The sequence below is a fragment of the Hyla sarda genome, chromosome 9 (genome assembly GCF_029499605.1).
Source record: "Hyla sarda isolate aHylSar1 chromosome 9, aHylSar1.hap1, whole genome shotgun sequence".
Classification (NCBI taxonomy): domain Eukaryota; kingdom Metazoa; phylum Chordata; class Amphibia; order Anura; family Hylidae; genus Hyla; species Hyla sarda.
This window is the reverse complement of record NC_079197.1, coordinates 43,788,143-43,932,321: the sequence shown is the minus strand read 5'-3', so window position 1 is coordinate 43,932,321 and position 144,179 is coordinate 43,788,143. Positions and strand designations below refer to the sequence as shown.

Below are 144,179 nucleotides of genomic sequence, written 5' to 3'. Positions count from 1 at the left end.
ATACAGAAAATAAGTCCAGAAGTAGACAGTTCCATACATTGTGTAGTGCCGTACTGGGTTACTGCATCTCAGCCAATTATACTATACCTGTCTATTATAATCTACTCAGTCAAAGTATAATCCAGCCCATAAAAGTATCATTTAACATTTTCAACTTTACTTAAAGGGGGACTCCGGTGCTTACACATCTTATCCCCTATCCAAAGGATAGGGTATAAGATGCCTGATCGCGGGAGTCCCGCCACTGGGGACCCCCGGGATCTTGCACGTGGCACCCCGTTTGTAATCATTCCCTGGAGCGAACAGCTGTCACGCCCCCTCCCGTAGGTTTGCATTGAGGGGCAGAGAGTGACATCACACAGGGGCGGAGGCGTGACGTCACACGCCGCTGGCCGTGTGGTCGCCGATAATCAGACCCGGGGACTGATTACAAATGGGGTGCCGCGTACAAGATCCCGGGGGTCCCCAGCAGCGGGACTCCCGCGATCAGGCATCTTATCCCCTATCCTTTGGATAGGGGATAAGATGTGTAAGCACCAGAGTACCCCTTTAAGAACAAAAAGAAAAAAAAATGCAGCACTAACTTCTATTCACCACTTGTTATTCACCACTTCTATGGCAATGTAACCAGGATAAGATTATGGATGGCATTGGGGACAAAGCCCAAATATTTGGCACTCATTGCTTAGGCAGAATTCATATTTTATACTAAATGTCGCCTTGACAACTGTTTGTTTCAGGTTTAGTTCCCATCAGGAATGGTCTTCACATGGGGGCATTGATAACTGTGAATAACGCAGCATTCTACACTCTACAGCCGTCTATCTGCTTTCCCGCTGCTGTATTGTGATTCAAGGGGGAACATCCATATGATGGAACTTCGGAGCGGAATTATGCTTGGAAATTCTGACGCATTAATCTAACATTGGTGTGGATGAGTTGTCATTTGACCCATTCACACTGTGGAAATTCTGTGGCAGAAGAAATTCAGGATTCCAGACCTGCTGAAAGAATGAACATGGCACCCGCTGCAGACAGAATATCTTGGGGAAGATTCTGTAGTGTGAACCTTGCCTAAGTTTTCTGTTTGGGGGAGATTTATCAAACTGTTTAGACCAGTTTAGACGGTCTATATTTGTCTCTCATGAAGGGTGCTTGCACACCACGTTTTTGCTATACAGTTCCCGTATACGGTTTTGAGTTAAAAAAACGTATGGAACTATATTGTAAACCGTATGTCAAACGCATCATCCAGTTTAGTCTGTTTTGCATCTCATACATTTTTTCAAATTTTTTACCCGTATCCAAAACCGTAGTCTACCACGTTTCTTGGTCCGGGTGACAAACTGTATTAAACCGTATACAGTTTTTTTTAATATGGGAGTCAATGGGAACTGTACAGAACTGTATGTGCGTACGGTTCCATCAGGTTTTCACTATACGGTTTTTGACTTTGCACAGTTTTTTTTCTTGGAATTTCAATCAAACAAGTGAAACTTTATTCAAAATGGAGTGAAAAGTTAAAAACGTATACATTTTTTTCTTAAAAAACGGATGCAACCTGACATCATTTTTCAAACAGTTTACGGTTTTCAACCGTATATGGGTTAAAATTTGTACACACTTTTTGATACAGTTTAGTCAGGTTTTGAGGAATCAGTTTTTGATCAAAAACCTGATACAGGAACTGTATTGCAAAAACGGGGTGTGAATGCACCCTAAGTCTGTCTTTTAAGTTGAAACTATTATGAGACTTTTGCTTTAGAGCCCTTCTCCGCAGAAATAGTGTCTACAATAGAGGATAAAATAAGACTTTTATTGGAAAGTCTCAAAAACTTTCAACGGAAAATACGCAGAAATGTCAGACCATGTCAGACCTGGCGTAAATCCAATCTAAATAGTTATTACAAAGCCTTCTAGCAATTTTTTGGGACGTACAAGGCAACACAGTACAGTTTACATTTCAAAGGACATTTTAGCTTTAATCTGAAGGGTAATCTAATCAAATAATATATAAAATTCTAAAACAATAGTTTAATCCCAATGATCCCTAATTTTTTAAATTTTAAATTTATTGTACGAATATCAGAACCTAAGTACGAAAGCAAGTAGAGCCAGCCGGCACCTCACAGATGACATACCAGATATTCGCTTTATAGTATTCCTTCTGTGTGGTGGGAAGTCTGTGATAATAAATAACTGTTCTACGTGCAATTTTTTATATATTTGTCTCAGGCTCTGCGACTTTCTTGAGACTTTTCTTGTCTAAAGTGCTGTGTAGAATAGACAATAATGTCTAATAATTCGCAAGATTTACTAAACACTGTGCGACGTTTGATAAATTGCACGGAGAATAGACCCACGCTCAGAGACTTTTTTCATCTTGAGTACTGCAGAGAATAGACAATGGTAGTACAGTCATGGCCGTAAATGTTGGCACACCTGAAATTTTTTCACAGAAAAGGATTGCATTAACACGTTTTGCTATACACATGTTTATTACCTTTGCGTGTATTGAAACTAAACCAAAAAAGGGAGGAATAAAAGCAAATTGGACATAATTTCACACCAAACTCCAAAAAGGGGCTGGACAAAATTATTGGCACCCTTAACTTAATATTTGGTTGCACACCCTTTGGAAAAAATAACTGAAATCAGTCACTTCCTATAACCATCAATAAGCTTCTTTTAAGATCTCTCCACAGGTGTTCAATGGGATTTAGATCTGGACTCATTGATTGCCACTTCAAAACTCTCTAGCGCTTTGTTGCCATCCACTTCTGGGTGCTTTTTGACGTATATTTGGGGTCATGGTCCTGCTGAGAGGCTCAAGATCTCGGACGATAACCCAGCTTTCTGACACTGGGCTGTACAGTGCGACCCAAAATCCATTGGTAATCCTCAGATTTCATGATGCCTTGCACACATTCAAGGCACCCAGTGCCAGAGGCAGCAAAACAACCCCAAAACATCATTGAACATCCACCATATTTTACTGTAGGTACTGTGTTCATTTCTTTGTAGGCCTCATTCCATTTTTGGTAAACAGTAGAATGATGTACTTTACCAAAAAGCTCTATCTTGGTCTCATCTGTCCACAAGATGTTTTTCCAGAAGGATTTTGCCTTACTCAAGTTCATTTTGGCAAAATGTAATCTTGCTTTTTTATGTCCCTGTGTCAGCAGTGGGGTCCTCCTGGGTCTCCTGCCAAAGCGTTTCATTTCATTTAAATGTTGACGGATAGTTCACGCTGACACTGATGCTCCATGAGCCTGCAGGACAGCTTGAATATCTTTGGAACTTGTTTGGGGCTGCTTATCCACCATCCGGACTATCCTGCATTGACACCTTTCATCAATTTTTCTCTTCATCCACGCCCAGGGAGATTAGCTACAGTGTCATGGGTTGCAAACTTCTTGATAATGTTGCGCACTGTGGACAAAGGCAAATCTAGATCTCTGGAGATTGACTTGTAACCTTGAGATTCTTGATATTTTTCCACAATTTTGGTTTTCAAGTCCTCAGACAGTTCTCTTTTCCTATTTTTGTAGTCCATGCTTAGTGTGGCACACACAGACACACAATGCAAAGACTAAAAACTTCTCTCCTTTTTATCTTCTTTCAGGTGTGATTTTTATATTGCCCACACTAGTTACTTGCCCCAGTTGAGTTTTTAAAGGAGAATCTTATTTTTCCACAATTTTGAAAGGGTGCCAATAATTTTGTCCAGCCCATTTTTGGAGTTTGGTGTGACATGTCCAATTTGCTTTTTTTCCTCCCTTTTTTGGTTTAGTTCCAATACACACAAGGGGAAAAAACACGTGTATAGCAAAACATGTGTTACTGCAATCCTTTTCTGTGAGAAATACTTCATTTTCTAGAAAAATTTCAGGGCCATGACTGTAAATCTCCCCCTTTGTGTCTTTTTTGGCTTGGTCTCTTATGCACTAGGATAGCACTTCCTTTGTAGAAGTATTTGGCACATGCATTGTAAATGACTCCATAATTTTCTTCTGCAATATACAATATACACGTATCATTGGCTTTTGTCTTCATTTTGGTGTATATTTTTTGGATGTGCCATTCTGCGGAAAAAATTTGCAAATTTTAAAGATCCCTGTGTGACAAGTGATTTTTGCAAGTCTGATTTAGTAGACATTTTTCATATATGAAGTGCAAATTTAATAAAACTTACAATGCATAGCACAGAAAAATCTGCAGATCTACACCACCCAAAGCAGTGCTCTAGTAAAAAGGTTTCTTACACGTTTTTTTTTTTTACCTTACAGCCCTTTTTATTGTACTGTTGTGTGTTGCTATGCAGAGACAAAATACAAAAACTGTGGGTGGGACAAGCAGGGCGATTATGGTGATGTAAAATTTATATTGTTTTTGTTATAATTTACAACTAAAAAATAACCTTAAACATTAAAATTTTTTGTGTTACCATACCAAGTTCTGAGACCTTTTTTTTAAATTTTTTTGTACCCATTCTATACTATATATTTCCTTCTGTATGGTTGGTATATTTCTGATTTATCTGATATGGGGGTCTGAATTCAAAGGGATTCTGCTGCACTGTTCACACGGCGAACTTTCCATGCCAGATGTTTCCAGCACGGAAATCCAATTTTCTGTGTCCGCACAAAGAATGAACATGTTCATTCTTTGTGCAGAGACTGCACGGAATGCATAGCCGTCTATGAGACGTAATGTCCGCACAGGGATCCTCCATGCAGACATTCCAGCGGGTGAACATAGCCTAAGGCACCAGGCATCCATTACTTATGCTTCGGCTACACTCTTTGACCTCAGGTTCAGGCGCAGATCAATGGCTGGCATTTGATTTTTCAGGCTTCTGCTCTGAGGTCAAAGGGTACAGCTGCAGCACAAGTAATGGATGCCTGGAGCCTCAGACTCCGGATCTGTTTGGTTGTCTGTGTGCCTCTAGTGGGGCAGGGTTCACTGAACAGTAGGTACCCGGCTGCATGTATGTATTCCTCAGTGGTACAGCAGGTGCTGGAGTTACTGGAGAGATGTTCCCCAAAGCACTTACTATTTGCTGCAGAAGATGGTCTCACAGTGGGGAGGCAGGCTAAGGAGATCTTCCAGCAGCAAAGAAGTAGGTCAAGAGTTTTTTTTTTTCTATCTAAGAGCCGAGGAACGTGCTCTCGAATCACCCAAAGTGCAAGAAAAAGTGCAAACGTGTTACACAAAAAAAACGTGCACAGAGGATACGGTCTATCGCAAGCCCTTCTCCGATAGGAGAGAGGCCCCCCAACAAACCTTACCCTTCGCCTCCGGACCAAAATGTACCTGCGAGGTTCCAGGTTTGATGTCCCTTTTCGCCAAGGCTACTAAGGGACCACAAATGCTCCCGGCATCCCCCTTGGCGTTAGCCAAAGTATCTGCCCGCAGAACCGATAACGGTAGGTACCCTGCCAGAGCAGGAGTAGCCGGGGTGTTTGCAGGGAGGTGCGGAACCTAATGGCCACACACACCTCCCCTAGACTGCCAGGAGGGACACCCAGAAGGGCTACCGCATCCTGACAAATCCTGTGAACATACAACACGCAAAAAGTGAGACAAAAAGAAATAAATAAGTGAATGTGTGCAGATATACTGCCCGAACATCCGGCCGGATCTATAAAAATTTCTCTGATCCTAGAAGGCTGGGAATCAAGAGGTGAGTGCCACAAGGTGAAGAGATTATGGTGCCCGTGCTTCCACTCAGTGAGCCATTACACCCAGTGAGTTTTGGCACCTCGGGGTCACCACTCACCGGGGCACAAAAGTACCTCGGCTCTAGACCCTCTCAGCCTCATGGCGAGACCCGGAGGAAGCAAGTCACATCGGGGCAGCCGTCGGGCTGATTCCTCAGAACCTGCCCTGGAACGCCCCAGTACACCTGTTCCCTACCATGCAGCACCCATCCCCACCAGCTCCACACTGGCGTCGCCTGCCACCAGCAGAGCGTACTGAGGACTTAACTGGGCCCTGTACAATTGAGTAACTGGGCCCTGTACAGGAAATCGCGGAGGAGCCCCAGTGATCAGACCCCCTGGGATCAGACATGTATCCTCTATTTCAAAGAATATTGAAATGTCTTCAACATTGCATTGCAAGTGTGGTCTAGACGTCAGTGAGTTCTTGCTCTTCTTATATATGTAAGATTGCTGTATTCCTTTCAGATTAATGATCAATGCAGACTACGGAATTCTGCTTTAAAATTAACATGTTGATTCTTTCAGCAGAATACATGGCGGTCTTTGGAAACCAGTAATGTCTGACCAATTCAGTCAGCGCCATCTGCCCTCATAGTGTGCATAGGCCCTAAACCTCTGAAGTACCCCTATTGCTAAGATTGTACAGCAGTTGTGCGACTTGCATAAGCCACAAGGTAAGCAGCTATTAGTAAGCTATTGCTCTCTTTTAACAACCTCTAGTATCTATTCATACATATTACCATATGAAGTGCTTCTGCCTCTGATTTGTCATGCGGAGGAGAGCAGCTCTCTTGTAGATCAGGTCAGGTCTCCTCCCTGTGGTGACGTGTAGAAGTACAAGCTTGTATATACACAGAGCAAAGATGGGGGTTGGGTCAGCCTATAGCTCAGTGGTTACTTCATTGGTATCACAGAAACTTTGCTTCTGAAATCCCTTTGGGGGTTCTTATCCCGCGGGCGCTATCTGGCCTTTTTTATTTTATAACTTTTAGTTATTTTATACAACATAAACAAAAGACTTTCATCACCAATTAATTGTGTTTTTTTTAACCCCTTAGGGTCTCAGCCTACTTTCACCTTAAGGACTTCGCTTTTTCCTCCTTGCCTTCTAAAAATCATAAACCTTTCAATTTTGCACCCACAGACCCATATAACGGCTTGTTTTTTGTGTCACCAATTGTACTTTGCAATGACATCACTTATTTTATAATATAACCTGTGGTGAAACAAAAAAAAATTATTTGTGATATGAAATAAAAAACAAAAAACACCATTTTGTAAATTTTGGGGGCTCCCGTATCTAGGCAGTGCAATCTTTGGTAAAAATGACACCTTATCTTCATTCTGTAGGTCCATACGGTTACAAGGATACCCAATTTATATAATTTTTATTTTATTTTAATACTTTAAAAAAATTATGAACTAAAAATTATAAACTACATGCACAAAATTAGTTAGTTCAAAATTGGCATCCATAACATTTTTATTTTTCTGTGTACGGGGCAGTATGAGGACTCATTTTTCCCCCCATCATCTGTAGTTTTTATCGGTACCATTTTTGTTTTTATGGGACTTTTTGATCGCTTTTTATTAACATTTTTATGGTATATGAAGTGACCAAGAATGCACAATTTTGGACTTTGGTATTTTTTTACATGTACGCCATCGACCGTGTGGTTTAGCTATCCTAATATTTTAGTAGGTCGGACATTTATGCATGCGGCGGTACCACATATGATTATTTTTATTCTTTATTACATTATTTTATAAAAAAAATGGGAAAAGGGGGGTGATTTAAACTTTTAATAGAGAAGGGGTTAATGAACTTTTATAACATTTTTATACACTTTTTCTTTTTTTAGCCATAGGGGGCTAAAACATGCAATCTTCTCATTGCATACACTGATCAGTGTAACCGGCGATTTGCTGCTATGGCCTGCTGCGCATGCATGGAGCAGTAGATCGCCGATCGGACAATGGAGAGGCAGGTGAGGACCCTCCTGTCCTCCGGTAAGCTGATCGGAACATTGCGATTTTGTCGCAATAGTCCCGATCAGTTCTGCTGAGCTGCCGGGATTCTTTTACTTTCATTTTAGACACCACAATCAACTTTGATTGCGGCGTCTAAAGGGTTAATGCCGGGCATTGGCCCGATCGGCCGTGCCCGGCATTAGCCGTGGGTCCTGGCTGCCTGTAGCAACCGGGACCCACCGGGTTTGACCCGTTCTCTGCCGGTGAGAACGGTTTAAGCCTGTTATACCGGACCAGGACGTACAGGTAGGCCCTGAGTCCTTAAGGATCGGGGATGCAGGGCGTATGCATCCACCCTGCGTCCCCAAGAGGTTAATATATACCGTATACTGTGGCACAAACCTGCAGTGGAAAACCTCAGTTTATCCCCCTGTGTAAACATACCCTTAGGATATATATGTTTATTATTCCAGCTGGATACGCTTTTGTCTTTGCCTCAAAACTGCAGTGGCAGCTTTCCAAAAACTGCCAAGTGGAATCCCATCCTGGAAGAGTCATCCAGGTCTGAAATCAGGCATTTAAGGGGGTAGGGTGTGGGGTAGCAGTCTGGTCTGACGGCACACACTATTCATTTCTATGGGAGCGCTGGAGATGCCCCCGTGCTGTAGTTGGGTCTCTTTGGCGCTCCCATAGAAATAAATAGAATGCGTATCATCTGCTGCAAGTGCTCTTTGATGAGAGCCAGTTCTGCCGGGGCAGACATTCCGCCGTGTAAAAAGGAAAAAAAAAAACATAGCATAACAGATTTTTTCATCATTCAATGATTTCTATTGAATGATACAGCAAAAACACCAGAAAAACTCCCACATACACATGCATTTTTTTCTGGCATTCTATTTAAACTATGGAGCTAGGTAACGGGTTGGGTCAGCCTATAGCTCAGCGGTTACTTCATTGATATCACAGAATCTTTGCTTCTGAAATCCCCTTGGGGGTTCTTATCCCGCGGGCACTACCTGGCCTTTTTTATTTTATAACTTTTAATAATTTTATACAACATAAACAAAAGACTTTCATCACCAATCAATTGTGTATTTTTTAACCCTTTAGGGACTCGGCCTACTTTCACCTTAAGGACTTCGCTTTTTCCTCCTTGCCTTCTAAAAATCATAACACTTTCAATTTTGCACATACAGACCCATATAAGGGCCTGTTTTTTGTGTCATCAATTGTACTTTGCAATGACATCACTTATTTAATAATATAACTTGCGGCGAAACAAAAAAAAATATTTGTGATATGAAATAAAAAAGAAAAAACACAATTTTGTAACTTTTGGGGGTTCCCGTTTCTACGCAGTGCAATATTTGGTCAAAATGACACCTTATCTTTATTCTGTAGGTCCACACAGTTACAAGGATACCCAAGTTATATAGTTTTTATTTTATTTTAATACTTAAAATTATAAACTACATGCACCAAAATTAGTTAGTTTAAAATTGGCATCTATAACTTTTTTATTTTTCTGTGTACGGGGTGGTATGAGGGCTCATTTTTTGCGCCATCATCTGTAGTTTTTATCGGTACCATTTTTGTTTTTATGGGACTTTTTGATCGCTTTTTATTAATATTTTTACGGTATATGAAGTGACCAAGAATGCACAATTTTGGACTTTGGTATTTTTTTACATGTACGCCATCGGCCGTGTGTGTTACGCCTAGCGCTCCGGGTCCCCGCTCCTCCCCGGAGCGCTCACGGCGTCTTTCTCCCTGCAGCGCCCCGGTCAGTCCCGCTGACCGGGAGCGCTGCACTGTCATGGCCGTTGGGGATGCGATTCGCACAGCGGGACGCGCCCGCTCGCGAGTCGCATCCCAGGTCACTTACCCGTCCCGGTCCCCTGCTGTCATGTGCTGGCGCGCGCGGCTCCGCTCTCTAGGGCGCGCGCGCGCCAGCTCTCTGAGACTTAAAGGGCCAGTGCACCAATGATTGGTGCCTGGCCCAATTAGCTTAATTGGCTTCCACCTGCTCCCTGGCTATATCTGATCTCCTCCCATGCACTCCCTTGCCGGATCTTGTTGCCTTGTGCCAGTGAAAGCGTTAGTGTGTCCAAAGCCTGTGTACCTGAACTTCTGCTACCCATCCTGACTACGAACCTTGCCGCCTGCCCCCGACCTTCTGCTACGTCTGACCTTGCCTCTGCCTAGTCCTTCTGTCCCACGCCTTCTCAGCAGTCAGCGAGGTAGAGCCGTTGCTAGTGGATACAACCTGGTTGCTACTGCCGCAGCAAGACCATCCCGCTTTGCGGCGGGCTCTGGTGAAAACCAGTAGCCTCTTAGAACCGGTCCACTAGCACGGTCCACGCCAATCCCTCGCTGACACAGAGGATCCACTACCTGGAAGCCGAATCGTGACAGTAGATCCGGCCATGGATCCCGCTGAGGTGCCGCTGCCAAGTCTCGCTGATCTTCCCACGGTGGTCGCTCAGCAATCGCAACAGATTGCCCAACAAGGACAGCAGCTGTCGCAGTTGACCGCCATGTTACAGCAACTTCTGCCTCTGCTACAGCAGCAACCATCTCCTCCGCCAGCTCCTGCACCTCCTCCGCAGCGAGTGGCCGCTCCTAACCTCCGCTTGTCCCTGCCGGACAAATTTGATGGGGACTCTAAACTCTGCCGTGGATTTTTGTCTCAGTGTTCCCTGCATATGGAGATGTTGTCGGACTTGTTTCCTTCAGAACGGTCTAAGGTGGCGTTCGTAGTAAGCCTTCTTTCAGGAAAGGCCTTGTCTTGGGCCACACCGCTCTGGGACCGCAATGATCCTGCCACAGCCACAGTCCAGGCCTTCTTCGCTGAACTCCGGAGTGTCTTCGAGGAGCCAGCCCGAGCTTCTTCTGCCGAGACTGCCCTGTTGAACCTGGTCCAGGGTAATTCTTCAGTGGGCGAGTACGCCATCCAATTTCGTACTCTTGCTTCCGAGTTATCATGGAATAACGAGGCTCTCTGCGCGACCTTTAAAAAAGGCCTATCCAGTCGCATCAAGGATGTGCTGGCCGCACGAGAGATTCCTGCCAATCTGCAAGAACTCATCCATCTAGCTACCCGCATTGACATGCGTTTTTCTGAGCGACACCAAGAGCTCCGCCAGGAAAAAGACTTAGATCTCTGGGCACCTCTCCCATAGTATCCGTTGCAATCTACGCCTGGGCCTCCCGCCGAGGAGGCCATGCAAGTGGATAAGTCTCGCCTGACCCAGGAAGAGAGGAATCGCCGTAGGGAAGAAAATCTCTGTCTTTACTGTGCCAGTACCGAGCATTTCTTGGTGGATTGCCCTATCCGTCCTCCACGCCTGGGAAACGCACGCACGCACCCAGCTCACGTGGGTGTGGCGTCTCTTGGTTCCAAGTCTGCTCCTCCACGTCTCACGGTACCCGTGCGGATTTCTTCTTCAGCCAACTCCTCCCTCTCAGCCGTGGCCTGCTTGGACTCCGGTGCCTCTGGAAATTTTATTTTGGAGTCGTTTGTTAATAAATTCAGCATTCCGGTGACCCGTCTCGTCAAGCCGCTCTACATTTCCGCGGTCAACGGAGCCAGATTGGACTGCACCGTGCGTTACCGCACAGAGCCCCTCCTCATGTCCATTGGACCCCACCTTGAGAGGATTGAGTTCTTCATTCTCCCCAACTGTACCTCTGAGGTCCTCCTCGGTCTGCCTTGGCTCCGGCTTCATTCCCCCACCATTGATTGGACCACCGGGGAGATCAGGAACTGGGACTCTGCCTGCCACAGGAAGTGCCTCTCCCCCCCTCCCAGTCCCGTCAGGCAAGCCTCTGTGCCTCCCCATGGCCCCCGTCCTGGTGTCACACTGCCCCGTGCCAGGCCTCGCCCTCTGCCCTCCCTCCCCATTCCCACTCCTGCTGTACTGCCTGCCGTTGAGGAAACCCTCCATTCTTTCCCGGTGTCCTCATCCCAGGGGAGGCAGTTACCGGACAAAGAGAAGGGGAGACCTAAGGGGGGGGGGTACTGTTACGCCTAGCGCTCCGGGTCCCCGCTCCTCCCCGGAGCGCTCACGGCGTCTTTCTCCCTGCAGTGCCCCGGTCAGTCCCGCTGACCGGGAGCGCTGCACTGTCATGGCCGTTGGGGATGCGATTCGCACAGCGGGACGCGCCCGCTCGCGAGTCGCATCCCAGGTCACTTACCCGTCCCGGTCCCCTGCTGTCATGTGCTGGCGCGCGCGGCTCCGCTCTCTAGGGCGCGCGCGCGCCAGCTCTCTGAGACTTAAAGGGCCAGTGCACCAATGATTGGTGCCTGGCCCAATTAGCTTAATTGGCTTCCACCTGCTCCCTGGCTATATCTGATCTCCTCCCATGCACTCCCTTGCCGGATCTTGTTGCCTTGTGCCAGTGAAAGCGTTAGTGTGTCCAAAGCCTGTGTACCTGAACTTCTGCTACCCATCCTGACTACGAACCTTGCCGCCTGCCCCCGACCTTCTGCTACGTCTGACCTTGCCTCTGCCTAGTCCTTCTGTCCCACGCCTTCTCAGCAGTCAGCGAGGTAGAGCCGTTGCTAGTGGATACGACCTGGTTGCTACTGCCGCAGCAAGACCATCCCGCTTTGCGGCGGGCTCTGGTGAAAACCAGTAGCCTCTTAGAACCGGTCCACTAGCACGGTCCACGCCAATCCCTCGCTGACACAGAGGATCCACTACCTGGAAGCCGAATCGTGACAGTGTGGTTTAGCTAACCTAATATTTTAGTAGGTCGGACATTTATGCACGCGGCGGTACCCCATATGATTATTTATATTGTTTATTACATTATTTTATTTAAATAATGGGAAAAGGGGGGTGATTTAAACTTTTAATAGGGAAGGGGTTAATGAACTTTTATAACATTTTTATACACTTTTTCTTTTTTTTAGCCATAGGGGGCTAAAACATGCAATCTTCTCATTGCATACACTGATCAGTGTAACCGGCGATTTGCTGCTATAGCCGTCTGCGCATGCATGGAGCAGTAGATCGCCGATCGGACAATGGAGAGGCAGGTGAGGACCCTCCCATCGTCCGGTAAGCTGATCGGGACATTGCGATTTTGTCGCAATAGTCCTGATCAGTTCTGTTGAGCTGCCGGGATTCTTTTACTTTCATTTTAGACGCCACAATCAACTTTGATTGCGGCGTCTAAAGGGTTAATGCCGGGCATTGGCCCGATCGGCCTTGCCCGGCATTAGCCGTGGGTCCTGGCTGCCCGTAGCAACCGGGACCCACCGGGTTTGACCCGTTCTCTGCCGGTGAGAACGGTTTAAGCCTGTTATACCGGACCAGGACGTACAGGTAGGCCCCTAGTCCTTAAGGATCGGGATGCAGGGCGTATGCATCCGCCCTGCGTCCCTAAGAGGTTAATATATACCTTATACTGTGGCTCAAACCTGCAGTGGAAAACCTCAGTCTATCCCCCCCGTGTAAACATACCCTTAGGATATATGTGTTTATTATTCCAGCTGGATACGCTTTTGTCTTTGCCTCAAAAACTGCCAAGTGGAATCCCATCCTGGAAGAGTTATCCAGGTCTGAAATCAGGCATTTAAGGGGGTAGGGTGTGGGGTAGCAGTCTGGTCTGACAGCACACACTATTCATTTCTATGGGAGTGCTGGAGATGCCCCCGTGCTGTAGTTTGGTCTCTTTGGCACTCCCATAGAAATAAATAGAATGCGTATCGTCTGCTGCAAGTGCTCTTTGCTGAGAGCCAGTTCTGCCGGGGCAGACATTCCGCCGTGTAAAAAGGAAGAAAAAAAAAAACATAGCATAACAGATTTTTTCATCATTCAATGATTTCTGTTGAAAAACGATACAGCAAAAACACCAGACAAAACTCCCACATACACATGCATTTTTTTCTGGCATTCTATTTAAACTATGGAGCTAGGTAAAGGGTTGGGTCAGCCTATAGCTCAGCGGTTACTTCACTTGATTCAACTGAAAAGAGATTCTACAATCCCCTTGGGGTTCCAAGACTGGGTGTGGAAAGCAGTGGGTGCCATGTACTTCAATTGCCTGAACAGAGTCTACTCCATTCTGGCTGTATACACTATTTTACCAGACCCAAATGCACTGTGCTGCCCAATCTGCTGTGTTGTCCTGTCCAGTTAAAATAGCGTATATGGCCAGAAGTGAATCACTAGGTGACGCTGTTCGGGCAATTGAATTAAACTGTCTGCACCACTACTCACCACCGCAGTTTACATTGGTATCCTGTTCTTACCCGTGATAAAGATTCAAAATACAACATGAACCTCGTCGGCTGGGTTCACACCACATTTTTGCAATACAGTTCCCGTATACGTTTTCAATATGAAAACCGTACGGAACCGTATTGAAAACCGTATGCATTGACTCTCCATTGAAAAACGTATGGCAAAAGATGCATCAGGTTGTGTCTGTTTTGCATCCTGTACGGTTTTGTCATTTTTTTTCCCGGACCCAAAACCGTAGCCTACCACGGTTTATGGTCCAGGTGACAAACCGTATAGAAACGAATACGTATTTTTTTTAACATGGGAGTCAATGGGAACCATACAGAACTGTATGTGCATACGGTTTTATCCGGTTTTTACCATACAGTTTTTGACTTTGCACAGTTTTTTTTCTTGGAATGTCAATCAAACAAGTGAAACTTTATTTATAATGGAATGAAAAGTAAAAAAAGATGTTTTTTTCTTAAAAAACAGATGCAATCGGACATCATTTTTCAAACCGTATACAGATTAAAATTTTGCACGTTTTGATACAGTTTAGTCAGGTTTTGAGGAATCCATTTTTTTTTTTATATCAAAAACCTGATACAGGAACTGTATTGCAAAAACGTGGTGTGAACCCAGCCTTAGCCACCTTAATCAGTCTTTCATTTTTTGCTCCTCGTTCTTGTAGACTTCTCTTCTTCCCTCTCTTTATCTTCTACCTCTTTTCCACCTTCACTATATACCTTCCTATTTGTCTAATCTCCTGTTCCTTCATAGGCTAGGTGTTGTAAGTAATAAAGATGTAGCTGTAAGGCTGGTTCACATTGCATCAAGCACCTTAGGGTATGTTTACACCATACTATTGCTGTCCATTTCACCCCTTCAGGACACAGGCAATGTTTATTTTCCCATTTTTCCTCCTCTCCTTCTAGGAGCCAGACAGACCTCTGTCCATCTACAGACCCATGCTAGGGCTTGTCATTGCTAAGTACCAAATGTTCTTTGCAATGACACCTTTCATTTTACCATAAAATGTACAGCGCACCTAAAAAATATTACTTTGGGAGAATTGAAAAACAAAACATTATTTTGAAACTTTAGGGGTTCAATTTTTATGCAGTGCATTGTACAGTAAAACTAACACATTCTATTCTGTGGGTCAATACGGTTAAGCTAATACCCATGTTTACATTTACAGTTAGGGGGGCCCAGAAACTTCATCTGTATGGGGCCGCAAAATTTCTGATGGCGGCCCTGGCAGTGATGCTATTACTACCAATCTCCAGGCATTCCTGATGAATTTTCGCACTGTCTTTGAAGAACCTGCCCGAGCTTCCTCCGCTGAGACGGCTTTGCTGAGTCTTTCCCAGGGCAACTGCACTGTGGGCGAGTATGCCATCCGGTTCTGGACCCTGGCATCGTAGTTGTCTTGGAAAAATGAAGCTCTCTGCACTAATTTCAAGAGAGGATTATCAAGTCAAATTAAGGATGTCCTTGCTGTCCAGGAAATGCCATCCCGGATTGATATCCGTTTCTCTGAGCGACGAGAGGGACTGCAACAAGAAAGGGAATCTGCACGACCTCTGCGCTTTCCTCGTCTGGCACCAGTTTTCCAGCAACCACCGCAATCTTCTATGTGGCCTCCCGCAGTGGAGACTATGCAAGTGGATCGGTCTCGCCTGACCCAGCAGGAAAGAACTCGCCGACGAACCGAAAATCGATGTCTATATTGCGCCAGTGCAGACCACTTCCTTAAGCATTGTCCTCTGCGTCCACAGCCACAGGGAAACGCTCGCACCTAGGGTTCGTGGGAGAGGCCTCCCTAGGTGTGAGTTCCACCTCTCCTCGTTTAAATATGACGGTCCAGATTCTTCTTCCTTCTAAAGAGATCATATCCTTTCTGGCTTTCCTTGACTCTAGCTCAGCGGGAAACTTTATTGATGCCTCCCTAGTCCATAGGTATCATCTGCCAGTGTCCCGCCTCTTAAAACCACTATATATTTCTACGGAAATGGAGAAAGACTGGACTGTACCGTGCTATATCTCACAGAACCATTATCTATGCAAGTCAGAGTATCGCCTAGGGAGAACTGGTCTTTCTACGTTCTCCCACATTGTGCTTCTCCTCTATTGCTTGGCCTGCCGTGGTTGCAACTCCATGCTCAGCAGCTTGATTGGAAAACTGGAGAAGTTCTTCGCTGGGGCCCGTACTGCAACCACCACTGTATACATATACGTGTGACCAAGTTGAAATCTTTGTCTAGTCCTCTGCCAGGTTTGCCTTCGTTCCTCCAGGACTTTGCTGATGTCTTCAGTGAAAAGCAAGCTGAAGTCTTGCCTCCACATCGTCCTTACGATTGTCCCATTGATTTACTGCCTGGCACCACACCTCCCAGGGGCCAAATCTACCCCTTGTCAGTTCCTGAAACCCAGGCCATGTCAACTTACATCCAGGAGAATCTTCAGAAGGGATTCATCAGGAAATCCTTTTCTCCTGCCGGAGCTGGGTTCTTCTTCGTGGAAAAAAAAGATGGGTCGTTGCGTCCTTGCATCGACTACCGAGGACTGAATAAAATGACAGTAAAAAATTGTTATCCCCTTCCTTTAATCTCGGAGTTCGGCTGCGAGGTGCCAGTATTTTCTCCAAACTGGATCTTCGTGGTGCCTATAATTTGATTCGTATAAGAGGAGGGGATGAGTGGAAGACTGCGTTTAATACTCAAGATTAATACACATTTTGAGTACCTTGTAATGCCATTCAGACTATGTAATGCTCCAGCAGTCTTCCAGGAGTTTGTCAATGAAATTTTTTGGGACCTTCTCTACTCCTGTGCCATTGTCTATTTGGTTGACATTCTCATCTATTCGCCCAATCTCCACACTCATCGTCTCTATCTCTGTCAAGTTTTACAGCGTCTCCGAGACAACCAACTCTATGCAAAACTTGAAAAGTGTACTTTTGAAAAGACCAGTCTACCGTTTCTGGGGTATATTGTTACCAGGCAAGGACTTCAAATGGATCCTAACAAATTATCTGCTGTACTGGAGTGGCCTCAACCTTCTGGTCTGAAAGCGATTCAGCGCTTCCTTGGCTTTGACAATTATTACCAGCAGTTTATTCCCCACTATTCAACCTTGGTTGCCCCCATCGTGTCTCTTACCAAGAAAACTGCCAATCTCAAAGTCTGGACTTCAGAGGTCGAGGAAGCCTTCAAGCACTTAAAGTCTGCTTTCACTTCTGCTCTGGTGTTGTCAAGACCGGATCCGGACAAGCTGTTTTCTTTGGAGGTGGATGCATCTTCAGTTGGTGCAGGAGCAGTCTTGACACAAAGCTCTTCCTAGGGCAGGACTGTGACTTGCGGATTTTTCTCTAAGACTTTCTCTCCAGCGGAGAGAAATTATACTATAGGAGATGGTGAGCTTCTGGCTTTTAAGTTGGCCTTGGAGGAATGGCGACATCTCATGGAAGGCTCTGTGCATCCAATAACCATCTACATGGGTCACAAGAATTTACTCTATCTTCAGTCTGCTCATCGTCTCAACCCTCGACAGGCTCGTTGATCCCTATTCTTCTCCAGGTTTACTTTTTTATTCATTTCCGTCCAGCAGAGAAGAATCTTCGGGCTGACGCTCTATCAAGATCTTCTGAAGTACAAGACCTGGAATCATACCTTCAACATATTGTTCATCCTGATCGTCTTATTTCCGCAGCACCAGCAAGTATTCAGCATCTGCCCCCTAGGAAGACTTATGTATCTCCTCGTCTGAGACTCCGAATCTTGAAATGGGGTCATTCTTCTCTGTTGGCTGGTCATGCCGGTCATCTGGGTAGCTGTGGACCAATTTTCTAAGATGGCTCACTTTGTGCACTTGCCTGGTTTACCATCTGCACCTCAACTTGCTAAACAGTTCCTTTTCCATATCTTTCGTCTCCATGGATTACCGACACATATTGTTTCTGACCAGGGAGTCCAGTTCGTTTCTAAGTTCTGGAGGGCACTCTGCTCACATCTTCAAGTTAAGCTGGATTTCTCCTCTGCCTATCATCCCCAATCTAATGGTCAAGTTGAGAGGATGAATCAGGTCTTGGGAGATTACCTTTGCCACTTTGTTACTGCCCGCCAAGATAACTGGGCCGATCTACTACCCTGGACAGAGTTTTCGTACAACCATAAGGATACCGAATCCACAGGATCTTCACCTTTCTTTGTAGTCTATGGACTTCATCCTCGCCCACCTTTGCCCTTGTCTTCTCCCTCCGGTGTCCCTATGGCTAATGAACTTGTACGGAATGTCTCCTCCATCTGGAAGAAGACTCGTCTCTCCCTTCTTTGTGCCATGACCCATATGAAATTTCAAGCGGACAAGAAATGGCATCCTCCTCCCGAATACTCACCCGAGGACAAAGTTTGGTTATCATCTAAATACATCCGCTTCAAAGTACCCTGTTACAAACTGGGTCCACGCTATTTGGGTCCTTACAAAGTCAAGAAATGCCTGAATCCAGTGGCTTATTCTCTTCATCTCCCTTCTTCCCTTCGGATTCCAAATTCTTTTCACGTCTCCTTCTTGAAACCCGTCATCTATAACCGCTTCTCTAAAAAGTACGTTTCTCCTACTCCCATCTCGGGTACCTCGGATGTATATACGGTCAAAGAAATTCTGGACTCCAAACTCATCAGAGGAAAACATTTCTTTTTTGCAGATTGGGAGGGATTCGGACCAGAGGAGAGGTCTTGGGAACCACAGGATAACATTCTAGATCAGGATCTTCTCAAAAGGTTCTTTAGCCGTAAAAAGAGGGGGAGACCAAAGGGGGGAAGTACGGTTACACACTGCACTCCGGCCGCAAGCACTGGCCATGAGCGCAGTGTCCCCGACCGCTGGCGGGGCCGGGATTTGCATCGCGGGATGCGCCTGCATGTGAGTCCCAGCCTGTCACTCACCTTGTCCCGTCCTGCTCTCTCTCAGCTCCAGCGCGCGTCCCAGTCCCTTAGGGCGCGCGCGACGGAGCATTGAAATTTAAAGGGCCAGTACGCCCAGAATTAGTAAAAGCACCTAACAGCACATTATAAGTTGTTCCACTTCCCACCTCCCCTGCCAGATCTTCAGTGCCTATTGCCTGACCAGTGTAACCAGACCTTCCTGCTACGTTTTTTGACTACGAACCTTTGCCGCCTGCCTTGACCTTCTGATACGTTGACTATGTTACAGCCTTCTCCTTCGGTACCTTGCCTTGCCCAGTTACCTGTGTTGGGAGTAGCGACCTGGGTGTCACCTGCCGCAGCAAGCCCATCCGGCCTTGTGACGGGCTGTGGTGAAGACCAGCGGCACCTTAGACTGTGCTCCCCGATACGGTCCGAGTCATCAGCCACACAGGTAGAGGATCCACATCCAGCTCCGTTACATACAGAAGAGAGTACAGGTGGAGCTGGGTGCTGAGCTTATGGTCACAGACAGAGTGCTGAGTGAAGGAGATGTGGCTTCTGGACCAGAAAGGGGTTCTAACCAGGAAGGTCAAACCGATGGACCGGGTATTGTTGCAGACCCAGGAGCCCTATTCATTTCTGTCAAGGAACAGCGAGACAGTTCAGAGGAACTGTTCGTGAATCACCCGGAGAAGAAGAGGTACAGCGCTTGACAGAGGAGAGGGACAAATCGCTTGCAGACTTTAACCCCTTAAGGACCAAGGACGTACCGGTACGTCCTTGGTCCTGCTCTCCTGATATAACGCGGGGTTACACGGTAACCCCGCATCATATCACGGCGGGCCCGGCATCATAGTGAAGCCGGGACCTGCCTCTAATAGCGCGCAGCGCCGATCGCGGCGCCGCGCGCTATAAATCCTTTAGCCGCGCGCTCAGAGCTGAGCCGCGCGGCTAAAACCGAAAGCGAAAGTTGCCGGTTAACTCAGTGGGCTGTTCGGGATAGCCGCGGCGAAATCGCGGCATCCCGAACAGCTTACAGGACAGCGGGAGGGCACCTACCTGCCTCCTCGCTGTCCGATCGCCCAATGACTGCTCAGTGCCTGAGATCCAGGCATGAGCAGTCATGCGGCAGAATCGTCGATCACTGGTTTCCTATGAGAAACCAGTGATCAATGATGAAGATCAGTGTGTGCAGTGTTATAGGTCCCTATGGGAGCTATAACATTGCAAAAAAAAAGTGAATAAAGATCATTTAACCCCTTCCCTAATAAAAGTTTGAATCACCTGCCTTTTCCCATTAAAAAAAGTGTAAATAAAAATAAACATATGTGATATCGCCGCGTGTAGAAATGTCCGAATTATAAAAATATATAGTTAATTAAACCGCACGGTCAATGGCGTATGCGCAAAAATATTCCAAAGTCCAAAATAGCGTATTTTTGGTCACTTTTTATATCATGAAAAAATGTATAAAAAGCGATCAAAAATTACGATCAATGCAAAACTGTTTGAGTTACTTGAGTTCTTGCTACTACTCATCTGTTAGTGTTTAGGGTCTAGGCCTGCACGAGTTCCCAGTGTTAGGCAGGGATTTTTTTGAGGATGTTTTTGCTTAAAGGGGTTCTCCGGTGCTTAGACATCTTATCCCCTATCCAAAAGATAGGGAATAAGATGCCTGATCGCGGGAGTTCCGCCGCTGGGGACCTCCGGGATCTTGCACGCGGCACCCCATTTGTAATCAGTCCCCAGAGCGTGTTCGCTCCGGGTCTGATTACCGACAACCACAAGGCCGGCGGCGTGTGACGTCACGCCTCCGCCCCCATGTGACGTCACGCTCCGCCCCTCAATGCATGCCTACGGGAGGGGGCGTGATAGCTTACAAATGGGGTGCCGCGTGCAAGATTCCAGGGGTCCCCAGCTGCGGGACTCCCTCGATCAGGCATCTTATCCCCTATCCTTTGGATAGGGGATGAGATGTCTAAGCACCGGAGAACCCCTTTAATTCTACATCTGTTTCTGTGTTGTATTTATACGTTTGCTGTTCTGTCTTCGCCTGTAGTATGCATGGTGTGTGCGGCCAAAGTCCCTCAGATGGTGGTGTAGTGTGGTAGGTTTGTCCCTACATGCCTTTAGTTTTCTTTAGGTGTTTGTGTATGTCCCCCCTCCGTTTCATGTTGATGTCCTAGAATGTATTATGTCCAAACTGTTAACGTTTCCTTCTTTGCCTGCTCTCCTTCTAGGGGACTTTAATACGGTCCCAGATCCAAGTGTCGATCGTACTGGAGCAACTGATTCGGGCTCTTCTGGGCTTAATAACTGCCGCGCGGCATTGTCCCTTACTGAGGTTTGACGCTGGAAGCATCCATCTGACCCATTATTGTCCTTCTACTCAGCGGTGCATAAATCGTTCTCCAGGATTGATCTGACATATGCCTCCTCTGACCTTCTTCCTCTGGTAAGAGATGTATTGTACACCACTAGGGGATCTCTGACCACTCAGTTCTTATTCTGTCCTTGAGTTTAGGCCCTCGTCACTCCTCTAAAGTCTGGCTGATGCACCCCGGCTGACTGCAGGAGGAGGTGGTGACGGCATCACTGCCAGAAGCCCATAATTGTTTTGGCAACACAATAGCTCCCACCCCGACAAGTTAGTACAATGGGATGCTTATAAGGTGTCTTTATGGTGGGGGTTGCTGGACCAGGGAGAGGGCATTGCAGTATGAGATTGGGGTTCTGGAGGCGGAGGTGGTGAGGGACCCTTCCCCTGATGCTGAACGTGAATGGTTGACCGACCAAAGAGCTCTCTTGATCCTTCAGAAGGAGAAGATTTAAAAGAGGATGGTGGACAGGGAGGCAGCATTATTTGAATTTAGGGATAAGAATGGCAAATTGCTGGTGTATTTGGCTAGGGAGAGCAGGCCTGTGGTTGCTATACTCTGTATTGGGGGGGTTAATGGGATATTAGAATCTGACCATGTTGCTATTAACAATGTCTTTCGATACTTTCATAGTGATCTCTATACCTCTCAATTACCAACTGTTCCAGACGGTTTTGTGTCTTTTTTTGCAGAGTTTGCCTCTAACACCATTGACAACAGCCCAGGCAGCCGAGTTTTTCAGATGAGGAAGTCTCTTTGGCTATTGCTTCTCTGCAGTCTGGTAAAAATCCAGGATTGGATGGCATGATTGGAGGCTGGTACCTATTGGAGGCTGATACCTATTTTACAGAATCTTTTCAGTGTGGCCTTGGAGACTGGGAGACTCCCTGACTCCATGAGGGAGGCCCTTATTGTGGTTCTTCCCAAGCCGGTAAAGGATCCGACACTACCGGATTCCTACAGACATATTTCCCTCCTTAAAGGGGTAGTCCAGTGGTGAAAAACTTATCCCCTATCCTAAGGATAGGGGATAAGTTTGAGATCACGGGGGGTCCGACCGCTGAGGCCCCCCGCGATCTCTCTGTACGGGGGCCAGGCTCTCCGGCCAGATAGCGGGTGTCGACCCCCGCACGAAGCGGCGGCCGACACGCCCCCTCAATACATCTCAATGGCAGAGCCGGAGATTGCCGAAGGCAGCGCTTCGGCTCTGCCATAGAGTTATATTGAGGGGGCGTGTCGGCCGCCGCTTCGTGCGGAGGTCGACACGCCCCCATCCCGCGGGCTGTCGGGGCTCCGTACAGGAGATCGCAGGGGGCCCCAGCGGGTGGACCCCCCGCGATCTGCAACTTATCCCCTATCCTTAGGATAGGGGATAAGTTGTTCACCACTGGGTCACCACTGGACTACTCCTTTAACGTGGATGTCAAACTTCTGGCTAAACTATTGGCTAATCGGTTGCGTAATTTTATAGCCACTGTCATTCATCCTGACCAGACGGGTTTTATGCCGGGAAGGGCTACTGACATTAATGTACAGTGGTTACACCTTAACATAGCTGCAGCGGAAGAGGATGCCTCTGGGGCATATGGGGTTAGCTTAGATGTCTATAAAGAATTTTATTTGGTGGAATGGCTATATCTGAGGGGCGTTTTGGGGGTCCTTCAGTTTGGTCCACGATTCCGGGCATGGGTAAGATTGTTGATAGCCCTAGGGCTAGGGTGCGCACTAATCTGGAGGTCTCTGAGTCCTTCCGGGTAGGTAGGGGAATGAGGCAGGGCTGTCCCCTTTCTCCCTTTTTGTTTGCTTTAGCAGTTGAACACCTGGCTGCGGCCATCTGAGCGTCCACAAGTATTCAGGGGGTTCGTAGAGGTTCCTTGGAGGAAAAAGTGTCCATGTATGTGGATGATACACTGGTTTACTTGGTGGGTGTCCAGGGTTTCCTGAGGGCCTTGTTTTCTCTCCTTGCCAATTTTATTTCCTTTTCTGGTCTCAAGGTTAATTTGGCTAAGTCTTCACTGATGGCTTTATCTGTGGCAATGGATCATGTGTTGTCTCTTCCTTATGGGCTGCAAACGTCCCTCAATTTAGATAATTGGGAGTGGAGGTTTCTGCTTGTGTGACGGATAATGTTAGGCTAAATTTAGAACCGGAGTTGTTGTCTGTGACCACTAAATTGCAGGCCTGGTCCCCTTTGCCCTTTTCCCTGGCTGGCAGGATTAATATTTTTAAAATGATACATCTACCTAAGTTTTTATATCTTTTCCATCTCTCACCTATGATTCCCCCAAAGAGTGGCGTTTTGAGGTCCTTCTATTGGGAAGTTGGGTCAGGCGCTGCTCCAGGCGTCCAAACAGAGGGGTGGTTTAGCTGCTCCTAACATGCATAATTACTTCTTAGTGTCTCAGTTGGTGTATGCTGCCTGGTGGATCGACCTGGATCTGGCGAACACTTCTACTACTCTTGTGGGAGCTCTATTGGGTTTGTATGAAACATTGACTACTGCCTTGTATAGACATGCTTCTACTTCCAGATTGTTGACCCCTATTAGAACGGTGGCTGAAGTGTGGTCGGTGGTCTCTAGACGATTTCCATTACCAGTACTGTCCCCCAGAGCTCCTCTGTGGGGGGAACCATCATTTTGAGCACCTGCGGGGGTTGGAGGCTGCCGGGTTCTGGAGCGATCATGGAGTCAAATTGGCCATGCATTTGTTTGGGGAGTTTCCTTCTTTCCCCTCCTTCCTGGAGCTGTGTGACTGCTTTCATCTTCCTCGGAATGTCCAGTTTCAGTACCTCCACTTGAGACACGCGGTGGTGGTGCAGTTTGGCTATCTTGATATGACTCCGTTCTTTTCTTATGTGGAGCTTCTTCTGGGTACCGCTGACCTTTCTAAACCCCTGACCTAGGTATATGCATTACTACAATCGGTGGGTCCAGATTCGTTTGAGTTGGCTTTTGTTAAGTGGGTGGGTGATATTCCTGATTTGACGGAAGATCAGTGGCGAGAAGTTACAAGAACCTATTACCCCACGGTGGTCAGCGCTAGTTTTCTACTTATTCAGGTTCGGCTCATCTTACATTTATACTACACTCCGGTTATGTTAGTCCATATTGGTGTCTCTTCTTCAGAGTCTTGTTTCCGGTGTAATGCGGCCGTTGTGTCATGTCTGTCTTGGCCTGTATTCACACACAGCTGTTGGTTTGCTTGTGGGTGAACAGTTTTATGTTCCCTGGTCAGGGAATAGTTAAAGTCTTTTGGCTTTTCATTCCTATAGCTCATAGGGAGTGTCTACATAAGGTGTGCTTCAGAGCTGGTGATTGACATCTTGACTTGAGATCCTGTTTGCTACACATGGACATGCTGCATGGAGCTTTGGGTGAAACACTCTTTGTTTGAGCTTTTAGTCTACTATCTCTGTTTTAGCATGCACCTTGCATTTATCTTTGATATACATTCGGGGCTTTTACCCATGTTAGATAGCATGCTCTTAGTAGATTTTAATCTGTGTTTATATAGTCGGTTTTAGGATTTGTATATCTTTTCTGCTATGTGTCTGTTCACACTGTGTTTGCTCTTGTATCCGTTTTCTGTGTTTCTGTTACTAGATATCCCTGTTACCTATCCATGGGGACTCTGGGAGATTTAACCTGTGTCTACTGGAGTTTTATTCCTGTTTAGCGATAGATCCCGTTTACATGTCTGTGGGGACTCAGAGGGTATTGTTATTCCTGTGTCTACCTGAGGTTTTCTAGAAGATTAAGCTATATTCTTGTCTGTTCAGACTCATCCGTTTTCCTGTCGTGTGTTCAGTGTGAACAGTGTTCTGTGTTTATATTCCTGTTAGGTATCCTGGAGTCTTTTCAGACTCAGCTAGTTCCAGGACCTATGTTCTGTATACTATAATTCCTATCTGTTCTCTCTGAACTTAATACTATAGAATTCTATGTTCCTGTTATGTTTCTGGTTTGTGACCGACTGTTTATTAGTATGTGTTTTTAGGCCCCTGCACTTTAGCACAGGGAGGGACCGGCACCCAGTTGTCAATCCACCGTTTAGGCTGGATGGGAAAGTAGGCAGGGAGAGCGGTTTTAGGGTCAGTTTAGGGCTCACTCTCCCTGTCCGTCTGGTCGGTCCCTGACACGTGGGCTCTCTTGTGCATGCGATGTGGAGTTGCCCTTGTGTGGAACCCTTCTGGAGTAGACATGTGCAGAACCAAAAATGATTTTTTTTCGTTATGTTTGTTTTGGTTTTTTAAAAATTTTCGGTTCTGTGAATATTCGGAATGCTGTGCATTTGACATATTCAGTTTTTGGATGCATCCGCTAAATTTTTTTTTGTTTTCGGATGCATTCATTTAAAAAATGGATGCATTTGTTAAAAACAATGAATGCATTCGTTAATTCTGATTTTTGGTTCTGCACATGTCTAGTGATCCCTCAACATATGATGGTAATTCGCATGTTGAAGAATTCGTGCAATGTAAAAAAGTAAAGTCCTCCTCACCTGTCCCTGCTGCTCCCGATGGTGTCCCCGGACCTCCGCTGGGCTCTCCTAGTCCTCTTCGGTACTCAGCTGGGCTCTGCTGGGCTCTCCTGATCTTCTCCGGTCCTCCGTTGTCTGCCGCAAGGCCTTACTGGGCCTCTGTAGCGACGTCATCACGTCGCTGCCGCACACCGTTACTATTGGATGACGGGACGGTGTGCGCGACGGCGTCATGACGAAGTCAGAGGGAGACCCGTATGAAGGCCACGGACCAGCCCAGGACCCACCGGAGGAAGGCCCGGAGCAGCGCGGAAAGGTGAGTGAACCTGCCCGGGCTGCTTCAACTGCTATCCGGCAGCAGCTTAAGCATTATGCGCTGCCGGATAGCAGTTGATGCATGGCCCCGACATTCGGTATACTGATAACGAATGCATTCGTTGTTCGTTAACATGCATATTCGTTATCCGTTAGTTAACGAATGCATTCGTTAACTGTATATTCGTATTCGTATGCTTTTTCGGGATTTTGTAATTTTTTTTCCCGTGCATTCTTTTTCGTAACGAACATCCGAAAACGGGAAAATTAGTTTAGTTCTGTGTTACGAAACGATTTGCACATGTCTATTCTGGAGAGAGTCGATGCAGTTCTTGACAGGTCACTTGAAATCCCCCTATATGTTCTCCCCAGTTGTTTGTCTGTTAGGTGTTATTGATGCGCCTGCTCATTCGATTTCTATTGTACTGTGCTCGGAAGGTTCTGATTATGGCCTGGAAGGATACTTCCCCTCTTCCCATCACACGGGGGTTTAATTTGGATAACAAGTATGTACCTTTATATAGGATACTGTACATTAGTCGCAAATGCCCCAAGAAATTTGATTATGTCTGAATGCCCTGGCTCCTGATAGGAGAGTCGTTAGTACCCCCAGAACGGGTTAGTTCTCCTGGGTAGCTTGGTTGACCCTATCTTGGCATTGAACTTGGAGGGTTGAGTCTTTGAGTGAGTGTGTGGGTTGTCTTTATTTATATATTTTTTTGTCTTAGTGTCTGCCGGGTGCGGATCTCCTTGATTGTCTATTTCAGTGTTGCTCTGTTACTCTGAATTTACTTAGGCTGGGTTCACACTGCGTTTTTCAACTACGGTTCCCGCATAAGTTTTCTATTAAAAACCGTATGGGAAAAAAACGGAGGGAACAGTATGGGAAAAAGTAAACCGTATGCGTTTTTAAACAGTATACTGTTTTTAAAAGTGCATACTGTTCCGTCCGTTTTTATAGAAAAAAAAAACATAAGTTTTTGAAAATGTTGTCCATTTTTAATGGGAGGGGTTTTGGGTGGGGACTTTAGGATTCAAATGCGCATGTGCAAAGGAAAAAAGTATAGGTTTTTCCCGTATGGAACCATATACATGTGCGTTTCCCAATGACGTCCATGTTAAAAAAAACGTATGCGGTTGCAGTACGGTTTTTAAATCGGAGACAAAATCGTGGTCAACCATACTGCAACTGCATACGTTTTTTTTTAACATGGACGTCAATGGGAAACGCACATGTATACGGTTCCATATGGGAAAAACGTATACGTTTTTACTTTGTACATGCGCATTTGAATCTTAAAGTCCCCACCCAAGACCCCTCCCATTAAAAATGGACAACATTTTCAAAAACTTATGTTTTTTTTTTCTATAAAAACGGACGGAACAGTATGCACTTTTAAAAACAGTATACTGTTTAAAAACGCATATGGTTTACTTTTCCCCATACTGTTCCATCCGTTTTTTTTCCCCATACGGTTTTTGATAGAAAACGTATGCGGGAACCGTAGTTGAAAAACGTAGTGTGAACCCAGCCTTATATTCTTGGTGGAGGTTGGGGAGCTTTGTACTTGGTCGATTGTTATTGTTCTTCCTTGTTTGTTTATTTTTTGACAACAATCAAAAAAAATTTAAATAAATACTTACAAAAAAAGATAGACCACACTGGGAGTTGTAGTTTATATTGTACATTTACAGTCTAGCAAACAACATTTACATAAGGCTCTGCTGTACTGTAGCTCATGTTGGACTAATGTACTCAGCCTGATGCAGCAGGCTGCTGGGAGTAGTAGTACTAGAAGGGCTGTCAGTGTGTCCTCCCCTCCCCATAAGGACAATTTTCTTACATTTAATCAGAGGCAGACAGTGACAAGTACTTACATCCATCACTGTCATCGCCTGCAGTCCAGCTCATCGGTGTGGGGACATTGGTGCTCATGTTAGCTGACAGGATGATAGCCCTAGGTAACTTGTAAAGAGCAGAGGGAGAAGAGTTGACATCTCCCTCTTGCTCTGCAGGCTCTCCTCAGCACTCCTCTTCTTCGTGACTCCCCACAGACTGCACAGGCTGATTTACACCTACAGTCTATGAGACAGGGGGAACACGCCGGTGACCTCTGAGTTCCGACACAGAGGGTGCAATGAAGAGATTACATCCTGCTGCCTGTGTCGGACCTGTGATGTCATCAAAGCGCTCCTGAAGGTCTAAATCAGCCTGTGGCCGTAGAGCATAGGGATGTAAGTGTGGTCATGGGTCCCATAGCTGCTGCCAGTCAGGGTTGTAATCAGTAGTGCCTGAGTGTAGTGCCTGAAAAATGACAAATCTGGCCCTGACTGTATTTTGCCACGATTTGGGCAAAATTGTGGTAAAAACATGGCGATTTTAACGCGATTTGGCAAAAATCACGGCAAAATACAGTATTGTGAGTATGGATGTAAATATGTTCAGGGGGCCCTTTTTTGGATGGGGGCCCTGGGCAACTGGCCCAGGTTGCTCCCCCTAACGCCGGCCCTGTACACGTGACCAGCTGTCCTGGTGCAGTGCATGCCATTCTATGAGCGAGCAATGCACGGCATGAACAGCGGGAATTCTAAAAAGTTTTTTTGAACATTGAGCACATATAGAGTAACATTCATAAAAATGGTACTTCCATCTCTATAAGTTATCCCCACCTACAGGATAGGGATAACAAGCTGACCAGTCGGGGTCCAACTTCTGGGACTGCCTCCAATCATAAGAACAGAGGAAAATTTCAACCGCAAATAAACAGAGTGCACCATGTGTGCTTGGTCAGAGCTCCATTAATTTTTCATGGGGCTTTTGAACATTGCCAAGCTCTGAGTTCCTGAGCCAGTTCACCCTGCCCAATATTTTGATATATAAGTACTATTTATATCTATTATGTATCCAGTACATCTTGACTCTTAGCTTTCATGTATATTTAAGGCATTGGAGCCCACTGACTGTGAGACAAGACCCTTCTGAGCTCTGCTGTGAGAAAGAGACCTGTGCACCAAGCAGCTTACTTCCTGCAAAAGTGAAAGCACTGCTATTTTGGGAGTGAGTGTTACCAGTCATCTTTATTACAGAGAATTATGAGCTACTGCTTTTGAAAGTTACTGCTTTTTGTTTGGCTCCTACTGCATACTACCACCAAGGCCAACTCAAATATCACCAGCCATTCCATATACACTGGAAGTGTCCCAACAGGCAGTGGTGTTGGTAGAGGGGTGCAGACCACACTGGGTGGCTCCTCTTAAGTGGAGTGACACCACTAAGCGTGAAATAATCTTCCTGTGGTGGTGTCAGCCCAGCCGCTGTATCAGCCTCCTCCATGCGCAGATGCAGAGTAGAATGGTGGAGCCGAGGGAGCTGGCATCTCCCTGCTCCACAATTTATTGTTATAGGCTGCAGCTACTAGCACTTCAGCCCTGCAGCCTATGTGCCGCTACAACATTATATTGAGGTATAAGGGGGCACGGCGGCATTATATTAAGTTATATTGGGGACAGGGGGGGCATTATATTAAGGTATAAGGGGCACAGGGGGCATTTTATTAATGTATGAGAGGGCACAGTGGCAATATCTTAATGTATTAAGGGATACTATTACTGTATGGGGCACTGTGTAGCCATAACGTGAGGCACAGAGGGCATTATTACTCAGTGGGAGTAATATTGGGGTATTATTTAAGAATGGGTTCACAGTGAGGACATTATTAGCGAGTGGGGGGCACAGTTGGGACATTATTAGTGAGGATATTATTAGATACATTATTATACTACACATGCTGAGCGTTGTAGTTTTGCAACATCTTGAGGGCCACAGTTTGGAGACCACAGCTGTAGCGCCTCCCCATGGCAATGTGTAGCAAAACAAGTTTGTATCCACATGGAGCAAACTAAAGGATGGGGTCAGCCCATAGCTCAGTGGTTACTTCTCTTAAACCTACAGAAAATTGCTTTTGCAATCCCCTTGAGGGTTCAAAGCCCACGGGTGCTTTCTGCCCTCATTTTTGTTTTTCTACCTTCATTTTATACAACAAATGTGGAATGTCAGGCTAAGATGGCATGTGGTAGTACATGTGTGGTGTGACAATAACAACTTATAGTTTGTGACACCAGTGTAGTGTTGACCTCCACGCTCGAAGAATAGTAGTTTCCTGGCATAGCGTTGCAGTAATAACGACCACAAATACAGGGTTACAGAGACCACTAATTTTTACTCAGGAACTTGCAAAATTACAGGAATAGTTTAAACGGTAGTGCAAATTTTGCTGCAGGGAGCAAAATTGCTTCAGGGCACTATGGGACATGTAGTCCTTGCTGATAAATTAACTTCTTGTTTGCTGAATTCTGGTTAGACTGTACTGGCTTGGAGTATTTAACTTCTATGAGGTTTGGGAGCTGACAGACACCATCTTTCCTCTCATATAGGTATCCGAAAATAGGGCTTAGAGGTGGAGGCTATAGATTTAAGGACCGGAGTTGCTTGAGGCTTTCTTTCTCCTATAATCCTTTTCTTTGGCTAATGGGATCCGTGGGCTCTCTTGGCTCTTCTCCACACTGCACACTTGCTTCTCACTGGAATAGATGTCCTGGTCGGCGGGATCCTGTGGATGGTGCTGTAGCCCTAGAATATTTTAGTGCAGCAACTGGAATTTTCCTAGGCCTGGCCTCATGTGTTGATGTACAGGTCTACAGCAGAGGTCTAAAGGTTCCTTCTTCTCCCTCCTCCCTTCTCCTCCTCTCTCCTCCTCCCTTTTCCTTCTCCCTCCTTCTTCCTCCTTCATCCTCCTTCCTCCTCCTTTTTCCTTCCTCCTCCTTCTCCTTCTTTGCACAGTGGTTACTTCACTTGATTCTCCAGAAAACTACTTCTGCAATCCCTTTTGGATACAGCGCTGTACAACTATAAAGTGTTTTGTCATCAACAAAAACTTTTGGGAGGACAAGCAGGGCTCTGTACACTGAGGACAAGCAGGGCTCTGTACACTGAGGACAAGCAGGGCTCTGTACAGTGAGGACAAGCAGGACTCTGTACACTGAGGACAAGCTGGGCTCTGTACACTGAGGACAAGCAGGACTCTGTAGACTGAGGACAAGCAGGGCTCTGTACACTGAGGACAAGCAGTACTCTGTACACTGAGGACAAGCAGGGCTCTGTACACTGAGGACAAGCAGTGCTCTGTACACTGAGGACAAGCAAGGCTCTGTACACTGAGGACAAGCAGGGCTCTGTACACTGAGGACAAGCAGGGCTCTGTACACTGAGGACAAGCAGGGCTCTGTACAATGAGGACAAGCAGGGCTCTGTACACTGAGGACAAGCAGGGCTCTGTACACTGAGGACAAGCAGGGCTCTGAACACTGAAGACAAGCAGGGCTCTGTGCACTGAGGACAAGCAGGGCTCTGTACACTGAGGACAAGCAGGGCTCTGTACACTGAGGACAAGCAGGGCTCTGAACACTGAGGACAAGCAGGACTTTTTCACCCACAAATTTACACATTTTTTAACCAATATATACATACATATAATGGTATTATCTACATTATATAAAAAGTTTTTGTTGATGACAGGTACACTTTAAAACCTATTTTCGTCACTATCGATGCCCACCCTGAGGACATGGTAAGCTAGATGATTTTACCCTATATAACCTGTTGCAAATGGTAAAATAGGGCAAAATCTGCTGACAGGTTTCCTTTAAGGTATTGCTGTCTGGTAACAACCTCTAATACAGTGTTTCCCAACCAGGGTGCCTCCAGCGGTTGCAAAACTACAACTCCCAGCATGCCCGGACAACCAATGGCTGTCCGGGCATGCTGGGAGTTGTAGTTTTGCAACAGCTGGAGGCACCCTGGTTGGGAAACACTGCTCTAATATGTCACCATCCATTGTTCCCCTGTGAAGGGCTTCTGCCTTGTCATGGAGAGGAGAGCAGCATGTGTTCGGTGTATTGTGCAGGGATCCTGTAGCTCCTCCCTCTGGTGACGTGTGGCAGTACACGCTGGTATATACACGGAGCCAGCTGAAGGGTTGGGTCAGCCTTTAGCTCAGCGGTTACTTCACTTCAACTTACAGATTATTGTTTCTGCAATCCCTTCGGGGGTTCAAAGCCCGCGGGCGCCTTCTGGCCTTTTTTTTTTCTCCTTTCATTTTATAGAACATACATTATTCTATTTATGTGAGTTATATTATATTATTCTTCTAGGACACATCATAAAGCAATATTCCTGAGTTATTGGAATGACAGACGGAATATTACTGTTTATGCAATTCCCTTCTATATTTGTTTGTTTGTATTCACTAAATCTGAGTTCACACAGCGTTTACCCAGTATGTTGTAGATGTTGTCATCCTGTTAAAATAGGGATAATGTATACGTGGTGACCACTGATGTTAACCCCTTAAGGACTCAGTGTTTTTCAGTTTTTGCATTTTCGATTTTTCCTCGTTACCTTTTAAAAAATCATAACCCTTTAAATTTTCCACCTAAAAATCCAATTGCGCCACCAATTCTACTTTGTAATGACATCAGTCATTTTACCCATAATTCCACGGCAAAACGGAAAAACAAATCATTGTGCGACGAAATTGAGGAAAAAACACCATTTTGTAACTTTTGAGGGTTTCCATTTCTAGACAGTGCATTTTTCGGTAAAAATAACCCCTTATCATTATTTTGTAGGTCCAGTGATTCCCTACTTATGTAGGAAAATTTATACGTTTAAAAATGTCCTCTTCTGACCCCTATAACCTTTTTATTTTTCCGCATATGGGGATGAATCAGGGCTTATTTTTTGCGCGGTGATCTGAGGTTTTTATCAGTACCATTTTTGTTTTGATCAGACTTTTTGATCGCTTTTTATTAATTTTTAATGGTATAAAAAGTGACCAAAAATAAGCTATTTTGGACTTTGGAATTTTTTTGCCCATACGCCATTGACCTTGCGGTTTAATTAATGATACATTTTTATAGTTTGGACATTTACGCATGTGGCGATACCACATATGTTTATATTTATTTTTATTTACATTTATTTATTAGGGGAGGGGTTAAATCACATTTATTAACACTTTTTTTTCTTTTCTTTTTTTTTGCAATGTTATAGCCCCCATAGGGGCTATAACATTGCACACACTGATCTCTTACACTGTTCACTGCCATGCAATAGCATGGCTTTGATCAGTGTTATCGCCGCTCAGGCATGGAGCAGTCATTCGGCGATTGGAAACGCAGGTAGCAGGTAAGGATACTCCTGGTGTAGTGCAAGCTGTTAGGGACGCCGTGGTTAAATTTCATCATGAGGTCACGACTCCACCCCCATGTGACGTCACGCCCCGCCCTGCTATTCAAGTCTATGGGAGGGGGCATGATGGCCTCACCCCCTCCCACCCCACCCCTCCGGTCACACCCCTCCCATACACTTGCATAGGAAGGGCCGGGTGTAACGTCACAATACTCCGGCCCCGTGGACTCCCATAGACTTGCATAGTGGGGACGGGGCGTGACATCACACGGGGGCGGAGTCATGACGTCACGATACTCCGGCCCCGTGACGCGGCATGCAGCTCAAAGAGGTGGGTGCCGAATGCAAGATTACGGGGGTCCCCAGCGGCGGGACCCCTGCGGTCAGACAGGGATAAGATGTCTTATGGCTGGAGTACCGATTTAAGGACCACAGGTTTTTTGATTTTTGCACTTTTGTATTTTTTTACCTCACCTTCTAAAAATCATAATGCTTTCAATTTTCCACTTACAGACCCATATGAGGGCTTGTTTTTTGTGCCACCAATTGCACTTTGTAATTAAATCAATCATTTCACCACAAAATCTACGGTGAAAGAAAAACAAAAATCTTTGTGGGGAAAAAAATGCCATTTTGTAACTTTTGGGGGCTTCCTATTCTACACAGTGCACTTTCCGGTAAAAATTACCTTATCTTTATTCTGTAGGTCCTTATGATTAAAATCATACCCAACTTACCGTATTTATCGGGGTATACCACGCACCGGCCTATAACACGCACCCTCATTTTACCAAGGATATTTGCCTCCCCCATCCCCGGTTGTATAATTACCTGTTGCCGGGGTCGGGTCCGCGCTGCTTCAGGCCTCCGGTGTGCATCCCCTGCGTCGTTGCTATGCGCTGCGAGACGCAATGACGAGTGACGTCACTCATCATTGCACCACGCCGTGCAGCGCATAGCAACGACACAGGGGACGCACACCGGAGGCCTGAAGCAGCGCGGACGCGACCCCGGCAACAGGTAATTATACAACCGGGGATGGGGGAGGCAACGGGGCAGCGGTGCCGGCAATGGGTGCCGCTGCCCCTTCTCTCACCGTTATCGGTGACGCTGCCCCTTCTCTCCCCCTGTCTGTCGGCGCCGCTGCCCCATTGCCGGCGCCGCTTCTCTCCCCCTGGCTATCGGCGCCGGCAATGGGGCAGCGACACCGATAGCCAGGGGGAGAGAAGGGGCAGCAGCACCGATAGACAGGGGGAGAGAAGGGGCAGCGGCGCCGACAGCAGGGGGAGAGAAGGGGCAGCGGCACCCATTGCCGGCACCGCTGCCCCGTTGCCTCCCCCATCCCCGGTTGTATAATTACCTGTTGCCGGGGTCGGGTCCGCGCTGCTTCAGGCCTCCGGTGTGCATCCCCTGCGTCGTTGCTATGCGCTGCGAGACGCAATGACGAGTGACGTCACTCATCATTGCACCACGCCGTGCAGCGCATAGCAACGACACAGGGGACGCACACCGGAGGCCTGAAGCAGCGCGGACGCGACCCCGGCAACAGGTAATTATACAACCGGGGATGGGGGAGGCAACGGGGCAGCGGTGCCGGCAATGGGTGCCGCTGCCCCTTCTCTCACCGTTATCGGTGACGCTGCCCCTTCTCTCCCCCTGTCTGTTGGCGCCGCTGCCCCATTGCCGGCGCCGCTTCTCTCCCCCTGGCTATCGGCGCCGGCAATGGGGCAGCGACATCGATAGCCAGGGGGAGAGAAGGGGCAGCAGCACCGATAGACAGGGGGAGAGAAGGGGCAGCGGCGCCGACAGCAGGGGGAGAGAAGGGGCAGCGGCGCCGACAGCAGGGGGAGAGAAGCGGCGGCAGCAGGGACCCCAGGACAGGCAGGGGCAGAGAAGCCAGCAGCGGTGGCGGTATCTGCAACTGAAAAAGCCGCTGCAGTTCATTGATTTAAAGCGCCCACTTTAAATCATTGAACTGCAGCGGCTTATCGGGGTATAACATGCAGGTAGACTTTAGGCTAAAAATTTTAGCCTAAAAAGTGTGTGTTATACGCCGATAAATACGGTATATAGAGTTTATTTTGTTTGACTTATTTAGAAAAAAATTATAACTTTTTGTACAAAAATTAACATGTTTAAAAATGTCCTCTTCTGACCTCTATAACTTTTTTATTCTTCCGTATACGGGGATGTGTGAGAGCTAAATTTTTGCTCCATTGTCTGTAGTTTTTATCGGTACCATTTTTGCTTTAATGGGATTTTTCGATTGCTTTTTATAATTTTTTTTAATGTATTCAAAGTGACCAAAAAAACCCCCGCAATTTTTGAATTTTTTTTATGTGTACAACATTGACCGTGCGGTTTATTTAACATTAGGGGGAACATTTACCAAGGTATTAAGATAATTTTTTTTTGCTAACTAAGGGCGCACAAAAAGTCGCACGTACGACTTAGCACTTTTTTGAGTGACTTTTGTGGGTAAGCAAAAAGTTGCTAACAGCAATTTTCACTTTTCACTTTGCAGGGATCATGTATTTATGATGTGCGAATATCGCTCGTAGGCAAAAAAAATTTGCAAACCCCTAAAAAGTCGAAAGTCAACTCCAGGTCTGACCTGGAGTACAACACTTAATTACATGAGCAGATTTAAAAAGTTGCAAAAAAGTCTCAACTGAAACTTTTGTGTTTTGCTTATGTGCTCCAAATTTATCAACCCCTGTGATAGTAGGGTTGCCACCGTTCTTGCAAAAAACATACCGGCCATGCTTATTTGCATAATTAATTATATATATATATATATATATATATATATATATATATATGCATAACATCACAGGATACACATAGTTACATAGTTACATAGTTACATAGTTAGTATGGTTGAAAAAAAACATACGTCCATCAAGTCCAACCAGGGAATTGAAAGGAATGGTGTAAGGGGATAAGGGGAAGGGATGTAGTTTTATAATTCTGCATAAGCATTAATGTTATTTTGTTCTAGGAATGTATCTAACCCTGTTTTAAAGCTGTTAATTGTTCCTGCTGTGACCAGTTCCTGAGGTAGACCGTTCCATAAATTCACAGTCCTCACGGTAAAGAAGGCGTGTCGCCCCTTTAGACTAAACCTTTGCTTCTCCAGACGGAGGGAGTGCCCCCTCGTCCTTTGGGGGGTTTAACCTGGAACAGTTTTTCTCCATATTTTTTGTATGGGCCATTTATATACTTATATACGTTTATCATATCCCCCCTTAAACGTCTCTTCTCAAGACTAAACAATTGTAACTCCTTTAATCGCTCCTCATAGCTAAGATGTTCCATGCCCCATATTAGTTTAGTCGCCCGTCTCTGCACCCTTTCCAGCTCCACAGTGTCCCTTTTATGAACAGGCGACCAAAACTGAACAGCATATTCCAGGTGAGGGAAATTTTGTCCTATTCTGACATCTATAACTTAATTATTTCTCCTTATACGGGCCTGGATGCGCGGGCCCGATCTGTCGTTTTTAACAGTACCGTTATTGTTTTGATGTGGCTTTTTGATCGCTTTTCTTTTTTTTTGTCAAATTAAGGAGTTACAGTTAGTTACTAACTACAACTCCCAGCATGCCCTGATACAGCCTGTGGCTCAGCAGCTGCCCCAAACAAAATCTAAAACTCCCAGCATGTTGGACTATATAGTAGTATATAGTATAGGTCAGTGTTTCCCAACCAGGGGTGCCTCCAGCTGTTGGAAAACTACAACTCCCAGCATGTTGGACTATATATCGCTTCTCGGCCTTTTGGCTAAGATCAAGTGTAGTATCTGTTCTTATCAGTTTTCATGCCGGTGGCAAACTATGCCGGTATGGGGCTGGTGGGGATGGGTGCTGCATGGAGGATGCAGGTGTACCAGGGCTTTCCGGGGCTGGTTCTGAGGAATCAGCTCGACGGCTGCCCCGATGGGACCTGTTCCCTCAGGGTCTCGCCATGAGGCTGAGAGGGTCTAGAGCCGAGGTACTTTTGTGCCTCGGGGAGTGGTGACCCCGAGGTGCCGAAACTCACTGGGAGTATTGACTCACTGAGTTGAAGCACGGGCACCATAATCTCTTCACCTTGTGGCACTCACCTCTTTATTCCCGGCCTTCTGGCTAGGATCAGAGAAATTTTTATAGATCCGTCCGGATGTCCGGGCAGTATATCTGCACACATTCACTTATTTATTTATTTTTGTCTCACTGTGTCACTTTTTGCGTGTTGTGTGTTCACAGGATTTGTCAGGATGCGGTAGCCCTTCTGGGTGTCCCTCCTGGCGGTCTAGGGGAGGTGTGTGTGGCCATTAGGTTCCGCACCTCCCTGCAAAAACCCCGGGTACTCCTGCTCTGGCAGGGGACCTACCGTTATCGGCTCTGCGGGCAGATACCTTGGCTAACGCCAAGGGGGATGTCGGGAGCATTTGTGGTCCCCTAGTAGCTTCGGCGAAAAGGGACATCGAACCTGGAACCTCGCAGGTACCTTTTGGTCCGGAGGCGAAGGGTAAGGTTTGTTGGGGGACCTCTCTCCTACCGGAGAAGGGCTTGCGATAGACCGCATCCTTTGTGCACGTTTTTTTTAGTGTAACACGTTTGCACTTTTTCTTGCACTTTGGGTGAATCGAGAGCACGTTCCTCGGCTTTAAAAAAAAAATAAAAATGTTGGACTATACAGTAGTATATAGTATAGGTCAGTGTTTCCCAACCAGGGGTGCCTCCAGCTGTTGGAAAACTACAACTCCCAGCATGTTGGACTATATAGTAGTATATAGTATAGGTTAGTGTTTCCCAACCAGGGGTGCCTCCAGCTGTTGGAAAACTACAACTCCCAGCATGTTGGACTATATAGTAGTATATAGTATAGGTCAGTGTTTCCCAACCAGGGGTGCCTCCAGCTGTTGGAAAACTACAACTCCCAGCATGTTGGACTATATAGTAGTATATAGTATAGGTCAGTGTTTCCCAACCAGGGGTGCCTCCAGCTGTTGGAAAACTACAACTCCCAGCATGTCCGGACAGCCGTTGGCTGTTCGGGCATGCTGGGAGTTGTAGTTTTGCAACAGCTGGAGGTGCTCTGGTTGGGAAACACTGGTATAGGTTATGGTGCAACATTCCAGGAGTTGGAGAATTGGTTGGATAAATACCGGCCATTGCATTGCCAGTATTTTTAATATAAAAATACCAACAGGGTGTCCAAAATACCGGCTGTGACGGTAAAATTCCGGCCAGGTGGCAACCCTATGTGATAGTATAATAAATATGCAGCACATAAGCAAAACTAAAGCAAAAAAAAAAAAAATGCTTATCAGAACTTGCTTACCAAAGCAAACCATGATAAATGTCCCCCTAAATGACTACCTGAGGATGCTGCACTGTCCGGGGACAGAGCTAATAGGTATACAGCACAGGACAACTTTAAAACCTATTTTCGTCACTATCGATGCCCACCCTGAGGACATGGTAAGCTAGATGATTTTACCCTATATAACCGGTTGTAAATGGTAAAATAGGGCAAAATCTGCTGACAAGTTTCCTTTAAGGTATTGCTGTCTGGTAACAACCTCTAATACAGTGTTTCTCAAACAGGGTGCCTCCAGCTGTTGCAATACTACAACTCCCAGCATGCCCGGACAGCCAATGGCTGTCCGGGCATGCTGGGATTTGTAGTTTTGCAACAGCTGGAGGCACCCTGGTTGGGAAACACTGCTCTAATATGTCACCATCCATTGTTCCCCTGTGAAGGGCTTCTGCCTTGTCATGGAGAGGAGAGCAGCATGTGTTCGGTGTATTGTGCAGGGATCCTGTAGCTCCTCCCTCTGGTGACGTGTGGCAGTACACGCTCGTATATACACGGAGCCAGCTGAAGGGTTGGGTCAGCCTTTAGCTCAGCGGTTACTTCATGCGAAACCTACAGATAATTGATTCTGCAATCCCTTCGGGGGTTCAAAGCCCGCGGGCGCCATCTGGCCTTTTTTTTTTTCTCCTTTTTCATTTTATAGAACATACATTATTCTATTTATGTGAGTTATATTATATTATTCTTCTAGGACACATCATAAAGCAATATTCCTGAGTTATTGGAATGACAGACAGGGAATATTACTGTTAATGCAATTCCCTTCTATATTTGTTTGTTTGTCACTAAATCTGAGTTCACACAGCGTTTACCCAGTATGTTGTAGATGTCGTCATCCTGTCAAAATAGGGTACTGATGTATATGTGGGGACCACTGGTGTTTACCCCTTAACCCCTTAAGGACCAAGGATGTACGCGTACGTCTAAGCTCCCTGGTAGTTAAGGACCGAGGACGTATGCGTACGTCCGTAGGAATTTCGGTCACTGCCGCGTGCCGGGCGGGGACCGAACCGGCGTGACTGCTGATATCGATCAGCAGGCACCCCGCGCAAATGCCCAGGGGGGTCATCAGACCCCCCATGTCGGTGAACGCCTCAAATCGCTGGTAAATTCCCACCGGCAATTTGCGCCAAAATTGGTCTATGGTGACCCGGAAAATAAGGGGGTTCGGGGTTGTCCAAGACACCCACGATCCCCCTGAAGGGATAGGAGTGAGGTGGCAGGGGTGCCATCCCTCCTATTCCTGCTATTGGTCATCTAAAAATGATGGCCAATAGCAGATGGGGGGGGGTTAACTTTCGGTTTCCCCGTTCTGCCCACCCACAATAGGGCAGAACGGGGAAACCGACAGAGGACCGAAGTCCACTTACCCATCCAGCGGCAGTGGGGCGGCGGGCGTTGATGTCGTGCGGCTGGCTCTCTGGATCCAACGGAAGTCGGTGAGTTACCTAGCAACATCTGGAGGGATACAGTCTGAGACCACTATACAGTGGTCTCTAAACTGTAGCCCTCCAGATGTTGCAAAACTACAACTCCCAGCATGCCCAGACAGCTGTTTGGGCATGCTGGGATTTGTAGTTTTGCAACAGCGGGAGGGTCACAGTTTGGAGATCACTGTGCAGTGATCTCTAAACTGTGGCCCTCTAGATCTTGCAAAACTACAACTCCTAGCATGACCACACAGCAGTTTGGTGTCTGGGCATGCTGGGATTTGTAGTTTTGCAACATCTGGAGAACCACAGTTTGGAAATCACTGTGCAGTGGTCTCTAAACTGTAGCCCTCCAGATCTTGCAAAACTGCAAATCCCAGCATGCCCAAACAGCAAACAGCTGTCTCTGCATGCTGGGAGTTGTAGTTGTGTACCTCCAGCTGTTGCATAACTACATCTCACAGCATGCCCTTCGGCGATCAATAAATGCTGGGAGTTGTAGTTTTGCAACAGCTAGAGGCACACTGGTTGGAAAATACTGAGTTACCTGAAGGTTTTCCAACCAGTGTGCCTCCAGCTGTTGCAAAAGTACAACTCCCAGCATGCACAGTCTGTCAGTACATGCTGGGAGTTGTAGATTTGAAACAGCTGGAGGTTTTCCCCTCCTATGTGAAGGTACAGGGTACATTCACACGGGTGGGGTTACAGTAAGTTCCTGCTTGAAGTTTGAGCTGCAGCAAATTTTTCGCCGCAGCACAAACTCCTAGCGGGAAACTCACTGTTAACCTCCGCCCGTGTGAATGTATCCCCTCCCTGCCCCCCCCCCCCCCAATGAAAATGAAAAACGTATCATCTCCAAAACTGAGCCTCCAGCTGTTGTAAAACAACACCTCCCAGCATTTCCTGGAAGCCACTGACTGTTCAGGAATGCTGGGAGTTTAGCAACAGCTGGAGGCACCCTGTTTGGGAATCACTGGCGTAGACTACCCCTATGTCCACCCCTATGCACTCCCTAATTTAGTCCTCAAATGCACATGGCGCTCTCTCACTTCCTGATCCCTGTCGTATTTCAAGGAAACAGTTTAGGGCCACATATGGGGTATTTCCGTACTCGGGAGAAATTGCACTACAAATTTTGGGGGGCTTTTTCTCCTTTTATCCCTTATGAAAAGGAAAAGTTGGGGTCTACACCAGCCTGTTAGTGTAAAAAAAAAAAAATATTTACACTAACATGCTGGTATTGCCCCATACTTTTTATTTTCACAATAGGTAAAAAAGACCCCGAAAATTTGTAAAGCAATTTCTCCTGAGTACGGAAATACCCCATATGTGGGCGTAAAATGCTCTGCGGGCGCACAACAGGGCTCAGGAGTGAGAGCGTGCGATGTACATTTGAGGCCTAAATTGGTGATTTGCACAGGAGTGGCTGATTTTACAGCGGTTCTGACATAAACGCAAAAAAATAAATACCCACATGTGACCCCATTTTGGAAACTACACCCCTCACGGAACATAACAAGGGGTATAGTGAGCCTTAACACCCCACAGGTGTTTGACAAATTTTCGTTAAAGTTGGATGGGAAAATGAAAAAAAAAAATTTCTTCTCTAAAATGCTGGTGTTACCTGACATTTTTCATTTTCACAAGGGAAAATAAAAAAAAAGACCCCCAAAATGTGTAACCCCATTTCTTATGAGTAAGAACATACCCCATATGTGGATGTAAAGTGCTTTGCGGGCGAACTACAATGCTCAGAAGAGAAGGAGCTCCATTGGTCTTTTGAAAAGAAAAATTGTCCGGAACTGAAAGCCACGTGTGTTTACAAAGCCCCCATAGTGCCAGAACAATGGACCCCCCCCCCCACACACGTGACCCCATTTTCTAAACTACACCCCTTACAGAATGTAATAAGGGGTGCAGTGAGCATTTGCACCCCACAGGTGTCTGACAGATGTTTGGAACAGTGGGCCGCGAAAATGAAAAATTTTATATTTCATTTGCTCAGCCCACTGTTCCATTGATCTGTCAAATTCTTTATTCTTATTAAATTCTGTGAGGGGTGTAGTTTCCAAAATGGCGTCACATGTGGGGGGTCCACTGTTCTGGCACCACGGGGGGGCTTTGTAAACGCACATGGCCCCTGACTTCCATTCCAAAGAAATTCTCTTTCCAAAAGCTCAGAGCAGAGCACTTGATGTCCACACATGGGGTATTTCCATACATATATATTTTACTTTTCATTTACACATCCAACTTTAACAAAAAGTTGTGCAATACCAGTGAGGTGTTAAGGCTCACTGTACCCCTTGTTACGTTCCTTGAGGAAGTTTAGTTTCCAAAATAGTGTGCAATGTGATTTTATTTTTTTTGCTGTTCTGGCACCATAGGGGATTCCTAAATGCGACATGTCCCCCAAAAACTATTTCAGCAAAATTTGCTTTGCAAAAGCCAAATGTGACTCCTTCTCTTCTGAGCATTGTAGTGCGCCCACAGAGCATTTTATGTCCTAACATGGGGTATTTCCATTCTCAGAAGAGATGGGGTTGAAAATTTTGGGGGGCATTTTCACCCATTACCCTTTATAAAAATGGTAAATTTGGGAAAAAATCTGCACTTTAGTGAAACATTTTTTTTTTCATTTACACATCCGACTTTAACATAAAGTCGTCAAACACCCCTTGTTATGTGCCTTGAGGGGTGTAGTTTCCAAAATGGTATGCCATGGGGGGGGGGGGGGGGGGTGTTCGGCTGTTCTGGCACCATAGGGGTTTCCTAAATGTGACATGCCCCCCAAAACCGTTTCAGAAAAACTCACTCTCCAAAATCCCATTGTTGCTCCTTCCCTTCTGAGCCCTCTACTGCGCCCGCCGAACACTTGACATACACATATGAGGTATTTCCTTACTCGAGAGAAATTGGGGGGGGGGGGGGGAGGGGGGCTTTTTCTCATATTACCCATTGTCAAAATTCAAAAACTGGGTCTACAAGAACATGCGAGTGTAAAAATTTAAGATTTAGAATTTTCTCCTTCACTTTGCTGCTATTCCTGTGAAACACCTAAAGGGTTAACTCACTTACTGAATATCATTTTGAATATTTTGAGGGGTGCAGTTTTTATAATGGGGTCATTTATGGGGTATTTCTAATATGAAGTTCAAAACTGAACTGGTCCATGAAAAATTCTGATTTTGAACATTTTGTGAAAAATTGGAAAATTGCTGCTGAACTTTGAAGCCCTCTGGTGTCTTCCAAAAGTAAAAACACGTACATTTTATGATGCAGACATAAAGTAGACATATTGTATATGTGAATCAATATATAATTTATTTGGGATATCCATTTTCCTTACAAGCAGAGACGAGAACTTCAAAGTTAGAAATCTGCAAAATTTTCAATTTTTTGATCCAATTTGGGAATTTTTCATTAAGAAATTATGCAAAATGTTACCGCTAACATAAAGTAGAATATGTCATGAAAAAACAATCTCGGAATCAGAATGAAAGGTAAAAGCATCCCAGAGTTATTAATGCTTAAAGTGACAGTGGTCAGATGAGCAAAAAATGGCCGGGTCCAACAGTGAAAATTGGCTGGGTCCTAAAGGGTTAAGGCCCACAGGTTTTTTTCATTTTTGCACTTTTGTATTTTTCACCTCACCTCCTAAAAATCATAACGCTTCCAATTTATCACCTGCAAACCCATATGATGGCTTGTATTTGTGCTGCTGTAGTGAAGAAAACTGTGTCTTGAAGCGTTCTGTGTCCCGAACAGCGGAAGAAAGTGCCGAGTCACTGTGCCGAGTGCTGGGACACTGTGATTGGTTGATGGGGGGGGGGGGGGGGGGGGGGGTGTGTGCAGTCTCGCTCTGCTCTGCTCACTGCCTTACTGCCTGGACACAGATTTCTTCAAACCGTGTTCTCTAATCTACTCAGCTTTTCCAGATTTCAAACCCTACACTCTTATGTATTCAGCCTGGACACCGATTTCTTCAAACCCTACACTCTAATCTACTCAGCTTTTCCAGATTTCTGCAAACCCTACACTATAATCTACTCAGCTTTTCCTGATTTCTGCAAACCCTATGCTATAATCTACTCATCTTTTCCAGATTTCTGCAAACCCTACACTATAATCTACTCAGCTTTCCCTGATTTCTGCAAATCCTACACTCTCATGTACTCAGCTCTAATCTACTCTAATCTACTCAGCTTTTCCAGATTTCTGCAAACCCTACACTCAAATCTACTCAGCTTTTCCAGATTTCTGCAAACCCTAGACTCTAATCTACTCAGCTTTCCAGATTTCTGAAAACCCTACACTCTAATCTACTCAGCTTTTCCAGATTTCTGAAAACCATACACTATAATCTACTCAGATTTCCCTGATTTCTGCAAATCCTACACTCTCATGTACTCAGCTTTTCCAGATTTCTGCAAACCCTACACTCTAATCTACTCAGCTTTCCTGATTTCTGCAAACCCTACACTCAAATCTACTCAGCTTTTCCTGACTTCTGCAAACCCTACACTCTAATCTACTAAGATTTTCCTGATTTCTGCAAAACCTACACTCTAATCTACTCAGCTTTTCCAGCTTTCTGCAAACCCTACACTCTAATCTACTCAGCTTTCCAGATTTCTGCAAATCCTACACTCTCATGAACTCAGCTTTTCCAGATTTCTGCAAACCGTACACTCTAATCTACTCAGCTTTTCCAGATTTCAAACCCTACACTCTTATGTATTCAGCCTGGACACCGATTTCTTCAAATCCTACACTCTAATCTACTCAGCTTTTCCAGATTTCTGCAAACCCTACACTATAATCTACTCAGCTTTTCCTGATTTCTGCAAACCCTATGCTATAATCTACTCATCTTTTCCAGATTTCTGCAAACCCTACACTATAATCTACTCAGCTTTCCCTGATTCCTGCAAATCCTACACTCTCATGTACTCAGCTCTAATCTACTCTAATCTACTCAGCTTTTCCAGATTTCTGCAAACCCTACACTCTAATCTACTCAGCTTTTCCAGATTTCTGCAAACCCTACACTCTAATCTACTCAGCTTTCCAGATTTCTGCAAACCCTACACTCTAATCTACTCAGCTTTTCCAGATTTCTGAAAACCCTACACTATAATCTACTCAGCTTTCCCTGATTTCTGCAAATCCTACACTCTAATCTACTCAGCTCTAATCTACTCTAATCTACTCAGCTTTTCCAGATTTCTGCAAACCCTACACTCTAATCTACTCAGCTTTTCCAGATTTCTGCAAACCCTACACTCTAATCTACTCAGCTTTCCAGATTTCTGCAAACCCTACACTCTAATCTACTCAGCTTTTCCAGATTTCTGAAAACCATACACTATAATCTACTCAGATTTCCCTGATTTCTGCAAATCCTACACTCTCATGTACTCAGCTTTTCCAGATTTCTGCAAACCCTACACTGTAATCTACTCAGCTTTCCTGATTTCTGCAAACCCTACACTCAAATCTACTCAGCTTTTCCTGACTTCTGCAAACCCTACACTCTAATCTACTAAGATTTTCCTGATTTCTGCAAACCCTACACTCTAATCTACTCAGCTTTTCCAGCTTTCTGCAAACCCTACACTCTAATCTACTCAGCTTTCCAGATTTCTGCAAATCCTACACTCTCATGTACTCAGCTTTTCCAGATTTCTGCAAACCGTACACTCTAATCTACTCAGCTTTTCCAGATTTCAAACCCTACACTCTTATGTATTCAGCCTGGACACCGATTTCTTCAAATCCTACACTCTAATCTACTCAGCTTTTCCAGATTTCTGCAAACCCTACACTATAATCTACTCAGCTTTTCCTGATTTCTGCAAACCCTATGCTATAATCTACTCATCTTTTCCAGATTTCTGCAAACCCTACACTATAATCTACTCAGCTTTCCCTGATTTCTGCAAATCCTACACTCTCATGTACTCAGCTCTAATCTACTCTAATCTATTCAGATTTTCCAGATTTCTGCAAACCCTACACTCTAATCTACTCAGCTTTTCCAGATTTCTGCAAACCCTACACTCTAATCTACTCAGCTTTCCTGATTTCTGCAAACCCTACACTCTAATCTACTAAGATTTTCCTGATTTCTGCAAACCCTACACTCTCATGTACTCAGCTTTTCCAGATTTCTGCAAACCCTACACTCTAATCTACTCAGCTTTTCCAGATTTCTGAAAACCATACACTATAATCTACTCAGATTTCCCTGATTTCTGCAAATCCTACACTCTCATGTACTCAGCTTTTCCAGATTTCTGCAAACCCTACACTCTAATCTACTCAGCTTTCCTGATTTCTGCAAACCCTACACTCAAATCTACTCAGCTTTTCCTGACTTCTGCAAACCCTACACTCTAATCTACTAAGATTTTCCTGATTTCTGCAAACCCTACACTCTAATCTACTCAGCTTTTCCAGATTTCTGAAAACCCTACACTATAATCTACTCAGCTTTCCCTGATTTCTGCAAATCCTACACTCTCATGTACTCAGCTCTAATCTACTCTAATCTACTCAGTTTTTCCAGATTTCTGCAAACCCTACACTCTAATCTACTCAGTTTTTCCAGATTTCTGCAAACCCTACACTCTAATCTACTCAGCTTTTCCAGATTTCTGCAAACCCTACACTCTAATCTACTCAGCTTTTCCAGATTTCTGAAAACCATACACTATAATCTACTCAGATTTCCCTGATTTCTGCAAATCCTACACTCTCATGTACTCAGCTTTTCCAGATTTCTGCAAACCCTACACTCTAATCTACTCAGCTTTCCTGATTTCTGCAAACCCTACACTCAAATCTACTCAGCTTTTCCTGACTTCTGCAAACCCTACACTCTAATCTACTAAGATTTTCCTGATTTCTGCAAACCCTACACTCTAATCTACTCAGCTTTTCCAGCTTTCTGCAAACCCTACACTCTAATCTACTCAGCTTTCCAGATTTCTGCAAATCCTACACTCTCATGTACTCAGCTTTTTCAGATTTCTGCAAACCGTACACTCTAATCTACTCAGCTTTTCCAGATTTCAAACCCTACACTCTTATGTATTCAGCCTGGACACCGATTTCTTCAAATCCTACACTCTAATCTACTCAGCTTTTCCAGATTTCTGCAAACCCTACACTATAATCTACTCAGCTTTTCCTGATTTCTGCAAACCCTATGCTATAATCTACTCATCTTTTCCAGATTTCTGCAAACCCTACACTATAATCTACTCAGCTTTCCCTGATTTCTGCAAATCCTACACTCTCATGTACTCAGCTCTAATCTACTCTAATCTACTCAGCTTTTCCTGACTTCTGCAAACCCTACACTCTAATCTACTCAGCTTTTCCAGATTTCTGCAAACCCTACACTCTAATCTACTCAGCTTTCCTGATTTCTGCAAACCCTACACTCAAATCTACTCAGCTTTTCCTGACTTCTGCAAACCCTACACTCTAATCTACTAAGATTTTCCTGATTTCTGCAAACCCTACACTCTCATGTACTCAGCTTTTCCAGATTTCTGCAAACCCTACACTCTAATCTACTCAGCTTTTCCAGATTTCTGAAAACCATACACTATAATCTACTCAGATTTCCCTGATTTCTGCAAATCCTACACTCTCATGTACTCAGCTTTTCCAGATTTCTGCAAACCCTACACTCTAATCTACTCAGCTTTCCTGATTTCTGCAAACCCTACACTCAAATCTACTAAGATTTTCCTGATTTCTGCAAACCCTACACTCTAATCTACTCAGCTTTTCCAGCTTTCTGCAAACCCTACACTCTAATCTACTCAGCTTTCCAGATTTCTGCAAATCCTACACTCTCATGAACTCAGCTTTTCCAGATTTCTGCAAACCGTACACTCTAATCTACTCAGCTTTTCCAGATTTCAAACCCTACACTCTTATGTATTCAGCCTGGACACCGATTTCTTCAAATCCTACACTCTAATCTACTCAGCTTTTCCAGATTTCTGCAAACCCTACACTATAATCTACTCAGCTTTTCCTGATTTCTGCAAACCCTATGCTATAATCTACTCATCTTTTCCAGATTTCTGCAAACCCTACACTATAATCTACTCAGCTTTCCCTGATTTCTGCAAATCCTACACTCTCATGTACTCAGCTCTAATCTACTCTAATCTACTCAGCTTTTCCAGATTTCTGCAAACCCTACACTCTAATCTACTCAGCTTTTCCAGATTTCTGCAAACCCTACACTCTAATCTACTCAGCTTTCCAGATTTCTGCAAACCCTACACTCTAATCTACTCAGCTTTTCCAGATTTCTGAAAACCCTACACTATAATCTACTCAGCTTTCCCTGATTTCTGCAAATCCTACACTCTCATGTACTCAGCTCTAATCTACTCTAATCTACTCAGCTTTTCCAGATTTCTGCAAACCCTACACTCTAATCTACTCAGCTTTTCCAGATTTCTGCAAACCCTACACTCTAATCTACTCAGCTTTCCAGATTTCTGCAAACCCTACACTCTAATCTACTCAGCTTTTCCAGATTTCTGAAAACCATACACTATAATCTACTCAGATTTCCCTGATTTCTGCAAATCCTACACTCTCATGTACTCAGCTTTTCCAGATTTCTGCAAACCCTACACTTTAATCTACTCAGCTTTCCTGATTTCTGCAAACCCTACACTCAAATCTACTCAGCTTTTCCTGACTTCTGCAAACCCTACACTCTAATCTACTAAAATTTTCCTGATTTCTGCAAACCCTACACTCTAATCTACTCAGCTTTTCCAGCTTTCTGCAAACCCTACACTCTAATCTACTCAGCTTTCCAGATTTCTGCAAATCCTACACTCTCATGTACTCAGCTTTTCCAGATTTCTGCAAACCGTACACTCTAATCTACTCAGCTTTTCCAGATTTCAAACCCTACACTCTTATGTATTCAGCCTGGACACCGATTTCTTCAAATCCTACACTCTAATCTACTCAGCTTTTCCAGATTTCTGCAAACCCTACACTATAATCTACTCAGCTTTTCCTGATTTCTGCAAACCCTATGATATAATCTACTCATCTTTTCCATATTTCTGCAAACCCTACACTATAATCTACTCAGCTTTCCCTGATTTCTGCAAATCCTACACTCTCATGTACTCAGCTCTAATCTACTCTAATCTACTCAGATTTTCCAGATTTCTGCAAACCCTACACTCTAATCTACTCAGCTTTTCCAGATTTCTGCAAACCCTACACTCTAATCTACTCAGCTTTCCTGATTTCTGCAAACCCTACACTCAAATCTACTCAGCTTTTCCTGACTTCTGCAAACCCTACACTCTAATCTACTAAGATTTTCCTGATTTCTGCAAACCCTACACTCTAATCTACTCAGCTTTTCCAGCTTTCTGCAAACCCTACACTCTAATCTACTCAGCTTTCCAGATTTCTGCAAATCCTACACTCTCATGTACTCAGCTTTTCCAGATTTCTGCAAACCGTACACTCTAATCTACTCAGCTTTTCCAGATTTCTGCAAACCCCACACTCTAATCTACTCAGCTTTTCCTGATTTCTGCAAACCCAACACTATAATCTACTCAGCTTTTCCAGATTTCTGCTAATCCTACACTCTAATCTACTTATCTTTTCCAGATTTCTGCAAATCCTACAATCTCATGTACTCAGGTTTTCCAGATTTCTGCAAACCCTGAACTCAAATCTACTCAGCTTTTCCTGATTTCTGCAAACCCTACACTCAAATATACTCAGCTTTTCCTGATTTCTGCAAACCCTACACTATAATCTACTCATCTTTTCCAGATTTCTGCAAACCCTACACTCAAATCTACTCAGCTTTTCCAGATTTCTGCAAACCCTACACTCTAATCTACTCAGCTTTTTCAGATTTCTGAAAACCCTACATTAAAATCTACTCAGCTTTCCCTGATTTCTGCAAATCCTACACTCTCATGTACTCAGCTCAAATCTACTCTAAGCTACTCAGCTTTTCCAGATTTCTGCAAACCCTACACTCTAATCTACTCAGCTTTTCCAGATTTCTGCAAACCCTACACTCTAATCTACTCAGCTTTCCAGATTTCTGCAAACCCTACACTCTAATCTACTCAGCTTTTCCAAATTTCTGAAAACCCTACACTATAATCTACTCAGATTTCCCTGATTTCTGCAAATCCTACACTCTCATGTACTCAGCGTTTCCAGATTTCTGCAAACCCTACACTCTAATCTACTCAGCTTTCCTGATTTCTGCAAACCCTACACTCAAATCTACTCAGCTTTTCCTGACTTCTGCAAACCCTACACTCTAATCTACTAAACTTTTCCTGATTTCTGCAAACCCTACACTCTAATCTATTTAGCTTTCCAGATTTCTGCAAATCCTACACTCCCATGTACTCAGCTTTTCCAGATTTCTGCAAACCGTACACTCTAATCTACTCAGCTTTTCCAGATTTCTGCAAACCCCACACTCTAATCTACTCAGCTTTTCCTGATTTCTGCAAACCCAACACTATAATCTACTCAATTTTTCCAGATTTCTGCTAATCCTACACTCTAATCTACTCATCTTTTCCAGATTTCTGCAAATCCTACACTCTCATGTACTCAGCTTTTCCAGATTTCTGCAAACCCTGAACTCAAATCTACTCAGCTTTTCCTGATTTCTGCAAACCCTACACCCTCATGTACTCAGCTTTTCCAGATTTCTGCAAACCGTACACTCTAATCTACTCAGCTTTTCCAGATTTCTGCAAACCCTACACTCAAATATACTCAGCTTTTCTTGATTTCTGCAAACCCAACACTATAATCTACTCAGCTTTTCCAGATTTCTGCTAATCCTACGCTCTAATCTACTCATCTTTTCCAGATTTCTGCAAATCCTACACTCTCATGTACTCAGGTTTTCCAGATTTCTGCAAACCCTGAACTCAAATCTACTCAGCTTTTCCTGATTTCTGCAAATCCTGCATTCTCAAGTACTCAGCTTTTCCTAATTTCTGGAAACCCTAAAATCTAATCTACTAAATTTTTCCTGATTTCTGCAAACCCTACACTCTAATCTACTCAGCATTTCCAGATTTCTGCAAACCCTACACCCTCATGTACTCAGCTTTTCCAGATTTCTACAAATCCTGCACTCTAATCTACTAAACTTTTCCATATTTCTGCAAATCCTACACTCTAATCTACTCAGCTTTTCCAGATTTCTGCAAATCCTACACCCTCATGTACTCAGCTTTTCCACATTTCTGCAAACCCTTCACTCTAATCTACTCAGCTGCTTTTCCACATTTCTGCAAATCCTACACCCTCATGTACTCAGCTTTTCCACATTTCTACAAATGTTACACTCTAATCTACTAAGCTTTTCCATATTTCTGCAAATCCTACACTCTCATGTACTCAGCTTTTCCTGATTTCTGCAAATACTACACTCTCATGTACTCAGCTTTTCCTGATTTCTGCAAACCCTACACTCTAATTTACTCAGCTTTTCCTGATTTCTGCAAACCCTACACTATAATCTACTCATCTTTTCCAGATTTCTACAAATCCTACACTCTAATCTACTCATCTTTTCCTGATTTCTGCAAAACCTACACTCTAATCTACTCATTTTTTCCTGATTTCTGCAAACCTTACACGATAATCTACTCAGATTTTCCTGATTTCTGCAAACCTTACACTCAAATCTACTCAGCTTTTTCAGATTTCTGCAAATACTACACTCTCATGTACTCAGCTTTTCCAGATTTCTGCAAACCCTACACTCAAATCTACTCAGCTTTTCCAGATTTCTGCAAATCCTACACTCTCATGTACTCAGCTTTTCCTGATTTCTGCAAATACTACACTCTCATTTACTCAGCTTTTCCTGATTTCTGCAAACCCTACACTCTAATCTACTCAACTTTTCCTGATTTCTGTAAACCCTACACTTTAATCTACTCCTCTTTTCTAGATTTCTGCAAATACTACACTCTCATGTACTCAGCTTTTCCTGATTTCTGCAAACCCTACACTCTAATCTACTCAGCTTTTCCAGATTTCTGCAAACCCTACACTCTAATCTACTCAGCTTTTCCTGATTTCTGCAAACCCTACACTATAATCTACTCAGCTTTTCCTGATTTCTGCAAAGCCTACACTATAATCTACTCAGCTTTTCCATATCTCTGCAAATCCTACACCCTCATGTACTCAGCTTTTCCAGATTTCTACAAATCCTACACTCAAATCTACTCAGCTTTCCCTGATTTCTGCAAACCCTACACTCAAATCTACTCAGCGTTTCCTGATTTCTGCAAATACTACACTCTCATGTCCTCAGCTTTTTCTGATTTCTGCAAACCCTACACTCTAATCTACTCAGCTTTTCCTGATTTCTGCAAATACTACACTCTCATGTACTCAGCTTTTCCTGGTTTCTACAAACCCTACACTCTAATCTACTCATCTTTTCCTGATTTCTGCAAACCCTACACTATAATCTACTCAGCTTTTCCTGATTTCTTCAAAGCCTACACTATAATCTACTCAGCTTTTCCATATCTCTGCAAATCCTACACCCTCATGTACTCAGCTTTTCCAGATTTCTACAAATCCTACACTCAAATCTACTCAGCTTTTCCTGATTTCTGCAAATCCTACACTCAAATCTACTCAGCGTTTCCTGATTTCTGCAAACCCTACACTCTAATCTACTCAGCTTTTCCAGATTTCTGCAAATACTACACTCTCATGTCCTCAGCTTTTTCTGATTTCTGCAAACCCTACACTCTAATCTACTCAGCTTTTCCTGGTTTCTGCAAATACTACACTCTCATGTACTCAGCTTTTCCTGATTTCTGCAAACGTTACACTATAATCTACTCAGCTTTTCCATATTTCTGCAAACCTTACACTATAATCTACTCAGCTTTTCCATATTTCTGCAAACCCTACACTATAATCTACTCATCTTTTCCATATTTCTGCAAATCCTACACTCTCATGTACTCAGCTTTTCCAGATTTCTGCAAATCCTACACTCTCATGTACTCAGCTTTTCCTGATTTCTGCAAACCCTACACTCTAATCTACTCAGCTTTTCCTGATTTCTGCAAACCCTACACTCTAATCTACTCAGCTTTTCCAGATTTCTACAAATCCTACACTCTAATCTACTCAGCTTTTCCTGCGTTCTGCAAACCCTACACTCTAATCTACTCAGCTTTTCCTGATTTCTGCAAACCCTACACTATAATCTACTCAGGTTTTCCAGATTTCTACAAATCCTACACTCTAATCTACTCATCTTTTCCTGATTTCTGCAAAACCTACACTCTAATCTACTCATCTTTTCCTGATTTCTGCAAACCTTACACGATAATCTACTCAGATTTTCCTGATTTCTGCAAATACTACACTCTCATGTACTCAGCTTTTCCTGGTTTCTACAAACCCTACACTCTATTCTACTCAGCTTTTCCAGATTTCTGCAAATCCTACACTCTCATGTACTCAGCTTTTCCTGATTTCTGCAAACCCTACACTCTAATCTACTCAGCTTTTCCTGATTTCTGCAAACCCTACACTCTAATCTACTCAGCTTTTCCAGATTTCTACAAATCCTACACTCTAATCTACTCATCTTTTCCTGCGTTCTGCAAACCCTACACTCTAATCTACTCAGCTTTTCCTGATTTCTGCAAACCCTACACTATAATCTACTCAGGTTTTCCAGATTTCTACAAATCCTACACTCTAATCTACTCATCTTTTCCTGATTTCTGCAAAACCTACACTCTAATCTACTCATCTTTTCCTGATTTCTGCAAACCTTACACGATAATCTACTCAGATTTTCCTGATTTCTGCAAATCCTACACTCTCATGTATTCAGCTTTTCCTGATTTCTGCAAATACTACACTCTCATGTACTCAGCTTTTCCTGATTTCTGCAAACCCTACACTCTAATCTACTCAGCTTTTCCTGATTTCTGTAAACCCTACACTCTAATCTACTCAGCTTTTCCTGATTTCTGCAAACCCTACACTCTCATGTACTCAGCTTTTCCAGATTTCTGCAAATACTACACTCTCATGTACTCAGCGTTTCCAGATTTCTGCAAACCCCACACTTTAATCTACTCCTCTTTTCTAGATTTCTGCAAATACTACACTCTCGTGTACTCAGCTTTTCCTGATTTCTGCAAACCCTACACTCTAATCTTTTCAGCTTTTCTAGATTTCTGCAAACCCTTCACTCTAATCTACTCAGCTTTTCCTGATTTCTGCAAACCCTACACTATAATCTACTCAGCTTTTCCTGATTTCTGCAAAGCCTACACTATAATCTTCTCAGCTTTTCCATATCTCTGCAAATCCTACACCCTCATGTACTCAGCTTTTCCAGATTTCTACAAATCCTACACTCAAGTCTACTCAGCTTTTCCTGATTTCTGCAAACCCTACACTCAAATCTACTTAGCGTTTCCTGATTTCTGCAAACCCTACACTCTAATCTACTCAGCTTTTCCAGATTTCTGCAAATACTACACTCTCATGTACTCAGCTTTTCGTGGTTTCTACAAACCCTACACTCTAATCTACTCATCTTTTCCTGATTTCTGCAAACCCTACACTATAATCTACTCAGCTTTTCCATATCTCTGCAAATCCTACACCCTCATGTACTCAGCTTTTCCAGATTTCTACAAATCCTACACTCAAGTCTACTCAGCTTTTCCTGATTTCTGCAAACCCTACACTCAAATCTACTCAGCGTTTCCTGATTTCTGCAAACCCTACACTCTAATCTACTCAGCTTTTCCAAATTTCTGCAAATACTACACTCTCATGTCCTCAGCTTTTTCTGATTTCTGCAAACCCTACACTCTAATCTACTCAGCTTTTCCTGATTTCTGCAAATACTACACTCTCATGTACTCAGCTTTACCTGATTTCTGCAAACCTTACACTATAATCTACTCAGCTTTTCCACATAGGGGAGAGTGCCCATAATGCAATGTCTACCTAAACAGGGAGCCTCCAATTGGTGCTAAACTACAACTCCCAGCATACCCAGACAGCCTTTGGCTGTCTGGGCATGCTGGGAGTTGTAGTTTAGTTACAGCTGGAGTCTCTCTGTCTGGGTAGACACTGGCAGAAGGGTCTGTTCCCATTATCCAAAACGGACAATGTGAAAAGAGCTTCAGACTTACAAGTCATCACTAGGGGGCGGAGCTACATGGACCCGCGGGACTTCTTCGTCTTCTGTATACACTATATACAGCTATCTATAGATAGCTGTATATATTGTATACTGCCCAAAGAGTTAACCTACACTGTCCAGCAGTGTAAGTTAACTCTTTCCTTGCCGGGCTTGCCGTGTTTATATATATACGGCAGTGCAGGGGACCATAGAAGAGCGGCTGCATCTATACATTATACAGAAGGATCGCAAGGGACCTGGCGATCTTTCAATTAGTACAGGTAACTACTACTCCCATCATGGAACAGTGTGTTCTATGCTGGGAGTAGTAGTACTACCTAAAATTTTTTATTATTGTCGACTACATTTTTAGTTCCCTACCCGCCCACATAAATTGATCCCTGTTTAAAAATTAATAAAAATTTTGCTATAAAAATGATTAATTTCGTTAAATACAATTTTTTCCATAACTACTGCATCTTTTTTATTATAATTTTTTAATGGTACCCTACGAAATTTTAATAAAAAAGGTATTTCCATCACTTTTTTGGATCGCTAGAGAAAAGAGAATAAAAAACGCCTGAAAAAACACCAAAGTTAAAACCCACATGGCGTTTTTCTTGGTGTTTTTTCACTCCCATAGACTTCTATGGGACGAAAACGCCAAGATTTTCCCGAAAAAACGCCAAAGTCTCGACAAGAAGACGTTTTTTAAAAACTGCCAAGGAGCCCAAAAACACCAAAAGGATTAAAAAAAGCCAAGCTGAAAAACGGCAAGTGGATTTGGCATTTTGCAGTTCCTTATTGACTCGCAGCTAACATCTGGCCGCAGCGTTTTTTCACACAAAAAACAAGTGGAAACCTAGCCTGATATTGTCCTGTACAGAAATGTCCATACTATTTAAACATAATGGGGGAGATTTATCAAAACCTGTCCAGAGGAAAAGTTGCCGAGTTGCCCATAGCAACCAATCAGATCTCTTCTGAAAAATGAAATAAGCGATCTGATTGTTTGCTATGGGCAACCAATCAGATCGAATTTCCCTTTGGACAGGTTTTGATAAATCTCCCCCTATGTCTAGGATCCCATACAATGAATGGTGCATACTTATTTTGTAAAAAAAAAAGTGACTTATTTTAACCCCTTAACCCCTTCAGGACGGAGCCCATTTTGGCCTTAAGGACCGGAGCGTTTTTTGCACATCTGACCACTGTCACTTTAAACATTAATAACTCTGGAATGCTTTTAGTTATCATTCTGATTCCGAGAATGTTTTTTCGTGACATATTCTACTTTAACATAGTGGTAAATTTTTGTCGATAATTGCATCCTTTCTTGGTGAAAAATCCGTAAATTTGATGAAAAATTTGAAAATTTTGCATTTTTCTAACTTTGAAGCTCTCTGCCTGTAAGGAAAATGGATATTACGAATACATTTTTTTTTGGTTCACATATACGATATGTCTACTTTATGTTTGCATCATAAAATTGATGAGTTTTTACTTTTGGAAGACATCAGAGGGCTTCAACGGTCAGCAGCAATTTTCCGATTTTTCACAAAATTTTCAAACTCAGTATTTTTCAGGGACCAGTTCAGGTTTGAAGGGGATTTGAAGGGTCTTCATATTAGAAATACCCCACAAATGACCCCATCATAAAAACTACACCCCCCAAAGTATTCAAAATGACATTCAGTCAGCATTTTAACCCTTTAGGTGTTTCACACGAATAGCAGCAAAGTGAAGGAGAAAATTCACAATCTTCATTTTTTACACTCGCATGTTCTTGTAGACCCAATTTTTGAATTGGGGTAAAAGGACAAAATTTTTACTTGTTTTTGTAGCCCAATTTCTCTCGAGTAAGGACATACCTCATATGTCTATGTAAAGTGTTCAGCGGGCGCAGTAGAGGGCTCAGAAGGGAAGGAGCGACAAGGGGATTTTGGAGAGTACGTTTTTCTGAAATGGTTTTTGGGGGGCATGTTACCTTTAGGAAGCCCTTATGGTGCCAGAACAGCAAAAAAAAAAACACATGGCATACCATTTTGGAAACTAGACCCCTTTGGGAATGTAACATGGGATAAAGTGAACCTTAATACCCCACAGGTGTTTCACGACTTTTGCGAATGTAAAAAAAAAATGCTTGTTTTCCCAAAAAAAATTTATTTTTAAAAAGGGTAATAGCAGAAAATACCCCTAAAAGTTTGAAGCCCAATTTCTCCCGATTCAGAAAACACCCCATATGGAGGTGAAAAGTGCTCTGCTGGCGCACTACAGGTCTCGGAAGAGAAGGAGTCACATTTGGCTTTTTGAACGCAAATTTTTCTCTGGGGGCATGCCGCATTTAGGAAGCCCCTATGGTGCCAGGACAGCAAAAAAAACCCCACATGGCATACCATTTTGGAAACTAGACCCCTCGGGGAACGTAACAAGGGATTAAGTGAACCTTTATACCCCACAGGTGTTTCACGACTTTTGCATATGTAAAAAAAAAATTTTTTTTTTACCTAAAATGCTTGTTTTCCCCAAAATTTTACATTTTTAAAAAGGGTAAAAGCTGAAAATACCCCCCAAAATTTGTAACACAATTTCTCCCGAGTACGGCGATACCCCATATGTGACCCTAAACTGTTGCCTTGAAATACGACAGGGCTCCAAAGTGAGAGCGCCATGCGCATTTGAGGCCTAAATTAGGGATTGCATAGGGGTGGACATAGGGGTATTCTACGCCAGTGATTCCCAAACAGGGTGCCTCCAGCTGTTGCAAAACTCCCAGCATGCCTGGACAGTCAACGGTTGTCCGACAATACTGGGAGTTGTTGTTTTGCAACAGCTGGAGGCTCCGTTCTGGAAACAGTGGCGTACCAGACGTTTTTCATTTTTATTGGGGAGGGGAGGGGGGCTGTGTAGGGGTATGTGTATATGTAGTGTTTTTTACTTTTTATTTTATTTTTTGTGTTAGTGTAGTGTAGTGTTTTTAGGGTACAGTCGCACGGGCGGGGGGTTCACAGTAGTTTCTCGCTGGCAATTTGAGCTGCAGCAGAAAGTTTGCGGCAGCTCAAATTTGCAGCCAGATACTTACTGTAAGCCTCCACCCATGTGAGTGTACCCTGTACGTTCACATTGGGGGGGACATCCAGCTGTTGCATAACTACAACTCCCAGCATGCCCGTTTGCTGTCGGTGACTGCTGAGAGTTGCAGTTTTGCAACAACTGTAGGCACACTGGTTATGTATCACTGAGTTTGTGACCTAACTCAGTGTTTCACAACCAGTGTGCCTCCAGCTGTTGCAAAACTACAACTCCCAGCATGTACGGTGCATGGTGTACGGTGACTGCTGAGAGTTGTAGTTTGCAACAGCTGGAGGCACACCGGTCGTGAAACACTGAGTTAGGTAAAAAAAAAAACTCTGAGTTTCACAACCAGTGTGCCTTCAGCTGTTGCAAAACTACAACTCTCAGCAGTCACTGACAGCCAACGGGCATGCTGGGAGTTGTAGTTATGCAACCAGCAGATGCACCACTACAACTCCCAGCATGCACTTTAGCTGTTTGTGCAAGCTGGGAGTTGTAGTTATACAACAGCTGAAGGTACACTTTTCCAGAAAGAATGTGCCTCCAGCTGTTGCAAAACCATAAGTCCCAGCATGCCCATAAGGGAATGCTGGGAGTTGTGGTGGTCTGCCTCCTGCTGTTGCATAACTACAGCTCCCAGCATGCCCTTTTTGCATGCTGGGAGCTGTTGCTAAGCAACAGCAGGAGGCTGTCACTCACCTCCAACGATCCAGACGCTGCAGGTCAGTCCCGCCGCCGCAGCTGCTCCTGGGGCCCCGATCCCAACAGGGGCGCCGGGGATCGGGGTCCCCAGCACCCGGGGTGCACGTCCCGCACCCACTCACGTCCTCCAGAAGAGGGGCGGAGCGGGTGCGGGAGTGACACCCACAGCAGGCGCCCTGATTGGTCGGCCGGTAATCCGGCCGACGAATCAGGGCGATCGTGAGGTGGCACCAGTGCCACCTCACCCCTGCTGGCTCTGGCTGTTCGGGGCCGTCAGAGACGGCCCCGAACAGCCAGTAATTCCGGGTCATCGGGTCACTGGAGACCCGATTGACCCGGAATCGCTGCAGATCGCTGGACTGAATTGTCCAGCGATCTGCGGCGATCGCCAACATGGGAGGGCATAATGACCCCCCTGGGCGATATGCCGGGATGCCTGCTGAACGATTTCAGCAGGCATCCGGCTCCGGTCCCCAACCGGCTAGCGGTGGGGGCCGGAATTCCCACGGGCGTATGGATACGCCCTCGGTCCTTAAGGACTCGGGATGCAGGGCGTATCCATACGCCCTATGTCCTGAAGAGGTTAAGGACGCCACCTGTTTTTACCTTAAAAGGGTACTCCCGTGGAAAACTTTTTTTTTGTTAAATCTACTGGTGCCAGAAAGTTAAACAGATTTGTAAATTACTTTTATCAAAAAATATTAATCCTTCCAGTACTTTTTAGGGGCTATATACTACAGAAGAAATGCTTTTCTTTTTTGATTTCTCTGATGTCATGACCACAGTGGTCTCTGCTGACATCTGCTGCCCATTTTTGGAACTGTCCAGATCAGGAGAAAATCCCCATAGCAAACATATGCTGCTCTGGACAGTTCCTTAAATGGATGGCAGAGGTCAGCAGAGAGCACTGACATCAGAGAAATCAAAAAAGAAAAGCATTTCCTCTGTAGATTACAGCCCCTAAAAAGTACTGGAAGGATTAATATTTTTTAATAGAAGTAATTTACAAATCTGTTTAACTTTCTGGCACCAGTTGATTTTAAAAAATGTTTTCCACGGGAGTACCCCTTTGACATGCTTTTACTTAGCAATGCGATTCTTAGATAGTTTTTTCATGATATATTGTACTTTATATTAGTGGTAAATCTTTGTTGATTTATGCAGCATTTTTTGTGAAAAACTCCAAAATATTGTGAAAAATGTGAAAAAGTTGTGGCGTTTCTTTAAAAAAATGTTTTAATGGAATTCAGTATATGGTAAAAATGATGTTATTTTAATTCTTTGGGTTGGTACGATTATAACAATTTATATATCTTTTTTTTATGTTTTTTCTCTCTTTTCTCAACAAAATCCTTTTTTTCACTTTTTTGTGTTGTCATGTTCTCACAGCCATAACTTTTTTTTTTTTTGTTCGGCCAAATCCATTGTGTGGGGGCTTATTTTTTGCAAGACAAGCTGACCTTTTTTTTTAACGAAAGCTTTTTATTTTAAACAATTTCCATAGAAAAACAGCAGTTATCGCTGACATTACATCAAGATACAATTAGTACATAAGAAAAGGGGTCGCATCGCAACCGAATGTACATATATGGTGGATATACATATCTGCATGACCGTAGCTAACAGTTCCTGTAACAAAACAAGAAGTGATAAGTGAGTATAAACCAGTTCAATGTACTTGCTGCATCCAACACTTGTATCATATGTTTGCAAATTAAAGAGGGTCAGAGAAATATAGGTCCATCTGAGAAATAGTTATGCAAAAGGAAAAAGGGGTTACAGTGGGGATCAAAAGTTTGGGAACCCCAGGTAACAATTTGTGTTAATGTGCATAAAGAAGCCAAGGAAAGATGGAAAAATCTCCAAAAGGCATCAAATTACAGATTAGACATTCTTATAATATGTCAACAAAAGTTAGATTTTATTTCCATCATTTACACCTTCAAAATAACAGAAAACAAAAAAATGTTGTCTGCAAAAGTTTGGGCACCCTGCAGAATTTGTAGCATGCACCGCCCCCTTTGCAAAGCTGAGACCTGCCAGTGTCATGGATTGTTCTCAATCATCATCTGGGAAGACCAGGTGATGTCAATCTCAAAGGTTTTAAATGCCCAGACTCATCTGACCTTGCCCCAACAATCAGCACCATGGGTTCTTCTAAGCAGTTGTCTAGAAAACTGAAACTGAAAATAGTTGACGCTCACAAAGCTGGAGAAGGCTATATGGAGTACATTTGGAGAAGAAGGGGAACAGAATTTAATGAAAAGAACCTCTGTCCAACTGTTAAGCATGGGGGTGGATCAATCATGCTTTGGGATTGTATTGCAGTCAGTGGCACAGGGACATCTCACGAGTAGAAGGAAAAATGGATTCAATAAAATTTCAGCAATGTCATTGTTATTTATTTTTCCTTTTATTTAACGAATATAAATAAAAATTGTCATTATAAAAAAAAAAAAAAAATTTTGGATGCTAACTCGATGCCATCTGTGAAAAAGCTGAAGTTAAAGAGAGGATGGCTTCTACAAATGGATAATGATCCTAAACACACCTCGAAATCCACAGGGGATTACATCAAGAGGCGTAAACTGAAGGTTTTGCCTGACCTCAACATAATTGAAAATCTATGGATAGACCTTAAAAGAGCAGTGCGTGACGGACAGCCCAGAAATCTCAAAGAACTGGAAGACTTTTGTAAGGAAGAATGGGCAAAGATACCTCAAGCAAGAATTGAAAGACTCTTGGCTGGCTACAAAAAGTGTTTACAAGCTGTGATACTTGCCAAAGGGGGCAGTAAAAGATTTTAACTCTGCAGGGGGCCCAAACTTTTTCAGACGCCATTTTTTTGTTTTCTGTTATTTTGAAAGTGTAAATGATGGAAATAAAATCTAACTTTTGTTGACCTATTATAAGAATGTCTAATCTGTAATTTGATGCCTTTTGGAGATTTTTCCATCTTTCCTTGGCTTCTGTATGCACATTAATACAATTTTTTACCTGGGGTGCCCAAACTTTTGATCCCCTCTGTAATTATATTTGTACTGTGTTATGGGGACTACTCAACCACACATCCCACCTAGACAAAAAGGTGTTATCTGAACCAAGGGCACAGGGTGTTTTATATTTGTGCCAGCAATTCGAATTCATACTCTGTACTATTTCTTTTATAGTGGGGGTTGATGTTGTTTTCCATTTCCTAGTAATAGTGTGTCTTGCAGCTATAAGAGCATGAACAATGATAGTTTTGTGGAAAAATGAATAGACATCAATATTTATGTTAAGTAGAGCCAGGGTGGGATTTAGTATTATTGGGAGTCCACAAATCTGGGACAAGGATTTACCCAATTTCCTCCAGAAAATGAATAACCGTGGGCACTCCCACCATATGTGTATAAAAAGAACCAGAATTTGGGCATCTCCAGCACGTGTCTGGAGTTCATGAGAACTGGCCAAGATGAGAAGGGGTCAAGTACCACCTAAAGAATAATTTTTTTAGAAGTTTCTAAGTGGCTATCTAGATCAGTCTCCCACAGTTTTGTGTAAGGTAGAAACCATTAGGATGGCTCTGAGAAGGAAGGTGTAGCTCCATGAGATGTTATGTCTCATCAAATTCGTGTTTGTCAACCATTTAATAAGTTCAGAGTTACCGCTGTCTAGGGGTGACTTGATAGAATGTCTGGAGGTATTTGTAAAATTCCCTATGGGGAATGCTAAAATAATCATGTAATGTTTTAAATGGTACGCAAATATTACCATCCCACACATCGGCAATGTGGTGTATCCCTCTTGATATCCAGTCCAACACATTGAGACCGGGGATGTGGGCCATTAGGGTAAATACATGAGATTGGAGTATGTCGACAGCACACAACTTGTGTTTGAGAAATTAGTGGTTCCAGCAATGAAGCGTGGCCCCTCAGTTGGGTGAGTAAAGGAAAAATTACCGTATTTTTCGCCCTATAGGACACACCGGCGTATAAGACGCACCCAATTTATAGGTGCAAAATCTAAAAAATTAAGATTTTGAACCCAATAGTGGTCTTCAACCTGCAGACCTCCAGATGTTGCAAAACTACAACTCCCAGCATGCCCGGACAGCCAACTGCATAGGAAGTAATACTCACGTGTCCCCGCCGCTCCGGCACCGTCACCGCTGCCCTGGATGTCGCTCCATCGCTGTCGCCGTGTCCCCGTCCCTCCGGAACGTCTCTGCTGCCGGCCGGGTATTCTCGCTCTCCGTTGCCGCTATCACGTCGTTACACACGCCGACGCACGTACGCAACGACGTGATGACGAGGAAGGAGAGCACCGGCCATACAGGGGATCCCTGAACGGAGAAGACACGGAGGAGGCAGGTAAGGTCCCTCCCGGTGTCCTGTAAGCACTAACCCGGCTATTCAGTCGGGCTGTTCGGGACCGCCGCGGTGAAATCGCGGCGGTCCCGAACAGCCTGACTGAACAGCCGGGTTAGTGTCACTTTCCCTTCAGATGCGGCGGTCAGCTTTGATCGCCGCGTCTGAAGGGTTAATACAGGGCATCACCGCGATCGGTAATGTCCTGTATTAGCCGCGGGTCCCGGCCGTTGATGACCGCAGGGACCGCCGCGATAGGTGTGTATTCGCCGTATAAGACGCACCGACTTCCCCCCCCCCAGTTTTGGGGAAGAAAAAGTGCGTCTTATACAGGGAAAAATACGGTAGTTTGAAATACGTACGCCGCAGTGAGAGTATAATTAATAGGAGTGCCTCCCAACAGTGATGTTTCCATAGTCACCCACTATTTAGTTGTATCATACATCCATAGGCTCCATATGGACCGCTCTATAGTAGTGGGAGATTGAAGGGCAACCAATACCTCCTTCTGTGATAGGTGGAAAAAGAGAGTTCACCTGAACTCTAGGTCTTTTCTTAGCTAACCCACACAAACTGCATTATAATGGATTGGAATTTTCTTAAATATGAGGAGGGGAGTTGAATTGGGACATTTCTAAACGTATATAGAATTTTGGGTAAAATTATCATTTTAATGGCCACCACCCTCCCCATCCATGAGATGCCCACAGTTGGAAGATTGGCGACAGTGTTCTTTAGATTTTTTAACAAAGATGAATAATTTGCATCAAAGAGTTTATTACATGGGTATGTCAGATTAATTCCCAAATAGGTAATCGATTCCTTAGCCCAGGGGAAGGGAAAGCGGGATTTCATAGTTCGAATCGTATTAGGAGAATGGCCCAATCCAAGAATTTGGGACTTATTAGTATTTATTTTGTAATAGGAGATATTGCCAAAAGTTTGTAAGTCTTTTACTATGCCGGGAAGAGAAACCAGGGGGTCCCTGCAAATAATGATAATGTCATCTGCAAAGAGACCAATGCGGTGATTATAGTTTCCCATTTCTACACCCGAGATACAGGGATTCATTCTAATTGTTTCTGCCAAGGATTCCATTGCCATGGCAAAATATCAATGGGTTAATGGGCACCCCTGGCGGGTCCCGTTAGTGATTTTGAAAGAGTTTGAAAGGAACCCAGAGGTGAACACTGTGGAGAAAAAGGTGCAGTCTCTTTCATTAGCATTCAGGGATCTCCAAGAATCGTATAGATCTTGTTTAAATAGAAGATTATAGATATCTGTATTTCTTTCAGAAGGTTTATAAGGGTTTTTGTCAATTTGTGGAGAAAGGACTTTGTTGAAGTCACCCATTATCATGAATGTGCCATATTTGTTTTTAGAGATAATTCTCAATACATGGGCAAGGAATTTGCCCTGTTTTTTGTTGGGGGCATATAATGTCACAAGTGTAAATTTAGAATTGTTAAAGGGGTTTTCCAGCAAAAACTTTTATATATATATATATATATATATATATATATATATATATATATATATCAACTGGCTCCAGAAAGTTAAACAGATTTGTAAATTACTTCTATTAAAAAATCTTAATCCTTTCAGTACTTATGAGCTTCTGAAGTTAAGGTTGTTCTTTTCTGTCTAAGTGCTCTCTGATGACACCTGTCTCGGGAAACGCCCAGTTTAGAAGAGGTTTGCTATGGGGATTTGCTTCTAAACTGGGCGTTTCCCGAGACAGGTGTTATCAGAGAGGACTTAGACAGAAAACAACAACCTTAACTTCAGAAGCTCATAAGTACTGAAAAAATTAAGATTTTTTAATAGAAGTAATTTACAAATCTGTTTAACTTTCTGGAGCCAGTTGATATATATAAAAAAGTTTTTTTTCCTGGAATACCCCTTTAATTTCACAATTCAATAAAATATATCTGCAATGTGGATTGTAGATGATATTAATGAGTTGAAGGTCACAGAGTCCTTGATTGCTATAAGTAAGCCTTTTTTCTTCTTAGTATTTGGAGAAAAAAATATATGTGGAAACTGTCTATTCTTAACTCTATGAGTGTCAGATTCTAGTAAATGGGTTTCCTGAGCACACATTATGTTGCATTTCAATTTGCGGCATTCTGACCAAAATAAGCTGCGCTTAAATGGGCTATTAAGGCCCTTAACATTTAGTGTTGAGACCCTAACAACAATTAAGAAAGGTATTGGTGTACGCCATAACAAAATCTTTCGGGAAATCTATACGGAGTAATTGGGATGATACAGAGTGTCCCATTGACTCAGATGGTAGCTTCATAAGCAATGTGGAGTAAGAGTGAGCACATATGAAAACAAATAAGGTACAAACAAAGAACCATAAAAACAAATTGTAATAAATTGACGTTCTATAAGAACAAGCCATAGCCTTATGGCACAAATTGGCGCAGGGGGCAACAGGCTTGGGGAATAGTGTAGTGAAACGAGGGGTCTCTGACCCTGAAATTCAACAGCTGTTACTAACCACACATTTCCATACAATAAGGTAAGAGTCAGGCTTCCCTCCGTTCCCAAGAGTCTCTATAATGTAGTGTCCATATTCAACTGCAGGTCGTCTGGTAATTTCTTGTACCTGCTAAAATACAAAGGAGAAAAACAAACGGACACCAAGAACAAGAATAGGGGGATAAGTTAGAGGAGTTAGAGAATTAACGGTTGGTAAGATTGGAGAAATGAGAGAACGTAAGCAAAGAGGTTGGGTGCATCAGGTGAGACTCTACTGGAACAATAATAAAAGGTAGAACTTCCGATCACAGAGAGATGATGTTTCAAGTCGGAAGATGTGGGCCATCACGGGACCTTGGACTGTCCTTAGTTGAGGTACTATGGGATTTGTTCTCCACCGTGGTCCATTCTTGGTGAAGTGGGGGAGGCTTTCTTGCCGGAGAGTCCATCATTGATTTTTTCACCAAGTCAGGAAACCATTTGCTGACAGCTATGAGGGCCTCTTTCGGGGTGAGGAAGGAGTGAGCGGCTCCATTTCTGAGTACTAATAGCTTCATGGGAAACCCCCAGCAATAAGGGATTCCTTCCTCCCGTAGAATTGTGATAGAGGTGGAGAAGGCTTTACGTCTTTTGAGTGTAGCTGCAGAAAGATCAGCAAAGAGCGAAATTTTGGAGAAGCGATAAGGAACATTTTTGACTTTTTTAGCAGCGTTCATTACATCTTCTTTGTAATGAAAAAAATGGATCCTGGCTAGGACATCCCTTGGGATTTCACATGGCATTTGTTGAGGTTTCGGGAGTCTATGCACCCTGTCTATAATCACATCACGATTATCTGCATTTATAGTCAGGATGCCGAAATAATCTGTGAGAAACTCTCTTAATTCTGAGTTAGATACTTCTGGTATTCCTCTGAAGCGGATATTGTTCTGTCTGGATCTGTCCTCAAGATCTGAAAGTTTAAGTTGTCCTGCATTCATATCATCGGTTGTATCATTCTGTATATCAACCAGGGCGTTATGTGCTTCCGTAAATTTTTCCATCTTATCTTCTAGATGAGCAGTTCGGTCACCCAGCTGAGATACTTCTTTAGTTAAAGAGCTTAGGGAAGAAATAAAGTCTTTTTGCAAAGATTCCCTGAATTCCTGGAATAGAGATCTGATGGTAGTTTCGATACCGGACAGAAGAACTAGATCTTTTGAAGTGTCTGTATTAGCAGTGTTAGTAGCGGACATGTTGGATGAAATTGGTAAGTTGCTCCGCAATGGAGTGGGTGGAGAGTTGGGGTCAGGCCATAGGCACTCAGAGTATGAGGAGAATCTAGATGGGGACACAGTTGTAAATTGAGAGTCTGTTGGAGTAGAATCAGCCAAAGAGGAGTCAAGCAGTACACTTTCAAGTGAGGCCGAGGTGATCGATTTATTCCTTAGTGAGTAAAATTCGGTTAGCTTAAGAGGTTTTTGTTTCTTAGACCTCCTACCAGACATACTTCAAGGTGCAAATATTGGTAAGTACAAATGTGATAGCTGGGTTGTAGGGTATATGGGGTGTAGCTTTGCGGTAATTAAAGGGTGTCTGATTAACCCCTTTCTATTTGTGATGCCAGGGTGAGGGCTCATGTGTAATGCTTGTCCTACCGCCTCCCTTCCCAAGAGCAATAGGGAGGTATGGAATAATTGAATGTCCACAACCAGAGAGTTTGCTGAAAACAGTGGGAACTTTTACTGAAGATTTTATGCAAGCTTCATAACCGGAACAGTCTCTATACAGGCAAAGTCCCTTAGAGATTGACAGTGGTTGGGACCTTAAGCGTTTTAGAGTCCGTAGACTGATATGCGCTGTTCCGCTGGATATAGGGGATTTAGTTGAGGTCCAGCAGTCACGCTAGCTTTAGCGGGGATTTAGTTTAGGACTCACGGTTTGATTGAGGCTGAGGCCGGCAGGCTTCAGGCCTAGAGTGTCTTTGTAAGTTGCGCAGATCCATCCTGATAGTCTGGCATCCACGAGAGCAGCAACCCAAGAGAGCGATCATTGGCTACAGCTCCCTTATATGGGCAGGGGCTGGACTTAAGCTCACTGGTCCATAACAACTGTCAATCTTCTGTACAAAGAGTTATGGGTAAACATGTGACCCAAGGACCTCCAAAGGTCCTTCAACATACCATAGAGGAATCAACATAGTCACATGACCGAAGGTCCTGCGACGCTACCAAGGTAAGCATATTAATATACATTATATTAAATATATACATTTAGACATTACAAAACTAGAAAAGAAAAGACGACATGGGGCTGTCCCAACTGGGGGACCCTACCTGAACGTAGTAACTCTGACTTTGGGGACTACCATACAAGGTACGGTATGCAATGCGGTACCGGGACACCACACAAACTTTGCAGGGGTTCGATGCATTTAGAAAGCACAGAGAATAGATAAAGTCTCCACTTGCAATATAGGAAATAATGTTATAATGTGCAGATCTGGTGCCACCTAGCGGCAGAATCAAAGTAGTGCAGTATAGTATTCAGTAAGAGCACAGCTCTAAGCTGTTGAGGTAAAGGCTGAGTAGTTTGATAACTAAAATGGAGAGTTTAGTACAAAATGTCCAGTTCAGCGCTAATAAGTAAAGTGACTGAGGAGTCAATGAAGAGGTTAATACCCCTCAGGAATCCCAGCAGCTTATTCTCTGAGAAGGCAGTAAGTTTCAAGCAAGCATATAGAACCCTTTATGGGGTAGGGAGCAGGCTACATATGCTGCAGATAATGTGATGTGGAGCAGGGGTTAATGTTGACATAGAAGCAGACAAGCTTCCAAATTCCCTTAGAAGTCGCTGAGGTGCAAGATGTAGCCAAAAAATTTACAATTGCTGTGCTGTAATGTACTTAACTTTAATCCCGGTCTTCGGAGCTTTACTGGCAAGAAATTAAGCTGTCACAAGGATCCGGGCTCTTTTTAGCTCAGTCCGGTAACACTGTGGTTATTCTATGATTGTCTTAATGCTTTAGAAATGCAGTGCTGTGCGCTCCCTCCCCTGGGTCAGCTTCCAGCCGGAGCAGATGAGTGAGAGAGGGGCTAAAATGGCGCTCAGCCCCACTGTGGGTGCCCTCCGTGCTGCTGAGTTTGTAGGCTGGACGTGGGCTTATGCCGTCCACAATCAAAACTTCCCCTGAGGTCCGTTAACCTGCTCCACTCACCCTGGTAATGGAGCAGGGATTCAGAAGGTGCCACAGGACTCCTTAGTGGCGGCGCTGTCGCTGTGTTCCCTCCGTGCCTCCTTCTGGTTGGAGCAAGGTAAGGTAGGAGGTAAGATGGCGCCTGTTCCCGCTTTGAGCGGCAGTTGCAGCGCTAAATCTGGGGCCCGATTGTGAGTGCTGAGGCAGAAGTTTTCAGTCTCCAAATGATCAGGAGGAGTTGGGGAGTTCGGGGAAGGGGTTCAGCCTTCCAAATTCTGTGGTGTTCCACCAGTGTGAGCCGTTTTTACAGGGTTCAGAGGAGAGAGACTCAGGCACACAACTTCTCTCTTCAGCGGTTAGCTCCGCCCCCCAAACTTTTTATTGGTACAATTTTTTTGTGATTCATGCTACCTTTTAACCTTTTTGTGTTTTTTATTACTCTTCTGGTTTTTTTTTCGCAACGTTCACCAGGCGGGATAAATACAATTATCAATTTATTGTACAAGTCATTACAGACATGGCAATACCTATTGTGTGTAGGTTTGGGTGTTTTTTTTTCTGGGTGACAATATATGGTTTTATTGGAAAAAGGGGTATTTGTACATTTTTTTTTTACACTTTATTAATTTATTTAAAACCTTTTTATTTTTTTACTTTTCGCACTTTACCTGTTATACTATGCTGCAGTACATCTTTATTGCACCACAGTATAACTGTCAATGTACACTGACTAACAGCCTGTGCGATCCAGCCTATGGCTGGACTTCAAAGGCTGCCGTACTAGGCAGGTAGGTGGCCATCAGTTGTTGCCATGGCAACCAACTGGATCCCGCAATTGCACCCTGCATAATAGCGGCCCTGCGTCAACATACGCTTCGCCACCATAAAGCGGCCTGGGAGAACCGTGGCTCCGATGTAGTGGTCTAGCCTGCTGCATCACCCAGTGGCCATCCGCTCCCTCCTTCATCCAGCCAAGGCTCCACCACCTGGGAGCTGTGTGTCAAACCCTCCTTCTGTCGCTCCTGCTTCTCCCGCTTTTAGTCAGCCATTCCGCCAACAATCCATCGTTGAAGCCATGTCCAAGAGACAACAGTATGCGCCCACTCATCCAACGGCACAGAAGTTGAATGTGCTCCTGTCCAAGTTGCTGGTGTTGCAGTCCCTCCCTTTTCAAGTGGTGGACTCTGCACCTTTCAGAGAATTGATGGCTTGTGCCGAGCCGAGGTGGAGAGTCCCAAGCCATCATTTCTTTGCGAAGAAGGCAGTACCAGCCCTGCATAAGTTTGTAAAAGAGAAGGTGGGCCAGTCCTTGAGCCTGTCGGTGTGTTCAAAAGTGCACGGCAGTGCCGACGTGTGGAGCTGTAACTACGGGCAGGGACAATACTTGTCTTTTTTACGCCTCACTGGGTAAATGTGGTTCCTGCACAGCCACAACAGCAACTTGGACAGGTCACACCGCTTCCTCCTCCACGCTCTCGCTCCCAGGCAGTTGGTCCTGTTACAGTGTTCGACGCCGCCTCCTCATGCTCCACCGTGTCCTCGGCCTTCACTGCACGTCCAAATCTCGGTGGCCATTCATCGTACCATGTGTGTAGGGCACGGCGGTGTTCTTCACATGGTTTGCCTTGGCGAACTGAGTCACACAGGGGAGGAACTGCTAAAGTTAATTCGTAAAGAAATCAGAGTATGGCTTACTCCACGAAATCTGGAAATGGGAACCATGGTGACAGACAACGGGAAGAACATTGTGTGAAACATGCGCCCTGCATGGCACACGTGTTGAATCTGGTTGTCAAGCACTTCCTAAAGTCTTCACCCCATTTGCAAAACATCCTGAAAATGGCAAGGAAACTGTGCATGCACTTCAGCCACTCGTACACCGCCAAGCACACCTTCCTTGAGCTGCAGCGTCAGAACGGTATCCCACAACATAGTCTTATTTGTGACGTTGCCACGCGTTGGAATTCCACCCTCCATATGTTGGACAGACTATACGTACAAAGAAAAGCCATCACCGATTTCTTGATGATCCAAGCAGATAGGAGTACTCCCCTGTGTAACTTCAATGTGAACGAGTGGCAGCTCATACGTGACACCTGCCGTTTGCTGAGGCCCTTTGAGGAAGCCACATTATTTGTGAGTCGCCTGGATTACGCCATGAACAACGTAATTTCTTGGCTGGTCACGGCAATGGAGACGTTGTGCCTACATCTCAAGGCTACATGAGGCCTGTGGGGGCTGAACTGGAAGAGGAGGATGATGAGGGGCAGAGTGGAGCACAGTTTAGGTTGGATGAGATGGCCGGTGTTTCTAGTCTTCGGACAGGAGAGGAGGAGCAGGAGCAGCCAGAGGAGCTGGAGGGTTATGAGGAAGTTGAGACAGAGGACCCAGACACACCGTGGCAGTATGCAGTGGAGATGGAGGCAGGTAGTCCCTCCGAGTCACTGGCGCAAATGGCACCATACATGCTCAGTTGCTTGCATAGTGACCCCCGAATTGTCAAAATTCGTCAGCGGGATGACTTCTGGATCTCCACCTTATTAGACCCTCGCAACCGTCCCAAAATGGGGGCCTTTTTTATACACACTGAGAGGGAGGACAAACTGACCTACTACAGAGAGATTCTACGTAGTCAGTTGGCTGATGCCTATCAGCCACGTGGTCCATCCACTCGCAGGTCTGACTCGGGGGGCCCTCTGCGCTCACCTTCCACTGCCATTGCTGCTGGGGAGGGGAGGGGTGGGAGGAGCAGTACCAGCTCAATCAGCAGCAGCCTGAGTCTACAGTCGCTGATGAGTAGCTTTCTTCACCCGCATAGTGAAGCAACTCATCAGCAGCAGGTAGACATGGAGCAGGACCTGAACCAGCAGGTGGTGGCATACCTTGACATGGCTATGCCAACAACCATTGAAGATCTGCTGGACTTCTGGGCAGCCAAACTTGATTTATGGCCACAACTAGCAGAGTTTGCCCTGGAAAAGCTGTCCTGCCCGGCCAGTAGTGTGCCATCAGAGTGCGGCCGGGGCCATAGTCACCCCAAGGCGAACTCGTCTGTCCACTAAAAATGTGGAGAGACTGACGTTTGTCAAGATGAATCAGGGATGGATCAGCCAGGATTTCCAGCCACCAATGCCAGATGCCTCAGAGTAGATTGACCAAGCTGCTACACCAACATTTCCCAATTATGGTTGGTTATGAAACCCTCTTGGGTTATCAATTAGGGTTATGGAACCCTCTTTGGTACTGCGATTGCCTGCTCCTGGCTCATCCTGTGTCTTTCAGGAACTACTTGCCTCACTGATGCTTCTGGCCTTGGGCCTTTAATTTTTGGATGTTTAGCAGTAGCTAAATACATGCTTAATGCAAATTTCAACATTCATCTTTAAATGTAAGGGGTTGGTTAGGAAACCCTCTTGGGTACTGCGATTGCCTGCTCCTGGCTCATCCTGTGTCTTTCAAGAACTACTTGCCTCACTGATGCTTCTGGCCTTGGGTCTTTAATTTTTGGATGTTTAGCAGTAGCTAAATATATGCTTAATGCAAATGTCAACCTTGATCTTTAAATGTAAGGGGTTATGAAACCCTCTTGGGTACTGCGAATGCCTGCTCCATACTCATTCTGTGTCTTTCAGGAACTACTTGCCTCCCTGCCCTCAGGCCTTGGGCCTTCAATTTTTGGATGTTTAGCAGTAGCTAAATACATGTTTAATGCAAATTTCAACATTGACTTTTAAATGTAAGGGGATGGTTATGAAACCCTCTTGGGTACTGCGAATGACTGCTACTGACTCATTCTGTGTCTTTCGGGAACTGCTTGCCTCCCTGATGCCTCAGGCCTTGGGCCTTCAATTTTTGGATGTTTTGCAGTAGCTAAATACATGCTTAATGCAAAATTCAACATTGATCTTTAAATGTAAGGGGTTGGTTATGAAACCCTCTTGGGTACTGCGAATGACTGCTCCTGACTCATTCTGTGTCTTTCATTAAATTATTGCCTCCCTGATGCCTCAGGCCTTAATGCTAATTTCAACAATGATCTTTAAATTCTCGGCGCTCTGCTAGGGCCTTCTCCTACCCCGCTGGGGCCGATCTGAAGACCTCACTAAACCATCCAATCGGTAGTAGAGACATGCGGTGTGTACAAAGGGCAGGGACTTAATGAACCCGAGCTTATGACCGGCGCTTAGTTGTGATTCTTCTTTCCTGGCAAATAATTGCAATCCCTGATCGCAAAGGGGGTTCAGCGGGTTACCCGCACATGTCGGTAAAAGATACACACGCTGGTCCGTTCAGTGTAGCGCACGTCCAGCCCCGGACATCTGAGGGCATAACACACCTGTTATTGCTCGATCTCGCGAGTGATCGTGCAATGTAAGGGGTTATTAAAGCCTCTTGGGTACTGCTGATGCCTACTCCTGACTGCTCCTGTGTCTTTCAGGAAGTACTTGACTTCCTGATGCTTCTGGGCTTGGGCCTTTAATTTTAGGATTTTTGAAATACATACATACATGCTTAATTAAAATTTCAACATTTATGGTGCAATGTATGGGGTTATTAAACACTCTTGGGTAGTGTTTTTTTCAAATTTTCTGATAATTATCACAGTAATAAACTTGAATTTTCCACAATAATAACCATTACACCATTGAACGATTGTTGCGTGTGATTTTTTAAGTAAAATTTTCAAAACAAATACGCAGAGGGATGAACTCTGCTTCTTTATTTTCTACAAAATTATTTTATAGAAGAATGTCTTTTGCTGGTCCACCGTCCTGCATTATAGAGTCTTCTGGACTCTTGGATATGGGCTTGTTCTTAAACAAAGGTACAAAAACCAAAAATGGCCGGTCAGGGCTATGGAGACGTTGCGCCTACATCTTACGGTCACATGAGCCCTGTGGGTGCTTGTGAGATTAGGTCCTTTGTACCCACACGGCTGGACACAAATTTTGATTTACATTTCAAATAAAAGAATCACATATTTCAATGGTCTCCTCATGCTGCAGCCAACTCCAGGCTGCGTCATTCTGGTAATATATAGAGAGCACTCGCTGTCCTAAATTTTCGTTAAAATTTTTCGTCAAAATTTTTTGTCTTTTTTATTAGGGATTGTGAAGCTTTGGTGCGTACTCATGCATCAGCCAACTCCAGCCTGTGTCATTCAGGCAATATATGGTTTACTGATGGCGCTGCTGGGCCTGGGTCTGGGAATTTCAAATTTTCTCATAGGTAGCACCCGCTATCCATAAGTCTTTTTCATAAATTTCTACAATTGTTGTGTTTTTTTTGATGGATTGTGAAGCCTTAGTGTGTACTCGTGCATCAGCCAACTCCAGGCTGTGTCATTCAGGCAATATATAGGTTGCTGATGCTGCTGTGGGGCCTGGGTCTGGTAATTTAAAATTTTCTCATAGGTAGCACCTGCTATCCAAAATCTTTTTTAAAAATTTCTAAAATTGTGGTGTTTTTTTGGAGGGATTGTGAAGCCCTGGTGTGTACTCATGCATCAGCCAACTCCAGACTGTGTCATTCAGGCAATATAGGGGTTACTGATGCCGCTGTGGGGCCTGGGTCTGGTAATTTCAAATTTTCTCATAGGTAGCGACCGCTATCTTTTTCAAAAATTTCTAAAATTGTGGTGTTTTTTTGGAGGGATTGTGAAGCCCTGGTGTGTACTCGTGCATCAGCCAACTCCAGGCTGTGTCATTCAGGCAATAAATGGGTTACTGATGCCGCCGTGGGGCCTGGGTCTGGTAATTTCAAATTTTCTCATAGGTAGCACCCGCTATCCAAAATCTTTCTAAAAAAATTCTAAAATTGTGGTGTTTTTTGGGAGAGATTGTGAAGCCCTGGTGTGTACTCGTGCATCAGCCAACTCCAGGCTGTGTCATTCAGGCAATATATGGGTTACTGATGCCGCTGTGGGGCCTGGGTCTGGGAATTTCAAATTTTCTCATAGGTAGCACCCGCTATCCAAAATCTTCGGTTTAAATTTCTTAGTTCATCTTTTAATGTTAGGGATTGCGAAGGCCTAGTGCCTTCTCATGCTGCTGGCAACTCCGGGCTGTGCCATTCATCCACTATATGGTCTCCTCATGCTGCCAACACCTCCATGCTGTGTCATTCAGCCACTATATGGTGTCCTCATGCTTCAGCCTCATCCAAGCTGTGTCATTTAGCCACTAACTATATGGTATCCTCATGCTGACAACATGTCCATGCTGTGTCATTAAGCCACTATATGGTCTCCTCATGCTGACAACACCTCCATGCTGTGTCATTCAGCCTCTATATGGTGTCCTCATGCTTCAGCTTCATCCAAGCTATGTCATTCAGCCACTATATGGTGTCCTCATGCTGCCAACACCTCCACACTGTGCAATTCAGCCACTTTATGGTGTCCTCATGCTGCCAACACCTCCATTCTGTGTCATTCAGCCACTATATGGTGTCCTCATGCTTCAGCTTCATCCAAGCTGTGTCATTCAGCCACTATATGGTGTCCTCATGCTGCCAACATGTCCATGCTGCATGCCAACATGTCCATGCTGTGTCATTAAGCCACTATATGGTCTCCTCATGCTGACAACACCTCCATGCTGTGTCATTCAGCCACTATAGGGTGTCCTCATGCTGCCAACACCTCCACACTGTGCCATTCAGCCACTATATGGTCTCCTCATGCTGCCAACACCTCCATTCTATGTCATTGAGCCACTATATGGTGTCCTCATGCTTCAGCCTCATCCAAGCTGTGCCATTCAGCCACTATATTGTGTCCTCATGCTGCCAACACCTCCACACTGTGCAATTCAGCCACTATATGGTGTCCTCATGCTGCCAACACCTCCATTCTGTGTCATTCAGCCACTATATGGTGTCCTCATGTGTCATTCTGTGTCATTCAGCCACTATATGTGTCCTCATGCTGCCAACATGTCCATGCTGTGTCATTAAGCCACTATATGGTCTCCTCATGCTGACAACACCTCCATGCTGTGTCATTCAGCCACTATATGGTGTCCTCATGCTGCCAACACCTCCACACTGTGCCTTTCAGCCACTATATGGTGTCCTCATGCTGCCAACACCTCCATTCTATGTCATTGAGCCACTATATGGTGTCCTCATGCTTCAGCCTCAACCAAGCCGTGTCATTCAGTCACTATATGGTGTCCTCATGCTGCCAACACATCCACACTGTGCCATTCAGCCACTATATGGTGTCATCATGCTGCCAACACCTCCATTCTGTGTCATTGAGCCACTATATGGTGTCCTCATGCTTCAGCCTCATCCAAGCTGTGTCATTCAGCCACTATATGGTGTCCTCATGCTGCCAACACCTCAACACTGTGCCATTCAGCCACTAAATGGTCTCCTCATGCTGCCAACACCTCCACGCTGTCATTCAGTCACTATATGGTCTCCTGACATTGATGCCACCACCAGGCTCTGTCATTGTGCTGCTGTGCGGCAGTGATTCTAAAAGCGATGCCGGTAATCTGCATGTTGTTCTGAATAACAGTATTATTTCACTAACCCAGCACACTCCATATGCATTTTAGAACACAGCAAAGTGTTCTATACCCCTATAGAGGCTGTATGTAGGCTAGAAATAGCCTTTTTTTAATATAGATTCACCGCGAAAAAATTCGGATTGAAACAAACTTTTCCGGAAAATTCGGCGAATCGAATTTTTTAAAAGTTCGCTCATCTCTAATAACAGAGAAGATATCACTCAAGTCAGAAGACGTCACTCAGGTCACTGATATCATTGTGTATTCTCATGACTGTCCCATCAGAGCTGTAGTCACTTGAAAGTTCTGCAGTGATGATGGGTAAAACTGTGTCCAATCTGTGTCTCTCCAGCTGTTACAAAACTACAACTTCCATAATGCCTCAGGCTGTCCAGACATGATGGGAGTTTTCGCTTTCCAACAGCTGGAGAACCACTTCAACCGAGGTGATCGGTGAAGGTCTCAGCAGTTGGACCCCCAGGCCTTGATCTGTGTAAGGGGCCCCGAAATTTCTGATGGCAGCCCTGCATATAGCTGCCAGCCAAGCGAGCATTCTCTTTGCCTCTCATCTCTCCTGTTCTCCACATACACATACACTCTCATCTCTGTTAAGCATACATTTATTCTAAATGGGGAGCAAGGAGAATGCTGCTGCCAGACATTGCCAGCACCAGCGTTTTTCACCAAGAACAAAAGCATCAGACATGTGGAAATCTCTACACATACGATGGTCATCCAATCCCTCCAAAATCGACAGGTTCTGCTGGCTTTAATTTAAATTGTGGGTTTAAGACACCTCTGTCAGTGCTCTATTTCCCATGAAAGTAAAGGATCCAGAATAAACAATTCCAACTCCATCCCTATTTTTACTTCACATTTTTTTCGCCCTATAGGACGCACCGGCATATAAGACGCACCCAATTTTAAAGGTGCAAAATCTAGAAAAAAAGATTCCGCACCCAACAGTGATCTTCAACCTGCAGACCTCCAGATGTTGCAAAACTACAACACCCAGCATGCCCGGACAGCTGTTGGCTGTCCGAGCAAGCTGGGAGTTGTAGTTTTGCAACATCTGGAGGTCCGCAGGTTGAAGACCACTGGATAGGAGGTAATACTCACGTGTCCCCGCCGCTCCGGACCCATCACCACTGCCCTGGATGTCTCTCCATCGCTGTCACTGCGTCCCTGGGGTGTCCCCGACGCTCTGGACATCTTCTTCCCCGGGATCCACGCTCTCCGTCACCGTCATCACGTCGCTACGCACGCCGCTCCTATTGGATGACGGGGCGGCGTGAGCGACGACGTGATGACGTCGAAGGAGAGCGCCACCTTGCATGGGATCCCGTCACGGAGCAGACACCGAGGAGGCAGGTAAGGTCCCTCCCGGTGTCCTGTAAGCTGTTCGGGACGCCGCAATTTCAGACGCAGTGGTCAGCTTTGATTGCCGTGTCTGAAGGGTTAATACAGGGCACCACCGCGATCGGTGATGTCCTGTATTAGCCGCGTGTCCCGGCCGTTGATGGCCATGTCTCGCGTATCGCATCCCAAGTCACTCACCTGTCCCGGTCCCCGGCTGTCACGTCCTGGCACGCGCAGCTCCGCTCCTTAGGGCGCGCGGCTCCGCTCCTTAAGGCGCGCGCGCGCCAGCTCTCTAAGATTTAAAGGGCCAGTGCACCAATGATTGGTGCCTGGTCCAATCAGCCTAATTAGCTCCCACCTGCTCCCTGGCTATATTACCTCACTTCCCCTGCACTTCCTTGCCGGATCTTGTTGCCATTGTGCCTTGAGAAAGCATTCCTTGTGTGTTCCTAGCCTGTGTTCCAGACCTCCTGCCGTTGCCCCTGACTACGATCCTTGCTGCCTGCCCTGACCTTCTGCTACATCCGACTTTGCTCTTGCCTTATCCCTTGTACCACGCCTATCTCAGCAGTCAGAGAGGTTGAGTCATTGCCGGTGGATACGGCCTGGTTGCTACCGCCGCTGCAAGACCATCCCGCTTTGCGGCGGCTCTGGTGAATACCAGTAGCAACTTAGAACCGGTCCGCCGGCACGGTGCACGCCAATCCCTCTCTGACACAGAGGATCCACCTCCTGCCTGCCGAATCCTAACAATGTGAAGGAGGTTTGTTACAGTGTGTGACAACCATAGTAAGGTGATTACAAGAGGAGGAGGTTTGTTACAGTGTGTCACCCAGTAGTTAGATGATTACATGAGAAGGAGGTTTGTTACAGTGTGTCACCCCAGTAGTAAGGCCCATTTTATTTTAGCATTTTCGTTTTTTCCTCCTCGCCTTCTAAAAATCATAACTCTTTTAGATTTCCATCCACAGACCCATATGAGGGCTTGTTTTTGGCGTCACAAATTTTACTTTTGTAATGACATCACTTATTTTACCATAAAATGTATGGTGCATGCAAACAAATATTATTTATGTGGGAAAATTGAATAGAAAATCGCAATTCAGCAAATTTTGGAAGGTTTTGTTTTCACGCTGTACACTTTATGGTAAAAATGACGTTTTCTTTATTCTGTGGGTCAATACGATTAAAATGATACCCATGTTATATGCTTTTCTATAATTGTACCGCTTAAAAAAAAATCTCAAACCATTTTAACAAAATTAGTATGTTTGAAATTGCCCTATTTTGACCACCTATAACTTTCTCATTTTTCCGTATATTAAATTTTTTTGGAATTAAATGTGACCAAAAAGCAGCAATTATGGACTCATTTTTTTTACGTTTGATAGTTCAGACTTTTACGCACGCGGAGATACCAAATATGTTTATTGATTGTTTTTTTCATGCTTTTTGGGGGGTAAAATCGGAAAAACGGATGATTTACGTTTTTACTGTGGGGGAGGGGATTTTTATTTTTATTTACATTTTCTTTTTTTATTTACACTTTAATAGTCCCCATAGGGAACCATTTATAGCAATCATTTGATTGCTAATACTGTTTAGTGATATGCATAGACCATAGCACTGATCAGTGTTATCGGTCATCTTCTGCTCTGGTCTGCTCGATCTCAGACCAGAGCAGAAGACCCCTGGAGACAGACAAAGGCAAGTGAGTGGACCTCCGGCCGCCATGCTGGATGATTGGCAGTGCTGCGGGCGATCCAATCATCCACTTTAAGTACCGCACTGCTGCAGATGCCGTGATCTGTATTGATTACAGCATCAAACGGGTTAATGGCGGACATCCGCGCGATTGGATGGGTCCCTGGCTGCTGATAGAAGCCAGGACCTGCCGTGCATGACGCGAGCACCGATCCGGTGCTCGCAGTTATGGCAGAGCGAAAATGTACGTCATGGTGTGTTAAGTACCATGGCACCATGACGTACATTTATGTCCATTGTTGTTTTGGAGTTAACCTGTTATAAAAAAATGTGTATACAGTTAAAATCTGTGACTGAGCAATGTTACTAAACTCTTATAAACAGTAGGGAGCTGTATGCCTGTGGCCTGTTAGAATCCTGGAACCGTGCTGGATGTCAAGTTTTAGCTTGGACATTTTTTTTTTTTTTTTTTCCCAAACTGGGAAGGGGGGAGGTTGGGGTGTGTATTTGAAAACTTATTTTCCCAGGACTTGACCCCTGTTCATAACATTGTGTCGGTACCTGTGTGTGATGGTGGTCTCACAATTCTTCTGTGATTTTCGTACCAATATTTATTTGTAAAGGGGTACCCAGCCCCTAGACATCCAATTCCCTATCCAAAGAATAAGGGATAAGATGTCTGATCATAGGGGTCCCACGGCTTGGGAACCTCGCGATCTCTGGGCCGGCAGCAGCAGCATCCTAAAAATGGAAGCGTGGAGCTTCCCCGTTCTTGACGTCACGCCACGCCCCCTCCATTCATGTCTATGGACCCCTGTGATCAGACATCTTATCCCCTATGCTTTGGATAGGGGATACGATGTTTTTTGGCGGAGTACCCCTTTAACAGCATCCAAAATGACTCTCGTGATTTCCCAGGTTACAGTGTGTCGAGACCTGACATAAGGGAGCGTTCACACTGTGTATTTTCTGCTGCAGATTTGCTGTAGCAGATTTAGTTACCCATTGAAGTCAATAGACAGCAAAATCTGCAGCATAAATGAGGATGTGTGAACTGACTCTAAGGCTGAGCCTCTTACTTCTACAGAAGCTGCAGAGTTATAGGGGAACTGTATTTCACAAAGTAAAAGTTAAAGGGGTACTCCGCTGCCATGCTTCCGGAGCTCTGCTCCCCAACGTCCGGAAGTTTATTGTCCCGAATGCTGTGTGCAGGTTTCCGTGTTAAGGGCCGCCCCTCGTGACGTCACGTCCGCTCCCTCAACGAAACTCTATGGGAAGGGGGCGCGACGGCCGCTACGCCCCCTTCCCATAGACTTTCGAAAGTTGGGCAGCGGAGCTCCGGAAGCAGGGCAGCGGAGTACCCCTTTAAAGTACTACAACTCCCAGTGTGATCCATCTGTGTCCCCATAAGGCTCAAGGTTGGAAGAGGCACAGGTCGAACAGACACATTACAATGGGAGTTGTAGTACTGTAGTTGTACATCCTGTAAAAAAAAAAAATCCTCATTAATGTTCTTATCAGTCTGCTGCTGTGCCATCTCCCCTCCCCCTCCTTATCAGTCACAGTATAAGTGCTTACAGGGGCTGCAGTCACTTAGTGTAGGATGAGGGCGGCCAGGAGGTGGTTAATCTTCTCCCTTTGTGCTGAGTGTGCTGAGCTCCTGTGTGTGAGGGAGAAGTCTCCACCAATCAGAGCTCAGCTGACAGAGGGAAGGGGCGGGGTTATCTCTCTCCTCTCCATCTCTCCATATCACAGCCCAGGGGGCTTAGATAAATACCAGACATTGAATTGCTGGTATTTTTATATTAAACATACTGGCGGGGTGTCTAAAATACCAGCCAGGTGCCAACCCTACGTGTGTGACAAGGTTGTAATAATTATTGGGGAGATTTATCAAAACCTGTGCAGTGGAAAAGTTGATCAGTTGCCCATAACAACCAATCAGATCGCTTCTTTCATTCTTAACAAGAAGAAGTGATCTGATTGGTTGCTATGGGCAACTGGTCCACTTCTCCTCTCCACAGGATTTGATCCCTGATTGTCTTCATATATAGGATGAGAATCTTCTGACACAGTGAGTAGCCGACCATTTCTGGGCATAAAACATCAGAACTTGCTGGGTGCCCTATGGTTGCCTGGACAACTGTACCCCCCAGCATCAGCCGCCTCTCACCTCATCACATGGGGCAGATCGGGCAGCAGTTTTGGACACTTCTGTCATCCACATTTTGCTAACACTATTTTTCACACACACAAATAAAATAAATGAGTCAAACAAGTCAAAGAACAGTTTAAACAAGGGGAACTTTATTTATTATTTACAAAAATGTTTGTGTAGGGATTTTATGTAACCTCCATCACTCACAAAGAGCGGACAGTAACTAACTCAGGACAGGAAAAACCTCCAGAGGGGAGGAAACCTGTAGGGAATCCATGGCTACTGTACTGCCCTTCCTCTGGGCATACTAAAGGAGGTTACCTCTAGAATTTGGGCAAAGTGTCAGTGTATGTGCTGCCCCACAGCCTGGAAGGTGTGCATCTAAGAAAGGAAAAGAAAAGAGAGATTAGTTACATGTTTATTATAGAAATGCACATGGAACTGATCAAAAAGATGTGATACTTACCAGTCACAGGCGGGTATGAATGTGTATTCCTAGGTTCCTACAGTTTAGGACCCTCACTGATGACAATGGTGATGACATCACATGTGTGACCTCACGGGAGTTCTATTTGAGTAGTGCTGCTTTCTGATTGGCTGGAAATCAAAAAACCTTTTTAACATTTTCTGCATGACTTATCTCAGGGATTTTTGGCAATTTTTATTAAAATGGCTCTACTCCCTGTGGGTACATTATTTTTGTTTCTCCTAACCAGACACTCAGTATGTGTAATATCATTTGTGGCCCTAACAGCCTGGGCCCATAGGTTTCTTACACAGATCACTGCGGCTCTGGCAGGCTTTCATTTTTTCACTTCGTTCATTTTTTAAAGGGCCTCTAAAAAATTAAAGAAGAAATCTGATTGGTTGTTATGGGCAGCTCAGCAACTTCTCCTCTGGACAGGTTTTGATAAATCTCTCCCTATGAGCCAGCGCTGGCTGCTGGGACGTCTGATGAGTGGCTGTCCTGCAATTGCAAAACTACAACTCCCAGCATGCCCTGACAGCCGAAGGCTGTCGGGGTATACTGAGAGTAGTAGGTTTGCAACAGCTGGACAGACATCTGTCAGAAGGGGGAAAAAAAGATAAAGCAATGTGGGCTTTGAAAAAGGCTACACATAAGTTGTGTTTGAAGGAAAACGGTCACCTGTTCACCCACACTAAACCCGAAACACCGGGTTATAGTGTGGGTGTTGGTCACGTGAGCGCTTGTGCCTACTGAGCGCTCACGTGGCCAGCGCCCATGAATATTCAAGTCCAGCCGGTGGGCCGCCTCCAGCGCAGGAAGAAGCGGACCTTCAGAGGGACACCGCGCCGGACTACAGGTACACATATCGGTCAAAGAGCTTGCATCGGTCTCATGTTCACCTGCACTATAACCCTGTGTATCGGGTTTAGTGTGACTGAATGGGTGACCGTTTCCTTTAATCCCAGCCTAAGCCTAGAAACAGACACAACTTTTGTTTAAGTTTTTTTTTTTAGCCAAAAATAAATAAAAAAAACAGCACAAAATACTGCCCCTCATTTCTTTTCTCTCAAGATGCCATTGTGGTGTGCCACAGGGTGTGAAGGTGTGAGTGTATGGGGCAGATGTTATAGCCCAGGGGCAGATGTTATTAACCCCTAAATGTTAGTGACGCCAGGGCGTGGCTTTCCCGGTAACCACCCGAAAGGTAGCACCACTATTCCTTGGTAAGGCAGGGTAATAAAAGTCCAAGACCAAGTTAGGGTTAACGGTAGCTTTAGTGAGGTAGACAGATAGTACAGTCTTTACAGCTAGGCCAGGATCCCAGAGAGGTGACCAGTAACACAGAGGGGACCTTGCAGCTTGCTGGGACTTGCAGTGTCTGGACAGACTTTAACTCAGCCACGCTGACTATAATAGACTTGACTATAGACTTGACTGTAGGTAGTGACATGTGTAGATAGATGACTTGACTTACTGACATGTGGCTGCTGGTTAGGCTTGAGGCCTCCAGATGTGCTGGACACTGTCTCTGAGACATATGGACTGAACTTGACCTTAGCAGAGAATGTGGTCCTTAACTCAAATGTCCTTAAAGGTCCTTTATCCATAATACATCTAATATACAGATAACACAATGGGGGAGCCAATAGGACACAGAGGGACTCAACCTGACAGGGCCTAAGTACTGTACAGGACTATATCCCGTACTGGGACATCACACCATCTTTGTGGCATTTTTGCCAAAAACACAGAAGGAGATTTATCAAAATCTGTGAAGAGGAAAAGTACAGCGTGTGTTGCATTTATGTGGCGGATTTCCGCTGGCAGAGAGCACCCCCTCTGGAAAGACCAAATGACTTCCTCCAGAGCATACAACAGCTGATAAGTACTGAAAAGCTTGAGATTTTTATTTAGAGGTTATTAGCAAATCTGTTTAACTTTCTGGCACCAGTTAATTTGAAAACTAGTATTTTTTCTCTGGAGTAGGCCTGCACGATATATCACAATAGAATCTCAATTATTGCCAATTGCGATATGTCGATTTGGCCTGTGGGAAAATCCTGCAAGAACTCCAAAGGATAGGGGATAAGATGTCTGATCATGGGGGGTCCGACCGCTGGGGATCCCTGCGATCTCCAGGCCGACACAGCAGCGTTTAGGAACACGGAAGCCTGGGGTTTCCGTGTTCGTGACATCACACCATGCTCCCTCCATTCATGTCTACGGGAGGGGGCGTGATGACTAGTCACACCCTCTCCCATAGATATGAATGGAAGGTGTGTAACGGTGGTGGTCGACCATCATCTGGCACGGAGCAAAGTTCGGTGCTGCGATCACGGTGGGTCACAGCGATATATTCTTTGTATAGGGGATAACATGTCTAGGGGTGGAGTACCCCTTTAAGGGAATTCACTTACTCCCAGTGCTTCCTCCCACAAGGCTGCACTGCACAATAGAGCAACGCAACAATGCCAGAGAGTGTGGAGACTACACTATACCAGGCCAGGCACATGCGGAGGAGGAATTAAGCTAATTTCTCCCCATTTCATATCCAATCCCCTCCATTTAATGTTCAGTCAATGAACATGAAATTTGGGGGTTGGCTATATGAAATAAGGGGATTGGACATAAAATACAGGGATTTCACCATTTGTTTATTATATCACAATCGCATATCAAAATCGCAATATTTTCCCCATATCGTGCAACCCTACTCTGTAGTAACCCTTTAATCTTCATTTCAATTACTATTTCAATTACTAACCGAGTGCTTTTCCATCATCACTAGTGTTGCTCGCGAATATTCGCAATGCGAATTTTATTCACCAATATCGCATTTTCGCAAATTCACGAATATAGCACTATATATTCGCAATTACGAATATTCGCTTTTTTTTCACAGTACACATCACAGTGATCATCCCTCTCTGCTTTCAGCTTGTGTGGTGTATAGAAGGCTCTAATACTACTGTGTGAGACTGGCGTGCGAATATTGGAGAATATTGATCCCTCCTTTCTTTTAGCTTGTGGGCCAATGAGAATTATGCAAATACAGTTGTCGGAGATTAGCAACATACCCAGCAACCAATAGGAAAATATCCCACCCCTTCGCTATAGGTGGGTCCACACCATGTTTTTACCCATACGGGAGCGCATATGGCCGGGGGTAGCTAAAACCGTGCGCTCCCGTATCCCGGCCGCATGCGTCCGTATGGTAATTCATTTCAATGAGCCGACCAGAGTGAAAGGTCCGCTCCGGTCGGCTCATTTTTCCCCCGTATGTGCTTTTCCAACCGGTCCTAAAACTGTGGTCGACTATACAGTGGTCTTAAACTGTAGCCCTCCAAATGTTGAAAAACTAAATTCCCAGCATGCCCAGGCAATCAGTGCATGCTGAAAGTTGTAGTTTTGCAACATCTGGAGGACCACAGTTTGAGACCACTGCTTAGCGGTCTCCAAACTGTTCTTCCCCAGTTGTTGCATAACTACAACTCCTAGCATGCCTTTCGGCTGTCAGTGCATGCTGGGAGTTGTAGTTTTGCAACAGCTGGAGGCACATGGGTTGGAATCACTGAGCTAGAGTCTGTTTCCAAACTCAGTGGTTCCCCACCAGTGTGCCTACAGCTGTTGCAAAACTACAACTCCCAGTTGTCAGTGAATTCTTGGAGTTGTAGTTTTGCAACAGCTTAAGGTTTGCCCCCCCCCCCCCATGTGAATGTACAATGTACATTCACACGGACGGGTTTACAGTGGGTTTCCTTCTACCAGTGTGAGCATCGGCAAATTTTCCGCCGCAGCTCAAACTCCCAGCGGAAAGCTCACTGTGAACCCTCGCCTGTGTGAATGTACCCTAAAAACACTACACTAAAACAAAATAAAAAGTAAAACACTACATACACACCCTTACATGCCCCCCCCCCCCCTGATAAAAATGAAAAACATCTCATACGGCAGTGTTTCCTAAACAGAGCCTCCAGCTGTTACTAAACAACAACTCCCAGTATTGCCGGACAGCCATTGACTGTCCCGGCAGGCTGGGAGTTTTGCAACAGCTGGAGGCACTCTGTATTTTAGTTTAAAAAAAAATGTTGTTCTTATTTTCCCATCCAACTTTAACGAAAATTCGTCAAACACCTGTGGGGTGCTAATGGGCACTATACCCCGTGTTACGTTCTGTGAGGGGTGTAGTTTCTAAAATGGGGTCACACGTGGGTATTTATTTTTTTGCGTTTACGTCAGAACCGCTTATAAAATTAGCCACCCCTGTGCAAATCACCAATTTAGGCCTCAAATGTACATGGTGCGCTCTCACTCCTGAGCCTTGTTGTGCGTCCGCAGAGAATTTTATGCCCACATATGGGGTATTTCCACAAATTTTGGGGGTCTTTTTTTCCTTTTACTGCTTGTGAAAATAAAAAGCATGGGGCAACACCAGCATGTTAGTGTAAAAAATTATTTTTTTACACTAACAGGCTGGTGTAGCCCCCAACTTTTCCTTTTCATAAAGGAGAACCCCCCCCAAAATATGTAATGCAATTTCTCCCGAGTACGGAAATACCCCACATGTGGCCCTAAACTGTTTCCTTGAAATACGACAGGGCTCAGAAGTGAGAGAGCACCATGCACATTTGAGGACTAAATTAGGGATTGCATAGGGGTGGACATAGGGGTATTCTACGCCAGTGATTCAAAAACAGGGTGCCTCCAGATGTTGCTAAACTCCCAGCATGCCTGGGCAGTCAGTGGCTGACTGGAAATGCGTTTTGTAAACACTGCCGTATGATATGTTTTTAATTTTTATTGGGGGGGGGGTGTATATGTAGTGTTTTACCCTTTATTATGTGTAGTGTAGTGTACTGTTTTTAGGGTATTTTCGCACGGGCAGGTTTACGGTGAGTTTCCCGCTAGGAGTTTGCGCTGCAGCGGAAACTTTGCCGCAGCTCAAACTTGAACCAGGAAACTCACTGTAAAACCGCCCTTGTGAATGTACCCTGTACGGTCACATGGGGGGGGGGGGGGGCAAACCTCCAGCTGTTGCAAAACTACAACTCCCAGCATGCACTGACAGACCATGCATGCTGGGAGTTGTAGTTTCGCAACAGCTGAAGGCACACTGGTTGGAAAACCTTCAGTTAGGTTCTGTTACCTAATTCAGTATTTTTCAAACTTCAGCTTCAGCTGTTGCAAAACTACAACTCCCAGCATGTACTGGGAGATGTAGATATGCAACAGCTGGAGGTGCGCAACTCGCAGCATGCCGAAAAAGCTGTTTGGGCATGATGGGATTTGCAGTTTTGCAACAGCTGGAGGGCTACAGTTTAGAGACCACTGCACAGTGGTCTCCAAACTGTGGCCCTCCAGATGTTGCAAAACAACAACTCCCAGCATGCCCAGACAGCTGTTTGCTGTCTGGGCATGCAGGGAGTTGTAGTTTTGCAAGTTTTTCTCATGCGCGAATATATGTTTTGACTATAAAGAAAATATATTTGCGCATATAAGAATAATAATATATTTGCGCATATGAGAATATTTTCACATACTTGAATTTTCGCATACGTGAATTTTCAAATACGTGAAAAAAAGTTGCGAATATAACGAATATGCGAATTTAGCGAATATATATGACGAATATTCACGCATATATTCGCAAAATATCGCAAATTCGAATATGACCTATGCCGCTCATCACTACTCTTCACACACTGGTAGCAACAACGCAGGAGAAATGCTAGCACAGGCTTCCAGTATCCGTAGTTTCAGGTGCTGCACATCTCGTATCTTCACAGCATAGACAATTGCCTTCAGATGACCCCAAAGATAAAAGTCTAAGGGGGTAAGATCAGGAGATCTTGGGGGCCATTCAACTGGCCCACAACGACCAATGAACAATAAAGGCTCCAACTCCAATAACCATAGTCCCGGAGGATTACAGGGCGCTGCCTAGGTAGTTCACTAAACTGACTAAGCTAACCGGACCTGTTTTGAAATGCGTAGTCCTTTTTTTTTTTTTTTTAAAGGATTTAATGTCAGCTTAGTGGACTGCCTCATTGGCAACGCTCTGTAATCCATCGGGAATTTGTTTGTTGGAGTTGGTGTCTTTATAGTTTGGCTAAAGGGATCTTTTACCTTATATTTTTTGTGTACAACCAATCTAAAGTGTAACTGTATCTATGGCTTTGTTAGAATAACTCTTCTGAGTAGTGACAAGGTGATTTAAGTGTTCTCCCTGCTGTTATTGAGCCCCTAGGAGTCTCTTCCAAGGTGCACAACTATTTTTAATTTACTTCATTTAAAGGGTAGGGGCCAGAGCTGGGATATTTGCCAGGGATATTTGCCAGTAGTACACACACACAAGGCTTCCTTTTTCCTACTTCTCTGGCCAATCACAGTACAGAACATCACATACTCCTCTCTGCTATGCAATGATAGTTCTGGTGAAAGTGCACTGAGCACTGCCACTGTGCTAAGCTGATTACAAAGTACAGTACTAGATGGCTTGTAAGAGGAGAAGGGGTTACTGGTGCACTGGTTTTGCAAGGTGCAATGTGAGCAGCAATGAAAAACAAAACAAAAACAGCAGCAGCCGTATCACAGCATTTATAGGGATACACTAACACTAAACTTCTAGAACAGTTGTTGCTGCAGAGAGGTCTGCCATTGCCGCAGGGTAGAGCGGATCATTATACCTCCAACGAAACTGTGTGGAAGCAACAGCGGCGGGCATATTCCGCCTCTCAGAGAAGTGCCAACAAGGGCACCTGTCCTTATTTTTGCTTTTCCTCCATTGCACAGGTCGGCGACTGTCCGGATATTGGCACCAGGCACCCGACAAACTAGGTGCATTAGGCTAGGTGTGACCAGGATCGGTCCCCTGTGACGTTTGCACAGTTTCATTTATTACTTTGCATGAGTTTACTGGGGGTATAACTAACGCTAATACATAGCTCTACTTACATAAAGATATTATAAACAAGATACCTATTTATCAATTTGTATTATTCTTTACGGCTCACCCCCCCAGCGGTTTCTTCCCTGAAGAAGTCACAAATAATAGTGTGACAGAAACGCGTTGGGTGTTGTGGGGGTACTATTGTGAGCAACAATTTGTTGGTGCTATATGTGCCTGAACAGTGGTCACCACAGGACCATATTGAGATCTCAAGATCCATATAGCTACCATAGGGTCCTTGCGGACTCTAGTAACTAGAGCACTGTAACCATCACCTTCACACCTATATCTATTTCCTAGTTAATTGCCTTGATAATTTGGGTCAGGACGACCAGCATACCACATTAGTCCTACTATATCTTCAGAAGAAATGGGGTTACAAATTTTGGGGGTAATTTTCTCCTATTACCCCTTGTAAAAATGTAAAATCCTGTGAAAATCCAGCATTTTAGTGAAAAAAATTATTTTTTTCATTTACACATCCAACTTTAACAAAAAGTCGTGAAATACCTGTGAGGTGTTAAAGGGGTACTCCGCCCCTAGACATCTTATCCCCTATCCAAAGGATAGGGGATAAGATGTCAGATCGTCGCGGTCCCGCTGCTAGGGAGCCCCGGGATCCCCGCTGCGGCACCCCGCTATCATTAAAGCACAGAGCGAGTTCGCTCTGTGCATAATGACGGGCGATAGAGGGGACGGAGCAGCGTGACATCACGGCTCCGCCCCTCGTGACATCACGGCCGTGACGTCGCGAGGGGTGGAGCCGTTACGTAACGATGCTCAGGCCCCTGTATTGCCCGTCATTACGTGCAGAGCGAACTCGCTCTGTGCTGTAATGATAGCGGGGTGCCGCAGCGGGGATCCCGGGGGGCCCCAGCAGTGGGACCACAGCGATCTGACATCTTATCCCCTATCCTTTGGATAGGGGATAAGATGTCTAGGGGTGGAGTACCCCTTTAAGGCTCACTGTACCCCTTGTTACGTTCCTTGAGGGGTGCAGTTTCCAAAATATTATGCCATGTGGGTTTTATTTGCTGTTCTGGCACCATAGGGGCTTCCTAAATGCGACATGCCCCCCCAAAAACCATTTCAGCTAAATTTGCTTTCCAAAAGCCAAATGTGACTCCTTCTCTTCTGAGCATTGTAGTTCGCCTGCAGAGCATTTTACATCCTAACATGGGGTATTTCCATACTCAGAAGAAATGGCGTTACAAATTTTGGGGGGCATTTTCTTCTCCCATTACCCTTTATAAAAATGGTAAATTTGGGGGAATAAACTGCACTTTAGTGAAAAATTTTTATTTTTTATTTACACATCTGATTTTAACAAAAAGTCGTCAAACACCTGTGGGGTGTTAAGGCTCACTGGAACCCTTGTTATGTGCCTTGAGGGGTGTAGTTTCCAAAATGGTATGCCATGTGAGGGGGGGGGGGGGGTTCTGCTGTTCTGGCACCATAGGGGCTTCCTAAATGCGACATGCCCCCCAAAAACCATTTCAGAAAAACTCACTCTCCAAAATCCCATTGTGGCTCCTTCCCTTCTGAACCCTCTACTGCGCCAACCGAACACTTGACATACACATATGAGTTATTTCCTTACTCGAGAGAAATTGGGTTACAAATTTTGAGATGGTTTTTCTCCTTGTAAAAATTCAAAAACGGTCTACAAGAACATGCGAGTGTAAAAAAATTTAGATTTTGAATTTTCTCCTTCATATTGCTGCTATTCCTGTGAAACACCTAAAGGGTTAACACACAATGTCATTTTGAATATTTTGAGGGGTGCAGTTTTTATAATGGGGTCTTTTGTGGGGTATTTCTAATAAGAAACCCCATCAAATCCACTTCAACCCTGAATTGGTCCATGAAAAATTCCGATTTTGAAAATTTTGTGAAAAATTGGAAAATTGCTGCTGAACTTTGAAGCCCTCTGATGTCTTCCAAAAGTAAAAACATGTCAACATTATGATTCAAACATAAAGTAGACATATTGTATTTGTGAATCAAAATATAATTTATGTGGAATGTCTATTTTCCTTAGAAGCAGAGAGCTTCAAAGTTAGAAAAATGCTAAATTTTCAATCTTTTCATCAAATTTTTGCATTTTTCCCCAAGAAATGATGCAAGCATCGACAAAATTTTACCACTAACAAAGTAGAATATGTCACGAAAAAACATTCTCAGAATAAGAATGAAAGGTAAAAGCATCCCAGAGTTATTAATGCTTAAAGTGAACGTGGTCAGATGTGCAAAAAACCCTCTGGTCCTATAGTGAAAATTGGCCTGGTCCTTAAGGGGTTAAGGTGAAAATGGCCTTGGCTAATTTCGACCTGAAGTTGTAAGGTTTGCTCTTAGGCAAGCACCTCTCCCTGTCCACCATGTGCTGGTCAACCAAGGCCAGCAACCAAATGTCAAACAAAAAACAATTTTTGTGCAGACCTTTTCATGTTAATGAGCCCCTAGGGGACTTACCCCAAAGAAAAATGAATCCTTGCGGATACTAGCTAATGGCTACACTGAGGGGAAAGGCACAGGAGAAAAACTATGGCAGGGGCTGGAAGGGACCTGGGGAGGAGAGGGGTGAGGAGGGAGTTACATGAACAACTGGGAAAGGGGAAACTTTATCTAACAAAGCCTTCAACGCCCCGACTAAATTCAAACTCCCCCAAGTCCTCTTAAATTGTGACTCACCAACACCAGAAGGAACAGAACAAACAGTGGATATCACTGTCAGAGATAAATCCGCTAAAGGCTAGCAGCCCCGGAACACAGGACAATCTCCTGCATGTATTGTTTTGCCCGCATCGTCCTACCAGATTCCCCTGATGCGCTATAAGACCTTTCAGAGGATGAAAGGAAGAGCTAAAGTAAGGACCTGGAGTGCCTGCTTTTCCCAGAAGACACAGAATGCCTACGGAAATTGTGCCTTCAGGTGGAACAGTGTCTTGGCCTACCGAACTCATAAGAAGAGGATAAAGGAGATCTCTTCTGTCGGTGTGAAGGCATGCAAGAGTAAGTGAGGGATGATGGGGGGGGGGGATTAAACATGGCCTGGGCCTCGAGTCGTGGAATCTTCAACTCAGGGGAAGGTGCAGGAGGGACTAAAGGTGCAGGCACAGGAGTACCACCAATGCAAACTGTGCAGCTCCAGACACTTCCAGATGCTCCAGCCTGAGCAACAAGCAAGGCAGAGACTGAGGGCAACTGGGAGCTGGGAGGGGAGGGCAGAAAGGCAGCTCAGCAGAGAAGCTGCTGCTGGCCTGTGTGGCAATGTCTGCTGTGGGAAGACAGGAATGGAGCAGGCTGGGACAGTAAGGGAAGAAGGTAGGTGAGAAGAAACACCTGTCCTGGAAACCATCCCATCGTCGCTTAGAAGAACCAGGGGTGATACTACCCCCTTCTTCTGGAGGAACCGCAGGAAAAGGCATCAACACAGTGACAGAAGGAGGGGCAATAAGGTGAACCAGGAGACGACCCAGCCGCTTCTCCCGCTCAGCCTGGATCGAGACCGGAGGGCCGCAAACAGCAGGTCATCCATCATAGGAAAGCACTGGGACAGGAAGCAGGGTAGCAGACATTACCTCTCCACAAACTGCTCCAATACCAAGAGAGAGGAAAAATGGGGAATCACACTTAAATAAGGCTGTTATGGGAGGGGTAAGAGGAGGCACTGATAGGTCCATGACATGATTAACCCACTCTCCAAAAGCAAACTTAAATTGAAACCTTCTCTAACTGCCAGGATTAAGCAGGGCTGTATATGCCCTGTACCGCTGTATAAACATAACCAGCCCCCCTCCAGTCCCTATGTACCCTCCCTACGAGTTTGGGTGCCTACAAAAATAAGAATAAAGTGAAAGGGTCTGAAAACTTTCTGAATGCATTGTATGTACATAAACTTGCACAGAGACCATTCTAAAAATGAAGGAGCTTGTTCTGAGCCTTGCCTACAGGATTAAGACAAGGCTTAGGTAGGGTAGGCACCCACCTAGGGCACCACCACTTACCACATCTGGAGGAGCAAAATTACCGGTGACCACTAGGACCAGAAATCCAAGGCCCTGAATCCTGGGGCTAGCAACCACCACTTTCAACTGTATGCAGGCAGGTTAGAGCTTACCCTGTAGACAGCTGCCTGCCTTGGGCCAGTAATCTACGGGGTGCCAGGATTAGCATAGAGGAGGTAAGTATTAAGTATTTATTTATTTTTTTGCTGAGAGAGGCACCTTCAGGGGGTGAAGGGAGGCGCCTGTCAAAACTAGGGGGAGGGGGGAACTATCTGTACTGGGGCAACTATCTTTTTTACAGTGGGGGCAACTATCAATCTACTTGGGAGCACTTATCAACCCACTGGAGGACAACTACCAACTGGATACACTTATGTATCTCATTAGGGAAACCTATATGTACAGGGCACAACTGTCAACATCGTGGGGGTACCTGGACACCCTACATACCACCATACCCGAAATGTTACAGGGTGCACCTTGAGAGGAACCAGTACCACCTAACACAGGACCCAGACATCCCATAAAGGGTCTTTCCTCCATGACAACATCAGTGTTCCCTCTGGGCTGCTGCATATACTGGTAGAATCACAATGTGTAAGGGTGCATTCACACCACATTTTGTTCATATGGTCACTGGATGTAGCTGGGAGGTGTCAAAACCGAGCACTCCTCTATCCCAGCCAGACCCGGCCTGCATCTCATTAATTTGATTGAGCTGTCCGGAGTCAGATACTCTAGTCAGCTCATTTTTGCACCCTATCCGGTTTTGTGGCCGGACTGAAGGCCGTAGCATGCCGCGGTTGTCAGTCCGGCCAGAAAACCTGATATGGGGCATATCTCATTCAAAAGTATGAGATATGGGCCGGGTCTGGCTGGGATACGGGAGTTCCCACTTTTGACACTTCCCAGCCAAATCCGGTGACCATAAGAACAAAACATGGTTTGAATGCACCTTAAAGGGGTATTCCAGGGGAAAAACTTTTTTTATATATCAACTGGCTCCAGAAAGTTAAACAGATTTGTAAATTACTTCTATTAAAAAAAACTTAATCCTTTCAGTACTTATGAGCTTCTGAAGTTAAGGTTGTTCTTTTCTGTCTAAGTGCTCTCTGATGACACGTGTCTCGGGAACCGCCCAGTTTAGAAGAGGTTTGCTATGGGGATTTGCTTCTAAACTGGGCGGTTCCCGAGACACGTGTCATCAGAGAGCACTTAGACAGAAAAGAACAACCTTAACTTCAGAAGCTCATAAGTACTGAAAGGATTATGTTTTTTTAATAGAAGTAATTTACAAATCTGTTTAACTTTCTATAGCCAGTTAATATATAAAAAAAAGTTTTTTCCTGGACAAACCCTTTAAGTTCACCCAGAGAGCATGGGCACATGTAGCGGAAAAGCTAGTTTTATTGAGTTATTAGTAAAATGGCTTTTAGTGCACACATATTGGGGGATATTTATCAAAATCTGTGAAGAGGAAGATTGGTGTGGCTGCCCATAGTAACCAATCAGATCGCCTCTTTCATTTTTAAGAAGGCCTAATTAGTCGCTATGGGCAACTGCACCACCCTTCCTCTACACAGCTTTTGATAAATCTTCTACATTAATTTTACGACAATAATTGTTATGGTTATATAATTCATTGACATGTTCTTCTTTTGTCCCTTTATATCTGTAACAACATCTGTTTTGTAGTTGTACTATCAGCCAATACAATAACAGCTGTTTTTCATGTAAAATTGTCATGTCACTTATTCTGCATGTATTCTGCATAGGAAATCCAGGATGTGGATTAGCTTTACACTGTGATAGAATACACAGTGGAAAAGAGTAAAAAAAAAAAAAACCCAACAGAAATCTGAGACTACCCTAGGATTTTTGCCACATATTTTGCCATGTATTTTTCCAAGAGAAAAAATACACTGTGTAAACATAGCTTTAGAATTGGATTCTTATGTGAATGATTTACATACCGTATATACTCGAGTATAAGCCGACCCGAATATAAGCCGAGGCCCCTAATTTCACCCCAAAATCCCAGGAAAAGTTATTGACTCAACTATAAGCCTAGGGTGGGAAATACATCATCCCCCCTGTCATCATCCAGACCCCTGTCATTAACACCCTCATCATCGTCCCCCTTCATCATCACCACCTGTCATCATCCCCCCCTTCATCATCCCCCTGTCATCATCCCACCCCCCCCCTTCATCATCCCCTTGTCATCCCACACCCCCCTTCATCATCCCCCTGTCATCATCCCACCCCCCTTCATCATCCCCTTGTCATAATCCCACACCCCCCCTTCATCATCCCCTTGTCATCATCCCACCCCCCCTTCATCATCCCCTTGTCATCATCACCACATGTCATCATCCCACACCCCCCTTCATCATCACCACATGTCATCAGCCCCCCCCCCTTCATCATCATCACCGCTTGTCAATGTCTGATACAGTGGTCTTCAACCTGCGGACCTCCAGATGTTTCAAAACTACAACTCCCAGCAAGCCCGGGCAGCCATCGGCTGTCTGGGCTTGCTTTGAGTTGTTGTTTTGACACCTCTGAGGTCCGTAGGTTGAAGACCACTGACATCATCCAGCCCCCCCCCCCCCCTCACCCCCTTTAGTTTTGTACTCACCTCCGCTCGGCGGGACGTTAGGGTGCTCTGGTCCGGTGCTGCAGGACTGTCCGGTGGGGAGGTCATCTGGTGGGATAGTGGTTCCGGGCTGCCATCTTCACCGGGGGGGCCTCTTCTCCGCGCCTCGAGCCCGGAATAGAGGCGTAGCCTTGACGAAGACGCAGAGGGACGTTGGTAATGAACGTCCCTCTGCGTCATCGTCAAGCAACATGACTATTCCGGGGCCGGGCCCGTAGCGCGGAGAAGAGGCCCCCCGGTGAAGATGTCAGCCCAGAACCACTATCCCACCGGACGACCTCCCCACCGGACAGTCCTGCAGCACCGGACCAGCGCACCCTAACGCCCCGCCGAGCGGAGGTGAGTACAAAATTAAAGGGGGTGAGAGGGGGGCTGGATGATGTCGAAGGCCGCAGTGGTCTTCAACCTGCGGACCTCCAGAGGTTTCAAAACTACAACTCCCAGCAAGCCCGGGCAGCCATCGGCAGAGAGTTCACTCGAGTATAAGCACGAAAAATCGTGCTGAAAAACTCGGCTTATACTCGAGTATATACGGTATTATATAGACAGATCACACCATCACTATTTGATCAGGTTTTCTTGTTTGTAACCGCACCTTTTACAATATTGAAGAATTGGCTTGTTGAGGCAATTAAGTTCTGTCACTTCCAACATTGTTTTGGCTGTGCCATACTAGAGGAGAACAGTTTGTCCTTAGTCAGTCTGGGTGTAAACATGACCTTGTTGTGGCTGATTCACTTGTTCTTTCTGTTAGATATCACTAGGGGGAAGCAGTCACCATACCGCATACCGTATTATGTTATACATACCGTCCTCATGTGTCTGATATATTAAACAGAGCATAACTGTGAGTCTACAATGTTATTACATGATCCCTATCCAAAATGGAAAAGAAGGAGAATTTCAATTCAATTACATCAAAATATACGCTGCGTATGTTACTTGTTTGAAAAATTCTTCATCAAAATAAGTAATAATGTACTAAAAAACTGCTAAAAATAGAGAGCATGCCACAAAGCTCCCTCAATGTACCATATTAATCGGTTCTATGAAAATCAATGTCAGATGAAAATATTGTATCTTAAGACCAAAACTTTTTGAAAAATATAGTAATTGGTTCCAAAGCACCTAAATTGGAAAAAAAATATTAAAGAGGTACTCTGGGGGGAAATTTTTTTTTTTTTCAAATAAACTGGTGCCAGAAAATTATACAGATTTATAAATTACTTCTATTTACAAAAATCGTAATCCTTCCAGTACTTATCAGCTGCTGTATACTACAGAGGAAGTTGTGTAGCTCTTTCCAGTCTGACCACAGTGCTCTCTCTTGCCACCTCTGTCTGTGTCAGTGACTGTCCAGACTAGAAGCAAATCCCCATAGTGAACCTCTTATGCTTCGGTCAATTTCTGACATGGACAGAGGTGTAAGCAGAGAGCACTGTGGTCAGACTGAAAAGAACTACACAATGTCCTCTGGAGCATACAGCAGATGATCAGTATGGGGAGAATTAAGATTTAAGATGTAATTTACAAATCTATATTGTAAAATAAATGGTGTCCAAAGCACAGCAAGTCCTGGCACAGGTAAAGAACATGTAATGCCCCAATGTGCTGTAGTGAGACGTTAGTAGACCTAATCAGTGTATGCCATTCAGTAATATAGGAGATTTACCAGTGAAAAGCTCACTAAGGCTGCATTCACATTACGGTTGCAGCCTACGGCTGCCGGATCCGGCTGGGGATGGGAAAACCAGGCACTCCCATACCCCAGCCGGACCAACGCCGAAACCCATTCACTTTAATGACATACAGTGAAACAGTGACTCCTGTTGGCTGATTTTTGCCCCGTATACGGTTTTCTGACCGGACCTAAAACCATGGTATGCCGCAGTTTTAGGTCCGGTCACAAAACCATGGGCCAGGTCCTTCTGGGATACGGGAGCGCCCGGTTTTCGCTCATCACAGCCGTATCCGGTTACCATAAGCTCAAAACCGTTAGATCATCTAGTCATTCACACCTGCCATAGATCTGTCTGCTACATTATGGGGGAGATTTATCAAAACCAGTGCAGAGAAAAAGCTGACCAGTTGCCCATAGCAACCAATCACATTTCTTCTTTCATTTTTGAAAAGGCCTCTGCAAAATGAACGAAGCGACCTGATTGGTTGCTATGGGCAACTGGGCAACGTTTCCTCTGCACAGGTTATGATAATGTGATAGCCTGGGGGATGTAGGGTATGGGGAGTGTAGCTGTGACGGGCTCAGTCCTTAAGGTGAAAAAGGTCTGCGTCCTTAAGGGGTTAATGTGTGATATTTTTGTTGTTTGTTTGGTGTACTAAATTTAAGTGAGGTAAGTACACTTAAGTGATTGTTTTTTTTTTTTTAGGTACTATGTGTGTAGTACTATGTGTAAGGTCAGTCTTATTACCTTAGGGGTAGTTTCCTTGAGTGGACCTTTGAGACATCGTTAGTGATGGGTGACAAAACTGTTATTCCTCAGAGAAGCCAAGGAAGTTACCTACTAGCAACTACTACAACACCTATTATTTACAGTTTTCTATGTACATGTGTACAAGGCTAATTTCTCTGTGTACAGTAATCATTTACATTTAGTTACTCTAGCATAAACATTTAATAAACACTCCAACAGGGTTCAGGTGGATTCACCTGATAAGTGCAACTTTCACAAAGAATGTCACGTTACTATTGAGGTATATACATGTAAACAAGCGTGCAAGGATCAGCAGTCCACCTGCACTAAGAGTCTAAACTTCACGGCTACCAGCTCTAGCCGGGCACAGACTTATAAATCTCCTACCGCTAGGAGTCTCTTGGTCTAAGGACCGGGCACAAAAGCTTGATGGTTACGTTACAACTTGAACAGTCTTAGCATAGTTCTGCTAGGCACACTTCTTGAACTGTTGCTGAAAAGTCTGTGAAGACAACAAAACAAACAAACTTTAAAGCAGTATAAGTGTCACAGCTCAGATGAAACTCTTGTGATGTCGTCCTGCTCCTCGCCTAGAGCCTCTACCGCTCTCAGGATCACAAGCAGGCAAAGAGTTACTGGGGCCCTCCCACACCACATTAGTAAGGATAGAGTGTGACACTGAAGGATTGAGGTTAACAGTTGGTGCTGGTTGATTCGGCCCCACCTCCTCGTCGGGAGTGGGCCGCAGCACTTTCGTTGGTACCTGGTGGGCAGACCAAACCTCCTTGTCGGGAGTAGGCCCAGGTGCTTCGGTTGGTACCCGCGGTCGAGGCCAAACCTCTTGGATAGGAGTAGGCCAGGGTACTTTGTTGAAGGCAGAAGGAAGTGGCTGCTGCTGTAGAGACTCCTCCTACTTGGGTACATTGGTGGAGGCATCAGGAGCAGGCCATTTCGGTCTCAGCTGGAAGGGGTCCGCTTCCCAATCATCAGAGGGAAAGTACTTGAAGGGCAACTGGGTTGGAGTGGCTAGCCTTGTGACTGCGGCCACCCACTCTCCTCTCAGGCCCCGGACGGGGGTGTATTCCACTATCTCACCCACCTCCAGGGAATGGAACTTTTTGTGAAGATATGACCTCTGTACTGCTTGCCGGTTCACAAGGATGGTATAGCCGGTGTGGCAATCAATGAGGGTACCATAACCTCTGACCTTGTCGAACTTGGCCACTGTTGCTCTGCGACGTTCCAAGGGCTTCTCCCCTTCTCGGGGGTGATCCCACTTGTGAATGAAGAGTGCCTCCATCTCTTTGGTGTTCTCTTGGTAGCGGATCCTCTCCTCAAGAGGCAGATGTACATGCTTGGGGGCATGAAGTTCTTGGTGTTGGGCCTTTAGCTTGTCCATCAAGTCGGCTATTTCAGCCTCCTGACGGGCCCTTTCTTGCTGTGCCTTAGGGACCGATGGAAGGGGCTTCCTAGGCAGGGGTTGAAGCACATCATGCATGTATTGAATGAAGTCAGGTTCATCCCCAGAGAACCATTGGGGCAATTTTGGGGAGCACGGTTGTGCACTCTGCAAGGCGAACAGGGGTATTTCTGGCTCAGAGGAGTATCATGCCAGTCGTCGTCATCGGGCAGTGGGGGAAGATTGCAGGCCCCCTCTTCATCCAATGACAACCGCTGCAAAGATCGGGGAACAATTGGGCTACGACCGTCACAACTTTCCTTTCTTCCGGTGCCATCTTAGTGCGCATGCCACGTGGAATGCTGCTCTCCGCCATGTCTGTACCTTCCGGCTCTCCTTTGTGCAGACTGAAGAGATCACTGTGCAGGGTTCCCTTTATACTGGGCTTCGCCAAAATGGCTGCCGGCCGGAAGAACGTCATCGGTGCAGCCACGACTTCCTGTCCCCCGGAAACAGCAACTGCGATTTTAAGTTTCCTTTCGGCTGTGAAATGCTCACTTAATAGCCACGCCCAGGGGCAGATCGTGGCGCAGCGCAGACTTTCTTTGCACGCTTTTCCGGCAGCGGGTTAACTCTTGCACTGCTGACCGGACCAGAGGATCATAGCATACGTTCACTCCTTACTTTACACATTCCTTCAGCAATAACATTTTCGTCTCCCCCCTTACTTTTCGCGTGTGCTCTCTGCACGCGGCACCATACGCAATCTTCCTTACAATTATATGGTGCTCTGTAACACATTGGTACAGTCTTTTATACAGGGGGAGTACACTTTACTTGGGGGCAACGGCTGGAGGCACACACCCGTATCCAGTTCGTGTGATGCCATAAAGCTATGTGATAGCCTGGGGGATGTAGGGTATGGGGAGTGTAGCTGTGCAGTAATTAAAGGGTGGGTATTAACCCTTGCTATTCGTGATGCCAGGGTGAGGGCTCCTCAATAACGATTGTCCTACCGCCACCCTTCCCAAGAGCGATAGGGAGGTAGAGAAGAATAGATTGTCCACAACCATAGGGTTTTCTGAAACAGTATTAACTTTTACTGAATGTTTTCTGCAAGCTTCAATAACATAACAGTCTCTAAGCATAACAACGGCTTTCTTTGGAGATTGGCAAAGGTTAGGACTTTAGCATTTAGAGTCTTTTAGTATTGTGCGTTGTTCCACTGGACTTAGGGGATTTAGTTGCGGTCCAGTAGTCACGCTAGCATTAGCGGGGATTTAGATTTGAACTCACGGTTTTGGTTCAGCTGAGGCCGGCAGGTTTTTGAGGCCTAGCGTGTCTTTGAAAGTTGCGCAGAACCGTCCTGTTAGTCCGGCATCCACGAGAGCAGCAACCCAAGAGAGTGATAATTGGATGCAGCTCCCTTATATGGGCAGGGGCTGGACTAATGCTAATTGGTCCATACTGATGTCAATCACCATTACAAAGACTTGTGGGTAACACATGACCCAAGGACCTCCAAAGGTCCTCCAACATACCATAGAGGTTATTAGCATGGTCCCGTGACCGAAGGTCCTGAACAAGGTAAGTACTATACATTACTATAAAATATATATAATTATTAAATATATACATATATTATCATTAGAGATAGACTTGAGGAGAGGCGACTAGGGCTGTCCCACCTGAGGAACCCTACCTGAACGTAGTTACTCTGACTTTGGGGACCTCTACACTAGGTACTGGATGCAATACAGTACCGGGACACCACAATAAATCTCCCCCACATGTGGTGAAGCACGGTGTGGAAAGCCTTGTGGGGTGATGTAGGGTAATTGGGTTGTTGCGGTTCGGTATAATAAAGGGCGCTGTTAACCCTTGTCACTAGTGACTCCGCGGTGAGGGTTAAAACTCTGTAGTGATGCTAGGCCTATCGCCACCCTTCCCAAGAGCGATAGGTGAGTGTAAAATAAATGGATTGTCCACAGCAGTGCTGAACTTAAAACTTGCAGGAACTTTACTGAAGATTTTCTGTACATGCAGTATCGGTAACAGTCCAGATTACAGAGTCTATATAGACAGCACAGCAGTGACTGACAGTTGCTTAGAACCAGAAAGTTCTCTTAAGATTAGGAGGATTGTACTTGCATAGATCTGCTGGATTTAGGGGTTAGATTAGGTCCAGAGGTCTTGCGGAGATAGCGGGGATTTGTAAGAACTATCCGTCTCCAGCGCAGGCCTAGGCCACAAGGCTTTGGCCTAGTAATTGTCTTGTAAGCTGCGGAGGTCCTACCTCCTCCAGAGTCAGCAACCCAAGAGAGAGACAAAATGGCTCAGCTCCCTTATATGGACAGGGGCTGACAGTTTTTGGATTGGTCCATATGAGCTGTCACTCACCGTTACAATGGATTGTGGGTGATCACCTGACTAGAACCACCAAAGGTCCTTTAGCAAAACCATAGAGTTCTGTAAACCGGTCACATGACCTGCAGGTCCTTCGACGCGAACAAGGTAGGAATATTAAATATACATCTTTACATTTATATTTACATAAATTTTAGCTAACTGAGGGGTGACGAGGGGTTAACTAAGAAAGAGGACCCCCCCTGTTCTGAGGGACTCTGACTTTGGGGACCTCACCACAAGGTAATGTATGTAATGCGGTACCGGGACACCACAGACCCCCTTACTTAAAACAAGTCGACCCCGATGCCTGTCCCCTAAGGCAGAGGGACTAGGACTAGGACAGGATTACTAACCAAAATACACATCCTGACAAAATCTGAGTAAACATTAGACACCTTTAAATTCTCTTGATACTTTGACTAGCATTTTGACTAGACAATTATGAAGCTATCCAGACATTTTGAGGCTATCTAGACACTTTGAAGCTTACTATACATTTTGAAACTTACTAGACATTGATGAAGCTATCTAACCTTTAGTTTCTAGCTCCTTGGACATTTTTATAGCTCTCTATACATAGGCTAACTAGACATTAGTACAGCTCTCTATACCTTTAGTTTCAAGCTAACTAAACATTTTTGAAATCTCACCACATTTTCTTTTTTTTTTGCCATGATGAGTCACCTATTAGTACACAGAAGGGTATGTTGGCTTGCCTGAGGCTCTCTACCAATAAGGTTAGCTACTAGGGTCTATCGGCTACACGCTACTTACCCCAAGAACACAACAGTATAACCTTACCTAGGTTACCTTTAGAAATACATGTTTAAGCTCGCAAGAGCACCTACTGGCCAGGTAGAGCATCTCACACACGTAATAAAAGAGAAGAAAGAAGATTAGTGTACCTAACAGTGGCAGGAATTGGATATCAATAGGCTACAATTCCTAAAGTGTTTCTTGAGTGTGAGACATATTTTTATTTTGTGTATGTACTGGAGAAGATTGAGATAGTACATTTAAGTGAGAAATTTAAGGTACTATGTGTGCAAGTACTGCTTAATAGTTAGTCTTGATATCTTAAGGGTAGTTTTGTTTGATGAAAGGTGCTAGCAATTGGCGACTGGAATGCTACTCTCGGAGGAGCCAGGAGAGTCACCTATTTAGCAACTACTAAAACACCTTTTTAGTATTTTTATACCTTTGTATTTACATGTATACAAGAATTATTTACGTTTTTTGTTTTTAGTGTACACGTGCATATAGCGAACATTTTTTCGTGTACACTTACTTACTTTTTATGTGCACAGACACAAATCAATTTTTTCTGTGTACAAGAACCATATACATTTTTATTACACAGACTTACATATTTATTAACACTCCAACAAGGTTCAGGCGCATACACCTGATAAGTGCAATCTTTAGCAAGAAAGTCCTATGAATATAGGGATATGTACACAAAACTGGCATGTAAGAATCTGCAGTCCACCTACACTAGGAGTCTTTTGATAGAACACGGCCTTACCACAATCAGCCGGGCACAAAACATACGAATCTCCTACTGGCTAGGAGTCTCTTGACCTGATGGTCAGGCACAAAGCTTAGTGGTTACGTTGCTGAACTTGGAACTGGAACAATCTTAGCATTGTCCTGCTTGGCACAATCTCTTGAACTTGGTTACTGAAAAACAAAAGTGGTTAGCAAAGAAGAGCAATAGTCATTACTTTACGGTCCTTCAAAAGACGTCTTTCCGAACACTTCTTGTGCCACTTGTAGACCCCCCTAGCCCTTCCAACATCAGGGGCTGGCTGGGAGTTAATGTAACTCTCCCATTCCACATTGGTGAGAGTAGAATTGGGATTCAAAGTGACCAGGGGTTTACTGGTCGGGATCAAGGTTGGTGCGTAAGGTTTTAGCACCATCTCCATGCCAGGAGTGGGCCAAAGCACTTTCGTCGGTACCCTGGAAGCAGGCAAACTCTCCACGTCTGAAGAGGGCCTTGGTACATATGTTGGTACCTGTGCATGAGGCAAATTCTCATTGCTCCGAGAGGGCCTAGGTATGGTCTTTGGTGCCCGCAATTTGGGCTTACTTTCTTGGTCTTGAGCAGGTCTTGGCACTTGACTGTATGAAGAAGATGACGGATGCTCTAGAGACTCCTCCTCCTTGAGTACAGTGGTGGAGGCATCAGGAGCGGACCATTTCGGCCTCAGGTTGAAGGGATCCGATTCCCAATCTGTAGATGGAAAGTATTTGAAGGGAAGCTGTGTTGGGGCTGTTGGTCTTGTGACCGCAGCAGCCAATTCTCCATGCAGGCTCTGGACGGGGATGTACTCCACTATCTCACCCACCTCCAGAGAGTAGAACTTTTCGTGAAGATATGGCCTCTGTACTGCTCGCCGGTTTACGAGGATGGTTTGCCCTGTGTGGCAATTTGGAGTGTCCCATAACCTCTGACCTTGTTGAACTTGGCCACAGTTGCTCTTTGTCATTCTAGAGGTTCCTCCCCTTCTTGGGGATGAACCCACTTGCGGATGAATAGTGCTTCCATTCCTTTAGTATTCTTTCCTCAGGAGGCAAATGCACATGCTTAGGGGCGTACGGTTCTTTGTGTCGGGCCTTTAATTTGTCCAACAACTGAGCCAGCTCTGCTTCCTGATGGGCCCTTTCTCTTTGTGCAGTTGGAATCGATGGGAGTGGCTTCCCAGGTATGGGTTGTAGAACCACGTGCACATACTCGATGAGTCCCGGCTCATCTCCAAAAATCCACTGGGGCAAATCTGGTGGGTGCACTCGGCAAGTTGGACAGGGGTATTTCAGGCTCAGGGCTGGAGGAGGAAGAAAAGGCCGCCTCTGGCTGGGTACTCACTGCAGACTCATCCAATGGGATTTCGGCCTACGAGCCCCAAGTTCTGTGGTGACCGGCGATGCACCTTCAGGTGTCCCTGCGCCCTCTGCTGGAGGTGTGTCTGGCCAATCGTCGTCATCATCAGGCAGTGGGGGAAGATTGCAGGCCCCCTCTTGGTCTAATGACAACCGCTGCAGACAGTCAGCAAGTTCTTGGAACAGTTGGGCTGCGACCACCACAACTTTCCGTTGCTCCGGCGCCATTCTGCTGTTCTCACCACTTGGAACACTGCTCTCCTCCATGTCTGTACTCTCCGGCTCCTTGTGCAGACTGAAGAGGTCGCTGTGCAGGGTGTCCTTTATACTGGGCTTCCCCAAAATGGCGGCCGGCAGGAAGGACGTCATCGGTGCAGCCCTGACTTCCTGTCCTCCCAGAAACAACTCCTCTGTTTCCAAGTTCCCTTTCGGCTGCGATACAGCAACTTGACAGCCACGCCCAGGGGCAGGACGTGGCGCAGCGCGGGACTTTTTCGCGCGCTTCTCCGGCAGCAGGTTAACTCTTCCTGTGCTGACCGGACCACAGGATCGTAGCATGTATTCATTTCGCAGTTTGCACATTCTTGCTGCGAATAAATCTTTGCCTCCCCCCTTACTTTTCGTGTGGCCCCCTTGTATTGCGCACCACGCGCACCGCTCTTGTACACAAAAATGCGGTTTGCAGCACATGAATAAAGTTCGTTATATTGGGGGGGAGTACAGTTTCACTAGTGGCAACAGCAGCAGGCACACACCCGAATCCTGTTCGTCAGACGCCAAAAAGGCTTTGTGGTGAAGCACGGTGTCGAAAGCCTTGTGGGGAGATGTAGGGTAATTGGGATGTTGCGGTTCGGTATAATAAAGGGCGCTGTTAATCCTTGTCACTCGTGACGCCAGGGTGAGGGTTAAAACTCTGTAGTGATGCTGGGCCTATCGCCACCCTTCCCAAGAGCGATAGGTGAGTGTAAAATAAATGGATTGTCCACAGCAGTGCTAAACTTAAAACTTGCAGGAACTTTACTGAAGATTTTCTGTACATGCAGTATCGGTAATAGTCCAGATAACAGAGTCTTTATAGACAGCACAGCAGTGACTGACAGTTGCTTAGGACCGGAAAGTTCTCTTAAGATTAGGAGGATTGTACTTGCATAGATCTGCTGGATTTAGGGGTTAGATTAGGTCCAGAGGTCTTGCGGAGATGGCGGGGATTTGTAAGAACTATCCGTCTCTAGCACAGGTCTAGGCCGCAAGGCTTTGGCCTAGTAATTGTCTTGTAAGCTGCGGAGGTCCTACCTCGTCCAGACTCAGCAACCCAAGAGAGAGACAAAATGGCGCAGCTCCCTTATATGGGCAGGGGCTGTCCGTTTTTGGATTGGTCCATATCAGCTGTCACTCAGCGTTACAATGGATTGTGGGTGATCACCTGACTAGAACCACCAAAGGTCCTTTAGCAAAACCATAGTGTTCTGTAAACCGGTCACATGACCCGCAGGTCCTGCGACGCGAAAAAGGTAGGAATATTAAATATACATCTTTACATTTTTATTTACATAAATTCTAGCTAACTGAGGGGTGATGAGGGGTTAACTAAGGAAGAGGACCCCCACTGTTCCTAGGGACTCTGACTTTGGGGACCTCACTACAAGGTAACGTATGTAATATAGTACCGGGACACCACACATATATATGTTGAGTATGGTTCCAACTTACTTATTGTGTGACACCATAACCTAAAAGTTGAGACTAGAGGGAATATATTTATAGTAACTGAGATTTTATATGCTGGTCTTGATCCTCCTCCCATTAATCCCCAAATACTTTTCTCATGACTTTTAAAAAGTGTCAAGCATAGCACATGACTTGGGGAGATTCTATCTGCCTGGTCTTAGCTACCTTACCCCAACCTTTACCCCATTAACGACAGACACAATCTTCATGGTGCAAAGGCCACAGCAGCCCAATTTTATTTAACAAAACAACTAAAACATTGTCACATATATAAACTTCTGTCTGAACGTCATACATTAATATAACAGTCAACGACTCCTTTTGGAACAATAAATATTATCAGGAGAAGAACCCAGAGGCACCCTCCACATTGTTTCCCAATACCATGCTTTAAATCAGTAGGGCCTCCTACTTTTACTCCCAGCCGTCCATCACCTGGCCCAGGAGCACCATCTTCAGAGCCCCGTATCCCTCCCTGGGCCCCATGGCCACAGAAACCATACCACTGGGCTGTGTACCCTCCACGCCCCACTTAACACTCCAAACTCAACAAGTACAGTGATGCCTCTAGATCCTTCTCCTGCCCCATCCACAACGGAGGTGAGTTACCCACTTACTCGCCTACGTTCCGCCAAACCGACACTGTGCGCTCCGAACCTCCAGCAGCCACAGATCCATCCCGAGCTTGTTCCAGTGAACATTGTCAGTTGCAATAAAATCGGGATCACCCGACTCCAAATCCTTGTGGCACACCACAAGCCACTATGTCAGACCAAATGAAAATCAGCCCCAGGAAGGCCGACTACAAGCGAAGCATGTCCAGCTTGATATCCCGCATCAAGTCCCTCGAAGTGCGGAACACCATGTCATTACCTCCAAGGTGCTGGACAAGAACATGGGGAGGCCTCTCCATCCTCACATAAAAGTGAACACTCGCAACATCTCAGGCCACCTCATGCCCCCTTTTCCCAACCACCGAACCTCCACCTCCGACCGCGGAAAACCAAGCTGTCGACTCGCAGGTCGAACCTCGGCTCTCACTCCCCTCTGGTCACATAGGAGTGACAAACGATCCACACCAAACATTTTCCTGGACCTAAAAGAAAAGAAACAGCCAGCCACAGAACCGGAACTCAGAAAAGACTCGCAACAGATTAGGCCGCACATATATCTTAAAGCGATCAGAATCCTACCTCCATTGATCAGATCAGGCCCTAAACCCCACCAAGTCGCCGCACCAATCCTAAAGGAGAACTATACCCCTCCGCCCGGCAGCCAGCCTCCCGCAAACACTTGTGGAAGACCGCCGTAAACTGAAAACAGGACAAAAAATCCCCGTCCACATGCACCAAAAGAGGACCCAACCCAGGTGGGCGCACCCCTAAAAACTCCCAGTAGCAAGACCCCTCCAAAGGCGCAAGCCTAACCACCACCCCCTTACCTAACTGATCAGTCTTGGATTGCTGCAGTAGACACTCCAAGACCCCCGCCTCAACCTGAAAATCCGCAAAAAGCAACCCCCCCCCATATGAAGCCTACTGGGAGCAACCAGCTCAGAGATCCAAATAGCCCCAAAAAATGCCAGGGCAAAGGCCAAAAGAAATAAAAGAACCTCGTATGGCGAGGCACAAACCCCAGCCAACAAAACCCCCAACCGTAACAGCAAGGGAAAAGACACCGGCTTCCTCGTATCCCTCAGAACCACCCCTTTCTTAAAACCCCACACCGCCTGCCAAACCAGGAAAAATTTTGTCACATCCGGCAACCCCCGCACCTTAAACCAAAACCCTATGGCCGACAACCAGCGTCCCAATCCCAAAGGGGAAACCCCTTCACAGAAAGCCCTGCCGACAAAAAAAGGAGACCCACCTCCCACTCTGAAACCGCCGCCCCCAGATGCAAACACCCCACCAAGGCCTCCCAGTCGAGCCACCACCGCCTGTACGCCGCCAATGTAGCCCCCACTCACAGACCGGCTGACCATGCCCAAGGCCACAGCTACACCAGACTCCAGAGCCAGTCGGGACAAAGAACCGCTTCCATCTCCACCTCCGGCGCCAGCTCCCGAAAACGCTCCCACTGAAAACGAGAGAGCATCAGTGATGTCATTAACAGCCCCAGGAACATGTAAAGCAACAAAGTGAGAATTTAGCTCCAAACCCCGCAACACTAATCTGCGTAGCAGACTAACCACCGGCAGATGTGTAGCGAACAGATTTAATCCAATGCGACGCGTTTCACTGCGCTTGCGCGGTTTCATCAGGCATAACAAACACTTCTCAGGGAGGGATTTATATACACGCAGGTATTAACCCCTACCTGACAAAGTAGATTTTCACAAAAAGTATATATATATACTCATAAACTACATTTAAATACTTAAGAGGAGGAGTCACTTCATATCTTATCAGATACAAATTATTATGAGATATTATCTACTAACCCATCTACCACTTATTTTGAATTGTATTGTAACCTAGTCAAGGAGGCTGCTGATAGTTCTCTGTTAAATAAAAAAGAACAAAGTTTTCTGTCTATTAAACACTATAATCTACCGTATTTCTACTATCTTCCCAAATTACATAAAAACCTCAATAAACCCCCTGGCCGCCCCATCATTTCGGGGGTGGGCTCTATGACAGCTAATCTCTCACACTTTATAGATCTTTTTCTACAGCCGTATGTTATCTGCCTCCCTTCCTACCTGAAGGATTCCACTCAACTCATACACGAACTTAGCACAATAACTTTGCCCAAAAAAAATTTTCCTTCTTAACTTTGGACGTCTGTTCTCTTTATTCTAATATTGATACAGAATTGGGTTTGAATGCCATTCGGGATACATTTGGGAATGACTCTTCCCTATCCATAAACCAATCTTTATTTTTATTAAAAGCTATTAGATTTATTTTAGAACATAACATCTTTTGTTTTGATAACAATTTGTACAGACAGACCCGGGGCTGTGCCATGGGGACTCGATTCGCCCCAAGTTATGCAAATCTTTTCATGGAGCGTTTCGAGTCCCTTGTCATGGCACAGTCCCGGGATTTTACTAATTTAGTTTACTTTTTTCGTAGGTATATTGATGACCTTTTCTTTATTTGGGGAGGCACTTTCTCTGAGGCTGAAAATTTCGTCTATGAGTTGAACCAGAATTCTTGGGGTTTACAATTTACAATGCACTATTCTACTAACACCATCCAATTTCTAGATTTAGAACTTACGAGGTTAGAAACAGGTCAAATTTCCACTAAAACATTTTTTTAAAAAGTGGATATTAATAGTTTTCTTAATTTCGACAGTGCACATTATCCGGTATGGCTGAGGGGTGTCCCCTATGGGCAGTACCTGCGCATTCGGAAAAATTGTACCTCTGATGAGGATTTCGATGCACAGGCTGCTGTCCTTAGGGGACGTTTCGCAGAAAAGGGGTACCCAAAAAAACTCCTTATTAATTCCTACAATAAAGTGAAAAATAAAAAACAATCAGATTTAGTTATTCCGAAAATAAATAATCCAAATAGTTCTACCAATAATAGAAATAACCATTCTTATGTACAAACCTCTGAATTTAAAATAAATTTTGTGACTAATTATAATAAGGAAGCTTCACAAATAAAACAAATATTACACAAACATTGGCCAATCATACCTCAAGATCCAGTTCTCAAGGAGCTAATTCCTCCTACTCCTAGAGTTACCTTTAGACGGGCGAACACCCTGCAAAATATAGTAGCTCCAGGTAAATATAAGACCAAACCATGTCCCACAACATCTAGAGACGGTTTTTGTACCCCTTGTGGGATTTCACGCTGTCTTTGTTGCAGTTTAATCAAAGAACGAACCACATAATTTTTTTCTTCCCAAACCGGGTTATCATATAATATTAAGGATAAGGTTACATGTAATACTTCCTTTGCCATATACTTATTAACATGCAGTTGTAATCTTCAATACGTAGGCCGCACTGTACAAACAGTGCGGGCACGTATGAATAAACATCGTTGGAACATCAAACATAAATACTTGCTACATAGCGTGTCAAAACATTTTACCCTTAAACATGATAATAATTTGGAGTCCCTAAAATTAACAATTCTTGAAACAATTCCATCTGACCATTTAAATAGGTACCAACGTCTTATTAATCGCGAATCCTACTGGATTCACAAGCTCCTAACATTGACCCCTAATGGGCTTAATGAGACCATAGAGAATGTTAAATAACACCCATCCTTTGGTAAAGATGGCTTCTCTGTGGTCACTTATTCCCATGTGGTCACCTCTACAACTGTATACCAACGATCCTTTTCCCCTCCCCCCCCTCTTTCTCCCCCTCTTTTTCACCGTAGCACTTTAACTAAGTGCTTAATATCAGTAAGTAGTAGTACACATTGAGCGTTTTTTTGTTTTCAGTATAAGATTGCTGTTATGTATTTTGTTTCATGTGTTATACTTTCATAGATATATATTTATGTAAAAAAGTTTTTTATCTTATTTTTTCTGATCCTCTATCAATTGTTATTATTATCATTATTATTAGTAATATTATCTCTGTTTTAATTTTAATTTTATTTTATTTATGTTTCAATATGTATACATGTAGGTGCATTCATGTGCATATGCGTCTTTGCGCGCATGTGTCCATGTACATGTGTATGTGTATGTATATGTATGTGTATGTATACATGTGTGTATATATGTCTGTTAATTGTCATATCTTGACCATATACAGTAGGGTTGGCACACATCTGGGTGTGTGCGCATATGTGTATATATACATATATATTTTATGTATATGTATGGTTTATGTCCCACGCATTATGTGTGCCTGGTCCTTTCCCTATTTTCCATTATCCCCTCTTCTTTATTATAATTCTTGGTTTTATTATTGTTTTGTCTTACTAATTGTTTATTCATTATTATATTTCCTTGATGCATTTTATGAGCATATATGCTTATCTTAAGTATTTAAATGTAGTTTATGAGTATATATATATACTTTTTGTGAAAATCTACTTTGTCAGGTAGGGGTTAATACCTGCGTGTATATAAATCCCTCCCTGAGAAGTGTTTGTTATGCCTGATGAAACCGCGCAAGCGCGGTGAAACGCGTCGCATTGGATTAAATCTGTTCGCTACACACCTGGCTCTATTGTCCTCTCCTTGGTCAACGCCGATATTCCCATCGTTTCTGAAGTTCACCTTACATCTCTACGCCATCTCTGGGAAGGCTGCAGACCGAGATCATCATACTAAACGCACATCTTGGTTGTGTGGGAGTACGCACAACCTGGCAGGGTGAGCCTTACTTTTCCCTCCCCCTCCCACACACCTGTGATCCCGTTAGTTCTTCACAAGGGAGCGCCTGTTTTTCTCTTCGCTTTACTAACCACCGGCAGGGAATGCGCCGTCTGCCCAATAATGGCCTGAACCACACATCATATTGTCGCATTGGAAGCACACCTTCCGATTGCGCAACAACTCCCCCTAAACCTCAGTTGCCACCACAATGGGGAAAAACTTGAACAGCGCCAGGTTTTTCGTGAGCACAGCCGTCCTCCAAGCTTCAGGCCACGAACCTGCACTCCACTGCAAGCCCAAGTATGCCCCAAAATCACAGCTACCCGCTGCATGCGTAAACAAATTCAACTACCCACTAGACAGCGGACGGTCCATGATCAGGGACCGACCGTTGTACCAGCTCAAAAAAATCACTCCAGATCCCCAAATCCACCCGCACGTCAGCGGACAACCGAACAAAATGGTTCAGACACACCACCCCTTCATAGCCGCCACCAGGCGGCAGCGAAACACCTGCCCCATGGGCATGATGCGGCAGGCGAAATTCAACCTCCCCAACAAAACCTGAATGTCCCACAAACGCAACTTGCGAGCCTGTCGCCCACGGTCCACCGCCGACCGCAGATCCACGAGGTTTCCGTATCGATCAAGATTCAAAGAAACTTGACTACCGTCGATGAGACCTCTGTCTTATCAGGGCCCAAAGAAACCCCTAACCATCTGGCCACCCGCGCCATAACTTGCAACAGTATGGCACAGACCCTGGACCCGGCCGGGCCCATGAACAAAAAATCATCAAGGTAGTAGAGCACAGAGTCATCCTGAGACTCCCGCCTAACCACCCACTCCAAAAACAAACTAAAATGCTCAAAGTAAGAACAGGAAACCGAACACCCCATTGGCAGGCAAAGATCAACAAAGTATTGCCCCTCCAAACAACAGCCTAACAGCGGGAAGCTATCAGGATGGACGGGAAGAAGCCTAACGGCCGCCTCAATGTCTGTCTTGGCCAGTAGAGCCACATATTCACCCTTCCAAATCTTCTCCTGCACCTCCGTCTTAAGGTGCGACCCCAAAGGACCCTCGTAACACATGTAAACTTCCCAAACCGCATGATGGGCCAACCGCACATTCCCACCAGCCCCTGAGGCAGCCAACACCGCTGCAGGGCCAGCTACCTGTCCGTCAGCCAAACCCCCATCCCCAGCAAAGCCGCCACCCCCTGGCCCCCGCAGCCGCAGAAGCCACCTCCCCAACCACTGCGCCTGCCACAGAGAGCGACGCCACCGCAGGCCCGCCATCGGCCGCTACGCCAGCCCCCGATGACCCTGCCGGCCCGCTGCCAGCACCCCACACTGCAGAAGGGGACCCCCCGAGCCCCAAACCCCCACCATGCACTGAAGCCTGCAAGCCAGAAAGTAACATTTGCAAACCCGCCATCCCCCCACCCGGAGCTCCCCCCCCAAAATCCCAGGAGAAGGTGGAACACTCACCGGACCCGACTGTCGAAGGACCAGCAGTCGTGGCTCCCATCCCGGTAGGTGCACCGCCCACACCACTGGATCTCCTCCATCTGGTCCAGAAGAATCTCATCCTCACTGATGTCATTGGGAGCTTGGTCAGCAGCCCCCTCCCCACTAATGGACCGGTAATTGTCCGGCAGAAAAGTAGCCTGACCCTCCTTATCACCACTGGACCCAGCAAGGTCCGTTAGAAAGGAAGCCTGTGTCACCCCCAGGCCAGCCGGAGACCGCCTCCCCTCCAGGGGAGTGGGTGCAACCGCAGTACAGAGTGCAGTTCCGTGTAGGCCCCGCCCCTAAACAGCAGCAGGTACCTGAGAGCGGGCCACCGCCTGCTCCTCCAGCCGCAGGCAACCAGCCGGGGCACCATGCCGGCCCCCTGTTGCCACCACACCCAAGCGGCCTCCGGAACCTCCCCCCCCCAGACCTGCCCCCCCCCAACCCGCCAGAATGGGAAGCAGGGTGACTAACCTTGCTGCACCGGGCACGTGGTGAGGACTCCGGTGAACCCCGCGCTGGACCCCAGACCGGCTGCGGCACCTCCCGGGACAAGGCAGCAAACTGGTCCTCCAGCCACTGAGGACCCCTCCTCACGCAGCCGCCGCAGCACTTCATCCACGGGGAACGCCATCACAGGTGGGAGTGCAGTGTCTGCTTGAATCTTTGCACCTCGTTGTACCGACTGACTCCTCCCCTTCCTCCCTTGCTCTAAATACCCCCACTCTGCTCCTCCTACTCCTCCTTCCCGCACTACATTAGCCCCCCTTATTAACCCCTTCAATACCCGGCCATTATCCCTCTGTCATGTGTTCCTCCACTGCAATTCTCTCCCCTTCAGGGCTTACTATATGACAACGTTGCAAATTTTTGTGCAAATGTAACTTGTACTGTTACTTGCACAAGTCAGCAAGCCATCAGTCCCATGCTCAGGTAAGTATTATCCCAAAAAAGTAAGCTGACAGCATAAACAAAAATGGTCTCAAAAACTTTTTTTTTCAGTTCAAGGTGTGTGCAATTTTGGGATGTCTTTTTCTACTTTAGGGTGCGTTTCTACCTGGCGTAAACGCAGCGTATTTCATGCTGCGCAAAATTTACAGCAGCAGCGGGAAATACGCCGCGTATTCCTCACTCACTATACACACAGGGCTTTCCGGCAGCACCCCTATGCGTGTAGTGAGTTTTGGAGGTGGGTCTGTGTGCTGGCGTGACTGTGACGCTCGGCCCCACCTCCAAAACTCACTGCCCACATAGGGCTGCTGCCGGAAAGCCCTGTGTGTATAGTGAGCGAGGAATACGCAGCGTATTTCCCGCTGCTGCTGTAAATTTTGTGAAGCGTGAAATAGGGTGTACCAACCAGGGTGCCTCCAGCTGTTGTAAAACAACAACTCCCTGCAAGCCTGGACAGCTGAAGGCAGGGAGTTGTTGTTTTGCAACAGCTGGAGGGACCCCAGTTGGGTAACACTGCTGTAAAGTCATCATGCCTTCAGTGCATGACGCCAAACATGCTGGATATTTCTGCTTCCTTTTGCATTTGCTGGGCAGAGTTCAGAGAATGTAGGGACTTGGACCGACACTAGAGTGCAAAGTAAATTTTTGGGGGTCCAAACCTGGTGCTGGGACTATACCTGAACATACTTGTCTGGCTTACTCAAAAGCCTTTTTCTTTTGCACATGCTTCTATTTTTCTAGGAATTAAAGCGTACCTGTCATAGTTACAAAAAAAAGTGATATGTTGCTCGGTACCTAATCCTGATTGTGTACATATATGATTTATGTCTCTAGGATCTTTATTTCCACAGATATAAGCATTTATCTGCTGCTCAGTTACTTTTTCATCTTGCAGGCTGGATGGGGCATGTCTGTCTGTCTCCCTCACAGTGATGACTCATCTGCTCTGAGTCTCAGGAGCAAGCCTGAGCTGTCAGCCAATCACCGCACTCAACTCTGTAACCCTTTCCTCTCTGGTTTCAAGCTGTACATGTTACACAGAGGAAGATGCTTTGAGCTTGCCTGCAGTATGCCTAAAACATAATGGCGGGTTCATAACAGGATAAAATTTATAAATATAAGAATAGATCTTTATAAAATTAGTGCAAGGATTTTATACATAAAAGTACAGTATTTTTATGAATACGTTTTCTATCTGTTTTATCTTTTCCTAGTAAAGTTGGATGCTAATCAACATAGCTGTCACTGGCTGGCCCCGGAGTTCCCCCACAATAGGGACAGGCACCGGAGTTCCTCCACAGTAGCTACAGGCACCCAAGTTCCCCCACATTATCTACAGGCACAAGGGTTCCCCCAAAGTAGCTATAGGCACCGGAGTTCCCCCACAGTAGCTTCAGGTACCCGAATTCCCCCACAGCAGCTACAGGCATTGGCATTCTCGCACAGTATGCGCAGGCACCTGAGTTCCCCCACAACAGCTACAGGCACCAGAGTTCCCCCACAGTAGCTACAGGCATTGGAGTTCCCCACAGTAAGCACAGGCATCTGAGTTACCCCACAGCAGCTACAGGCATCGGCGTTTCACCACAGTATGCGCAGGCACCTGAGTTCCCCCTCAGCAGTTACAGGCATCAGAGTTTCCCCACAGTAGGTACAGGCATCGGAGTTCCCCCACAGTAGTTACAGGCACCCGAGTTCCCCCACAGTAGCTAAAGGCATCAGAGTTCCCCTACAGTAGGTACAGGCACCGGTGTTTCCCCAGCGTAGGCACAGGCACATGAGTTCCCCCATAGCAGCTATAGGCATCGGAGTTCCCCCACAGCAGCTACAGGCATCAAAGTTCCCCCACAGCAGCTACAGGCATTGGAGTTTCCCCACAATAGCTAAAGGCATCAGAGTTCCCCCACATCAGCTACAGACATGAGAGTTCCCCCACAGTAGGCACAGGCATCAGAATTCCCCCACAGTAGGTACAGGCACTGGAGTTACCCCCCAGTAGGTACAGGCACCGGAGTTCCCCCACAGTAGCTACAGGCATCCGAGTTCCCCCACAGTAGGTACAGGCATCAGAGTTCCCCCACAGTAGCTACAGGCACCTGAGTTCCCCCAGAGTAGGCACAGGCACCTGAGTTCCCCCACAGCAGCTATAGGCATCCGAGTTCCCCCACAGTAGGTACAGGCATTGGAGTTCCCCCATAGTAGGTACAGGCACCTGAGTTCCCCCACAGCAGCTACAGGCATCAGAGTTCCCCCAAAGTAGGTACAAGCATAGGAGTTACCCCACAGTAGTTACAGGCACCCGAGTTCCCCCACAGTAGCTAAAGGCATCAGAGTTCCCCCCACAGTAGGTACAGGCACCGGAGTTCCCCCAGCATGGGCACAGGCACATGAGTTCCCCCTCAGCAGCTACAGGCATCAGAGTTCCCCCACAATAGGTACAAGCATAGGAGTTCCCCCACAGTAGTTACAGGCAGCCGAGTTCCCCCACAGTAGCTAAAGGCATCAGAGTTCCCCCACAGTAGGTACAGGCACCGGAGTTCCCCCAGCATAGGCACAGGCACATGAGTTCCCCCACAGCAGCTATAGGTATCGGAGTTCCCCCACAGTAGCTACAGGCATCGGAGTTCCCCCACAGCAGCTACAGGCATCAGAGTTCCCCCACAGCAGCTACAGGCATCAGAGTTCCCCCACAGTAGCTACAGTTACCGGAGTTCCCCCAGAGTAGGCACAGGCACCTGAGTTCCCCCTCAGCAGCTATAGGCATTGGAGTTCCCCCATAGTAGGTATAGGCACCTGAGTTCCCTACAGCAGCTACATGCATCAGAGTTCCCCCACAGTAGGTACAAGCATAGAAGTTCCCCCACAGTAGTTACAGACACCCGAGTTCCTCCACAGTAGCTAAAGGTATCAGAGTTCCCCCACAGTAAGTAGCAGTTCCCCCATATTATGTAGCATTTCCAACACATTAGCAGTTCTCCCACAATAGGTAGCAGTTCCCCCACATTAGGTAACAGTTCCACCACATTAGGTAGCAGTTCCCCCACATTAGGTAGCAGTTCCCCCACATTAGGTAGCAGTTCCCCCACATTAGGTAGCAATTCCCCCATATTAGCAAGTTCCCCCAACCCCCTAACACACACAGACATACACACAGAGATACACACATAGACACACACATACAGACACTGACACTCTCACCTGTCCTACACAGTGCTTCATCTCTCCAGAGACGGCCTGACGAGTGACGTCACTGGCCGGCCACCGGCGCTGTCACAGACCCGGACTCGCCGGCCGAGGTAATGGATGGCGGAGGTGATACACGGGAGTTGGGGGGGCGGGAGGTGCTGGTGACAGGATTGGGCACCACTCTAATCCCGCGCCGCTCTAAATGGGGGAGGGGGGGCTGGTGACGGGATCGGACGCAGCTCTACACGGGGGGGGGGGGGGGTTAGGGGAGCTGCTGGTGACAAGATCGGGCGCCGCTCTAAACGGGGTGGGGGGGGGCTGCTGGTGACAGGATCAGGGGATCGGGCACAGCTCTAAATGGGGGGGGGATACAGGATCTGCCTGTATCCCGCACTGCCTGTGTGTACACATTCCCTGTGCTTGTTCACAGGCAGTGTGTGCCCGCGCATAAGCTGTATGGCATACAGCACTAATCACCTATACTGGATACCGGCATGCTTTATGGCCGGTATCTGGTATGCTGCAAAATCAACACTAGTCTGTCTGGCTAAAGACAGACGACCCCTAGTGGTGGCTATTTTCAGATTTAATTTCTGGGGGAAATTGACATTTTTTTTAAATAAATTTATATTGCAAAAAGCCATCATATGACTAATTCTATAACATATAAAAAGTTTTCAATAATGACAGTGCCTCTTAAAGAATACTTCAGATGGTAAGTGAACAACCTAAACTAACAATGAAGTGATCACGCGTGCCGAGCCTGCCTGAAACAGGGCTTGGTCCTTGAATATTACATTCACGCCCCATCTTGATAAGTGCTGGTAAGGTAGCTGAAGCACGATTCATTTTCATGTTCCAGATGAAATAAGTTCAGTGAAGCGAGGTCCCCACACCTACACAAGTAACTGAACTTGTTTGCTGTGTAATCTGTTAATTGTTTGTGTTAATCTGCTTGGCTGCTTCTCTTTGTTTAGATATCACATGGACCTCACAAAGCCATACAACTGAGTGTAGAATGGGGAAATACTCTAGCCTCTGTTTGGTCTGACCCACCTTAACCCCTTGAAGCAGCAGCTATTTTGGACCTTGAGGACACAGCAGTTGGTTTTTGCTTTTTCATCATTGTATTTCTAGAGCCACAACTTTTTCATTGGTGTAGCCATATGAACGTTTGAGGGGGGTATGAGACAACCATGTCTTCTATCTTTGGTGTAATTTGCATGGTAGATTTTGCCCTTGGCTAACTTGTTTTGTAGTAAGCACCCTTATTTCCAAGTGATAGTGATACAAACAGACATGTGTGTTCTTTAGGATTTATTTATATTTTTAGGGGTACCCCAGGGAAGAGGGAAGTAAATACACACACACACACACATATATATATATTATATATATATATGCAAATCATAAAATGTTGCAGTATCTTGTAATACCTTTTTTATTGGACTAACAGCATTTTGTAGAGACAAGCTTTCGGGATTCCTCCCTTTATCAAGTCCAAAGCAAACTTAATAAAGGGAGGAATCCCGAAAGCTTGTCTCTACAAAATGCTGTTAGTCCAATAAAAAAGGTATTACAAGATACTGCAACATTTTATGATTTGCATCTGCATCACTGGACTAATACGGCTACTCAAATTTACTATATATATATATATATATATATATATATATATATATGTATATATCTATATATATATATATCCAAGGAAGGGATCAGCACTGGATGACCTCAGATCCTGTGCAGTAGTATCCAATAGCTTTCCACAGCTATACTACAAATACTCTCCATTAAAAGATACAGCACCAGGGACAAGGTCCAGTATAATGCAGGCTTTGGTCTTTATTGTGTACAGGAACACATGTGCAATGTTTCGGCTAAAGAGTCTTTTTCAAGCATGACAAAAACATCCACATAGCAAACTTACATAGACTGCACATGATTGGTGCAAAAACAAGTGGTATACATCATTCATTAGTTTAGAGACCAACCCATCAGCCTTAATAAGCTGAAAACTCTGGTCATGTGATACACAAGTGTCAAACTTTGTAAACATATACAATAAATATGATATACAATCGAAAATATGGTGTTAAACATTGGCCAATCGGTGTAGAAGAGAATGGGGAGTCCACATAATAAAAAATCTCATTGCCAATCTGTGCTACAATGCTGAATTTGGTCCTTGTTTCACACGTGTCTTCTGTTTGTAAACAAATCATCTGCGGCTGCGTGGACTTACTCCACGTCAGTCCCTGTCATCTTCATTCATGCGCAGGTCATTCCACTATCGTCATCTCAGACGCTTCACTATGGGATACAGCGCATGCGCAAACCTTATGTGCATCTCCGCAGCTCCCTGAGCAGAGATCGACACCTCCGAACTGATTGATGCGCAGGCACAGACTAGCTGTGAGTGAGCAACATATCATTCCAGACCCGGAAACCCCCACACAGGGTGGTTACCGGGTCTGGACTGAAAAAAACATATATTTTTGAAACTAGATTTCTCTTCTACAAAAAAATCTTCAAAAAATAGCAGCAAATCAATCTTCAGGATTGGCAATGTGGATAGTGGAGTCCCCAATATATGATCTCTTCTGATTGGTCCAATGTTTATAAAGTGTTGTAAGTGCCTAAAGTGAAAACAAGGGGGGGGATAAAATGTCCATAAAAATTGTTGTATATTAAAAACAATACCTAATTTGTTACAAATTATTTATAGAGAATTGTGGTCAATAATTGGCTATTCCTGAACTAGATGTAAAGGTAACATAATAGTCTAAAACTAAGAAAGAAAAACAAAAGAAAGGAAAAACAAAGGGTAAGAATATAAGGGAAGGGGAAGAAGAGAAAGACGAGGGGAAGAGGGGAAGAAAAAGAGAAGGGAGGAAAAAGGGAAGAGAAAGAAGAAAAAAAAGGAGAAGAGAAAAAAAGAAAACAAAGAAAAAACTAGAAAAAGGGAGGAAAAAAGGTAACAGGAAAATGAATCACATATACGGTTTAAAATTAAAATCAACATTTAACCCATGGGGGGACAGAGTATTAAGGGTATGAATCCATCTTAATTCTTTTCGTTTCAGGATCCTTTCTCTATCCCCACCTCATCTGAGTTGAGGGACTTGATCAATGATTCTAAACCTTAGTTGACTAATATTGTGTCCTGTCTCCCAAAAATGTTTTGGAATCGGGAGATCTGTTTTCCCTGAGGACTTATGACCATTTAGACGGATTTGGCATATGGCATATGAAGCTCCAAAGCTACCATGCTACCTGGATATATTCCCTGTCCATCCTGCCTTATATGCATGGCTCCTGTGGCCCCTGTTCCTACATCCTTTCCTACCCTTGCCTATATCTCCCAGTAATTTTCGCAGCTCTGCTCTGCCAGCTCCCACCCTCCACCCAGAGGGAGGTTCAGTGTCTGATTGGCTGAGGCAGCACACACTACCAGTTATCAACACTAAAGGAGGCATGACTCATCAGTGCAGTGCAGAAACCACATTCTTATTCTCTCTCTCATTCATGCAAAGACCAAACATCATCAGGCCATGCAAAAACACTGAGAATTTTTGCAATACAATAAATGTAATGTAACAAATCAAAATCCACATTGGCATAAAGCTGGCATAGAAGTCTAAGGAGCATGGCATGCATAATATTACATTTTAGGATTTTTAACATTTGTTGTATCTGGTCTCACAGTAAATCGCAGTAAGTCTGAGGCAACTAATATAAATGTTACTCCCCTTACGGTTGAATTCCTTAAGCTGAAGTGAGGAAGTTATGCAATTTACGTAACTGCTATAGACTTTATTAAGAGTTTCACAAACTAAGTAGTCCAGCAGGCTACCACATATATGTAATTCCAAGCTATGTAAACAGCGCGGCTTGCAGGGCTGTGCCCTTTCACCTTGCTTTAAGTATGTTTGTATTTGCACACACCATATGTCATATGTCAGCGCCATAGTACTACAGCCTCCTTGAACAGCTGGTTGGCAGAGGTGCCAGGAATTAGACCACACAGATCTAAAATTGATGGCCTATCCTGAGGGTAGGGCATACACTTTTAAAGGCTGGATAAACCCCTTTATGTCACAGTTCTTTTCTTCAAAATATGCTATTCCCCACCCCCTTAAATCTTTTTGATTTGATTAGATCCAACACTTTCTAGCTAAGGCTTCTTGTACACTGCCGTTAGGACACAGAAGTGTGACGGCTGTCGGGGGAGCCAGGGAGAATTACTGCATGTGCCATTTTTTTCTCCCGCTACTCAATAATGGCGCCCGAATGACCGCAATATAGTAAATGCGATCCATGGGGACATGTTATTGCCCAATGTGCCCCTTCCTGAAAAAAAAGGATGCGGCACAACGGCAGTGTGAAAGTAGCCTAACTCTAAGCATGCTTACATAACTTAGTTACAAATGACTGCGGCATCTGAGATGTTTCGGAAACAAAACTACAGTGGTCTCTGATCCCAGCTATTGCAGCGTATACAGCTGACACCCTATGCAGATGGTACAGGCACAACTCTTGCACCAGCACAATTACAGTGTGATACAGTTTTGGCGCTAAGTACTTAGGGGGACATGTATCAAAGATTTCACCCCTGTTTTGTGTGTATTTTTTTGCGGAAAATTTTGCGCAAGCCCTTTTTTTGCGCATTTTTTTGTGCACGTTTTGGTAGAGCATGTCCTCCAGATGTGGCTGAATCAGGGTACCTTGGAGTGACATCTATAGTACACATGGATTTATTAACTGCATACTTTTCCTTTACACCAAAAATTGTGCCGCAAGAGCTGTTTTTTTGCGCAAATATAAGCCATCTTGGACTTAACGTAGCAAGATGCTCTAAATCATCGATTCTATTTTACAAAGAGTGGATTAAGGAGATTACTATATTTACCCGCAATTTATGAAGCTCATTGCACTTGATTGATAAATTTAGCGCTTCTGCACATAATTTAGAATTCGGGAAAAGGGGTAAAATGCTTCTACCATACACAAATAATGATACATGTCCCCCTTAGAGTATAACTTCAGAACTGTAAATGTATGAATCCTTGAAGTTCTATATGTCTAGATCCATAGACTTAAAATTATGGGAGGCATTTATTAAGACCTGCATCTCTGATGCCAGTCTAAAGGAATACCCCGCCAGCGCACGGGCTTGCAGGATTTATGCAGAGGTGCACCTCCACATAAATCCCTGCACATTAGACTGCCCGTGTGCGCTCGCTCTGAGCTGGCGGAAATTTCAAGCACAGGTTACACTTCCTGGCAAGCTTAAAGTGTGTTAAAGGGGTACTCGGCCCCTAGACATCCTATCACCTATCTGAAGAAAAGGGGATTAGATGTCTGATTGTGGGGGTCCTGCCGCTGGGAACCCCCGCGATCTCTCCTGCAGGACATTAGTCATCTTATTCATTTAGTGAGCTTCACTCCGTGCCTGATGACTGGCGCTGCAGGGGCCAGAGGATCCTGACATCATGACCCTGCCCCCTCGTCATGTCATGGCCCGCCCCCTTAATGCAAGTCTATGGGAGGGGGGCGTGGTGGCCATCATGCCCCTCCCATAGACTTGCATTAAGGGGGCGGGTGTGAGGTCACAAGGGGGCGTGGTCATGACGTCACGATCCTCCGGCCCCTGGATCGCCAGTCATCAGGTACGGAGCGAAGATGACTGGGGTGCTGCAGGAGAGATCGTGGGGGTCCCCAGCAGTGGGATCCCTGTGATCAGACATTTTATCCCCTATCCTTTGGATCGGGAATAAGATGTCTAGGGGTGGAGGACCCTTTTAACCCCTTAACGACGCAGGACGTATATTTACGTCCTGCGCCGGCTCCCGCGATATGAAGCGGGATCGCGCCGCGATCCCGCATCATATCGCGTGGGTCCCGGCGCTAATCAACGGCCGGGACCCGCGGCTAATACCACACATCGCCGATCGCGGCGATGTGCGGTATTAACCCTTTAGAAGCGGCGGTCAAAGCTGACCGCCGCTTCTAAAGTGAAACTGAAAGTATCCCGGCTGCTCAGTCGGGCTGTTCGGGACCGCCGCGGTGAAATCGCGGCGTCCCGAACAGCTGATCGGACACCGGGAGGGCTCTTACCTGCCTCCTCGGTGTCCGATCGACGAATGACTGCTCCGTGCCTGTGATCCAGGCAGGAGCAGTCAAGCGCCGATAATGCTGATCACAGGCGTGTTAATACACGCCTGTGATCAGGATGAGAGATCAGTGTGTGCAGTGTTATAGGTCCCTATGGGACCTATAACACTGCAAAAAAAAAGTTAAAAAAAAGTGTTAATAAAGGTCATTTAACCCCTTCCCTAATAAAAGTTTGAATCACCCCCCTTTTCCCATAAGAAAAATAAAACAGTGTAAAAAAAAATAAATAAACATATGTGGTATCACCGCGTGCGTAAATGTCCGAACTATAAAAATATATCATTAATTAATCCGTACGGTCAATGGCGTACGCGCAAAAAAATTCCAAAGTCCAAAAAGCGTATTTTGGTAACTTTTTATAACAGTATAAAAGTCAGATCAAAACAAAAATCATACCAATAAAAACTTCAGATCACGGCGCAAAAAATGAGTCCTCATACCGCCCCGTACGTGGAAAAATAAAAAAGTTATAGGGGTCAGAAGATGACATTTTTAAACGTATAAATTTTCCTGCATGTAGTTATGATTTTTTCCAGAAGTGCGACTAAATCAAACCTATATAAGTAGGGTATCATTTTAACCGTATGGACCTACAGAATAATGATAAGGTGTAATTTTTACCGAAATATGCACTGCGTAGAAACGGAAGCCCCCAAAATTTACAAAATGGCGTTTTTTTTTCGATTTTGTCGCACAATGATTTTTTTTCCGTTTCGCCGTGCATTTTTGGGTAAAATGACTAATGTCACTGCAAAGTAGAATTGGCGACGCAAAAAATAAGCCATAATATGGATTTTTAGGTGGAAAATTGAAAGGGTTATGATTTTTAAAAGGTAAGGAGGAAAAAACGAAAGTGCAAAAACGGAAAAACCCTGAGTCCTTAAGGGGTTAAACTTGGCAAACAGGGTTGGCCAGGGGTGCAGCCACGCCTCTTCACTGCAAACTCTGTCCATTTGGCAAGCTCTGTCAAAACAATCAAAAAGTTGCATAGTCTTTATGCTTTTTGATTGTTTTGCCACAATTGTCACACCTTCCATATGGCCGTATGGTAGAATTCTGAGTGATTACCTCTGGACAGAACTAGGAACTAACTGAACTTTTTTATATTGAATGTACACAAAAGCCTGGGATGCAGGATCTATTTTTTGGTGACATTTTAGGGGAAATCTAGTGGTTTAAAAAAGATGGCAAATACATGATGCTCTAAAATGCTGCTATAATATAATGGTGTGGATTTTCTGCAGTTCTTTTCCATCGGGTTTACATAGCTTTTTGTCAGAATAGCACAGCATGCCCAGTGACAAGACCAGCAGAGGAGGGGATGATTCCTTCAACACTTTCTTTAGTAAAACAATAAATAAGTAAATAATAAATCTATCTAATGGGCCTATTATATATTAATGGACAAATCAGAAAACGGAAGTGAGCCTTAGAAAGTTGTGTGATGGTTATTACTTGGCCTTTTTTTTTGCGCTCCTGTTGCCAGGTTTGTAAAAAAGGTGATGGGAAATGAAATGATTGTCCATCTGACACACAGCTATCATATTAAACTTCAAGGACCAAGGGTGTGGGGGTAAGGACCAAGGGTGTGGGGGTAAGGACCAAGGGTGTGGGGGTAAGGACCAAGGGTGTGGGGGTAAGGACCAAGGGTGTGGGGGTAATTCTGAATGTCTTGCTTTGGGCACCAAGTGATCACATTCTGTCATAGCTTGGCACTAAACGATTTTACTGCGATGCATTGAACTGAATTTTATAAATCCCAGAAATATACCTTTCAGGGGTGGGCAATGGCCATTTCTAAAAACTTTTTCACAGAAACAAATTTAGGAACATTGTATAAAACTGGTTTAAAAAACAATGCAACCGTTTTTTCTGACAGTGTTTTTTTGTTCACTAGTGGTGAATTTAGTGCATTCACAATGTTTTTAGACAGTTTTGGGGAGATTTATCTAAACCTGTCCAGGGGAAAAGTTACTGAGTTGCCCATAGCAACCAACCAGATCACTTCTTTCATTTTGCAGAGGCCTTTTCAAAAGTGAAAGAAGCGATCTGATTGGTTGTTATTGGCAACTCCGCAACTTTTTCTCTGGACAGCTTTTGATAAATCTTCCCCATTTCACTTTTTCCCACATTTTGTTATGTTGTGCTAAATTGAGTCATTTTTGGGCTGCTTTATGGCTCCCCCTAAAAAATCCCAAAAGCCTTTTAAGTGTTATTTCATACTGTGCAAAGGGCCATTTAGTGGTTTTAAAGTGTAGACAGGTACTATGAGATGAATCATGTTGTTCCCTATCTCGTACAGCAAGATTCCATGTAATAAATGGAGCGTGAAGTAACATCTTTAGCTGAACTGAAAGCAAATTGTCAACAGAGATAATGACAACTTGCTGAATCTCTACCGAACATTTTAATTTTATTGTGAAATAATCTATAGTTAATAGTCATGAAAATAATACTCCCTACAGTATATAGCCTTCTTCTTGAATATTTCCAAACAATAGCCTACTCCTTGACTTCCCAATGCACAGAAGAAAAAAGCCACACAACAGCACTGTATTAGACTTAATATGCGTACACTCCACACATGTGAGAGTGCATGTATGTGTATATGATAAGAACTATTTTTTTATGATGTATTCGTTTATTGTAATGTTGGACTGAACCAACTTCAATTTGCAATCAGTGAAAATGTAAGCACATCCAACTAGTATAAATGTTCTGTTGTAGTAAAAACTATACAGTATTCAAAAACTACAATAAGCAAGCTGTTACCTTCGTCAAATCAATTTGTGGAGATTCCTTTGGTTTTAGTGACCTTACAGGTAGTAAAAAGCATTTAAAGTTCAGAGATTATTCAAAATCCTTTGTATAATAGAGTCTGCTTGGAAAATTCCCCGGTCAGTGGTGTCTCAGCCATGCACGTTCCAATAAAGTGTTCCGATTCATTGTACAACTGTAAGTGGCCGCACTGCAGGATACAAAATGGACCAAGAGACCATCAGGAACGAAGGAAATCATCATTTTTCTCTTGGTCCTTTTCCTAATATGCAGTGATGTTGCCTACGTGCACTTTAAAACACCAAAGAAAGAGAGAAAAACACTACCACAACACCTAAATGCATGAAAAAAATCTAATTTTATTAGACACCTACAGACCTATATGTTAAAACAATTAAAAAAGGCTATACATAGGCCACGAAAACAACAAAGGGAACCAGAAACTGGTATCCCTAAGGACAACGTGTGTGAGGGATATATAAATGACACATATAATGGGCTGCTCTCAAATATCAAACCTCCTTGTACAAATACAGCAGAATATTGAAATTAATGATGAACACTATAAAACACAGACCATACAAATACACAATAAATATAATAATCCTGTAATTTAAATTGCAAAAAACATGTAAATTCTGCTTAAAAAGTAAGGTTGGCTTTACATATGTTCGGCATCCAAACGAGTTGTCATCAGTTGTATGGCATCCGGCGTCCATTGTTTCTGGCACTGGACAGGGGAATGCAGCAAGTTGCGCTCCTCTGTCTGGTGCCCTCCAGGGTATCCAACCATCCGGCGTCAAAATTGAGACGCTGGATGATTGTGAGCTGTCCCATTCAAATGAAAGGGATCAGTTCTAGCATCAGTTTACCTCCCATGCAGGCCAGAAGGAAACTGTGCCAGACGATGCACATATGTGATCCCAGCATAACACTTATGCACCAATTCTAAAAGGAATAATCAGTGCTAAGAAAAAAGGGAGGTTGGAGACATAATGGCCAACTATAGCAAAGTAGGATCACTATAGGAGGTAAACTAAGGCTGGGTTCACCTATGTCCGGCATCCGGCATAGGTGAACTCAGCCTAAATCTCGACACAACTGATGACAACTTGTCATCAGTTGTATGGCATCCGGCGTCCATTGTTTCTGCGTTCCCCTGTCTGGTGCCCTCCAGTGCGTCCAACCATCCAGCGTCAAAATTGAAATGGAATTGTCCCATTGAAATGAATGGCATCAGTTCTAGCATTAGTTTCCCTCTGGTGCACGCTGGAGGGAAACTATGCCGAATGCCTGATATATGTGAACCCAGCCTAATATGGTCAGAGAGTAGCCCCATAAAGTAATAAATACAATCACACGTTTCAAGCAAAGACCCCACACATTCCGTAGATAATCGTGAAGTATTTGGGTGTGCATCGTGGTAGTGTTTTTTTCTTTTTCCTCTGTGTTCTATGATTTGTGGTAACACTTTGCAGCACCCCATCATTTATCCAGGCTGAGCCCCCTACTTCTCTCTTGTACATTCATGTACTCTCACATGTGGGGAGCGTACAGATATTAAACCCAATTCAGCGCTGTTGTGCAGCCTTTTTCCCTTTGAATTTTTTAAACAAAATGGTCAGCAGGGTTCAATTTTTTCACTAGTAGCTGCAGTATTGTCAGAACCTTATTCCAATTTGATCCACTAGCGCTATTGTAACAAATCCTTCTGTTTGTACAGCATGCACAGAGTTTTATGGGCCAATACTATACCTAAGATTTTACATGTATGAAAAAATCCAAGAAGAAAATAAATGGCATGTTCACAAGGTGTCAAGGTGTCTTTATTATTGAGTTCATACTGTGAACGTTGCTTTTTGCGTGAGCCCTTAAAGGGATACTCCACTGGCCAGCGTTCAGAAGTAAATGTTCTGAAGGCTGTTTCCGCGCTGCGGGGGTCAGTCACGCCCCTCGTGACATCATGGCCACGCCCCCTCAATGTAAGTTTATGGGGGGGGGGCATGATGGCCGTCACGCCCCCTACCACTGACTTGCATTGAGGGAGCGTGACCATGACATCACAAGGGGCATGACTGACCCCCCCAGGGTGAAAACAGCCTTCGGAACATTTACTTCCGAACGCTGTCCAGTGGAATACCCCTTTAATAGGAAATCTTCTTTGTTAGCCCTGTGAATGATATCGCTAGATTCAGCAATAAACAGCTTCTGCTTGCTCTGACATGTATGTCAGTAACGATAATAAGAGACATTGGCGATAAAGAACAGTTAAAATACCCAGTGGCATGCAAAGATTAAGAGCAATTTAGTTAGGAGTATTAGCTGGTGAGTTTCTAGTTGGTAGGGCAGACCTTGTATTTCTGCTGATTCAGTAATTACATCTGGCTACAAACACTTCTGGAAGGGAACCATATGTTCCTTACCTGTATTAGATAACCTTTCTGTGTCAGATTTGCAGATAGTGTGGTGCAATGTCAGTGTCTGTGACCTATTTATTGCAAATATATATATATTTTTTTAAGAATATATGACAAGGACAGGCATATTGTAATTGTGAATTCAGGTAGAAGAAACAGACATGGTGCACATCTACAATCTTGTATAATGATCTGATTGCTTCTCAGCATAATATCAAAAACTAACAGGTTGTTAGTATACATTTTTTATCAAAAAGTACAAGCCCACTCGCATTTTTGGCCCCTTTGGCGTTTTTTTTTTTTTTTTACAAAATAGTTGAGTACCAAATAAAAAAAATAAAAAAGGATGCAGTAGGGATGTAAAAAAATGTATCTCACTAAATGGTTATTTTTTATAACAACATTTTTATAAATTTTTTTATAAAGTGTGTGTGTTTAACTTTTTTTTTTAAACATTTTTTATGTAGTACTACTACTCCCAGCAGGGAACACACTGTTCCATGCTGGGAGTAGTAGTAACTGTACTATAGACATATCGCCCCGGTTGTCAGTCTGACACCCAATGCGATCGTCCATTATATAGCAGAGATGGAGCGACTCTATACAGCGCTCCCATCTCTGCTCTATTCACATCACTGGCCGTTCATATTTTCCGCCCAGAGCTGTGATTGGCCGGATGGTTGCAGCCACTAACAGCTCTGAGGAAAAGATGAATGAATGAGTGGCCGGACGGAGTATAGTACAGAGCAGGGATGTGAGCGATGTATACAGCCTCTCCATCTCTGCTATAGACAGGACGATAACAGCGGGTGTCAGTAGTGATACCCGCTGTGATGTGTCCTTAACTGCAGGTACTACTACTCCCAACATGGAGCACACTCTACTCCATGCTGGGAGCTGTAGTACCTGCATTAATAGACAGATTGCAGCGAGTGTAACTTCTGACACCTGCTGCAATCTGTCTATTAATGCAGGTAGTACAGCTCTCAGCATGGAGCAGAGTGTACTCCATGTTGGGAGTAGTAGTAGGAAAGATCACAGTGGGTATCACTCCTGACACTCTCCTATGGTCACTCTCTGGCCGCTCTCCTATGGTCCCCTGCACGCCGTATATATACACATTCCGATTTCTCACAGAGAGCTGTGATTGGCTGGAACCATCTGGCCAATCACAGCTCTCTGTGGGAAATATGAATATGTGTACATTTACGGCAGTGCAGGGGACCATAGAAGAGCGGCCGCCGCATCTATACATTATACAGGATCGCAACAGTCTATTAGTACAGGTACTACTACTCCCATCATGGAACAGTGTGTTCCATGCTGGGAGTAATAGTACTACCTAAAAAATAAAAAAATAAAAAGTGAAAAACACACACACACTACATTCTTATTATTGTCGGCTACATTTTTAGTGCTTTACCCGCCCACATAAATTGATCCGTTTAAAAATGAATAAACATTTAGTAATAAAAAAGATACATTTCGGTAGGTACAATTTTCTCCATCACTACTGTATCTTTTTTTTTTTTTTTTTTTTTAATGGTACCCTACGAAATTTTACTAAAAAAGGTATCTCCATCACTTTTTTGGATCGTTAAAGTCCAAAAAAGAATAAAAACGCCACGATTTCGGGGCAAAAAACGCCAAACTAGGTTTTGTCGGGCGTTATGAAAATCCAGCCTCTGAGCCCAAAATTGCTGAAAAACGCCAAAAGGATAAAAAAAACGCCAAACTGAAAAATGGCAAGTGAATCTGGCATTTTGCAGTTTACTACTGACTTGCAGCTAACATCTGGACACAGCGCTTTTTCACTGAAAAAACGCTGTGCGGGAAAATTGGCGTTTTTGACGGTGTTTTTGCAAAAAAAAACTCAGTGAAGTTCCAGCCTAAGCATGTTCAATACTTTTTCCCTGTATGATTTCCCATTATTACATATAACTTAATTTATGAGCTTATTTGTTTAGGTTTCTTTATATGTTTGGATTTTAAGTTGTTACTAACATATGTTAAACAATTCATGGCAATAGCACCTTTGGAAATATAGTTAGTGAGACAAAATGGGGAAGTGTTCAATACTTACCTCACCGGCTGTATGTACTCAGCTATTTGTAGAACATATTCTTTCTGCCTTCCTGGCTATTAGGATGACCAACATTAATGGGTTCACATGTGCTACATGTACTGTACAGAGGATATCACATACTGAAAGAGAGCCTACATACATTCTTTTAGGATCACTCTGACGGTTGATACATTAATGCTGACTGAGCTACCACATCAGGTGATTGTAATGTTGATGGTTGCATAGAAATTCTCCAAGCAGTTGTGCAATCTGAATTGTGTTTTAATGCTCCTTGAGACATGCAGTATTACGAAACTGTCTACAGACATTCTGTTCTGAAAGAAGATTTAAGGAACTTTAAGATTAATTTTAGTTTTTGACCTGTTTAAGTGCTCTGGTGTCAGCAGCCATACAATGGGCTTTTTGCTTTTAGAAAAGATGGGAAAATTAAAGGGATATTCCACAATTTATTATCTTTTTTTTTTTTTGTATAACTGTTTGCTTACAAGAGAGGTGAGAAATATTTCATTGGTGGGAATCTGACCACTGAGAGCTCAAAGAAAGGGGGTCCATCGTTCCCTGAGTGAATAGAACAGAAGCGTGTATGCTCAGCTTTAGGACTGTAGATAGACAAGTTCTGTATCCAAAAGTCCCATAATGAGAAAATGAAGCAGCAGCAGAGCATGTGTGCTGCAGCTACATTCACTCAGGTGACCAAGGTCCTCATTCTCATAAATAAGTCTTAGTAGTAAGACTCCCATCTATCAGGTATATTTATATCACCTATCTTGTGAACAGGTGATAAGGTTAAAATTTGGAATGACCCCTTTAACTCCTCTAGGACAAAGAGCATACAGGTACGCCCTTGCGTCATGTTACTTAAGGACCAGGGGTGTACATGTACGCCCTCCGGAGTTCTGGTCACCACCGTGCACCAGGCGGTGATCGGAACATGATGACTGCTGAGACAGCACCAATCGCCCTGAAGGATAGGAGTGAGGTAGCAGGGATGCCACCCCATTCCTATCCCTGTGATTTGTCCGTCAGGAGTGTCCTACCAATCGCAGATCTGGGCGGGGGGTCAAAGTTCAGTTTCCCCACTCTGACCACTCCTCCAAGTCTGGGAAAAGCGTGGAAACCTGTGAAGTGGTGGGGATGATCAGTGGCGGCTGGGGCGATCGGTGGTGGTGGCGGGGCGGTCCAGCGGCGGTGATCAGATGAGTGGGTAACTGTTTATTTGGCGGGCCACAGTTGGGAGATCACTGTGCAGTGGTCTCTAAACTGTGGCCATCCAGATCTTGCATCACTACAACTCCTGGCATGCTCAGACAATGAAAGGGCATGTTGGGAGTTGTAGTTTTGCCACAGCTGGAGGCACACTGTTAAGGAAATACTGACATAGGGTCTGTTACCTAACTCAGGGTTTCCCCGCCAGTTTGCCTCCAGCTGGGGCAAAACTACAACTGCCAGCATGCACGGTCTGTAAAAAAAAAAAAACACAGGTACATTCACAAGGGTGGGTTTACAGTGAGTTTCCTGATGCAATTTCCCACCGCAGCTCAAACTCCCAGCGGAAAACTCACTGTGAACCCCTGCCCTTGTAAATGTACCCTAAATACACTACACTACACAAAATAAAGAGTTAAATAAACTAGTAAAAATACTAGTTATACACACATCCTTACATAGTTACCCTCCCTTCCCCATAAAAATTTAAAATGTCTTGCACAGCACTGTTCCCTAAACTGAGCCTCCAGCTGTTGCAAAACAATTCCCAGCATTGCCAGATAGCCATTAACTGTCCAGGCATGCTGGGAGCTTTGCAACAGCTGGAGGCATCCTGTGTGGGAAACACTGTCGTAGGGCATTTTTGCTGGAGGAGGCAAACAACATTCTTGCATCTGGGTTCACCCCTATGCAAATTCCTAATTTAGGCCTGTAACGTGCATGGCGCTCTAACACTCAAGAGCCCTGTCATATTTCAAGGCAACAGTTTAGGGCCACATATGGGGAATTTCAGTACTCGGGAGAAATTGTGTTACATATTTTAGGGGCTTTTATTCTCCCCTTATGAAAAGGAAAAGTTGGGGGCTACACCTGCATGTTAGTGTCATTTTTTTTTACATTTTTAACACTAACATGCTGGTGTTGCCCCATACTTTTCATTTTCACAAGAGGTAAATGGAGAAAAAGAAACCCAAAATTTGTAACGCAATTTTTCCTGTGTTTGGAAATACCCCATATGTGGGTGTAAAGTGCTCTGCGGGTGCATAACAGGGCTCAGGAGTAAGAGCACACCATGTACATTTGAGGCCTAAATTGGGGATTTGCATTGGAATGGCTAATAGTTGTAGCGGTTCTGAGGACAGAGGAGTACATTCAGACAGGAGAGAGCACAGAGGAGTCCTATCAGACAGGAGAGAGCACAGAGGAGTACTATCAGGCAGGAGAGAGCACAGAGGAGTCCTATTAGACAGGAGAGAGCACAGAGGAGTCCAATCAGACTGGAAAGAGAGCACAGAGGAGTACTATCAGACAGGAGAGAGAGCACAGAGTAGTCCTATCAGACAGGAGAGAGCACAGAGGAGTGCTATCAGACAGGAGAGAGCACAGAGGAGTGCTATCAGACAGGAGAGAGCACAGAGGACTGCTATCAGACAGGAGAGAGCACAGAGGAGTCCTATCAGATAGGAGAGAGAGCACAGAGGAGTGCTATCAGACAGGAGAGAGCACAGATGTTACGCCGAGCGCTCCGGGTCCCCGCTCCTCCCCGGAGCGCTCGCTACACTCTCGCTCCCGCAGCGCCCCGGTCAGATCCACTGACCGGGTGCGCTGCGATACCGCCTCCAGCCGGGATGCGATTCGCGATGCGGGTGGCGCCCGCTCGCGATGCGCACCCCGGCTCCCGTACCTGACTCGCTCTCCGTCGGTCCTGTCCCGGCGCGCGCGGCCCCGCTCCCTAGGGCGCGCGCGCGCCGGGTCTCTGCGATTTAAAGGGCCACTGCGCCGCTGATTGGCGCAGTGGTTCTAATCAGTGTGTTCACCTGTGCACTCCCTATGTATACCTCACTTCCCCTGCACTCCCTCGCCGGATCTTGTTGCCATTGTGCCAGTGAAAGCGTTCCCTTGTGTGTTCCTAGCCTGTGTTCCAGACCTCCTGCCGTTGCCCCTGACTACGATCCTTGCTGCCTGCCCCGACCTTCTGCTACGTCCGACCTTGCTTCTGTCTACTCCCTTGTACCGCGCCTATCTTCAGCAGTCAGAGAGGTTGAGCCGTTGCTAGTGGATACGACCTGGTCACTACCGCCGCAGCAAGACCATCCCGCTTTGCGGCGGGCTCTGGTGAATACCAGTAGTGACTTAGAACCGGTCCACTAGCACGGTCCACGCCAATCCCTCTCTGGCACAGAGGATCCACCTCCTGCCAGCCGGCATCGTGACAGTAGATCCGGCCATGGATCCCGCTGAAGTTCCTCTGCCAGTTGTCGCCGACCTCACCACGGTGGTCGCCCAGCAGTCACAACAGATAGCGCAACAAGGCCACCAGCTGTCTCAACTGACCGTGATGCTACAGCAGCTACTACCACAGGTTCAGCAATCATCTCCTCCGCCAGCTCCTGCACCTCCTCCGCAGCGAGTGGCCGCCTCAGGCCTACGACTATCCTTGCCGGATAAATTTGATGGGGACTCTAAGTTTTGCCGTGGCTTTCTTTCACAATGTTCCCTGCACTTGGAGATGATGTCGGACCAGTTTCCTACTGAAAGGTCTAAGGTGGCTTTCGTAGTCAGCCTTCTGTCTGGAAAAGCTCTGTCATGGGCCACACCGCTCTGGGACTGCAATGACCCCGTCACTGCCTCTGTACACTCCTTCTTCTCGGAAATTCGAAGTGTCTTTGAGGAACCTGCCCGAGCCTCTTCTGCTGAGACTGCCCTGCTGAACCTGGTCCAGGGTAATTCTTCCGTTGGCGAGTACGCCGTGCAATTCCGTACTCTTGCTTCAGAACTTTCCTGGAATAATGAGGCCCTCTGCGCGACCTTTAAAAAAGGCCTATCCAGCAACATTAAAGATGTTCTGGCCGCACGAGAAATTCCTGCTAACCTACATGAACTCATTCATCTAGCCACTCGCATTGACATGCGTTTTTCCGAAAGGCGTCAGGAGCTCCGCCAGGATATGGACTTTGTTCGCACGAGGCGTTTTTTCTCCCCGGCTCCTCTCTCCTCTGGTCCTCTGCAATCCGTTCCTGTGCCTCCCGCCGTGGAGGCTATGCAAGTTGACCGGTCTCGCCTGACACCTCAAGAGAGGACACGACGCCGCATGGAGAATCTCTGCCTGTACTGTGCCGGTACCGAACACTTCCTGAAGGATTGTCCTATCCGTCCTCCCCGCCTGGAAAGACGTACGCTGACTCCGCACAAAGGTGAAACAGTCCTTGATGTCAACTCTGCTTCTCCACGTCTTACTGTGCCTGTGCGGATATCTGCCTCTACCTTCTCCTTCTCCACTAAGGCCTTCTTGGACTCCGGATCTGCAGGAAACTTTATTTTGGCCTCTCTCATCAACAGGTTCAACATCCCAGTGACCAGTCTCGCCAGACCTCTCTACATCAATTGCGTTAACAATGAAAGATTGGACTGTGCCGTGCGTTACCGCACGGAACCCCTCCTAATGTGCATCGGACCTCACCACGAAAAAATTGAGTTTTTGGTCCTCTCCAATTGCACTTCCGAAATTCTCCTTGGACTACCCTGGCTTCAACACCATTCCCCAACCCTGGATTGGTCCACAGGGGAGATCAAGAGTTGGGGTCCCTCTTGTTTCAAGGACTGCCTTAAACCGGTTACCAGTACTCCTTGCCGTGACCCTGTGGTTCCCCCTGTAACCGGTCTCCCTAAGGCCTATATGGACTTTGCGGATGTTTTTTGCAAAAAACAAGCTGAGACTCTACCTCCTCACAGGCCTTATGACTGTCCTATTGACCTCCTCCCGGGCACTACTCCACCCCGGGGCAGAATTTATCCTCTCTCTGCCCCAGAGACTCTTGCTATGTCTGAGTACATCCAGGAAAATTTAAAAAAGGGGTTTATCCGCAAATCCTCCTCTCCTGCCGGAGCCGGATTTTTCTTTGTGTCCAAAAAAGATGGCTCCCTACGTCCTTGCATTGACTACCGCGGTCTTAATAAAATCACGGTAAAGAACCGCTACCCTCTACCTCTCATCTCTGAACTCTTTGATCGCCTCCAAGGTGCCCACATCTTTACCAAACTGGACTTAAGAGGTGCTTATAATCTCATCCGCATCAGAGAGGGGGATGAATGGAAAACGGCATTTAACACTAGAGATGGACACTTTGAGTATCTGGTCATGCCCTTTGGCCTGTGCAACGCCCCTGCCGTCTTCCAAGACTTTGTTAATGAAATTTTTCGTGATCTCTTATATTCATGTGTTGTTGTGTATCTGGACGATATCCTGATTTTTTCTGCCAACCTAGAAGAACACCGCCAGCATGTCCGCATGGTTCTTCAGAGACTTCGTGACAATCAACTTTATGCCAAAATGGAGAAATGTCTGTTTGAATGTCAATCTCTTCCTTTCCTAGGATACTTGGTCTCTGGCCAGGCACTACAAATGGATCCAGACAAACTCTCTGCCGTCTTAGATTGGCCACGCCCCTCCGGACTCCGTGCTATCCAACGTTTTTTGGGGTTCGCCAATTATTACAGACAATTTATTCCACATTTTTCCACCATTGTGGCTCCTATCGTGGCTTTAACCAAAAAGAATGCCAATCCTAAGTCATGGCCTCCTCAAGCGGAAGACGCCTTTAAACAGCTCAAGTCTGCCTTTTCTTCAGCTCCCGTGCTCTCCAGACCTGACCCATCTAAACCCTTCCTATTGGAGGTTGATGCCTCCTCAGTAGGAGCTGGAGCGGTCCTTCTACAAAAAAATTCTTCCGGGCATGCTGTTACTTGTGGGTTTTTTTCTAGGACCTTCTCTCCGGCGGAGAGGAACTACTCCATCGGGGATCGAGAGCTACTAGCCATTAAATTAGCACTTGAGGAATGGAGGCATCTGCTGGAGGGATCAAGATTTCCAGTTATTATTTACACCGATCACAAGAACCTCTCCTATCTCCAGTCTGCCCAACGGCTGAATCCTCGCCAGGCCAGGTGGTCTCTGTTCTTTGCCCGATTTAATTTTGAAATTCACTTTCGGCTTGCCGATAAGAACATTAGGGCCGATGCTCTCTCTCGTTCCTCGGATGCCTCGGAAGTAGAGCTCTCTCCGCAACACATCATTCCTCCTGACTGCCTGATCTCCACTTCTCCAGCCTCCATCAGGCAAACTCCTCCAGGGAAGACCTTCGTCTCTCCACGCCAACGCCTCGGAATCCTCAAATGGGGTCACTCCTCCCATCTCGCAGGTCATGCGGGCATCAAGAAATCCGTGCAACTCATCTCTCGTTTCTATTGGTGGCCGACTCTGGAGACAGATGTTGTGGATTTTGTGCGAGCCTGCACTGTCTGTGCCAGGGATAAGACTCCTCGCCAGAAGCCCGCTGGTCTTCTTCATCCTCTGCCTGTTCCCGAACAGCCTTGGTCTCTGATTGGTATGGACTTTATTACAGACTTACCCTCATCCCGTGGCAATACTGTTGTTTGGGTGGTCGTTGATCGATTCTCCAAGATGGCACATTTCATCCCTCTTCCTGGTCTTCCTTCTGCGCCTCAGTTGGCAAAACAATTTTTTGTACACATTTTTCGTCTTCACGGGTTGCCCACGCAGATCGTCTCGGATAGAGGCGTCCAATTCGTGTCTAAATTCTGGAGGGCTCTCTGTAAACAACTCAAGATTAAATTAAACTTTTCTTCTGCTTATCATCCTCAATCCAATGGGCAAGTAGAAAGAATTAACCAGGTCCTGGGTGATTATTTACGGCATTTTGTTTCCTCCCGCCAGGATGACTGGGCAGATCTTCTACCATGGGCCGAATTCTCGTATAACTTCAGAGTTTCTGAATCTTCTTCCAAATCCCCATTTTTCGTGGTGTACGGCCGTCACCCTCTTCCCCCCCTCCCTACTCCCTTGCCCTCTGGTTTACCCGCTGTGGATGAAATAACTCGTGATCTTTCCACCATATGGAAAAAGACCCAAAATTCTCTCTTACAGGCTTCATCACGCATGAAGAAGTTTGCTGATAAGAAAAGAAGAGCTCCCCCCATTTTTTCTCCCGGAGACAAGGTATGGCTCTCCGCTAAATATGTCCGCTTCCGTGTTCCCAGCTACAAATTGGGACCACGCTATCTTGGTCCTTTCAAAATTTTGTGCCAGATTAATCCTGTCTCTTATAAACTTCTTCTCCCTCCTTCTCTTCGTATTCCTAATGCCTTTCACGTTTCTCTTCTTAAACCACTCATCATCAACCGTTTCTCTCCTAAACTTATCTCTCCCACTCCTGTCTCCGGTTCTTCAGACATCTTTCCTGTAAAGGAGATACTGGCCTCCAAAAAGGTCAGAGGAAAAACCTTCTTTTTGGTTGACTGGGAGGGCTGTGGTCCTGAAGAGAGATCCTGGGAACCTGAGGACAATATCCTAGATAAAAATCTGGTCCTCAGGTTCTCAGGCTCCAAGAAGAGGGGGAGACCCAAGGGGGGGGTACTGTTACGCCGAGCGCTCCGGGTCCCCGCTCCTCCCCGGAGCGCTCGCTACACTCTCGCTCCCACAGCACCCCGGTCAGATCCACTGACCGGGTGCGCTGCGATACCGCCTCCAGCCGGGATGCGATTCGCGATGCGGGTGGCGCCCGCTCGCGATGCGCACCCCGGCTCCCGTACCTGACTCGCTCTCCGTCGGTCCTGTCCCGGCGCGCGCGGCCCCGCTCCCTAGGGCGCGCGCGCCGGGTCTCTGCGATTTAAAGGGCCACTGCGCCGCTGATTGGCGCAGTGGTTCTAATCAGTGTGTTCACCTGTGCACTCCCTATGTATACCTCACTTCCCCTGCACTCCCTCGCCGGATCTTGTTGCCATTGTGCCAGTGAAAGCGTTCCCTTGTGTGTTCCTAGCCTGTGTTCCAGACCTCCTGCCGTTGCCCCTGACTACGATCCTTGCTGCCTGCCCCGACCTTCTGCTACGTCCGACCTTGCTTCTGTCTACTCCCTTGTACCGCGCCTATCTTCAGCAGTCAGAGAGGTTGAGCCGTTGCTAGTGGATACGACCTGGTCACTACCGCCGCAGCAAGACCATCCCGCTTTGCGGCGGGCTCTGGTGAATACCAGTAGTGACTTAGAACCGGTCCACTAGCACGGTCCACGCCAATCCCTCTCTGGCACAGAGGATCCACCTCCTGCCAGCCGGCATCGTGACAACAGAGGAGTCCTATCAGACAGGAGAGAGCACAGAGGAGTCCTATCAGACAGGAGAGAGCACAGAGGAGTACTATCAGACAGAAGAGAGCACAGAGGAGTGCTATCAGACAGGAGAGAGCACAGAGGAGTGCTATCAGACAGGAGAGAGCACAGAGGAGTACTATCAGACAGAAGAGAGCACAGAGGAGTACTATCAGACAGAAGAGAGCACAGAGGAGTGCTATCAGACAGGAGAGATCACTAGAGGCAGGAGGAAGCGCTGGCTGTGTGAAATTACCGGTGATAGCCTCCAAGCGCTATGCATCCTGACCTGTCTTGGTCTGTCGGCATCTAGGATCACAGAGTCAGAAGCTTTGCAGTGAGTGCGGATAATTCTTTTTATTCTGTGGTTACATAGTATCTGACACATCTTTGTATCAATTGTTTCCAGCACTTCCGCTGACTCCACACTTCAATGTCTCCTCTGCTGCCTCACTCCCAGACATAGGATCCTACTTAGGTAACCCCTGAGGTTCCTTAATAAGTGGTGCCGTCCTAGAAGCCTGTTCACACAGATATAGATTTTCATGTATTAGTCTACTATGTACTATGGGCCACCAATATTTTTCTAAGCTGTCAGCTAAGCATCTGTCATCATAAAATATTACTGTCGTCCTCCTTCCGCCTCTCTGATCACTTAGCATAGTCCACTGCTCACTTGCTGTTGGATTAATGTGCTATGAGAGTTAAGCCTTTCAGGTTTACATGGGATATCATTGAACTTGGCAAATCCAGCAGGGTTTAACTTTAAAAACAAATGAGTTCATCTGACTCAACTAACATTTAGGCTTTTGGTTAAGCTTTTTACACAAACAAGATACATCTTAAACCTGTCAGTGATCATCGTTCTTTTTCTGTTCAGCCTGCATTAAGAAAGAGCAGAGATCCCCGTAAAGCCTAATCCTGTCAATATACGTATCAGGTAAGATTTGGATTTCTGGTGTTAATGGATTTGCAGATTACGCTCACAGTTTCAGACAATGGAGAAGGATGAATTTTGTTTTAAGTGTAAATATATTGTGACAGTTAAAATCCACTTGCTGCAAATTTTATGTAAAAAAAAAACAAAAAAAAACACCGATAATTCTTTTATATACGGATTGTAAACTCTTGTAGATTGTAAACTCTTATGTGCAGTGGCCTAATATTGTTTGAATTGTTATTTAGTTTTTTATTCTTCAATGTTGGAGTTTGTCTGTATATGTACCGTCCATAATGTATCGCAACAGTATATGTTTTGAGTAAATTGAAATTAATATGATTTCTTTTAAGTCTTTTAGGTAAATTAGTAAAGGTCTCTGATTATTATGAGTTTGTTAAGTTTTTCCTTTCATGTATTTCCTTAAAATATGCAGTTTTTGGAAATTACCTTTATTGAGTTTTGTTCTCAAGTCATCTTCATGATTTAGAGTCCTTTTAGACAGGCAGGCTGTTGCGCGTTATGAGCGCCGTTCCCGTTCGACTATATATAAGTTAATCGGTATTTGTTAAAAGGACAGTTTACGCTGAACAGTTGTCGGGAGTAATGGGCACCATAAATGATTACTCAATTATTTGTTTTCTATTATTGTCAGCAGCACAGGACTACAAGTGCCACAATAGAATCCTACACCAGATAAACGGTGTGGATGTGTAACAATTAGAATAATACAATACAGAAATTTAGGTGCACTACTGTGGTAGATGTATACAATGACATTGGCTATCCCTCAACACTGATGTTAAAATTGAGACATTCGCCAGCGTATCCTTATATGAAGGACACACCAGAGCCCGCACACCAACGCCAAGGTTTCTCAGATGGCACGGGACCTAACGCTAACCTACCTGTGCGTATAAAGCAAAAACCAGGGGCCAGTGGGCAATTACAGCAGCACTAGGCCGACATGCAGCCTGCTCCCAGTTACCTCCAGCGTGACTGAGCACACATACAATGGAAGGAGGGAGAGAGGCTACAAGCCCCACCCAAATTGGCTGATATAGGTGCATGGCCTCACAGGTTTTTGCTTTTCACGCACAGGTAGGTTAGCGTTAGGTCCCGTGCCATCTGAGAAACCTTGGCGTTGGTGTGCGGGCTCTGGTGTGTCCTTCATATAAGGATACACTGGCGAATGTCTCAATTTTAACATCAGTGTTGAGGGATAGCCAATGTCATTGTATACATCTACCACAGTAGTGCACCTAAATTTCTGTATTGTAAAACACTGACTTGAAGGGGAAGCCTCCTGAAATTTAGCATGAGAGTTGCATTGCATATATTTCTTCTCAGGGGTATGACTGCATGGTTGGAGTCCTGCTTGACTGAACTTATTCTGGAAGCAATGATTGATAAATATATAAAGGAACTTTTTTTCAGGAGAGAAGAGCCGGAATTGCTCATCCCTTCGGACACAAACATCAGTGTAGGCCATGCATTCTGTTCCCAGTGCATTATAGGTAGAGAGAAGGCGAATCCAGAGTGACACTGACATCATCTTCTGGGCCTGGAACCCTAATTGGCCAAGTGGAAAAAATATCAGTTGCCATTGGGACTCATGGAGATTGGCATAAGAAAGCTGGAATGCTGGCTTTCTTAGGCCAGTTCCTATATCCAGCGAGTAAATTCTTCCAGTCAGGCTGCTAGTGACTGTGACCTTGATTCTTTTCCTCTTTCCCCAACCCTTTAAAGAGCCTTGAAACATGACTAGGAATTATCAGCCAAGTTCGTGTCTCTTTAAAAGTAAAGATATGTAACCCATGTTACAAAAGTTAACTCTTTGTTTTGAAGCAGATTCTGGTTTTGCTGATAATGTTAAATCATGTTATCCAGGAATAAAAAACAGAGCTAATCTCCTCCAAACACATCCCCACACCTGTCCTCAGGTTATGTGTGGTATTACAAGTTGGCTCCATTAACTTCAATGGAATTGAGCTGCTAAACCACACACAACCTTGGGACAGGTTTGGTGCTGTTTTCGTTGAAGAAATCAGATCTTTTCTAATCCTTGATAACCCCTTTAAAACTCTTTAGGTGGTTGACTTACAGGGAAGTTACCTTCAATAGGTTGGCAGCAGAAAGCTTGTTTCCTTCTGGAGGAGAACTCTTTTGTATACATTTTGTTCGAGAGCATGACCTATGAGACAACTACACCAGTTTGATGTTCGCCTAAAGGAGACACATTACCACCCCTGTGATATTTTGATTTAGAATTTGATTTGATTTAGCTTCTATGCTATTTGGTTAAGATCAAGTGTAATATCTATATTTATTCTTACTGGTGGCTTGTGGCAACCTGAGCCTCTCATTTGAAGCCATGGGGCACTTCTGATTTATTTATTTATCATTTGTCTATGTCACTGTCTGTTCCCCTTCCATGTTTGTATTTACCAAGGTACCTTTAACAGTGTAGTGCCCTTTTGAGAGGTCCCCCCTGGAGGTCTGGGGGGGGGGGGGGGGGCAGGGAGGCTGTGTTGCCATCAGGTTCCTCACATACTCTTTATGGAGTGGCAACCAGTTGTCCATGCATATTTGAGCAGGAATGTGATAATTGCAATTGCAGGGGATGTTACTGCATTTAGGTCCACAGGAGAAGCACAAATTTCAACCATGAGAGGAAAGACCCGGCAGCTTCCTGTCCTGCTACTTCAGTTGGGACAATTAGGAGCTCAGAGAGTTTTTTTTTATGAGGTGGAATGGAGACCAAATACTATTTAGGGGTAGTATGGGGGCCTAATAGTACATGGGAGCAGTATGCAAGCCTAATCCTATATGAGGGAAATATGAAGGCCTATTACTATACTGGGACAGTATGGAGCCTAATGGTATATTGTGACAATGGGAGGGCCTAACTACTATATGGGAGCACCGAGGGGCCTAATTCTGTATGGGGCACAGAGGGGAGCACAAAGTAGGAATGATTCTAATCAGAGAGGATAGAGGGCCACCCGGCTTGGGGCATGGGCAGAGCTGGGGGACATCACCACTGCTGCTCTCTGCTGGGTCCTGCTGCTAGAGAACAGCAGCGTCGACGTCACTAAGCTCCGTCCATGCCCCAAGCCGGGCCCAGAGCTGAAGCTAACGGACAAGATTACCGGAGATCCCCTTCACAGAACAGGACAAGGTAAGTACCGTTGTTATCAGTGTCACCTGCACTACCCGTCAGTACTGACGGGTTAGTGCAGGTGACACTAGTGACTGATTTCCTTTTAAGGAATACCACAAATGCAAGGTTAGGGAAACCACTTTTAAACTTTACTTCCGGAATCGCAGACAGGTGATATAACAGGTACAGTTAAGGTTTAGTGCCATTTATGCTGAAGGATGCTATAGGGAACCATAGTTGCTTTCTTGGCACTTTGGGACTTGTAGTCCTCCTCGACTAAAATGTAACTATACTGGTCTCTGGTTGATGTGGACAGATATGACTGAGCTAGCCTTGACATGACTATATTGACTGACTGTGACTTGACTTGCATAAAGCCTGACTTGACTTGTAAACTGACAATTATTGAATCTCGCAACTTCACTTGTAGAATCCAGTGTAAGGGCTTACAACCAGGGCGTACCTCTATGGAACGGAGCTGCCAGAGACTTGCA

General features: G+C 45.1%; 1 long non-coding RNA gene and 1 pseudogene across 2 annotated transcripts; one reads left to right on the top strand and one right to left on the bottom strand.

Annotated features, from left to right (window-relative positions):
• Window positions 1-37,049: 37,049 nt before the first annotated feature.
• LOC130292094 (U2 spliceosomal RNA) lies at window positions 37,050-37,158 on the top strand (annotated as a pseudogene).
• A 44,834-nt stretch (window positions 37,159-81,992) lies between these two features.
• LOC130290778 (uncharacterized) lies at window positions 81,993-131,231 on the bottom strand. 2 transcript variants are annotated; one of them, XR_008847693.1, is made up of 3 exons: window positions 131,217-131,231; window positions 82,332-82,462; window positions 81,993-82,246 (listed from the first exon to the last, which is right to left on the bottom strand). It is a non-coding gene; the product is annotated as an uncharacterized LOC130290778 (long non-coding RNA). The 2 variants fall into 2 exon arrangements; XR_008847692.1 differs by lacking the exon at window positions 131,217-131,231 and adding an exon at window positions 117,774-117,788.
• Window positions 131,232-144,179: the final 12,948 nt, after the last annotated feature.